At 37.1% G+C, this 144179-nt stretch overlaps 2 protein-coding genes, 2 non-coding genes and 1 pseudogene across 10 annotated transcripts; 3 read left to right on the plus strand and 2 right to left on the minus strand.

The window, feature by feature from the left end:
* The first annotated feature begins 25706 nt into the window (after positions 1-25706).
* Positions 25707-101702, plus strand: IFNE (interferon epsilon). 7 transcript variants are annotated; one of them, XR_013404814.1, is made up of 6 exons: positions 25707-25845; positions 69447-83347; positions 85831-85930; positions 96620-97466; positions 101206-101331; positions 101465-101702. XR_013404814.1 is itself a non-coding variant. In XM_077966007.1 (2 exons), exon 1 carries the CDS (start codon positions 96841-96843, stop codon positions 97420-97422), a length of 582 nt encoding a protein of 193 aa, XP_077822133.1. In that variant the 5' UTR covers positions 91931-96840; the 3' UTR covers positions 97423-97466; positions 101465-101702. The 7 variants fall into 7 exon arrangements, 1 of the variants encoding a protein (XP_077822133.1); XR_013404815.1 differs by lacking the exon at positions 69447-83347; XR_013404818.1 differs by lacking the exons at positions 25707-25845; positions 69447-83347 and adding an exon at positions 87358-87455 and having other exon boundaries at positions 83354-85930; positions 97383-97466.
* On the plus strand, positions 56513-56588 carry LOC114672906 (small nucleolar RNA SNORD55/SNORD39). The gene has a single exon (XR_003723435.2). It is a non-coding gene; the product is annotated as a small nucleolar RNA SNORD55/SNORD39 (small nucleolar RNA).
* On the plus strand, positions 69514-69584 carry MIR31 (microRNA mir-31). Its single transcript, NR_032003.1, has one exon. It is a non-coding gene; the product is annotated as a microRNA mir-31 (primary transcript).
* Positions 101703-125873: 24171 nt separating the features above from the next.
* LOC100425331 (interferon omega-1-like) lies at positions 125874-127212 on the minus strand (annotated as a pseudogene).
* Positions 127213-140931: 13719 nt separating this feature from the next.
* Positions 140932-141803, minus strand: IFNA13 (interferon, alpha 13). The gene is given in 1 exon segment (NM_001194367.3): positions 140932-141803. A coding segment is annotated over 1 exon segment (573 nt). The 5' UTR covers positions 141744-141803; the 3' UTR covers positions 140932-141170.
* Positions 141804-144179: the final 2376 nt, after the last annotated feature.

Consider the following 144179-nt stretch of genomic DNA (forward strand, 5'->3'; position numbering starts at 1 on the left):
CAGTTTCTTCATCCATAAATGGAGATAATAATTTTTACCTGTGTGATCGATGGGCAAGTACTTGGCAACAACGTGCCCTCTGTAGATGCTACTGCAATGGCAATACAATTACTCTTAAATAAAATTTTTGTTGTCAACACTTTCATTGGTCAACAGTCTTGTTTATCTCATTCATTGTTGTATTTATGGTGTCTATAATATTGCCTGACACTTTCAGATGCTCAATAGATATTTGTTGAATGAATATCTGTGCTTTAAAGGTAATACATTAATGATATGTATTCAGACAATCATGTATTCTGACATTTTGGTAAGCACTTTATATGCATCATATCGTTTTACATCTGCATGAAGTAGACACTATTCTTTTTTTCCATTTTACAACTAAAAGAGCCAAATGTTAGAAAAAGGAATTACTAAGTAAATAATCTAAATGCCTTCTACTGCCATCCCATCAACTCCAACCCCTTATGAGGAAGACAGGTATCAGTAGCTTGGCACACTCTTTCCAGAAAGTTTCCAAACCATAACTTTAGTGTTTTCAAGTAGGATGATAACTTACTTCAAGGATTTTCCCAGGTTCTAAATCTAATCTCTCATATTGCAGTTCCAAGGCCATTCAGTGCATTTATGCACTTTCATTCCAAACCTGCATGTTATAATACATAAAAACTTTGAACGATAATGTGGCCACTAAAAGACTTACTTCTGCAGGGTAAATAAATTATTAATTTTACTTAGAATACATTAAAAATACATTAAAATAAGACATCCATGATGCCTAAATTTGGTGGCTCAGCTAAATCTCTGATATGCAACTAGCGTAATTAAAAAGGATGGGACTTAGAGTTAGATAGAACTGGATTTGTAGTCTGGCTCCACCACACCACACACTAAACAAGTAATCTTGTCCAAGTTAGTTAGACTCTCTGAGCCTCAGTTTCTGATCTGTAAAATAGAGTTAATAATGCCAGTGTCACTCAGTGTCTATACGTATTAAATGGATAATCTACATAAAAGCAATTTACAAAATCAAGCACATGGTGAAATGTTCTACATAAATGCTCAATTTTCTTCCCTTTCATTATTTTATAAATGCTAAGAGTTGTTGTCTTAGCAATCAAGTAAATATTGTATATTCCATGTTTTTAATCCATTTTTTCCACTTGGTCTTCAAGGTCAAGGAAAAGCACTTTAATTTAGCAATTTTGGAAACAGTTCTACTGCTACGCTGCAGCGTAGGTGTGTCTAGGGATTTTATACAGAAATCAACTCTCAGTTGTTGGATTTTATACAGAAATCAACTCTCACTTTCAATGAACTATTAAGGCTCAATCATTATTGATGCTGTTATTTAATACAATTAGGAAGGCAATTTAGATGTTCTCTGTACAGCATTGCCTACTGTTTGTGTTTAAAATGTACTCAATCCAATGTCTTATGTATAAATGCTAGCACCTGAAATCACAAATATCTGATCTGTGATGTGATGTGGTTTTCACAGAAAACAATGCCAACGTAATTTTCATAGTAAGAAGGCAACCAAAGAAACTCCAGGAATCCGAGTGTGTCTGTGTGTGTGTCTGTGTGTGTGTGTGTGTGTAATTGATTTTTTTGTTCTGTATGCATTCTTTTTTTCTTTATTCAGTGTTGGCTCAGATTTTGCGGACTTGTTCAAACATTTATTTTTGAAACGTACTAGTGCACATACACAGAAGAAGCTATTCTTTTTTATCTCAGATCTCTAGAGTTTGTCTCCTTGCTTGAGGCTCCATGGCACACCATGGCTTAGGGGAAGGGAGAAACTTAAAGAAAGAAAACCCAGGTTGAATAAGAAAGCCTTATGATTATAAAACAAAATGGAATTACCTTCAAAGTGAATAAGAAATAAATGAAACAGAGTAACATTTCCTAATGGTTTTGTCATGTTTTTATGACACTCACAGTTTTATTTACATTTGTAGATTGCTTTCTCTTTTTAAAATCCAGAATCAAGGATGTCTCTCGTAAGGACTAACCTTTCAAACTGCACTGACAATTGTTGGTGACTGCTTTATAGTTACCCCTAATTAAACACTGTTATCCTCTCCATCATGCACATTTGAAATCCTTTTTAAGATAGCAGCAACTAAAACTACACACAACACACATACACCACCCCACATCAGAAGTGTAAACAACAGAAACGGAGACATAGACAAGGTTGCAGAGAAAAAATGTGAACCTTCCCTCCAGAATCTACAGAATAAAGGCCAAGCCAGAAAGTTTTTAAGTTTATATGAACACATTTGATTTTACACTCTCATCTGAGAAACTTTAGATTATTGGTTTGGGAGACGTCACTATGTGTCCAGTTGGAAATGTAGTCCAATGCATGGCAAATATAAATTAATGTATGTGAAAATATAAACTAGTGACAGTAAAAAGATGTACAAAACACATGTGCTCGAGTATAATTCTATCACAGGGAGATTCTGCTTTCGTTTCATTTTCTGTTTTTCTGCTTTTTAATAAGTTGTTAAAATTTTCAAGTAAAGTAATAAAATGTATTCCTGGCTTATTTGGTGAACTACAGGAAGTATAATAACATGGTAAGATAGAACTAAAATTTAATTCATTAGCTCAAAGTTATTCTTAGCTACCTCTTATAACCCTCCAGTAGGCAAAGCAAAACAAAACAAAACAAAAATACAAAAAGCAATCCTCTGAACATTATGAAAATTATCCCCAGACCAGGTGCAGTGGCTCATGCCTGAATGGAAACGCTTTGGCAGGGGGTGAGAGGGGAGGACAGCTTCAGGCCAGGAGTTCAAGACCATGCTGGGCAACATAGGGACACCCTGTCTCTACAAAAAATTAGCCAGGCATGGAAGTGTGCACCTATGGTCCCAGCTACTCAGGAGGCTGAGGTGGGAGGATTGCTTGAGCCTGGGAGGTCAAGGCTGCATTGAGCCTTGATGGCATCACTGCACTCCAGTCTGGGTGACAGAGCAAGAGGCTGTTTAAAAAAAAAAATCCCCATAGCGATATCAGGTAAATAAAGTGAATGCTTTCAGTTTTTAAAACTCAGTTTCTCCAGCATTTTTTGACTTTTCTATTTGTCACTTTGTTTTTACTCTTTATTCTTAAAAATACTTGCCATGGTCATGAATTCTAAATCATCAGGAGAGAAGATGTGAATTAGAGTTGCTAATATCTTTCATACTTTTCAGAATAAGCGGAAAACTGAGGGAACAAAAGGAGAAAGGTAAAAAACAAAAGGTATTTAATAAACTGTAACAAGTAAGATATTTACATCAATCAAATTACAGCTACACTTTAGAACAGTTTCAAATTTCATAATACTCCTCTAGATCATTTCCAGTGGCTTTTTCCCCCCAGACCAAGTAACTGAGCAGAATTCTGATTGTACCAAGCACTTCTATGTACACATTATAAGGTTAAAACAAGGGTCTGGTCTTCCAGATACATGTGTATGTTGGGAGGCACGTGAGTAATTGGAAAGGGTGGGAGCAGAAAATTATGATTTCTGTCTCAATGCACAATCTCAGGAGTGGTTATTGCCTTAAAGATGTAATCAGTATCATTCATGGTATCCTTTCTTTTTTTTTTTTTTGAGACGAAGTCTCGCTCTTGTCCCCCAGGCTGGAGTGCGAATGGCATGATTTCGGCTTACTGCAACCTCCGCCTCCTGGGTTCAAGTGATTCTCCTGCCTCAGCCTCTCGGGTAGCTGGGATTACAGGTGCCTGCTACCACGCTCGGCTAATTTTTGTATTTTTAGTAGAGACGGGGTTTCACCATATTGGCCAGGCTTGTCTCGAACTCCTGACCTCAGAGGATCCACCCGCCTTGGCCTCCCAAAGTGCTGGGATTACAGGCATGAACCACCGCACCTAGCTCGTTCATGATATTCTTTGTGCGAGTGTTTACTTCAGCTTTTACTTGTAAAACAACAATGACCCAGCAATAAAACACCTTACGTTGCCTATGCTCAGAAGATGTCAGGACAAGATTTCCGTCACTTTCTAGGTTTCATTTTTAAACTTCCAACAACCCTGCCTTGAGAGAAAATTAATTTACTGGGGCAGTGATAGGGGACATTCCAAAAGATTTAGAAAATATACAAATATACACATTAATTAAAAGACATCTATATTACCCTAAGATTTCTTTTTACTTTTCTTCATTTTTCTTTCAATTTGTCTCTTCTTTTCTTTCTTCTCTTCCTTTGTTTTCTTTTCTGTACTTTTCTTTTTCTCTCTTTTTAATTTTTCTATTCTATTTGATCTTCTAGATATCCAAGACTTATAAACTGGAAAGGTGACTTTTACCAATGATTGTCCACCCATTCAGACATGACAAATAGCTTGCAGAAAGTTATGTACACAACCAGATGAGAAAAGAGGGGAACCTGAGAAAGTAAACCATGCTGGTAAGAAAAGTGAACTGGTATTCCACAGTTCACTTAAGATGTAGTTTTTAATTGAATAGTGGTACCATAATTTGGAAACTCCAAACACTCACCCGATGTTTAAGTGGTTGGTTTCTTTAGGAATAAAGAGCCTCCAATGGAAATAATTTAATGTGCCTGAGTCAGGTCAGCTTTTGGAAATAATTAACAAAAACAATCTAAAATCTGACCTGGGGGGTCCCGAAGACAGATTAGTCATGCACAAATTGAGATAAGTAAGAACTACCTCTCTGTTTCTCTTGCAAGTACTCTTCAAATTAGGATTTTTGTCTAGTTTATGAAAATAATTACCTTTTTAAAAAAGACTCAGTTCCATTTTTGGCAACTGACATTTTGTATATCATAAAATATAAATTCATGTTCTACTAAGTAAAACAAATCAAGTAGGTGAGAGATAATTTTCTCTTTTGCCACTCTTCTCCAAAATCAAATTTCTTAGTTCTGCAAAGGTTTAAAATTACACATTTTAAAAATAAAATACAACTCTACCAGAAAAAATGTGAATTATAAGACCATTAAAGGAAATTTATAAAGGTTCATTTTACTTATTATTAGAAGCAGTTTTGCTTCAAGAAACTGGAATATTCTGTAGAGTTAAGTGGTCAGTAAACTGCCTAGTTTGAGAAAGCTGAATTAGCAATTCCTTCAGGAATAAATGGCTTACTCTTGTTATTTGAATGTTCTTTTTTGAAACATTTCATCAGCATCATACATATACCATTTCTTCGTCATTTAATGGTACCACGGTGTGTTGTAAGAACCCTTGTGTCTATACTTTGTTAGCTAAGTAAATACATTATTTTCTCTGAATCTACTGGATCATTACATAGCACATTTGTAGAGTTTGTTTCACCCATACCTCAGTGCTAAATGTGATTATTCCTTGTTTCCAGGGAAATGTAGTATTGGAGCAGCACAGCATGCGAAGCTAAACCTAGTGGTAAAATTAGATGGACACATAATTCTGAGTGTTTACTCAAAGGGTTCCAGTACTGCTTTATCAATGCAGGAAGAAAGATTTAAACTTCTCTGTATGATCAGTGTCTTTCACAATACCAGTCATACATTTGATTCTTGAGAATATTTGTTGGATAAATGAATAATATAAAAATTCAGTCATTATATTTATTTATTTTTTCCATTCAGATATCAGTCTGGCATGCTACTGAGGTTAACACCAATGTAGGATGCTAGCATTCAGGTGCACACATGTTATTTCTCAGGAACTGTTACAGAGTCTTTTATGGCCTGACACAGGAGGGTGAGGTAGAGTAGAGTCTGGCATTACGTGTCTTCTGTGTGCCAGTACCGGCTCAGTACTTTACCTTTGCTTTGTGATTCGTTGGACAAAAGCACTTCAAGGAGAGCATAATTATTCGCACTTTACAGGTGGTTCAGGACTGTTTGGTCCCAAAGTCCTTGCTAAAGAGAATTTGTTTAAGAATAGAATTTAAACAAACGTTATAACAAATTAATATTATTTGGCAGTGGCTGAGAAGTTATCATGCACCAGAGAAGAAAGAATTATGTGAATCTTATTAATTTCCCTCTCCAGATTCCATTTAACAAAATAGACACACACACACACACACACACACACACACACACACACACGCACAATATTAAAACAAGTCTTGGAATTCAGCCTTTGCAGGCCCCAACTCATACCTCCAATTACATTTGTAAGCCCTTTTTATTACAGAAAATGCATTTAAGAGGAATTATGTAAGATTTATTTAAGGCAAAACCCATGAAAACTTTTTTCTTTTCTACTTTTGTTTTTAAGCTCAGGTCAAACTGAAAGAGAAAGTAAATCAGGCAAAGAAACCTCTTTATTTTTCATTACAGTAGCAGTCAAATGGTATGTGTACAATAAGCTGAATTTTTAAGACTTATTTGTAATTTTTTAAAATCAAAAACAATATTAAAATTCCAAGTAGATTGGGATAAATACTTATTTATAAGAGTTATGACAAAATGAGGATTAAAATATTTATATACAAAAGGATTATACACATTTAGAAGAAAATCAGTAAGACCATCATGCATAAGAAAGATGAGAACTGACAGTTAACAAAAAAGAAAGAGAAATGGCTTAATAAACATTGTAAAATCTTTAACATCACTAACAATTAAAAACAAAAGTGAAGAAAATAATGCAATTATATTTTCTCCAATTAAGCAGCAAGATTAATTTTTTATTTTATTTTTTATAATGCACAATACAGGGAGAAGTGTAAATTAGCCAACAAGTTTTGTAAAGCAGTTTATAAATATGTATCAAAGAAGCTTTAAATATGTTTCTAGAGTTCTAATCTAAGGAAATACTTTGAAATGCAAGTAACTATTTAAATATAAAGGTATTCTTTGAAAATATTCTTTTACAAAGTAAAAAACCAGGAAACTTAATGTCCTCAAATAAGAAGCACATTTGAAAACCGTTTAATATGCTGGAAAATAAATTTGTGTGACCTAATAATAATAGTTATAAAACAGGCTGTATAAAACTCATGATAGTATGATCTCAACCACAGAAAATGATACTTAGTGAAAGATGTCAATAGCAGTGACAACAATGGTTATCTATGCTTATTTCAATTATTATTTCTACTTGTTTCACTTTTTCTGTATTTTCCATGTTTGCTTTCATCATTAGAAAAAAATATATAGAAGAAAAGAGAAAAACCAGAACAAAAGCAAAACTCTCTCATCATATAGCCTCAATGAGATTCAGAAAGAGAAGAGGAACTTAATCCTGGGCATCTCAAGTTGACATGAGTTTCCTTTGTGGTCCAGCTTCTGTATAGCATATCTAGCGTCAAAAATCCAACCCAAATCAGGTATTGATTTTAGTCGACCACCAGATCTATCCAATACAACAAAGACTGACAAAGTGACCATCCAAGTAAATACATTATTAGGATGCATGAATCTAATGTCCAGAACAAAGGAGGTGATGGCTGAGCCTACTCTGAACTCACTAGACCCTGTCTGGATAGTATGGTTAGCACTGTGCACCTGAAACAGGATGGTGAATAACAACAGTCCGTCCAGAAGAGGGTAGCCATAATAGCAAAATGTCTTGAAACCCTATGATGTTGCTGCTTAAAATACTTCCCTTTTTAAAATTATTTTTGGAAAAATGTCCGTAAGTCTATAAAACCCAGCTTCACCTGGGAAGACCCTCCCTGACTCAAAAGTCTAGTCACACAGTTCTTGTTTCAATTCCTTCAATAGATCAAGTTACTCCTCACTTCAAAACTTAGAATCCCCTGGTTCATACTTTGAATTATTTTTTGAATGAAGGAATGAATTCTCTAAAGCCTGTCTGTAAGTTTTTGTGATCACCCTCCCCTTCTACATCTTAATTTCTACATAATGTTTAGAAAGTGAGATTCTAAATCTGAAAAAGAGAAAACAGGTGGGAGAGGGGGGATATGATTCCTTCTGTTTAACTCCATTAACTAGAATTAAGATTAATTACAGTTCTATTTTTTAGTAGAGACGGGGTTTAGCCAGGCGTGGTGGCAGGCGCCTGTAGTCCCAGCTACTCGGGAGGCTGAAGCAGGAGAATGGCGTGAACCCAGGAGGCTGAGCTTGCAGTGAGCCAAGATCGCGCCACTGCACTCCAGCCTGGGCTACAGAGCGAGACTCCGTCTCAAAAAAAAAAAAAAAAAAAAAAAAAGATTAATTACAGTTCTAAAATCATAAGGAAGAACGTTCTAAAAACTACATTTAAAAACTAGTATTGCTGTAAGGAACTCCCCTGTATGAAGTGTGTGCAAGTCATATTTGAGCGTAAGCATGGTTTGGAGTTATCATAAAGGGGATTTTTCTGTTGGGTAGTTGAGTTTCATTACTCTCAAAAAATTACGTCAAAGTACATGATTCTGTGACTTAGCAATCTCTTTGGCTATAGAGGCACTACATAAGGAAGAGAAGATTTAAGACAACAGGAGGTGTAGAGCTAAACAAAGAAAAGCTTGGGGAAAAAAGGCAATGTAACACTGTCTCAAAACATTTGATCTCATCATTTCGAACCTTCTCTGAGGCTAGGGTTGGCAGGCCTCCCAGAGAAACCCAAACAAAGCAACCTAACAGGGCACTACAAAGAGGACCTAAGCTGGGCGATGAGAAGATGAAAGCCCTGTGTCCAGATTCACTGAAGAGAGAGAGAGGAGACATGAAAGGCAGCCTTTCTCTTTAGGGTCCTTTTCAGTTCACTTAAAGGCACACCTTTGAAATGAATGTCCTCAGCAGAGACAGGGCAGTTCCCTGAATCCAGAAGTTTAGGCGTTAATGACCGTGGCTAAAGGAATGTGTTGAAATGTCAGTGCAACTGCTTTCTCTATCTTCACTATCCTTAACCAAAAGTTGTGTCATCAGTCTGGAATGAGCAATGCCTGATCAACAAACCCAGCTTTTTTCCTTCTCTTTGTATTTGCTTATTCACAGTTCAGAAATTGTCCAATGACCTTCTTACTGTCTAATCAAGGGAATTCATATTGTTGTGGAAAGAAAAACAACTTCCATTTCGTTTGAGTGAAAGATCCGCATGATGTTTCTGTTTGAGACATGAAAGATGAAAACTGAGCTATACTGTATAGTTTAACCTTATTAAGGGGTGATTTGTTTCCCAGCTACAGTGTGGAAACTCCTTGTGAGGTAGAACACAAATGTTTTATTTTTGACTGCTGCTAAAAGATATTTATGTTTTGGGGGTGCTATGATGTTTATTGGGTTCTCACTATGTTTCAGGCAATGAGCTGAGTGATTTGTATGCATTATGTTCTAAATCCTAACAATAGCCTGGAAGTAGATCCAATTATAGCCCTTTTCCCATAAAAAGCCTAGAGCGGGTAGATTGCTTACTTCAAGTCTACAAGTTTCTAAGATGCAGAGCCAGTTATGTATTTGAGAGTTTCAGATATTTGCACATCACCTGTCCACTGTAGTTCAGCATAAAATATTGTCATCTGCTGCTATGGACAAATAAATACTCTTCACACTTCTTGTTAAACAAATGATGTTCAGAGAATGGTTCATATCAACCGTATACTCTTTTCTGCTATAAGAATTTGGAAAGGCCGAGGTGGGAGGATCACCTGGGTCCAGGAGTTTGAGACCAGCCTAGGCAACATAGGGATACCACAAATCTACAAAAAAGTATAAAAATTAGCCTGATATTGTGGCATGTGCCTGTAGTCCCAGCTACTTGGAAGGCTGAAGTAAGAGGACTGCTGGAGCCCGGGAGGTCAAGGCTTCAGTGAGCAGTAATCATGCCACTGTACTCCAGCCTGGGCAACAAAGCAAGACCCTGTCCCCCCGCCCCACTCTCTCTCTCTCTCTCTCACACACACACACACACACACACACACACACATACATACACACACACACAGTTTTGGGAAAGTATGATAGTATCAGAATTAGGAAACACATAATATTACATTTACTTTAACTTTGTTATTAAAAATTTCAAGTCTATTTCAAAGTAGAGAGAATATTATAATAAAGCCCCACATATGGATCACTAGCCTTAATAATGATAATTTTACCATATTTCCTTCAGCTACTATCTCTTTGCTCAATTGTTTTAAAGTAAGGTCCAGATAGCATAACCTCAGTCCTTAAATTCTATAGTATGGATCTCTAAAATTTGAAGACATTTTCTTACAATTCACTCCTAAGAAAATTAACAAGTTTCTTATCATGTCATACCCAGTTGGTATTTAGATTTCTCATATGTCCGCAATTTTCCATTAGTTTTTTTTCTTTTTTACAATTGTTGAAATAGGTTCATCATGATAGTGATGAAAGGGATGTAAGAAAACTTACTTCTACAGACAAAGCAAATGTGGGATGGATTTGGAAGCAGAGAAAAATGGGATGGGTACCTGCCCAGGACTTACCACATGCAGTCTGGGAACTCAAATAGCAAACACTACTCTTAAACTCCACCTGGGTCTGAGCTTAAATGAAAAATCATAGCATAAAGATTAAAATCATAGGCTCTTTAATCAGACTGCCCAAATTCTCCACTTACTAGCTATGTAACCTTGGGCAAGTTAATCTCTCTGTGCCTTAGTGTTCTTCTATGTAAAATAGAAATATTAATTAGTATTTATCTCACAGAGTTTTTGAAAAAATTAAATGAAATAATATGAAATTAAATGACATTGAACAGCATCAGGCCTACTCTATGTGCTCAATAAGTGTTAGCTGTTGTCAGCATTATTGTTGTCATCATTATTGTCATCAACATCACCATGACAGTTATCATGATGGGAACTGGCTCCAGGCTAAAGTCTGATCCTGCAGCTGATCAGTATACAGGAGTAATGAGAATGGAGAATTGGGATCAGTGACTACATACATTCTTTTTCCAAATTCTTTTTTATGTTTTCATATGATCCTTTTTATGAAGTTATTTTAAATCCACCTGCCTAGGGCTGGTGAAAACAAACATCCAAACAAACAACTTACTGTCTTAAGCTCTTAAGCTAGTGTCCAGCCCCTTTGCATGGGTCTCCTCTAACCCAGCAGCCACTATCCAGGCTCTGCAGAGGAGGAATCTTTTTGCCCCATCTAAGCCAAGGTTTTCATGCACTCCATAAATGCCACCTTGGCTTACTCAGCTCTCCTAACCTCTTTAGTCTATGAAACTCAAGTCTCATCTTCTACCACGTTCTAGCCTTGCCTTTTCACCCATTCATCAATTCAGTTTCTTTGAACTTGGACCATCCTCCCCTTACTCTCTTATTTCCTTACTGTATCTCAGCAGAAGCAAGTCATTCAACAAGCTGTATTGAACAAGCTACTATGTGACAGGCATGATGACCATCACTGAGAATATAAAAATGGGTAACAAAACATTTCTACCCCTAAGGAACTCAGAGCCTATATGCTATAACGTGGATAGCCACTTGCCTGGTCTGTTTTTGCTTTACAGGTGTGTCACAGACAACAAGATGTGAGAGTCTGTATTATTGATCATCATTAGAAGAGTTAGAATGTATTGAATTATATATTTGGTCATCAATTTAAAGATTTTTCCATTTATTGCATTCATATTTATGACGGCCATAAAATAATTTTGACAGTTTATTTTATGAGGAAAACCAAATTCAGTGTTATAGACTATTAGATTTACTGGAAGAGTAATGAAGAATTCTAAATTTGAACTGTCTAGCCATCACAAAGTAAAGGGGAGCTTTCCAATTATACATATGGCCTCCAATTCTGCAGAATTCCTATAAAAATCAATTATTTCTCTTTCTTCCCAACACTCATGTCCGAACTTTTTTGGTCATGCTGTTGCAAAATGACTTCGCTAAAGTGGACTACTGTCCACGTTTTCAGCAAATGAAAAATTAAAGGCAATTTAAGATGAAGTGACATCAAGAGGGAAGCAGAAAGACTAAAATTGTGCAAGCCTCAAAGACTTTCTGGAAATAAATGACCCAACTCTTTGGATTTAGCTGGTCCCTTCCATCCCCAGATGCCTTCACTAGAGGTTTAGAACTGTCACATGCTATCTTCCTTTCCTTCCATCTTAGGAAATTGGTTCCTGTTACCTACACTATTCACTTCTTTTATACATATTGAATGATAGTACATAAGAAGCTTCATCCAATTCCTGATTTAAGCACTAACTTCAAGGGTAGAAAAAATGATTTAAGTACTAGCCTCAAAGGTAGAAAGGATGATTCATGCATTAAGCAGGGGTCCAGCAGAGGTACCAAAAAATGAAGAGAGAAGGCAAATACAGAGATTGAAGAGTTCTAGAGTGGGCGAAATAGGATGTGCAGAGAACATGAGACAGGTCAAGTATAGCCCACAGGGTGTCAATCAAAGGTTTTAGCTCCCAAGAATGGCCTGGCTGGAGCTGGTGGTATAAATTCTGTCCCCAGTACATCCAAACTGTGTTTCTTCCCTTAATTTAATTTAGTTCATTTAATTTTAAAACTCAGACCAAGCAGAATATGTTGACTTAAGGGTACTATCCCTGGAACAGACTACCTACATTTGTGACCCTTTTTAGTTGGTGGCTTTGGATAAACTATTTACATGTCTGTGTCTCAATTTCCTCATCTGAAAATGGACATAACAGATGTACCAACTACATGGAGTTGTTGTGAGGATTACTTTTGAGAATGAGTACAGGTAGTCAGGGTAAAGTTCTTAACTACAGTGAGGGCTCGTTAATTAGCTGTTAAAATCTGAAAGAATATAAATCTGCAGTCTGCAACCATACTTTCCATCACAAGGAGAAAGTCATTCTATAGTAGGAAAGAATAAAGGCAACATACAGACAGAGATAAAGAGAGAGAGAGGAAGTCTCCATTTGAGGAGTCCTTGGCCTTGGTTATTTCTGAGGTTCACTCTACTCCTGCCCATGCAATTTGCCTACAAGAAACAATACATTTTTAAATTTTTTATTAGGATATCTTCAGCTAGGTTTCTGTAAATTGCAGCCAAAGAATTCTGACTTATATAATCTACTTTGTGACAGACACAGAGCTACGTTTTAAATATATATTCCACCTTACAATTCTCAAATGAACCTGTTATGGGCAGGGAAACTGCAATTTGGAGAACCCTCTGCTCCACTGCTACCCATTTTAAGTAAAAAAGTAGCATCAAATAGTGCTTAGAGGACACTCTGGAGCTGGACCTACTGGCTCTATTGCTTACTAGCTGGATAATCTTGGGTAAGTTACTTAACCCCCTAAGGGCATTCATTTTCTCATCTGTTAAAGGGGAGATATTAATAGGACCCACTTCATAGCATAATGTGAGGATTTAAAGGCAATTATATGTAAAGCACTTAGGATATGCTGAGAACTCTATAAATATTAGCTATTATTATCATAGAGACTTTTCCTAATACCTTTGTCATTCTCTAACTCCCTCATCCAACTTTTTCTTCCTAGATGTATAACACTTGACACAGTAAATAATTGTTTACATGTATGTCATTGTCCCTTAACAAAAATGTAAGTTTTTGTTTGCTACTTTCCCAGCACTTAAAAAAGTAGCTGAGATATAGTAAGTGCTATCATAAGTGCAAGTTGAGAATGAATAATCAACTTGTCAAAGTTCTATAGCTAATTAGTAGCTGAGCAGAACAGGATTCCAGTTCAGGGCTGATTAGCTCCAACTTAAGCACTTTCTACTATAACATAACCCAAAATTTCCAAATGTGTACGTTATTAATATGTAAAGTGTCATTTTAATAGGAAAATACTGCAAGGAGAAACAGTAAGGTGTAAAGGTAAGAACATGGAGTCTGTAGACATGGGGTTTCATCAGTAATTAGTTATGTGACCATAAGTTGTTATATCTCATTAGACTTTATTTCTTCATCTGTAAAATGAGAAGGTTAGATAAAATCATTTCCATGATTTCTTTCAGTTCAATTTTCCTGACTTGCTTCCATAGTTAAGTAAACCAAATTTGTTAGCAAATAGTTTTGTACCATGGCATATTTTTATATTCAAGGCATCTCTCTCTGTATTTTCTCCTGCTACAGTGAATAAAGAGAAAAGCTATAAAAAAATTACAAAGAGAATTTGGTAACAGCTATCAATCTAATTTTGCTGTAAGCTTACATTGATTTTTGTCCTTGAAATCACTTTATAAAATCAGAGTTATTCCAGAGAAATCACTTTCTGCTATGACACAGGCCCAAATGCTAAGGGAGTATTATCACCGGTGACACAGAGAGGTGTCTGGGTGCAAAGCCGAATAGGAACCTAACCTTCTAGCAAAGGTTGCCAGTCTTCTTTGCTCACTCCACTCCACTCCTCTTATTCTTAAGATCTTTAACACAAAAGAGAATATCATTAACCGTTGTTTACCTAGTTAAGTGTGTTCCCCACCTAGAAGCAGAGTTATTGTGGGGTCCTAGCTTGCATTTTTGTATTCTTAGCCAGTGTTTAGTAGAAGGCAGGATACATATTAGATACCTAGTGAGCAATGAATTACTAATGAATTGTTTCCATCTCTGGAGTTCTATGTGATCTGCCAATTGAACACCACTCTCCTAGTCTCCTCCATTCCACTTTCAATGATGTTTCTTTTTATTATCATCTCCTTTGCCTTTTACTTTATGTATGGCTCTAAACAAAGTTCATTCCTCTGGTCCTGACCACTTCTCATGTTCCTACAGAACAATCTCACCCCTTGTTGCTGGCAGTACTGTACTTGTTTCTGTCTTTTAAATTCTGGTTTTCTAAAGGAAAATATTTTACATTCCTGATATTTTTTGGTGGAGGTGGGAGGGTGGCTTGAGTGTTAGCAGTGGTAAAGAGATAAACACTGAACAACATAATGTGAAATGCAATACTATTTAAACAGATTTGCCTTTCTATTTCTCAGTCCACTTCTTGGGTTTTCTTCCATTCTCTTACTTTGTCATTGAAAAGCTAAGCAATCCTCTTATTTGCTCATTTCATATCATATCAGTAAAAGGTTTATTTCTCCAAAAACACAGGAAGAATGTATGCATGAAGAATAAATGTGAAGAAATATTTTGATTATACTTACTAAAAGTTATTTGAAAAGCAGATAAGAAAATGAAAAAGACATCCCAATTGTGAGCTCTATTAGAATTCAGGATAATTACTTAAAAATTAAATATACAAAGAAATAGAGGAAAATGACATTGTTCTCTGCAGAGGTAATTTATTTTGGCAAGAGTTTGGCCTTTAGATAGTCTGCTTGGGCCCATTCCATCTCCAGTTTTCTGCGATTCCCCCTTAAAGCTCTTTAATGTCGAACTTGTACTATAAATGTATCTTAAAAGATTTTGTTTAAAATAATCTGACAAAGCAAAGTATGAAAAGAGCGCATTTCTGAGAAGGCACTTAGAAAACCAGAAGTTGTACACCAGTGGAGAAAAAGATTGATGTCATATGCAAGGCATACTTCTCTTAAATGCCAGAAAGAGCAACATCTTAACAAGTGAAGAATGTGTTAAGAGTTGGTGGGCTAATATGAAATCAGTGTTTTAACCTAGTCTGAGCAAAGCTTTAACATATTAATTCCAAGATAATTTTTAAAAATAAAAAAAAACTTTCATTATGTTTCAATAATTGCTTTCATATTTTTATTGCTCAGATGCATTTAAAATGAGGAAACTAAAACTAATTTGGTTAGAAGATAGATTTCATTTCAAAAACTCTCATCCTTTTTCTTCACAAATGTTAATATGGACTAAGACAGAAAAATTATTCCTCTAGAAATGCATATAATTTAATGAATATATATCCAGTTTTCTCCTAAAATACTTTGGAAGCATGATGGGTATTTATATGTAATCAGATTAGTATACATAAATCTCGAGAGCTTAATTACAAGAAAATAAGAAATGTTAGAAACTAGTGGATACTATCAGCCTTGTGCTTTGCTTCTCTTAGTGTTCCCTCTGTTGCTATTCTTAAAGCCAGAAATCTCCCCCAAATATCTCTAAGTTCCATTATAGCTCATTTTAAGAATCAAACTAAATTACTTTTGAATTTATCTGATTTTCCAGGCTGCACTTACTGCAGTGTTTAAGCTTTCAAGAGTTTACAACCTTATGTACAAAGAAAAACATATTCCCATGTATCTTAAAAACCACAATAAATGCTGGTTTGCATAGTGTTCAGTAAAAGTGCATTTATTCAGTATTCTGTTAACTGGAACTCATTAATAAGCACTTATGCCCATGTATGGTACCAAAATATTCAATTGTCAAAATGACACCCCTATGGCATTTGGCATTTTAGAAGAGTTAAATTATGCTTAACATAACTTTTTCTTTGAAAACTGATAAATTTTACATATTATAATTATTATCACACTTGTATATTCATTCCTGATTTTACCCACAAATAGCTTTTACTGTTGTTCTTTATAATTTCATGGATTCTAGGATTCAGAGGACAAATCTCTACCCTTTGTTATTTTATAAATTTCAATTGTCTTGCTGTTCCTACTATTTGCTCCCATTATCTTCTTACATCTATCTTTTTATGCCAGAGTGCAAGCTTTATGACTGCTATACAAACTGTGTTAACACATTAATATATGTACACACTTTTTTATCTTTATCTTTGTTCGTTCTCATAAAAGTTTTCATTTTCAGTTTTTTATATCCTGTTTTTATTTTCACATGTCAAGCTCTCATCATATTTAAGGATATTGTCCAAAGCGATCTGCAGGGAAGGGGAAAAGACTGAAGAAACAATATTGGGGAGGAAACAGAATAAGCCTGCTTGGCAAAGAGTCCACTTTTTAACCTATGAGTGTATACATATGAGTATATCTATAAATTTAGTACTGATTCTTAAGAGACACTTGAGCAAGCAAACAAAGTAGCCTTGTGTTAAGTTTGCACATTGTATTGTTTTGGGTGAAAAAGACTCGATTGCTTTGGATCCACATTAGACAATAAAAGTTTATTTTGATTTTAGAAATACAATATATAATGGATTATACTAGCCTTTTAAAGAAGCTTTGACATTTGTTTTATGTATATTAGGTTCTGTTTCAACTTTAAAACATACTCAGGTGAATGGTGGCTTGTATCCTAATAGTTATATAGAAAACTGATTATTTGTGTATTGAATCTCAGTTTTCTTCTTCTGGTGAATTTTTCAATTAGCAGTTAGGTGAGATGGTACTTTACATGGTGATGTAAGAGACTTTAAGGAAATGCAATTAATTTGTTGGGAAAGATTGCTTAGTAGTTCCTTGACTTAGAGCCTTATGAGCTGGAGTCAAGTGCTGATTTTGCCACATGCCATGTGTCATCTTTGTCAACTACCTAACTTAGCTGAACCTCAATTTCCTCATTAAAATGGAGATTATGATTCCAACTTATTTTTGTGAGGTTTACATGTGAATGGAGCTTGAACGCTGCCTGGAAGAAGAAACTCAGTGATGAGCCTTTCCTTTTGAAACCTTCCAGAGTGATGTGGGTTGAGTTTCAAAGTATATTTCAGGTGATGAAAATAAATTTTCAAATAGCCAAGTTTTATATAAGCAATAACTGTTTTCATTACTTCAAAACAAACAGGATGCAAATTCATTATTTTTTAATACCCGGAATAGGAAAGAAACTCTCCTGTATTATTATTCTACCTTTTAAATTAAAGACGAGTTCAAGAAACAATTTTCCCATGATTTCAATGGTTATGTAAATTAAATATTCAATAAAAACATGCTAAGAGAGTGTTGAGTAAAGATGGTTCTGAAAGTGAGAAAATGCCTTCAAAAGACAAAGAGGGGTCAAAACATTCCAATGATGTCACAGCACTTCTGTTTGTCCTAAGGAAGGTTTTCTTTTACTTCCATTTCCAAGTTTAACCTCTCTTCCCCTTACTTTTCCTTTTTATCCATTGCCTAAAACCTAATTACAGACTAGGGTTGATGTTTAAGTTAGATAAAAAAATCACAACTGCATCTTGATTTACCTCTTGATCACCTAATGTTCAATAATTTAGAGAATTTATTTGATACTAGGATAAAAATCTTGCTCTTCGACCTGTCTTCAGGGCCTAGCATAATGCCAGGCACATGGGAGGGATTTAGCAAAATGTGATTGAATCTAAGGGTGACATACATCTGGCATGCACTGGTATGACCACGTTTGTAAAATATTGGGACTGCTCTGTATATATTGTTATATATCTGTATTGATAGAGTTCTGTGTAAACAGTTACTGCCCCACAGTCCCTCCAGTGCCCCTCTTACCTCCCTGGGCCCTTACTTGGGACACTCCTGTTCCTTGAGTCAGCAATGAATAGGTTATCTTCTGACAGATCAGGGGGTTTTCTAGACCTCACTCAAGAGTTCTGGCTGCCTTCAACTCTAGGTGACCAGTATCTGTACCATTCTAGCTGTGATGTATTTTTAATATTATCTTTACTACAATGAGTGTTAGTTTAGCATTATCCACTAGTCCTGATGTAACAAAAGTGGGGAAAAGTAGTGGTCTGAAGAGTATAAGAGGAGAAGTGAAAACAGAGGGAAGGCAGGAGAGGTAGGGAAGGTAGAAAAGAAGCAGGAGGAAAACCTGGTAAAAAAGATCACCACCTGCAGGAATTTGATTCATCACTTTTCTCATTTGCTATCCATTGTCCAAACCATCTTCCCAGAATGCTAGATAAAGCTTTTTGAAAAGTATAGGGTACCTGTCTAGAACCAGAGTTGTAATTACTGAGTTTACTATGCTGATACCATTGTCTGAAACAATATTATGCCAAATATTTCCCTTCTTCTGCCCTTTGTGTTGGCTTATTTGGGATAAAATAACATCAGTCAGATTCTTATCCAACCCAGGTGAAATTCTGGTACAATATACTACCAGGGAGTGTCTAAATTATTTCATGGTACTGGGATTCCATTGAATTAAATGCTGTTAAAAATCTAGTATTGTGAATCTTTTGGTTACACGGAGATTTCCGTTTTGTCAAAATGGTATTACACTCTGTAATTTAGAAAGTATTAAAGAACCATTGCTGAATGTTTGGACTGCTTTCGTTTGTACTAGGGCTGTGTTTTGCAAACTGTGCCCTGCTACACTCTAAAAAATGTGGGAGTGGGTTTTGATGGTCAAAAATGTTTGAAAAATACAATGCATGTTAGCCTATTAATGGGTCTGAGGAATCACTAGTTTTAAAAACTAGTTTAACTTTTTTAAGCCCAAGATTTCTTGAACATCTCTTTATCTCTCTCAATTTTTTCTTTCATGGAACACCTTATGTGGGATACCAAGTCTGATAAATGCAAATGTTGGATCAGAGTATTCATTTCTGCATTTATCGAGGACCTGCCATGTGTTCGGAAATGGGTCAGGCTGACAAAACAAAGAAAAATAAAGCACAGTGCTTGCCGCTGAAAGGCTAGCAGAGGAAATGCAATGCAAAGGATATTACAGAGTTGTCTTGTTTTGTTTTTTAATTATGGGAAAACAGGAGACAAAGCAACTGAGCATGGGAGGAGGGGGGTGAGGGCTATGTCTGGGAAAACTTCCCCATGGGGAAAGTCTCCCTGTAAGAATATATCTGTGCAAGTATCAGGCACAAGAGATTTACTGCAAACAAACAAACAAACAAACAAACAAACAAACAAACAACCCAGCAGGGAGAAAGGACCCTCTCACTCATCCTAGCTACACAAGTGCCTCCTACCTCAGTATATTGGATATATCACCATGTCTCCCTTATGACTGCCAGTTCTCATTTCAGATAGTTTCATGGAAGGTGAGTAGTGGCCATAAAGATAATCTGCATTTTTTTCTTTAACACACACACACGTACACATTCACAATTAGGGTCTCAATTGGACATCTGCTTAGATTTTAGCTCTCTTTCCACAGCTGGACAGGGATTTAAAAAGTATGCCAGTTTCCCTTGGCTGTAAACTTGTTTTTTCTTGTATCCAACATGCGCAGGGGCATGGCTTTTTAACTAGTCATTCATCGGATGGGGAGTGGGAATGGATGGGAATCCTTGATGTGGTTCCAAGCATTGCTGGCTTTTTCAGCCTTAAAACCAACAGCCCAGAGACATTTGACGGTCTTTGATGTGTTCTATACTGAACACACTAGGTGTGCAGCAATGTCATTACAAAGGAAGGGAAATGGAACTGGTGTTTCTCTCTCTCTCTCTTTCTCTCTCTCTCTCTCTCTCTCTCTCTGTCTCTCTCTCTCTCTCCCCTCCACCCTACTAGCCAATTTATAAACATTATTTTAATTTTTACAGTACCATATGAGGTATACATTACAATATTTTTACTGTTTTTACTGGTATGCAAACTGAGGGACAAAGATTTTGGAAATTTAATGAAGGTGTCAGAGAGGAGAGTAAAAATGAGATGCACTTCATTCCAAAGCCTGAATACATTTTCCACTGCACTCACTAAAATGCCAGAAAGAGGATGACTGACACATGTCTTGTACCACTCTAAAATAACACGATTGCATTCTAATTAAGTGTGCTAGCCTAATGACAAGAGTCCTTTACTTTAAGCGGGACACCCTAGCGCTTTCTTTTCCTGATGGAAGTACCTGGCTGTTGTTCAAAATGTGTCAAAACAGAGTCCATCATTTCTTTACTTTTCTCCTTTTATCTAATAAATGCATTCCTTGAAGGAATAAGTCCAATTTCGAGTAAAGAATGGATGGTTGGAATTTAGGGTGCTATTCAGAACTCTTCAGTAACTGACCTGTTAACTTTGAGAAAGACCAATGTTTTCTTTACCTTTTGTTTTCTCTAAGTCCTTTCTCTCTCTGTCTCTCTTCTTGAAACGCAGATTCTGATTTATTAGGCCTGGGGTGTCATCTAGGATTTTGCATTTTAAATGGACTTGCTGATGCTGATCCTCTATGGAGTATATCTACTGAGCAGTAAGACCCTACTAGTAGGTTCAATTCTATACCTCTATCACAAAGCATTTTAGAGCAGCCCCTCCCAGATTCCTGTCAGATAGATCCTTTCCGTACCCCATCTCACCACTCAGCTAAAGCCTAAACCCACGCAATAAGGAAGCCATCACCAGGTTGATGGGTAAGAGGGAGTAAACTGACTTTTTTCCTTAGAAAAAAACTAACAGTGATAGGGGGTTGGTATTAAATAGTTCTCTATCTACTTAACATTTTGTGCATCTCTATAAATTGTAAGGTGGGTTACAAGTAACGAGTATGAATAATTTATCTCTTTATGTTAGAGCAAACTTAAGGGGTTGTTAAAAAGCATTGCTTTCACTTTCTTTCAAGAGAGGAGAAAGAGATAAAATCAGAGCTAGCAAGAACTAAACATTGTACTATCAAAACCTAATAATTGTTTGGAAGCCCGTGTAGATATATCCATATCATCCTAGTGTGTTGGAGTTGAGAACCACCACTCTCTCTCATAGAGACCTCTGAAATCCTTTGATTCTTCAAAATATGGATGATTCAAAGATGAACAAGGCCATTGATAAGAAAGACTTATTTCTGAGCCAGAGATTAACTTTCTGTATGTTAACAACTCATGAGGGATTTTTTTTTTTTTTTTTTAAAGGCAGCTAGTGTTGTTGATTGTATTTTCAATTTAGACAAGCTTCATGACAGTTCCTAAAATGAGGGCTGAATGGGCAAGGTTGAAAAATTCTGGAAACTGATTTAGCATTCAATAAATTTATGTATACCTAAAGAAAACTGTACAATCCAATACTATGTCATTTCATTTTTAAGGGAAAACTATGGCTTTCTCTAAATGTTCTTATAAAAAATCATACCAGGAATAAAACCGAATATGGCTCATATTTTCATATTCAGTTTTTTCAATAATTTAAATATTTCTTCTCCTATTTCTACTTTATGGAAGTTAGGTGAAATAAAATGTGTGTTTCTGACTAAACGTTTAAAGAAAATAATACTACCAGGGAAAGTAACATTCTAAACTTAGTGTGGAATAAAGATACAATGAATGGCCTGTAACATTTTCAACTTGTTCCGGTTTTACCTACAATATTTATTTGGAAAAGCATGACACTGTCTCTTCTAGAAATAATAATTTTCACCTTTCTACATGTACCAAAAATGCTTCCTTCTCACCTCTCTCTTCACAGTGAGAACTCTATTATTCAAAAGTAGCAGGCATGAGATTGTAGCTACAAAAAAAAAAAAAAAAAAAGCCTACAAATGGAAGATAATCCATTTAAATGTTTTGAAGTGCTAAAGGTTGTATAAGGATAAATGGGGAATCACAAGTAATTTTTAAATAATTTCAATATTTCATTTACCATTGTTATATATTCTTATTTCAACTTTTATTCTTAATTATGAAACATTTCAAAATGATGCCAGATATTTATACACCCACCTTCTAGATTGAACAGATAATACCATTTGCATAGATATTTATTGTGTTGTCTTTTTAGCATGTTTTTCTATATAAAGAACTAGAAAATACTTTTTAGCAAGTTTTCTCTATATAAACTTTTTATATATAAAGTTTTTCTATAACATGTCTACTATAAAGAAGACATTAAAATATTTGTCAATGTCATCAGAGTTAAATCACTTAAACTGAAATTATCTGCTGACCTCCACATAAAAGCTTATTAGAACTTAAAACCAAAAAATGCCAGAGATGGCTAAGAAATTCTTTCCCATGCTTCTTGCACCACTTCATTGTTCAAAAATAATACTAATAATAATCACCAGAATTTGGGTTTGCTTATATGCAAAAACATTTCTAAATAAGTAAACTAAAAATGAAATGGAAAGCACATTTTGTATACTTTCTGCTAATAATTTATTTTATAATTATTATAAATGTTTATTTTGGAAAAAGATTGTTTTGGTGTTTCTATTCCCATTTGTCCTGTACTTTGTGTGTGTATGCATATGCACACACACATATATATATCTTAAATACATACATTTAAACTTTAAATAAAATAAAGGTTGTATTCCACTCTCTTCTGAAAGTCCTTGATTGCCAGTGGATGTATAAAGATGTGATAACTAATACAGAACAAGTTTTATAGTACAGAAATTATTAATCACTAAAATAATAAATTAAGCTTTGTAAGTAATATATTTAGAAATAATTTAAATGCTGGTAGAAACTTTGACTTATTTATTCATTTTAGGGTACAACTAGAAAGTGAGTGGTGGTTCATCTTTTACTTGCAGGTAAAGGTTGAGGAGGAAATTCTCACATTCAAGACGACGCTGCCATTATGATGAAGTAAGATGGAACAACAAGTTGCATGTGAAGTATCCTGGGCAAGCCCCTTTGATAGTTTAGCTACAGATGCCTGTGTGTTTGCAATGTGGGCTTTTTATGGCTGTATTCTATTAGCTCTGGGTTTACTGTGATATTATGTATATTTGTCTTGGGCCAAACAGCTTGCTTGCCTCAACTGAAGTCTAAAAGATACTACAGGCTTAAGACAGTTTTTGTTTGTCTATTTACTATTTGAGGTGAATTATCCCTTCTTTGGTTCTTTGCTATTCATATTATGATATATAATTTTGGCTATGCAATTGTATAATCTTTTCTATAATATTATTTTCGGCTTCTGTATAAAAGCTTAAAAATATGTTCCACAAATGAGATGCTTATGCTTGTTTATTCAATAGTTTTTTCTGTTGGACTTTGGACAAAGTCTTGCCTAGTGGGACTCACATATAAGGAAAGCTTTTTTTTTCCTTCTTCTTGTTACTCACAGAATTATGATGTTTAAAATAGCTATTTGAGTTCAACGATACTATACTTTCCCTAATAAATTTACAGTAATTTTTTTCACTTCAAAGAATGCTTTTAAGTTTTCTATGAATAGGTTTCACTAACAACATTTTAAAAAAGCCCTTAGCTCTGAGGTTTACTCTTTTACATCTTAAGGTACATTTTTCATGATTTGTAAAATATTTGCTTTTTAAAAATACTATGTTCATTTTAAAAATTCATTTTTCAAAATTTTCAGAAATTTTAATAGCAAGAATCTGTTTAATTTCGTTTCTTTATTTCTTGGTCAAGGTAGTCATATGGTTTGAGATTTCTCAGTTCTTTAAAATGGAGTTCATAAACTCAACTTGTTCTAAGCTAACTGTAGTGATTCGTAGCTGTTGTTTACTTAACACTATTAACCATTAAACACTACTGACCTCTCAACTCAAAACGTACACTTAGGTATAGGAAATACTATACAAACATTTGATTTAACCGTATCTTACGCAGAAAATTTTAAATTTGAATCTTTCTTATAGTCCTTGGGTTCAAATCTTCATGCAAATACAATTTATATAATCAATTATATTCGATTTGTGTTTTCTAAAGTGGCTAAGGAAATGAGTACCAACTTATTAGGGAATATTTGATGAATATTTTTCGTTTTGGTCGAACAAATGACTATTTACGTAGAGATATATTTACTTCATCATCAAAAAAATACCACTATTAACTTTGCTTCAACGCTCCCATCCCCGCCCTCCAACTCGTAATTTTTGGTGGTAACTAGACTGACTTTTGCCAAAATTTAATTACATTCACAAAGAGAAATACAATTTTTCCCCTTCAAATCCAGGTGAAAGGCTACCATGTTGGGCTTGCAGAGGACATAGTTGAGTAGGACAGCTAGAACTTCTGGCTAGGTCATCTGGTCGGATTACCCTGCCATGTACCCCTCAGTATTTACTTTCAGAGATGGGCAACTTACTATAGTCTTTATGTTTAAGGAATTCAAACACAAGTGAAAAGTATTGTGAAAGCATAAATATCTCTGCTTGTATACTACAGCACTGAATACGAAACCACATAGTACAATAAAAATAACTAACGATGGCCCATGCATTTCACAAGGCGCTCTCATACACGGGAAGGGGCAGTGGAAAAGTTCAGAGCACCCCGGCTGTCCAAAAGAGGGCGAAATCAAATCCGGGCGCAGGTGGGTACCTGGAAAAATTTCTTGGTGGAGATGGCATCTGAGAGAGGCGTCGAAGCACAGGGAGAGTTGAGGATAGGAGAGGCCACTCCAAATGGAATAACACCCCCATTTTCCAAATGCCAGTTATACCACGGGGCGTATAATAGCCGCCACGTTTCTAGAAGACCCCTAGAAGAGCAGGGGTCCGACCAAGGAGGTACTTCCGCTGTTCAATTTGCTAAGTTTGCATTCGGAGAGTAGAAGGGTGAGCTCTGGCTCTTGCAGGTGGACTCCCTCTCCCTTAGCTCTGACTGCAAGAAGCTCCCACCCGCAAAGGGCTATTGTGCCAAAAGCGAGCGTAGTGGCCGCCGCTTCCCCCACAAAATTCCGTCACTCAGGAGCTTCGTTGCGGTGGAGAACCTGGGTCCCGTCCGGGCCCAAGGGAGGAGGGTCAGCACGGCCGCTCCCACAGACCAGTCCAGGCGCCTCTTCCCTCCTCCTGCTTTCCGCAGCGGTCTCGGCGGCGGCGGGCGGCTGGAGCGGGAGCCGGGGGCGGCGAGGGGCGGAGCCGGGGCGGAGCCACGGCGCTGGCTGCCCGGGCGGCGGCAGGTGTGGATGGGGCCAAGGTGCGGGAACGTCCACTCCCGCGCGCCTCTTTTGGGGGCCAGGGCTCGGGGACTGGAGCGGCCTTCCAGGAGGAGCTTCGTGAGCAGCTGCGACCTGCGCATAACTTGGAGCGCAGCCAGGGACGCGCAGGTTCCACGTCCGGCGCCTGGAGAGAAAAGACGCGCGTCCCCGGCCGCGGCGCCGGAGCCGGCTGGGGGACCGCCTGGTCCCGGGCCAGACCTGGGAGGCGGTGTTCCGAGAGCCGCCTGGTCTGGGGTGCGGGGAGCGGGAAGCGGCCCCTGCGTGTGCGCTTGGGCGAGGCCGGGCGGCGCTTCTGCCCTCCTACTCGGACCCTCAGGTAAGCTGGGAGAGCACTGGTTCCGCTGCGCGCGGACCGGGCCGGGGACGCGTCCCTCACGGAGTTGAGGAGGCTTCGGGGCCTGGGCACACGGAGTCGGCGCCTGGGTCCGAGGACCGCCGGCGCCCGCGGGGCCCAAACGAGGATGCTGCGGCGGGGTCCGGCGCATCCCGGAGCGCCAGCCGCGCTTGGTTCTTTGCGGAACCGCCGCCTCGTCTTGCCCAAATCTCAGGTAGTGATCCTGGTCCGATGTCCGAAGTCACAGGTCCGCTCTCTGTCCCTAAACCGCGAGGAAGGAGTTGTGTGTGTCTATGAGCGTGTTGGCGGAGAGCGCTTTCAGACAGCGATGTTTGAGTTGAGCTTATTTTACCACCTAAAATTACTGGCACTTTAAAACTTAACTCAGCTTCCCCTTTTAAGAAATAAGAGAAATTAGGCTTGTGGTTTAGACCCATTGCTAGTAGGATTAAAGTTTGTTTTTGCCCTGTGCAGCTGACAAAATGTTTTGTAAAATCCTGATTTTTCCAACAGTACTTCTAAAAGAGCCTCCGATTCTCTACCGAGACAATGGCAGTCATTAAAAAAACACAGCGGAAATGTTCACTTAGCGCGGCTTTGCTAGGAGAGAAGTTAAGGAAACCTTAGGCAAAAGTGACCCCTTAATTGACACCTTACAGGGCCGTTTTTGACCTTGCATTAGTGGTAATAGGACTAAGAATGACAGCTCTAGAACTATATCTGGTTTGGAACTGAGACTGTGGCCAGACGCCCCTCACTTTCCGGGGACCTCCAGTTTCTGGAATCGGGCCTTTGAACTTCCTTATTGAAATCCTGGCAGCTTTGAAGTGAAATTAGGAAAATGTTCTTATTTATTCGCTGGAGTTTATTACTTCTGCTTTAAAGTGTTTCTCTCCTGGGCCAAAATTGAAACAATATTGTATTTCGCATTTTGTTTTAAATAAATTTTTACCAATTCAGGTAAAAATTGGATTTGAAAATGACAGTTAAGTCTAGGTTTATTTGTTGTCTAGTTTTGTATGGGGGGCTGACTTTTAAGTTATTTTTTAAAGTCTAATCCTGGTTATTTTTCATTGTCTTCAGAGGTTAATCTTTAGGTGAGAACTTTATCTTGATTTTAAGGCAAAAAATTTAAAAAGGCAGTGATTTCAGTCACCCAAAGAACTATAGTTCCTCCTTTCTCTTTTTTTCCTTGAGACAGAGCTTCCTGAAAATTGGGCAGCTGCTTTAATCTTAGCATGTAAAAAATGTTTCAAGTTGAATTTTGGGCCCTAAAATGGAAAATTTTGATTTGTGTTTGTTTTAATAGAATTGTTCGACGTTATGGAATTATCAGCTTGGAGTGTTTATTTTATGTTTATACCATATTACTACTTTATTGTACATGTGAATATTGCTTAGATGATTGGTAAATGTGTAGAGAAATCAGGGTCTTTAATAAAATACGGAATTACTGGATGAATTTTTATAATTTATCAGTCTTATAAATTCTGAAAAGTGTATAACAGAGGCAACGTGTTTGACCTATAATGTGGATTGTTGGCCTTTTTTGGAATTTTAAATGAGAAGGGAGGTATGAAATGCTTTATTCTGTATTTAAGCATCTTTTTAGAAGTGGAAATAAATTGGAGGATGCCTTTTATGTACAGTGTAATAGCTAGATAGCTATTATAGAACCTATAACAAATGCTTGAGGAAGTAAAATTAGAAGGTAGTATAAAATTGTGTATTATATTTTTACAGTTTCAAGGAGATTGCATACTTATAAATTTCATATCCTCAAGTGAAGAGTATTGAACGGAATAAAATAGAGTTTTTCTGCATACCATGTTTTTCTCAGATTAAAAAAAAATAGTCATCTTGGTTTGCTTAAAAAACTAAGCTATAGTTAAATTTGGTTGGTACCTATTTGGGATAATTAAAAATACTTTAATTCATGTACTTTAACAATTCTTTTCTTTAGTAACAGGTTTTTGTAAGAAATGTTTTACTTGAAACATTGACATTTAATGACAGATATCATTAAATTTTTCATATAATTGCCAAAATTTTTTCTTCATTGTGTGTGTGTAGGTAGCTTTGGCATATAAACATTGTGGGGTCTCTAAACAAATTTTAACTGTAAAAAAGCAAGAGATGCAATCCAAGATTATTAACATTTGAGGAATGAAATCCAGCTTTAACATAAAATGGCCTTTTGAAGACACTGTAAAATACATATAATGATAGGATTCTTAGAGAGTAATGTTTTTGGTAGTTCTTTTAATCATAAAATGAATTAGCAAGAGAATTGATACTTATGCTTGAACAGCTTCTTGATTTCACAACTATTTCCTTAGAAATAATCTCCCAAGTAATTCAGGAATGTTTATGGAAGTGAGGAAGAAAAAAACAGCTTTTGTTGAATCTAGGGTAGGTCAGTCTTAACTAAGAAACAGCGAAATTTGATCTTTGTGTTATAAACTGTAGTTTCACTGAGGACTTCTTAACTATGTCATCTTTTAAAATATGATTAAGTGTTTAGAGAGTAAGTCAGTTATTTGTACAATATAAGTGCTTACTGTATTATGCTAATTGTAAGTATTGGTGGCGTTTTTGTTTTGCAAAATTTATTGAAGTAGAAATGATGTGGATTTTTTTCTCCACATTTTATGTGAGAGGGCAGTCCAGGAAATTATTAAAATAATTTTGGGAAGAGTCTAGATGAAGGGGAAAAATCGATTGTATATATGTGTGCTGGTTTGCAATAGGGAGGGGAGTAAAAAGAGTCTGAGAACAAAACTTACTTTCAGACTTCCCAGAAGTTTCTGCTTTATTGTGTAATTGAATTTTTTTTTGCCGGGATGTAGTTATTGGTTGTACTAAAATACAGCTGACAACAGAAAACATAAATCTCATTTGAAAATCCTTACTTATGGCTTTATGGAATACAAAACTTACTCTATTATGTCTAAATACCAGCTTCCAAGCTAGTCAGTATTAGTTTAGAAGCCAATTTCTAAATTAAATGTGCTACAAAAAATTGATTAAGTAATTTCCATTTAAGAGCAATGTCCAAATAGCACTGATTCTTTAAGTAAAACAATAATTATATTAATAAAAATTATACTTTTAGCAGGGGAGAAAAGCCGTTTTTATTGGCCTTGGAAACATTTATGCTTAGCAGTTTGAGGCCCAGTTTCCATTTCTGTGATTGTGCTGCCTCTGATAAAGGATCGACTACTGAGCGATGAAAGATTGTATAGAGAAACTTAATAAAACCTGCTACATGGGTTGATCATAGTTCTGCCTGATAAGCCTGTGTCCATATGAATCAGAGCCAGTAAAGAAGTTCTGAATCTTAATTCCCCACAGCTCTTTTACATTGATTCCTGTGAGTTAGCACTAGTAAAGGGAGTCCCCTTCTCTGCCATTTATAAAGCCAACTTCATGATCCGCAGCAAATCAAACCCACGAAATGTTTTAGTCTTGTCCAATTCAGCTTTACTTCCTTGCCAGGGGCATAACAGTTGAAGTTAAAAGACTTAGACCCAAATGGGAAAATTAGTGCCATTTGTGTATAGGCAGTAGTAGCCTTATTCATACTACTTTCAGCCTAATTAGAAAAAAATAAAGTATGATTTGATTGTAAGTCCTCCAGGGTAGGTAGCATGTAGGGGAGTGTGGCTCAAGAATCTACTAAGTTTTTCACTTATTTTGAATTAAGAATTTGCATTGTAGTTCTCTTTTTTGTTTTATTTCTATAGAGTGCTTCTACTATTTGAAAGAGGGCAAAAGTACAATAAAATGGCAAATATTAAAGTGACCGAGAAGGCATAGCAATGGTTACAGAAAAGTTCTTTCACTTCTCCTTAGGTAATTCTCTTTTGGTTTTTGTCTTTGTATTTTAAATCTAGGTTCTTTGCTTAGAGGTAATTTTGATTCTGAGGAGGGTAGCAGGAAAGGAAAATGAACTGCATCTAAAAACCAGTGTAATCTGACAACTGACGTCTCATCTCTGCCAAATTTCAGGTGGACTTGGGCCACATTAGTAAATTGGATATGTATAAAATAAGACAAAGAAATTGTCTCAGAAAGTCCTGCTCCTGAAGCTTCTAGTATGTGAGGTGAAACTATTTTAGAGTCCAAGGCTCGAATACAAGCAAAGGATTGATTTCCCCAAAAGTCAAATTGATAAGATCTTTCTATCTAAAATAACTTGAGATTTTTGAATTATGGCACACGTTGGAGTAGAAATTCCAGTTATGAAGTCATTATTGAATGATAATCCTGGGGAGTTTTGGTAATTTTTTGCTTCTTTAAACCTCACTGATCAAACCTTTTACTGATTATCTCAACTTCATTACCTAAATAAAAAATTTCATATAAGAAGCAGTGGACTAAAGCATTAAAAGTGTGAGTTCTGTGAAGTAAAATCCACATAAAGTAAATGAAGCTTTTAAAATTAGGATTTAAGTAGCTTTTAACTAGAGTGGGTTTTCAAGTAACTAACTGGTAATATTGTCACTTGACATTTTCTTTTCATATTCTGTGCCATGACTCAAACTCATTTCCTTTTTATAGGTGAGGTAGATTAGATTTGAAAACAAACACACAAACCTAAGCTTTTTTGCAGCCAGACTTTAATAATTTTATAACATTGCTGAATGTTTCCTAGCACATTAATAATGATACAATTTTAGATTGCTTTTTATGCTTTTGGATTTGGGATTAGGATGATATAACAGAATGAAAACTGCAACATTAATTCACTTTTCAAATGAATATGTTTATGCAAATTAAATGGAGGTCGTGAAAAACAGCAGTTTGAATTGTAATTCAAAGTAAAAATTACAGGTTAATACCTGGACTGATATGTGTTAAGTAGTTTTCTAATTGCTTCTAATAATCAAATAATTAGAATTTTACCATAACTTTTTAATCTCTGGAAACAAATTTCTAGTTTTTATATGAGGAAAAATTTAATGACATATTAATGTTATTAAGTATTAAATAATGTGAGCCAAAATATATTGTCTTTCAATACCCAGAAATGACTGAAAATATTTTTGTAGACAAAAGAAGACTATATGGAAAGGTAATGGAAAGAGATATAAAAGACTACCCAACTAGATTGTTTTTTGAAGAATAAATCTTTAATATAATTTTTATTTTTGCTGCTAAGAGATTTTCAAATTCTGGAAAAATAGCCATAAATCTTATGAACTGACAAGATCAAAACATTTTAAAGATTCAACTTCCTTTTAAAATAAATGTATTTATCAATTGGTCAAAGCTAACGAACGTTCTACATTTTCTTTTGTAAATTAACGCTGTCAAAAGGAAACAAACAAAAATGGAGAGCTAATTATAGTCCAGTTAAGAATAATTTAAAAAACAGATTTATTTGAAAAGTAAATCTTCCTTTTGAAGATAGAGTTCATTTTGCTAATCGTAAGTATTGGTGGCCTTTTTGTTTTTCGAAATTTATTGAAACAGAAATGATAAGACTACATATTTCAGAATAATGGGCAGGTTACTATGTGTTAGTTCTATTAGCTAAACTATAAACATAACTTTTACTGGAAATATTAAAATATAAATGGAAATAAAATATTAAAATATAAACAGAGCCACATAATTGATTATCGTCTACTTTGATTTCAGAACACATCTAAAATATTAACTAGAACTAACACAAAACTGTTTTCTAAAACTGCCCGGGTGTCAGCTTCGTCCAAATCTTTTGTTCAAAAGTAAATATTAAAATAAAATGCATCCAACTCTTCTGATTGTTAAAGCAGTGATAACAATTATAGCTCTTTCTGTTGATCATTTCCTGGGTTCCGTGCTTTACTTATATTACCGCAGATAAGCTTCAAATAACCCTCCCATCTCGGCGCCATGATTATCCTTATTTTACAGACAAGAAAACTGGCCTAGTGAGATTAAAAGGGTCAGACAGCTAATAAATGGTGTGGTACTGGGACTCCAACCCAATTCTTCCCTATTTTTATGTCTCTGCTCTTAATTACTTTGTTATATATCACATTAATTAAGCAGAATATCTGTGGAACTCTTCTTGAAACCTGTTTGGGAGTCATTTATATAGCGTTTTGAATGTCCTCAGCTATAACATGTATTTTAATTTTTATTTTTAGAACTAATTCAAAGTCCTTCATGTCCAAGTCTGGCAAAACACACAGATGGTGTAGGTAGTAATTAATGTTTGACCAAAAGAGGCAGGTAGTGTCTTTAAAGTACTAAGTCTGATACTTAAATTTTCTCTGAAGACCATACTAAAAGAACCATATAGATCATTGTTTTTAGAGCCATGGCACTTGAATTGGAATATAAGTATAGTCTTTGAGGCACCTAACTCAAAACTGGTGTTCATTGAACATTTCTTAAAACAATGAATGAGACAAGGAATAGAAGGATAATATGTCTTTGCCTATGAAAATTCTAATATGGCTTGTGAAGTATAGTAACAAGTATGGGTAGCTTACCATTAAAAATGATAATTCCCTCTTCATTATTATCACACCTGACCTTTGGCGTGGATATATAGATCTTGTGTGTGGATATAAAGTCGGTTGAAGTTGTGGACTTGAGAGAGAACTGTCAGAGCCAGCCATAATTAAGACGTGTGCTGAAACAAGATTTCATGGAACTGAATTCACAAGAGAAAAAGTAAAAGCCAAAGAGTAAGGTGGAAATGGTGCTTTGCTGGTCCTACTATTAGAGGGAGGGATCTGGGTTCCCATGCTGAATCTCTAATGTTTACTCCCATGTGGCTTTGGGTGAGTTGTCTGGGCTCTCACTACGTAAACTGAGGACCCATTTCGGGGCTACCTAAGAGTTTTTAAAATCTTAAAGTTCTCCTTGCTAAGTTTCACGGGACTGCTGTTACTATAACTCTTCTAGGGGACTTATGGGAACTCCACATGCGAGGACACTGCCATTCCATACACACACACACACACACACACACACACACACACACACACGCATCCATATCCAAGTGATGCACTACCTGGACCTATGCTTTCCCTTTGGCACTAGTCTACCTTTCCTCTCAGGGCTTCCCCACTGCTTTCTATCCCAGAAGGCAGAGGAAGTTGGAACCAGTTTTTATTTTGTGGTGGTTAATGATCCAGCACTCCTGAATAGGGTAAATTGCAAAGGCCCTTTTCAGGGCTCACATTTTGCAGTGTCTGAAATTCAGCATAGGGACACAATAAAAGAACCAAAACAGAGGACTAAACAGTGAACAGAGTCAGTTTGCAAATGAAACAAAACAATGATTAAAATGCAAAGAAACAAAAGGAGCTTTAATAGCAAAAACATTGATATCAGAATAAGTTCAAAGGTCAAAGCAAAAAGGTTAAAGACAAAACTAGACAAATTTATATCAGAAATTTTATAATGGAAAATGGCTTTTAAATAGTAAAAGTAATTAAAGCTTTAGATTTTTAAAATCAGAATTTTTCTTTTGAGGCTCACGAGAACAGAGTGGTTATATTCTAGGAAAGCAAAGCTTGTGAATGTGGGGAGAGGTTGAGAGCAGGATGATGTAAAACAACATTCTGGGACACTGCCAAAGACAACCAAACCTCAACATTTTGAAAGAGATTCTGGACAAAAGAATATTCCAAAGAAGTTTGAAAAAAGAAAGCCATTGTCTCTTTTTGTGTCTGGAAATGAAAAACAGGGATTACAAAGATCTACATTCATCTGAAACATAAGACATCAAAAGAAAAAAGACGAACGAGTTTGTCATCAGAATTAGAGTTAGTGGAACCTGTGGAATTCTAGAAAATGACACTAGTTTATGCATAGTCATGTATGAGAGTGAACAATGAGGAAATGAGCAGCTGTTGCTTATCAGTTACCACGGCCTGTTCAATCTAAGCAGTACCTTGGTTAAGAGGGTTGCTGAGGATAGAAGAGTCTTGGTGTACACCTTGGTTTCTCCCTCCCTGACCCCAAGATTACAGATGCCGTGCAGAGTCATGAAATGGGTATGGACTTTAATGGTATTAAAAGAAAGTGTAACCTATATGTACACTGGCTACTCTTCCAGAGTAAAAGATTCCAGTTATACAATTTAAAATATCTTAAGGTTATAATATGAAGAAATTGTGCCCTGGACAATACGAGGCGTACTCATTTCACTTTGTATCCCAGAAAAGTACATCTCTGTCATGCATAGAGAATTCAGGCCAAACTCTACCAGTGCACTCAGAGGAGGAAGAGCATAGTGAATGACAAACAATACACATACCCTACAGTTTCAATACCTTCCTGGCACCTGTCAATGATGGCTGAACAATAAGGTAGTATAAAACACTTATTTGGAAACCCAAACGAAAAGATAAATGTTTGTATTTAATTTTTAAATTTTATTTTGTATTTTGCTGTCGTGCATTTGACTTATCAAAAATGGCAATAACTGAGATGACTCTGCTCCCATTGGCCTTTGTTTAAACTGTCAGCACTCACTGGATGCCTAATATATGTGCATTTTTCTCCCCAAATAGAGTTTTAGTTCCTTGAGGTAGCAATCCTTTCTTGCCATATTCTCTGCTGATTTTATTTAGCACCTAAAAGACAACTGAGGAGATTATACTCATCTACACTTTAAGTAGTTGAGATTTTTAAAAAATTGCACCATATCGTTCTTTGCTAGCTTTGCTTTCTGTTTCAAAAGTTAGACTGCATTTTCAAAAACACAACAGATAAGGCTAGTTTTTATGCCACTTTGATCTTGATTTCCCACATTGGATATTTGAGCTTCCTTAGTAACAGGAATTTGGGGAGCATAATCATCCTGAGAATTGTCATAGCTCTTTATTTTGCTTGACCCTGGTGTCCTTGATATCTGACAGTGCAAGTCTTTGAGTTCTGCAGTGGTATGCTACAACCAGGAGCATCAGAGAAGCTGAGACTTTCTGATCTGGAAGGGCCCTTTTTTTTTTTTTTCTCGTTGGTGATCACTGAGGCCAAGGAAAGTCAAGGGACTGACCCAGCTTCATGGCACATCAATGATAGACTCAAGAGCTGAATCCTGTTTATAGATTCTCAGTATATGCCCTTTCACCACACCAGCCTTTCCCTAAAAGTGTGTTCAGTCCTGCAAGATTCTGCATAGGATTCTTTGGTCAGATCCATGTGAAATTCTACATGTCCTATATTTTTTGCTTATTAGAGATTCCAAGCATTTACACAACAAAGAAACTTGTCTAATTTTAACTTACCATTTTCCAAGTTTATTTTTAACACAGAATCCTTTTTCATCCCAAGAATTCACCTAATAAAGAGTCATGCTGCGTCGTGGTAAGCTTTGATGGTGATGATGCTTATGATGATAACAGTGTTATTTATTTAGCACCTACTTATGTCATAGGCATGGTTTTAAATGCTTTACATTAATCAGACTCATTTAATCCTCACAACACAATGAAGAGGCACTATAATCATCTTTATTTTACAGATGAGGAGACAGGATCAGAGAGGGTCAGCTGGAGTATAGTAGTTGTATTTTCCAAGAAATATTGTTGCACTGTAAACCAGGGTTTCTCAACCTTGGTACTATTGACATTGTGCCCATATGTCTTGTTATGAGGGGCTGTCCTGTGCATTGTTGGATGTTTAGCAGCATCTCTGTCTTTTACCCAGTAGTGTCAGCCAAAAATGTCTCCAGACATTGCCAGATGTTCCCTAAATTGTTCCTGGTTGAGAACTAAAGTTATAACAAAAATACGCTTTTTTTGAAAAACCTTAGTAACTTTTACAGTGACTCATGGTCATGATTGGGCAAATTACACATTGCAGGTTTTGTGACTACGTCAAGCAGCGTACACTTGCGTGGGGGTGGATGTGAGTTAAACTTGACCCATACTGTTCTTCTCTGCTTCATTTCCTTATACTACTTCTGCTGAGAGCCAAAAGGCCAAAACTGTTGATTCTGCCTTCAAAGTCTTTTAACTGCCTGATGCACACATCCCCAATTTATATCATTTCCATTTTTTATTTCCCCTTGGACGTGACCAATATAAACACACACACACACACGCACGCATACACACGAGAGAGAGTCCTGTTTTTTCTCTGTGTAATAGAGGACTTAACGTATCTGAATTACTCTACAGTAAGAACTTATGTCAGAGCCAAGATTAACAGCTGCCAAGAAAAACATACCCAGCAATGAATAACTCACAAAGATTTGGCAAAGAAAAAGTAAAGTTATGTGATGAAGTTTATTACTAAGTTATAGGGTTTTATTTTTCCAGCATGATAACTTGTTAAATTTACATACTTCAAATGGGTTTGAGGCTTCTGGTCATTGTTTCTTTGTAATTTAATATGCCATTTTTAAAAGCAGCTGAGGTATAATAAAGAGCAATGAAATACCGAGTTTAAAATCCTGGCTCTGCCAAGCATTTACTAATTGTGTGACCTCACTTCTTTTTCTCTAAGTGTTTGGTTTCCCACCAGTAAAAAGGGTTGATGATATGAAACTAATCATATTGTTGAAGGGTTGAAATAAGAAAATATATGCACTAATATCCAGTCCAGGTTTTGGCAGGTCCTTCCTTCCAGTTATCAAGGGACTCTATCATGATTTGTAATCTTTTTTGGTAATTCCTTAAGTGTAAACTAATTGTTTTTGAAAATAACAGAGATACCATCAAGTAGCTTAGTGCAGGTAACTCTTATTAAAAGGTGGAATTTGGAGAGCAGGGAGGGTACATACAGTACTCAAAGTGATTGAATTTTGAAAGCTTTATATTTAAAGATAGCAAAGTAGTCAAAGGACAGAGTGCAAGGAGCTACAGAGTGCCTTCAGAAACCGAAGCTTACCCTCTGATCTTCTTAGTGGCCGTTTACTGATTCACCTCTTAGTGGATATTTGAGTGCCCAGTCTGTTCTGGATGCTCTGCAATCACTGGGGATACAAAGAGTGCAAAATAATAAAAAGAGCTACTCTATCCCTGCACTCTGTCCTCGTAAAACTTAGGTGGTGACTGCGTCCCAACTATAATTGATACTCGCTGCTTGGAATGCTTGTTTGAAATGGATTCTGAAGCTTGGCTGAACTTGCTGGAAAGAATGCCGGGATTTATGAATAATATGCCATGGGCAAGAAGATTTGATAGTCTTCTGGTATAATGTTTTAATGTTTTTCAAAATGTGGATCTGATTCATTAGTGTATCATGAAGTCAGTTTTGTGGGTCACCATGAGTATTACTTAAGAAGTTAAATAGACATAGAGAAATATCATAGTGCATTGCACATAGCCACAAGTCTTGCTTTGTAAAAATTTTGTTTTAGTTATGTATGTATTGTGTACCAGGTCAGGATGTAAAATGCATATCCTACAATGGTTCATGTAAAAAATGTGAGTCTAGTGGCTATATGAACTCCTACACCTTTCTCTCTACATTCAAACATTTTAGTTTTTTTTTTTTTTCTGAAATTACATGACACATTTCATAGTTTGAGCCCTATTAATCCAAAATATAGAATGGCATATTCATTCTAGTAGCATTCTTCAATATGCAATATGTTTATCCTTTGAGTCTACTTTTATTAGAGTCTTTATAGTTTGTCTGGGATGGTTAATAATTATATTTATAGTCAGTTCTGGTGGGAGGCAAAAATATTCAAGTATTTAGAAACTTAGGCACTGGAGTAACACTTGCTTTCCAATATAGACCATACCACTTTACAGTGATGCTTTTTTACTGGAGGGCCAGATGATCAAATACACGTGGCAGAATTTGTAGAAACAGTATTAAACATAGAAAGTAAAAATGTATGTATTTAAGGTATTGGGAGCATGTCCACTGTAAATGGTTAGGAACTGCAAGCCCTATTTTATTACTTGATCTTTATTATAGATTTTGTATTTCTTGTAAGGTAAGAGGTCTCACTGAAGACTTGTTTTTATACTTTTCCGAATTCGTTAAATGAAGCTATTAGACTATCCTGTCTAGTTTAATAAAGGTTCCATCCAAATTTTCATATCCTATGACTCAATTATTCTTTCTTCAATAGGATTGTGATCTACAGTGTCCCTCTTAACTTTTCTTCTAATGTATTATCTTGAAGGCTTTTCAGCTTCCAGTTGGCTTGAGTGGTAACTATACTTCCAGTTAGAACATGAGCAAAAACCGATGCTCTGTTCCTGACACTTTTAATCCCTACCTCCTAAAATCAGTGGCTGTAGGGAGATCCCTTGTCTGTTTCCTCAAGAATTGCTGAAAGTAGGACTTCTTTTTGAGAAGTAATTCACAAAGTGCCAAGTGACAAGCCATACTTGCATGTGAACACAAAGTGATGTTATCTTTGTCCAAACATGTACCTGTCATGGCATGCACTTTACAAAAACAGCCAGAAAAATGCACCTCAGTTAATGGACACTTTAAAAGAGTGTTCATTCATTTGGCTTACTGAGAAGGACCAACTCAGAAATGACCCTGCTTGCCTAAGAGAAATATGCCGCGCCATGATTTCTCTAACCATTTCAAGAGTTTCCTGCCCTTGATCCCTGAATGATTTTGATGTGTATTTTCTGTTCCATGCCTCTGTAGGTTGGCATTAACTTGTCTGACCACTCATAGCTTTGCTGGACTTTTTATATGAAAGTTTTCTGCTTGGTTAGTTATGAGTTTAAAATACTTGAGAATACTGACTTTAGGGGAAGGTTTTGAAATTGCCACCTTGCACGTTGTAGAACACTTTATCACCACAGTTAAAATTGTAGGGGTTACTCATTGAGGAATAACACAAATGATATTTCAGTAACACAGAAGATAGCAATTTTGTTATCTTCCTGGACTTGGGGATACTTTTATCAATTAATTTCAGACTGCAGTGTTTTAAATTATTGAAATTTATGAATTATTAATTTTACCTTTTAAGAGTTACTAATTCAGAAGCGTGATCTTTTAGTACATATGATATGAAATGCTTACAGATTTACTGACAAAATACTGCAATTATGAGTCCTAACGGAGTAAATGCTTTTAAAAATTGTATTCACTTAGCCAGCTGTGTTCTGCCTTTATACTGTTAATATTATTTTTCTCAGATTGTTATAAGCAATGAGCTTTCATTAAATCTTTGGACACTAGATTATAAATTTAGGAATACCCTGCAAGATAGAGAAAAGACTAAATAAATAATAGTATGCAAAAATCAAAATTATTCTTCAAATAGACCTACTAAAAATTAATAATGTTTTAATTTACTTTAAAGCTGTTGGCTCATCCTTTAAAATATTTTTAAAAAATGTTTGACATTCATTATCAGAGTGAGGGAAAATTTAAACAATTCAGTTTCTTCTTTTGCTAGTAGGCATATTATGCTAATAAAATTACTAAATTAAAAGTCTGTCAAGGATTTGACAAACTGAATGCCAATTTTCTGCAGAAGTCAAGCCCCTAAGTGATTGTCTAGAGGCAAAAATTTTCTGATACGTTGTCTCAACAATGCTTCTCACTTGGTCTTCAGGTGCCCCAACCCCCAAGTACACATACTACGTACTCACTTAAAAACGTGAAAACAAACAAGCAAACAAAAAGTGCTTTAAGGAAAGGCCACACAGTACAAATGCTTGTTAGTATGCAGAAAAATGGGGTTGGGGGGATAGGTGGGCATCTAACCTCAGGCTTAACTGTGGGTTGTAATTTCCAGCAAGGAGATCACTAGGTTCTTCTAAATTCTTAGAATTAAGTTCTCACTACTAGATCCACCAGGAGTTTGTCTTTTGAGAGATCTACTATTTAAAGTTTTAATTTAATCAAATTTCCGTTGTCAATCTGAATCATGCTTTTTGATGATAGAATAAAAGAGCTGATTTCCAATGCTTGGTTATTTTGGGTAGCACAGATAGTGTTGAAGCTGAGTAGAGTCTGCTTAGAGGATATAGTCCACCTCTTCTCTCCTTTATAGTTATTGGAATTGTGGTCACTATCACAGGGCCTTGAGATTTGGAGATGGGACTTCCAAGCCTATCTGGTCCATTTTTATCTCACTGCTTTTAAATGCAGTGCTTCTTTCATGCATTTAAAACATGCATGATGTACTTAGGGCCTAAAAGTTGTGGAGAGCAAAACATGGTGTGAAAAGTGCATTTGTGTTTTGTTTGTTTGTTTGGCTTTGCATTTACTTAAAAGAAAATACGGACAATATTTGTACATCTGCACTGCCTCCTGACTTTGGGGGATATTAGATTAAAAAAAATAAAGATCACAAAAAATTATAGAATGGCAGCTTCTTGTGATTTTATTTTTATTTTAAGAATAATTATTACTCTTGACATTTTATTTTATCTTCAAAGTGCTTGGTGAGTGTTAATTTACTTTTTAAGACTTTAAAGGAACTCAACTCAGCTTGCTTTTTCATAGTGTATAACCCATTGAAGTCAAGTGATATAAGACTGAGCTATAGTAGAATTATCAAAATATTCTTTTAGGATGCCTGGGCTTCCAAAAACAGAGATCTAACTGGTTATTGTCTTGGCCAAATAAATTCATGGCCAAATAAAATTCCTTAATGGTGAAAAAATTGCACTGGGTTTAAATTTGATTTCTGTGCTATTCAGGAGACTGTAGAGTGACACTTGACCTGATAATCTGCATTAACCATTTGTAGATTTTGGCTCACGTAGACATATTATTAAAGAATTACATTTTTCAATGTGATATATGTACACCATGGAATACTACTCAGCCATGAAAAATAATGAAATAATGTCTCTTGCAGCAATGTGGATGAATTTTGAGGCCATTATTCTAAGTGAAATAACTCAGAAATGGAAAACCAAATACTGTATATTCTCACTTATAAGGGAGAACTAAGCTATGTGTACACAATGGCATACAGAGTGGTATAGTGGACTTTGGAGGCTCAAGAGGGAGTGGGAGGCAGTGGGGGGTGGTGAGAGATTTAAAAAATACATATTGGGTACAATGTATACTGCTCTGGTGACAGTGCACTAAAATCTCACACTTCACCACTATACAATTCATCCATGTAACCAAAAACCACTTGTACCCTAAAAGCTATCGGGAAAAAAAAAAAAAAAGGAACACTAGGTGAGTTCATCTAGAGTTCAGTGATAATTCTTTATCATTGAAAGGTGAATAACCTTACCAAGTTCATGATACTTAACTTCCCAGTTATGCTTTCACTGATTGTATAAGTCTGTTTTCATGCCGCTGATAAAGACATACCTGAGACTGGACAATTTACGAAAGAAAGAGGTTTAATTAGAATGGCAACCATTAAAAAGTCAGGAAACAACAGGTGCTGGAGAGGATGTGGAGAAATAGGGACACTTTTACACTGTTGGTGAGAGTGTAAACTAGTTCAACCATTGTGGAAGACAGTGTGGCAATTCCTCAAGGATCTAGAACTAGAAATACCATTTGACCTAGCCATCCCATTACTGGGTATATACCCAAAGGATTATAAATCGTGCTGCTATAAAGACACATGCACACGTATGTTTGTTGCGGCACTATTCACAATAGCAAAGACTTGGAACCAACCCAAATGTCCATCAGTGACAGACTGGATTAAGAAAATGTGGCACATATACACCATGGAATACTATGCAGCCATAAAAATGGATGAGTTCATGTCCTTTGTAGGGACGTGGATGCAGCTGGAAACCATCATTCTCAGCAAACTATCGCAAGAACAGAAAACCAAACACCGCATGTTCTCACTCATAGGTGGGAATTGAACAGTGAGATCTCTTGGACACGGGAAGGGGAACATCACACACTGGGACCTGTTGTGGGGTTGGGGGAGGGATAGCATTAGGATATATACCTAATGTAAATGACGAGTTAGTGGGTACAGCACACCAACATGGCACATGTATACATATGTAACAAACCTGCACGTTGTGCACATGTACCCTAGAACATAAAGTATAATAAAAATAAATAAAAAGAAATACTCTGTTAGAAGAGCTCAAAAAAATAATAAAAAAAAGAAGGAAAGAGATTTAATGGACTTACAGTTCTTTACATGGCTAGGAAAGCCTCAATCATTGCGGAAGGTGAAAGGCAAGTCTGACGTGGTGGCAGACAAGAGAAGAGAGCTTGTGCAGGGAAACTCCCCTTCTTAAAACCATGAGATCTCATGAGACCTATTCACAATCACAGGAACAGCATGGGAAAGACCTGCCCGCATGATTCAATCACCTCCCACCAGGTTCTTCCCATAACATGTGGGAATTCAAGATAAGATTTGGGTGGGGACACAACTAAACCATATTACTGGCATTGTCATAATTAAACCCAACCAGAAGATAAAAAAAGAATTATGGTTTTCATACTTAACTTGAGAAGCACAAAAAATAATCCCAGACCCATTGTAATAAAAACAAATTATTGAAAATGCCTACCATTGAAAAATATTTTCAAAACAATAAATACGTGTATTTATTAGAAGTTTAGAACGTTCTATAATTTTAAAGTAATTTAATTCCCATATTGAACTTCTGAAAGGTTTGCTTTCATTGAGGGTTTTACTTTTAAGGTGATTATTCCAGTATAGCACACATTATTTCCTGATTAATTGCTCACCAAACTGCTGATATTTTTGCAATATTCTATTTCCACCTGTGCCTAAACCCACCCGCCCACCCACCCACCCATGTACATACATGTTGGACAGGTGTCAGCATGAGTTAATATTTAACTCCTGCAGCAATGAGGAAGTGCGCTAGTAGGTAAATCCAAAACCTTGAACACCAGTAATTCATCTTAATCCTTTCTATGTAATGAGAACAACTGATAGAATATGATAAAAAGAAAAATATAGCATATATACATAAGAATACTATGTAGATAAAGTAACTAACCACCCATCAGGGTGTAAATTCCAGAAATGTCTAAGAGGGTTCTTAGAGCCTCAGTTTTCTCATTTCCTCCATTAAAGACAATAAAAACAAAACATTAGCTCAATTTTTGTCACATAGAATGTTTTTCGTAAATGCTTATTCCCTCCAGTCAAAGTCAAGATCCTTGCAAGTTTCTATTTTAGGAGAAAGAAAGCAGAGCTAATTCTGTTTAGTTCCTGGCTGTTTCATTCTTGAGAACATTTGCATGGGGGTGTTTCTTTCCTAGAAAAGCTTCATCCTGCCATATCTGGTTTTTGAACTCCTGTTTAGCCTTCAGAATCCTGCTCAGTCATCACTTCCTCTGTGAAGCTTTCCATGACCTCCTTCCAGAAAAAAAAATTATGTCCTTTCCTTGTATTTTTGTATTTTTAGATATTTCTGGTTTTGTTTGTATCATAGTGATACATTATTTTTTTTTTTTTTTTTTTGAGACGGAGTCTCGCTCTGTTGCCCAGGCTGGAGTGCAATGGCACGATCTTGGCTCACTGCAAGCTCCGCCTCCCGGGTTCCCGCCATTCTCCTGCCTCAGCCTCCCGAGTAGCTGGGACTACAGGCGCCCGCCACCGCGCCCGGCTAATTTTTTGTATTTTTAGTAGAGACGGGGTTTCACCGTGGTCTCGATCTCCTGACCTTGTGATCCGCCCGCCTCGGCCTCCCAAAGTGCTGGGATTACAGGCGTGAGCCACCGCGCCCGGCGTGATACATTATTTTTTTTATCTGACAGCCATCTCCACTTGGTTGTCGGGTCAGTGATGCCTAACTGCATCAAGTTCATCACTGTTCTCTTTTCCCTGAGATATCAAGGTTAAGTAGTAAATCTTTGTTCTGATGAAATGAAAATGCTTTACCACAATAATGGAAAGATCTTTAAGATTCAATTTAAAATGTAACAGCTTTTTTTTTTTTACTGTGCTCCATTTAAAAAAAATAATGTTATCTTTGCTATAAAATATATCAATTTAATGGCAGAAATTTTGGAAAACATACATTTGTAAAGAAGAAAATTAAAATTATTATTCCACTACTCATAAACGTTAGTGTTAGCACTTTGATATGGTTCCTCAGTCTATTAAAGATGTAAATATATGCATACCTACATATTTAAATAAAACTGAGATTGTACAGCCTATGATATTTTGTAACTGCTCTGCTTTTTGCCAAGTAGTTTATATCTTCACAAATCAGTAAATATTTGTCCAAGATATTTTTTATGCTTCATTGCATTCTATGATATGAACCTTTATGGTTTATAATAAATAATTTATTATTGAAAATATATTTTTGCAGTTTTGTTTGTTGTTATAAGTCATTCTGTGTAAGGATTATTTGTAGGATTGACTATCAGCCAGTTTAGCCGCACTGATTGTTAAAATACTGAAATATTTCCATATTGATGGGAAAACAGTCATATCCTGTGTTTCCCCGTCTCCTTCTCCTGGACTGCTGATGATCCAGTAAGCTAAGGGCACGTAGCAGGTGGTATAGGTGGCATCCTTTCCTGTTAGTCCTGATTGTGATGTATCTGTCCAAAATTGTTAACACCCCTGAAATTTTGCGTGCATCTTGCTATTTCTTTAAATACCTGGAAGTAAAAATCCCTGATTAACAAATATGTGTCAGGAGTCTATCAGAAAATGGCTCCTTAAAATTAGGATAATTCATGGAAGGTTCAATAAAGGAACTATTTAAAAGGAAAGAGTAGAGTGTGAGCAACCCTGATGAAAGCCAAGATGGTTTTCACCAGTTGGCATAAATGTGATGGGGGAGTGGTTACTGCAGCCTGCAAGGAGACAGCCACTTTGAGAAGAATGGAGAATTCCAGTTGAAGGTCACAGTCAATCTGTGGCAGCCCCACCAGGAGTAAGCCCAGAAAATGAATATCCCGACTTCCCTCCTTTCCTGCCATCTCATTTCCTATCAGGGCTCCTCCTTGCTGGCCCTGAAGGGAAGTCAGAGGACTGCGGAATCTGTTTCTGTCGTCCCCTGCAAGTCAGCCTCCTATGGTGGAGGGTTCATTTGGATGAGTAAACTCAACAGAGAGCTGGCAAACATTTATCCTCTTTATTCCGTAGTGAAAATTTGTCTCCAGAAAAATGTTTTAGAGCCTCAAACATATCTATAATCTCAATGTGAGTTGATACTTACTTTATAGATAATCAGAATTGACCTGTAAGGGGGTGTAGTCAGGTGCAGTGTTAGGAGGGAAAAATCACAGGAGTTATTGAGTACCTGACAGATACAAGGAGAGGTAAGAGCCACTGCATTTGTAGGCGCACCTTGGATAAAAGCCTACTGCCCACAAAATAAAGCAGTGGGAAGAGTAACTGCGAAGAGCAAGCATCATTGTGATTATCTTAACTTCTTTTCTATGTAGGCCTGGTGGGCCAGTTCCTGATATTTATGGGATGTTGTAAAATTATCTCAGAAGAGAACTTAAAGAACATCTAAATCAGCTGTATTCAAACTGGTTTTGGCCACAGAATTCTTTCATGAAGTGAAGTTTCATGCAGAAGGCTAACGTACAAAACACATAAGGTACAGCTGCCTTGGTTGGGAGTGGTGAGCCCTCCACCCTCCCTTCTCCTTCATTTCTGTACCCCGGGGACTTAGATGATTTGCCTGAGCTCATACAGCTTGCTGGTGATGAAGTCATCCCCAGGACTTACAGTCTCCTGACTATTGACTCCATCTTCTTGTATCTATAGATAGAGCCTTCTCCAGTAGCTATCAGTTCATCACGGAAGCTTCCTCTCATTTTTCTTCCACTCAACGCTGTTGGTTCACCACCTTGTTAACAATAATAAGCTGACTATATGTAACATCCACCCATCTCAAAGCCTTATACATGTGTGGTCTCTTCCCCAGCAGCACGTTAGAATTCTGTGGGAAGCTTTTATAAACATACCAGTGCTCAGGCCCTATTTCTAGAGATTCTGATTTGTTAAGCTGTGGTGTTGGGGTTCAAGCATCAGTAGGTTTTAAAAGCTGAAAGGGTTCTAGGGAGCAGCAAGGGCTGAGAACCCCTGTTTTGGTAGAGTTCTAGCAAGCATTAGTATTCCCAGAAAGAAGAAAAGCTTGCTTACTTCTAGCCCCAGGCAGCAGCTTGTGCTCTCAGCAAGTCCATCTCATCTCTGTGGTCACTGACCGTGAATTTAGGGGTAAACGAAAAGTAAGCTGCTTGTATTGAAGAAGGATTGGCGTCTGATTTTATGACATGGAAATTGGGACTAAATTGATCCCAATTATGTTGTTTTTAAGACATTTCATGTATCAGAAATAATCTGAGTAATAAAACTCTAGTGAGAGGCCAATATCCGTGCTTACAATATGTGATTGGAGATAAAGAGTCCTATTTCTCCAGATTCATCCATTGATATCTCATCGTACACTTTAAGTGGTTAGTGTGTATGTGTGTGTATTGCTTGTACAAAAATAAATATAGTTCTTAAAATTGAAGTTTTTTGGGGGAAAATATACATTTTAACTAGGGGTGGTCATATTTTTAATATTTCTAAAATGACTCAGTAGAATTATCTTAAGTTACAGAGTAAATTTTTAGTAGGATTTCTGGGCATCATTTAAAGAGAGTAGTATATCTAAAAATATAATTTTTCCCCTTATAAATAAATATTGTGAAGGTTTAAATATGAAACTATTAGATGAAGACATTTCTATAATTTGTTACTTAATGTTTTAAATGAATGAGCAGTAAGTTCTATTTTTTTGGTTACATTTTCTTTTTACCAGCATTAATTATGAAATCTGTGCATGCTTAATTTTATGTTAACCATCCCATTGTGTTTGAGAAGTGCTGTACTGTCTATTAGCTTCTTCAGGTATGGTCCACTCTGATTCTTTATTTCAGGCCTTTAAACAGCCATTGTCCTTAAAGTAGTAGATGTTTTGCAGTGTAGTCAAGGAAAGTTTGCATTTTCTTCTGGATATCAAACCTGATAGAACCAAAGTTGAACTTTTCTGTTACTTTTTAAGGATTTTTTTTCTTGCTCAAAGTCCAATACAAGTTATAGCTCCAGAGAACTAATTATAAATTAATTAGGAAAGTATTTTTTCTCTATTTATGTTGTAAAAGTATAACATGTTTATTTGTCTTAGAATGCCATGTGTTAATGTCTGTCATGAGGAAATGAAATAGTTTTTATTTTTGGCTTCTTGGTAAAAGATAATTCCTCTCAATACAGGCAGAAACTAATTAAGAATATATAAATGGCTCTTCACTGTAAGAAAAACAGATTTGTGATAATATGTTCAGTTCTATGGCAGACAAAATTCCAAAGGGCAGGGACTTCCTTACCATATAGGGGAATAAGCACTTTGTCCTTGTGGTTATATCAGATTACCAAATGCTGGTAGAAAGATTAACATAAAAGGCTAGTGATGACAATTTGAGTATGAGATTGCTACTGTGGCCCAGAGGGCAGCCCCATCAACACCCTGCCAATTCGCATTGTTGTTTGGACTTTGCTTCTCTTCACTGAAGTTGGGCTGGGGGCTTTTAGGTTTTCAAGTCTTCTTTCAGTCTTCTTGTTTCCTCTCTCCTGTTTCTTGAGTTGTTTGAGCTGCTTATGGGTGTTTTTTAGGGAAATGATGTATAAACTTTAAGAGGTGTTTCCAGAGCAGGTTAGCTGTTTAGAGGAAATATCTAAAAATGCACACTTTTACTTTAATTCTTGTTTAACATGTATTGGTATTTTATCTCTAGGTAGGACTTTGGAGATACGTTTAGCGAAGGGGGAGCACAATTGGAGCAGGTACAAATGAAAAATCTTGATATTATTTTGTTTTTAAACAAGAGAATTCCCTTTCATGAATCAGATTTGGGTTATGAATCAGAATCTGTATCAGATTTGGGTTATGAAGTATCAATTCTGTACATTCTATATAAAGAGAATAACATGAGAATGATGATGCTTACCTTGCAATGCTTCAGGGAGGATTGGAAATAATTCAGTAATGCCTGCATAGAGCAGAAACACTGACAGCTGTCACCGTTGTTGTTGTTATAACTTTTGTTTTCTCCTCTAGACTGTCCATCCCTCCACTCCCAACCTTAGATTACTTGTAACCTGTGCACTCTGCCTTTGCCTCATCTCCTTGATGTGGTCAGACCATATTTCTTCCTGAAACCCCCTCTAATATCTAGCTCTTCTTGGAGCCTTAGTAGTCTTGAATCTGAAAACTGTCTTGTCATCATTAGTGGCTCAGGGCATTAGATTTTAATTAGAACAATAGCCTCTGCAAAAATGTACAGTGATTGGGCCCAGTTTGCCCATATGCCTTCATCAGTAACACCAAAATGACCTGCAAGGGAAAATTGAGGAACAAACAAACAACTTCCAGTAAATATAATTTATTGTTCCTTATCTAATCTATTCCTTTGTTGGAATAAGGCATTTATCATCATCATCATTATGTTTGTATGTTTGGAATGCTGTCACAAAATAGTATAAACTGGGTGGCTTAAGCAACGTTAATTTATTTTCTCATGGTTCCAAAGGTGGCTTAAGCAACATTAATTTATTTCCCCATGGCACCTAAAGCAGAGTGCCAGCTGATTTGGTTTCTCCTGTCCTGGCTTGCAGATGACCACTTTCTTACTATGTCCTCACATTGCCTATCCTCAGTGTGTGCATGTGGAAGGAGAGAGAGCAGAAGCTCTCTGGTGTTTCTTCTTATAAGGCCGCCAATCTTATTAGAGCCAGGGTCCCGCCCTTATGAGCTTATTTAACCCTAATCACTTCCTTAGAGGCCCCATCTTTAAATACAGTTATACTTGGGGTTAGGGCTTCAAAATGTGGATTTTGGGGAGACATACACATCCAGTCCAAAATGATCATATTTATCATCATTATCATTTATTTGATGACTTTTATCATTCAAAAGAATGAAAAAGGATAAAATAGTTTGCATTTTAGGTTGTATTGAAAATCTGCTAGATGCTAGCTGCTGTAGCAAACTTGTACGTACATTATTTTGTTTAATTCTTACATCATTTTATTCTCACAACCCTATTACATAGGTAGTATTTTCCCCATTTGGTAGATAGAAAAGCAAGACTCAGGTAAATTAAGTAATTTGGTTATTATACATTGTGCAAGTATGTATAAGGGCTTAGATGAGAATATATCTTCTGTCATTCAGCCTGTACTCTAAACCACCACATCACAGAATTATTATGAAGACACTTATGAGAGGGGGGATGATTTTGGTTCATCTGGGGTAGAGACCTTATATATTTATAGCTGTTTGACTTTATTCTCCAATCTAAGTTCATAGTTGACTCCCAGTTGGCTTAAATCCCCTCTCCAGTCCAGCCTCTAAGGGGAATCACCTGTATAGCATTTTACCAAGACGCCCAGGGTAGTGAAAAGATCCAGGATAGCTGGGAATCTCTGCCAAGATATTAATTGAACCTTTCCAAGGCAGCCACAAAACCACCTCCACTCTTTTCTTCCTCTCAATTTTATATCATATTCAAGATCTCAGTGGTATATTTTATTGGATGTAGAAACTCACTTTTTGATTCCCTCCACCAAAACAAATTGAGAAACTCAGATGTAGGCCACACACTAAAAAAATACTAGGGAAAGCTCTGATCGCTATGAAGAGAGAAATAAGGGAAGAAGGAGGAGATTCAGTTGGTACAAGGTTAACATAATTATATTGATAATGGTCAACTTCATGTTCCTGAATTGTCAAATAGCTTATTTATTAGATTTAAAAAACAACATGTTTTTAACTTTTTTCTTTGCTTAATAATTTGATGTACTGTTTTTGAGTGGATGAAAAGAAGAAAGGAATGAGAACACAAAGTATTGCTATTAAAAATAATCCTGGCCAGAAGTCCACAAAGGTTTAGACACAGAAGAATTTGCCATTATGACTTTATTTCCACAGGGCCCCTAGTCTCCACTTGGTTTCTCATTTTTGATTTATGCTACCTTACTATTTTTGTGTATTCACCACTTGAGATTTTTTGCTTTCTTTCTTTTCTGTTTCACATCCTCCCATAGTCTCTACAGAAGGTTCTGCTGCCTGGGTAGAATTTAGTATACCCTGCCACAATGGTTTGCATAGCAAGAGAGCTGTATTAGCACAGCTTTTCTAGTGAATGCTGACCATCACCTTCCTTGAAAATATGCTTAGCTGTGAATAAACGTACAGGCACACCTTGTGTTATTGTGCTTCACTTTGTTGCACTTCACAGATTGTGCTTTTTACAAATTGCAAGTTTGTGGCAACCTTACATCCAGTAAGTTTATCAGAACTATTTTCCCAACAGCATGTGCTCACTGGGTATCTCTGTCACATTTTGTTAATTCTCATGGTATTTCATACTTTATTATTATTACTATATCTGTTATGGTGATCTGTAATCTTTGATGTTACTATTGCAGTTGTTTTGGGTGCCATGAACTACACCCATATAAGACAGGGGACTTAATTGACAAACGTGTGTATTCTCACTACGCCACTAACCCCCTGTTTCCCTGTCTTCTTCCTCTGTTCAGGCCACCCTCTTCTTTGACACACAAGGATATTGAAACTGGGCCAATTACTAACCCTACAATGGCCTCTTAAGTGTTCAAGTAGAAGAAAAAGTCACACATCTGTCACTTTAAATCAAAAAGTAGAAATGATTAGGCTTAGTGAGGAAAGCATCTCTAACACTAAGATAGGTTGAAAGCTGGGCCTCTTGTACCAAATCATCAAGTTTTTAATATAAAGGAAAAGTTCTTGAAGTAAATTAAAATTGCTACTCCGGTGTACACACAAATGATAAGAAAGCAAAACAGCTTTATTGCTGATATGTAGAAAGTTTTAGGGGTCTGGATGGAAGATCAGACCAGCCATAACATCCCCTTAAGCCAAAGCCTAATCCAGAACAAGGCCCTAACTCTCTTCTTGAGAGATTCTATCAAGGCCCTAACTCTCTTCTTGAGAGAGATTCTATCAAGTCTTAGAGGTAAGGAAGCTGCAGGAGAAAAGTTTGAAGCTAGCAGAGGTTGCTTCATGAGAAGGAGACTAACGTAAAACTGCATGGTGGAGCAGCACATGCTTGTATAGAAGCTGCAGAAAGTTATCTAGAAGATATAGCTAAGATAATTTATGAAGGTGGCTGCACTGAACAGCAGATTTTCAATGTAAACAAAACAGCCTTCTATTGGAAAAGGATGCCATCTAGGACTTTCATAGCTAGAGAAGAGAAGTGAATACCTGGTTTCAAAGTTTCAAAGGACAAGGTGATTCTTTTGTTAGGGGCTAATACAGCTGGTAACTTGAAGTTGAAACCAGTGCTCATTTACCATTCTAGAAATCCTAGGACCCTTAAATATTATGCTAAGTTGACTCTGCCTGTGCTCTATCAGTGGAACAACAATGTGCCTGGCTGACAGCACATCTGTTTACAGCATCATTTACTGAGTATTTTAAGCCCATTGTTGAGACCAGCTGCTCAGAAAAAAAAGATATCTTTTAAAATACTGCTGCTCATTGATAATGTACCTGATCACCCAAGAGCTCTGACGGAGATGTATTAGGAGATGAATGTTGTTTACCTTGCTGCCAACTCTTGCCCATGGATCAATGTTTAATTTTGACTTTCAAGTGTTGCTATTTAAGAACTATATTTTATAAGGCTATAGATGCTATAGATAGTTCCCTCTCTGGTGGATCTGGGTTGCATAAATAGAAAGTCTTCTGGAAAGTACTTATTCTAGATGTCATTAAGAACATTTATGATTCATGAGGGAGGGTCAAAATATCAACATTAACAGGAGTTTGGAAAAAGTTTATTCTAGCCCTTATGGATGACTTTGAGTGGTTCAAGACTTCAGTGGAAGAAGTAACTGCAGATGTGGTGTGAACAGCAAGAAAATTTGAATTAGAAGTGGAGCCTGAAGATGTGACTGAATTGCTGCAGTCATATAATATAATAAAACTTGAATAGATAAGGAGTTAATTCTTATGGTGACCAAGAAAGTGGTTTCTTGAGGTGGAATAACTCCTGGTGAAGATGCCATGAATATTGTTGGAATGACAATAAAGGATTTAGAATATTCCATAAACTTAGTTGATAAAGCAGTTGCAGTGTTTGAGAAGATTGACTCCAGTTTTGAAGGAAATCTTACTATGGGCAAAATGCTAAATAGCATCCCATACTATAGAGAAAACTTTCTTTAAAGGAGAGTTGATTGATGCCGTTTTAGTTAAGAAATTGCAGAGAGAGGGCAAGATGGCCAACCAAATGCACCCAGGAAGAACAGCTACCACTGATGGACCAAGACACTGGCACACACTCCTCACAGATCTTCAGAGGGAAGGCACCTAGAGTAGGTGGAGGGAAGACACAGAAGCTGGGCTGAAGTGCAAGGAAGCTTGGAATTCTGGACAGGATTACCATGCACTGGGACTCATTCCTGGCCCTTAAAGACTCCAGGAGAACGGGGTGATTTGAATTGGCAAGGATTAAGCCACTTTCACCATGGGCCTCTGGCTGCTTAGAGAAGTGGTAGGGGCATCATGCCAGCTGAGGTGGAGCCCAGAGCTCTTGGTGTGGGACTGTCTGTAGCAGAGCACTGCCAGGGAAGCCCATCTCCCTAAGCTCGACTTGCTTCCATGGGACACCTTAGCCCTAGGGGAACTGTTGGACCTGAACTCTGCAGGGTGGTCTTGCCCACCAGATGGCACCAGTCTGATCTGAGCAGTACTTGTCTGCTGGCCTCTCCTGGACCGCAGCCTGGCCACACCTAGTTGCAGGGCAGCCTCAGGTCCCCTGGGGCCAACATCATAGCTTCTGCACTGGTGGACCCTGCATGACCAGTGGAGAGCTCCAGCAGAGCAGCCCCCACAACCACACACCAGCCCACCCATGCCCTCCCTGCACAGCCATTTCCCCAGGGCCCAAAGCAACACCCCACATTGCTTTGCCAGCACGTGTGTGTGGGAGCAGGTTTTGCCACCTTTGTTCTGTCAGTGTGCCTGTGTGCATGCACCCTCCTCTGCCACTGCTGTGGTGGGTGTGCACTTGTTCTTTCTTCCCCTGCCAGACCACCATTGCAGTCAGAGTCTTGGTGGACCCATGGAAAATCAGCCCCACTCCCACTAGCACCACACCCTTGCACCGACACTGCCACAGAAGTGAAACTAGGCACAGAGAACAGCAAACCTCCCCTGCCCTGAGCAACCACCCCTTCATGCAGTTCACAGAGAATGCATACAGACCTCCACCCACCAGCACCCTGCCCCCATGCATCCCCAAGACAGCACAATCATGTGTTAGAATCACCAGAGGGGTCCCCCAACCTCTGGAGCCCTGCTATCTCTACCACTGTGGTGAACACCTGCACAGAGGCAGGCACCCAGGAACCCACTGGTACCCTGTCACAGCTGATGAGCATGTACTGTCACTGCTGTCACTGCTGCTGGCATATGCAAATGAGGAAGAATGCTGCTGCCACTGCACTATGAACACACAGTCCTGAGGTTGGGAGCTGAGTGTTGGCCCCCTAAAACCTTCCAGAAACAAACCAGTAGGCTAAATCCACCTTTTACCACAAACTCTCAAGGTCATCAAATAAGATAAAAGGAAAATAAAAACATCCAACAGTCAGCAACTTCAAAGACTGAAGAAACACCAGCTCATAAAAATGAGAAAGAACCAGCACAAGAACTCTGACAACTCAAAAGCCAGAGTACCTTCTTTCCTATAAACAACTGCAAGTGTTCTGAACTGGGCTGAGATAGCTGAAATGACAGAAATAAAATTCAAAACATGGATAGGAACAATTTTCATCGGCCTTCAGGGCACACTGAAACCCAATCCAAGGAAGCTAAGAATCACAATAAAACAATGCAGGAGCTGACAGACACAATGGCCTGTGTAGAAAAGAACATAACCAGCCTGATAGAGCTGAAAAACATACTACAAGAATTTCATAGTGCAATCACAAGTATTAATAGCAGAGCAGAACAAGCAGAGGAAAGAATCTCAGAGCTTGAAGACTGGCTTTCTGAAATAAAACAGTCAGACAAGAATAGAGAAAAAATAATGGAAACAAATGAACAAAACCTCTGAAAAATATTGAGTTCTGTAAAGAAACCAAATCTGTGACCCATTGATGTCCCTGAAAGAGATGGGGAGAGTATAAGTGAACTTGTAAAACATGTTTCAGGATATCATCCAAGGAAACACTTCCAACCTAGCTAGAGAAGCCAACATTCAAATTCAGGAAATGCAGAGAACCCTAGTAAGATACTTCACAAGAAGATCATCCCCAAGACACATAATCATCAGATTCTCCAAGGTCAAAATGAAAGAACAAACGTTAAAGGCAGCTAGAGAGAAAGGTCAGGTCACCTACATAGGGAAGCCTATCAGACTAAGAGCAGACCTCTCAGCAGAAACCCTACAAGCCAAAAGAGATTGGGGGCCAATATTCAATGTTCCAAAAAAACTTCTAACCCAGAATTCATATGTTTTCGAACTAATCTTCATAAGCAAAGGAGAAATGAGATCCTTTCCAGTCAAATGCTGATGGAATTCATAACCACCCGACCTGCCTTACAAGAACTTCTCAAGGAGGCTCTAAATATGGAAAAACTGTTAATAGCCGCTACAAAAACACATGGAAGTACACAGACCAGTGAAGCTGTAAAGGAACCACACAAGTCTGAGTGATAACCAGCTAACATCATGACAGGATCAAACCCACATATGTAAATACTAATCTTGAATGTAAATGGGCTAAATGCATATGCAGATGATTAAAACTGGATCCTTTCCTTATACCATATAGAAAAGTTAAGGTGGATTAAATGTAAAATCAAAAACTATAAAAACCCTGGAAGACAACCTAGGCAGTACCATTCAGGACAGTGGCATGGGCAAAGATATCATGCCAAAAGCAATTGCAACAAAATAAAAAATTGAGAAATGGGATCTAATAAAATGAAAGAGCTTCTGCACAGCATGAGAAACTATCAACAGAGTAAACAGACAAGCTACATAATGGGAGAAAATTTCTGTAAACTATGCATTTGACAAAGGTCTAATGTCCAGCATCTATAAGGAACTTAAACAAATTTGCAAGAAAAAAAAAACAACCCCATTAAAAAGTGTCAAAGAACATGAACAAACACTTTTCCAAACAAGACATACAGGCAGCCCACAATCGTGAAAAAAGCTGAACATCACTGATCATTAGAAAAATGCAAATCAAAACCACAGTGAGATACAATTCTCAATTAGAATGGCTATTATTAAAAGGTCAAAAAATAACAGATGCTGGCGAGGTTGTGGAGACAAAGGAATGCTTATACACTGTTGATGGGTGTATAAATTAGTTCAACCATTGTGGAAGACAGTGTGGCGATTCCTCAAAGACCTAAAACCAAATACCATTCCACCCAGCAATCCCATTACCAGGTATATACCCGAAGGAATATAAATAATTCTGTCATAAAGACATATGCATATGTATGTTCATTGCAGCACTATTCACAATAGCAAAGACATGGAATCAATGTAAATGTCCATCAGTGATAGACTGGATAGAGAAAATGTGGTACAAATACACCATGGAATACTGTGCAGCCATAAAAAAGAATGAAATCATGTCCTTTGCAAAGATGTGGATGGAGCTGGAGGCCATTATCTTTAGCAAACTAACACAGAAACAGAAAACCAAATACTGCATATTCTCACTTATAAGTTGGCGCTAAATGATGAGAACACATGGACACATAGTGGGGAACAAGTCACACTTGGACCTATTGGAGAATGGAGGGTATGAGGAAATAGAGGATCAGGAAAAATAACTAATGAATACTAGGCTTAATACCAGTGTGATGAAATAATCTGTACAACAAACCCCCGTGATACAGGTTTACCTGTGTAACAAACCACGTGTACTTCTGAACTTAAAAGTAAAAAATACAAGGATTTATAATAAATATTTAACACAAAAAAGATTTTTAAAAATGGGTGAAATGCCCCAATCAAGAGGCACATAGTGGTAAATTGGAGTAGGAACCAAGACTCATTGGTATGGTGTCTTCAAGAGACCCATCTCACACGCAGTGAGACCCATAGGCCCAAAATAAAGGGCCAGAGAAAAATCTACCAAGCAGACAGAAAACAGAAAAATCCAAATTTCAGACAAAACACACTTTAAACCAACAAAGGTTAAAAAAAGATATCACATAAGGGTAAAGGCTTCAATTCAACAAGAAGACCTAACTAATCTAAATATATGTGCGCCCAACAGAAGAGCATCCAGATTCATAAAGCAAGTTTTTAGAGACCTATGAGGCTTAGATAACCACATAATAATAGTGAGAGACTTCAGCACCACACTGACAGTATTAGATCATCAAGGCAGAAAATTAACAAGGATATTCAGGACCTGAACACAGCACTGGACCAAATGTACCTGATGGACGTCTCCATCCAAAAGCAACAGATATACATTCTTCTCACTGCCACATGGTACATACTCTAAAATCAATGACATAATTGGACACAAAACATTCCTCAGCAAATGCTGTATAATGAGTACTAGGCTCATTATAATAACCACCCTCTCAGACCACACTGCAATCAAATTAGAAAACAAGACTAAGAAATCCACTTAAAACCATATATTTAAATGGAAATAGAATAACCTACTCCTGAATGACTTTTGGGTAAATAGTAAAATTAAGGCAGAAACCAAGTTCTTTGAAACTATTGAGAACAAAGATGCAACATACCACTCGAGTGTGCAGTGGGGAAGTCAACCTTGGAGAGCTGAGCATGTGAGAAAAAAAAATAAAGAAGCAACATACCAGAATATCTGTGACACAGCTAAGGCAGTGTTAAGCAGGCAATTTATAGCACTAAATGCTCACATCAAAAGTTAGAAGTACCTCAATTTAACAACCTGACATCACAACCAAAAGGACTAGAGAACCAATAGCACACAAACCCCAAAGTTAGCAAATGACAAGAAATACTGAAAGTCAGAGCTGAACTGAGATTGAGACATGAAAAAACATTCAAAAGATCAATGAATTTAGGAGTAGGTTTTTGAAAAAAAATTACTAAAATAGGTAGATTGGTAGTTAGACTTAATAAAGAAGAAAAACTAGAAGATCCAAATAAACAGAAATGACAAAGAGGATATTACTGCTGACCCTATAGAAATACAGATAACCATGAGAGAAGATTTATGAACACTTCTATGCACGTAAACTAGAAAATCTCAAAGAAATGGATAAATTCCTGGAGACATACATCCTCCCAATATTGAGCCAAGAAGAAATTGAATCGCAGAACAGAACAATAATGAACTCCAAAATTGAATCAGTAATAAGTAGCCTACCAACCAAACAGAACTAGAGCCAAATTCTACCATATGTACAAAGAAGAGCTAGTACCATTCCTACGGAAACTATTCCAAAATTTGAGGAGGGACTCCTCCCTAACTCATCCTATGAGGCCAGCATCATTCTGATAACAAAACCTGGCAGAGACATGAAAACAACAACAAAAAAACTTCAAGCCAATATCCTTGATGAATATCAATGCAAAAATCTTCAACAAAATACTGGTAAACCAAATCTAGCAGCACATCAAAAAGCTTATCCACCACAGTCAAGTAGGCTTTATCCCTGGTATACAAGTTGGTTCAACAAACCCAAGGCAATAAATGTGATTCATCACATAAGCAGAACAAAAGACAAAAACCATATGATTATCTCAATAGATACAGAAAAGGCTTTTGATAAAATTCAAAACCCCTTCATGTTAAAATATCTCAATAAACTAGGTATTGATGGAACACACCTCAAAATAATGGGAGCCATCTATAGCAAACCCACAGCCAACATCATACTAAATGGGCAAAAGCTGGAAGCATCTCTCTTGAAAACAGACACAAGACAAGGATGCCCTCTCTCACACCTCCTATTTAACATAGTATTGGAAGTCCTGTTCTGAGCAATAAGCAAAAAAAAATAAATAAAGGGCATCCAAATAGGAAGAGAGGAACTCAAACTATTTCTGTTTGTAGACAACATGATCCTAAATCTAGAAAACCTCATATTCTTGGTCCAAAAGCTCTGTCAGCTGATAAACAACTTCAGAGTCTGAGGATAAAAAATCAAGGTACAAAAGTCACTAGCATTACTTTAGAACAACATTAACTAAACTAGAATTACTTTCCACCAATGTGGCCAAGAGCCAAATCAAGAGCACAGTCCCATTCACAATTGCCACAAAAGAATAAAGTACCTAGGAATATAGCTAACCAGGGTGGTGAAAGCTCTCTGTAAGGAGGACTACAAAACGCTTTTCAAATAAATCAGAGATAACATAAACAAATGGAAAAATATTCCATGCTAATGGATAGGAAGAATCAATACTGTTAAAATGGCCATACTGCTCAAAGCAATTTATAGATTCAATGCTATTCCTATCAAACTACCAATGACATTCTTCACAGAACTAGAAAAATACTATTTAAAAATTCATATGGAACCAAAAAAGAGCCCAAAACACAAGAAAATCCTGAGCGAAAAGAACAAAGCTGAGAGCATCGTGTTACCTGACTTCAAACCATACTTGAGGGCTATAATAACTAAAACAGCATGGTACTGGTACAAAAACAGACACATAAACCATTGGAACAGAATGGAGAGCCCAGAAATAAGGCCTTGCACCTACAACTATCTGACATTTGACGAAGCTGACAAGAATAAGCAATGGGGAAAGGACTCCATATTCAATAAATGGTGCTGGGATAACTGGCTAGCCATATGCAGAAGACTGAGACTGGACCTCTTCCTTATACCATATACAAAAATCACCTAAAGATGGACTAAAGGCTAAATGTAAAACCCAACACTATAAAAACCCTGTAAAACAACCTGAGCAATACCATTCTGGACATAGGAGCAGGCAAAGATTTTATGACAAAGACACCAAAAGCAATTTCAACAAAAGCAAAAATTGACAAAGGGAATCTAATTAAGCTAAAGAGTGTCTATGCAGCAAAAGAAACTGTCAACAGAATAAACAGACAACCTACAGAATGAGAAAACTTTTGCAAATTATGCTTCTGAGAAAGGTGTAATATCCAGCGTCTATAAGGAACTTAAACCAATTTACAAGAAAAAAACAACCCCATTAAAAAGTGGGCAAAGGACAAAAAGGAATGAGTTCCTGTCCTTTGCAGGGACATGGATGGAGCTGGAAGCCATTATCCTCAGCAAACTAACGCAGGAACAGAAAACCAAACACCATGTGATCTTATAAGGAGGAGCTGAACAAAGACAACACATGGAAACGGAGGGGAACAACACACACTGGGGCCTGTCAAGGTGAGGGCAGGAGGAGGGAGCCATCAGGATAAATAGCTAATGCATGCTGAGCTTAATACTTAGAACATGGGTTGATAGGTGCTGCAAACCACTACGGTACACATTTATGTAACCTGTGCATCCTGCACATGTGCCCTGTAACTTAAAAAAAAAAGTGAGTGAAGGATGTGAACAGACACTTTTCAAAAGGAGACATATATGCAGCCAACAGGCGTATGAAAAAAAAAGCGGAACATCACTGATCATTAGAGAAATACAAATCAAAACAATGAGATACTGTCTCACACCAGTCAGAATGACTTTTATTAAAAATTCAAGCAATAACAGATGCTGGCAAGGTTGTGGAGAGAAAGGAATGTTTATTCACTGTTGGTAGAAATGTAAATTTGTTCAACCATTGTAGAAGACAGATACCTCAAAAACCTAAACACAGAAATACCATTCGACCCAGCAATCCCATTACTAGGATATAAATCATTCTGTCATAAAGGAATAGAAATCATGCTGTTATAAAAGAATAAAAATCATTCTGTCATAAAGACACATGCCCATGTATGTTCACTGTGGCACTATTCACAATAGCAAAGACCTGGAATTAACCAAAATGTACATCAATGATAGACTGGATAAAGAAAATGTGATACAGATACATCCTGGAATACTATGTAGCCATAAAAAAGAACATGTAGGAACGCGGATGGAGCTGGAGGCCATTTATCCTTAGGAAACTGACACAGGAACAGAAAACCAAATACCAGGTGTTTTCACTTACAAGTGGGAGCTAAATGATGAGAACACATGGACACATCAAAGGGAACAACAGACACTAGGGCTTACGAGAGGGTGAAGGTTGGGAGGAGGGAGAAGATCAGGAAAAATAACTAATGGGTACTAGGCTTAATACTTTGGTGACTAAATAATATGTACAACAAACCCCCATGACACAAGTTTACTAATATAACAAACCTGCACATATACTCCTGAGCTTAAAATAAATGTAAAAAAAAACTTAGTGAGAGAAAGGAAATTGCCAGAGTCACCCCAGCCTTCAGCTGACACCACTGTATGATCAGTCAGTAGCCATCAAGACCAAGGGAAGACCCTCCACCAATAAAAAGGTTACAACTTGCTGGAGGCTCAGCTGATCATTAGCATTTTTAAGCAATATTTAAAAAATAAGATATGTACTTTTATTTAGACATAATGCTAGTGCACAGTTTATAGACTACAGTGTAATATAACTTCTATATGCACTGGAAAACAAATTTGACTTGCTTTATTGTGATATTCACTTTATTGTGGTGGTCTGGAACAGACCCACAGTATCTCCAAGGTATGCCTGTAGGAGCTTCTCTAGACCTTTGATGTTTGGCTGGATATTTTAAAAATAAACGCACACCCCATTCCTGAATCCAGAAGTTTTTCAGTCATAGTGTCAATATCTATAGGTCATGAGCATGCCCATTCAGCATTTATTGGGCTTAACGTATGTGCAGGTTCTTTGGTGGGCCTTGGGATAAAAAGTGTACGAAGACATGGTCCATGCCCACAAAGAGCTTAAAAGCTAGTGGGAGAGGTATGTGTACAATGAGAACAGGGACTGCATCAAGGTGGTGGAAGTGGAGAGACACAGGCAAAGAAGGGGGCACTACCTAACCATTGTCTTAAAGGATTAATTCTGGTTTGCCAGGTAGACCAAGTGGCATGTTCAAGGAGTGTTACAGAGTTAGGGAACAACACTTGCAAAGGGCTCAAGACTTAGCATCTAAGGGAATGCCACTTGTGGGTGATGGAAATGTCTGGAAGCCCTTGACTTTTGGATTACTTGGGAAATTCCTCTGAAATGTGTGCATTATGCCTGACTTTGGTCTTAGTTGGGTCACAGGCAACCATATATGCCTGATAATTTTTTTTTTTTTTTTTGAGACGGAGTCTCGCTCTGTCACCCAGGCTGGAGTGCAGTGGCCGGATCTCAGCTCACTGCAAGCTCCGCCTCCCGGGTTTATGCCATTCTCCTGCCTCAGCCTCCCGAGTAGCTGGGACTGCAGGCGCCCGCCACCTCGCCCGGCTAGTGTTTTGTATTTTTTAGTAGAGACGGGGTTTCACGGGGTTAGCCAGGATGGTCTCGATCTCCTGACCTCGTGATCCGCCCGTCTCGGCCTCCCAAAGTGCTGGGATTACAGGCTGGAGCCACCGCGCCCGGCCTTATGCCTGATAATTTATATGCCTGATAATTATATGCCTGACCATTATATGCCTGATAATATAAATGTTTTGTATTTTATGTGTTTTGACAGTATTCTGAAGCTTATCGACAAACTGGAAAATGGAGTCATTTATAGTTTTGTTGTGAATCAACATGGTGAATCATTTTTATTTGTTTTTTATTTTTTATTTTTGTTTTTTTTGTTTGTTTTTTGTTTTTTGTTTTGAGCTCAGAATGCTTCCTTTCGGAATTATGAAGCAGAATGACCATTTAGAGGAATATTTCAGGGGCAGAAGAAGTGGCAGGAACAAAGTGGGAATGGCATGCTGGAGGTAGTGAGGAAATGATTCCGGCCCCAAAGAGAAGGCCTGTTGGTCCGTAGAAAATAAGGGTGGTAATGTTGGAAGTTAGTCTGGGGGCATAGATAGAATGCAGACTCTGAGGGAAGACATGCTGAATTCAGATTCTAACATTAACTAGCACTGTGATTGTGAACTAATCATTTAACCTTTCTGAGGTTTAGTTTTCTCAACTATATAGTATAAAATGGAAAAAAAGTTCTTCAACAACATTTCAATTTGGAGTTAGGATTTAATAAAAGAATACAGCTCTTGATAATATATTCTAAATACATCTTACCTTTGGTTCAGACTTTGGAGGATATAGAATATGAATTTACTGTGTAAGTCAACCATTACAAATATTTTATTTTTTAAAGATATGCACATGTCACAGTCCACTTGTGCTGCTATAACAAAATACCACAGACTAGGTAATTTATAAAGAAGAGAAACTTATTTTTCACAATTCTGGAGGCAGGGAGATCAAGGCACCGGCAGGTTTGGTGTTTGCCAAGGGCCAGGTCTCCACTTCCAAGATGGTGCCTTTTTGCTGCCGCCTGCTGAGAGGATGGACACTGTATAGGCACATGGCCAGTAGGTGGAAGGGCAAGAGAGTGCTCCCTTCAACCTCCAGCCCTTTTATAAGGATACAAATCTCATCCATGAGGGTGTAATCCTCATGACTTAATCACCTTTCAGAGGCCACACCTCTTAATACTGTTGCCTCGGGGATTGTCTGAACATAAATTTTGGAGGGGTACCATTTTTCAAACTAAAGCAGCACTGTACTAAATCTTTATGGGTGGTGACTATACAGTCATGAAAAAGTCCTTTTGAAATGTCTTTTTTTGATGAAAAAGTGCTTGCCTGGGCCTTAGGAAGCACCATATAAATACTGGTAAGTCACTGAGCTCCTCCTGTGACTCATAATGGTCCCAAATTCTCTACATTTCTACCCATGAAAATGTTGTTCATCTGCTTTCAGAATACTTTCATTTCTTTCCAGAAGTGTTGATGGGTTTGCATGGATCTATCCGTAGTCTTTCACCACCCTTGTTCCTTTAATGTCAACAGCATACATTTTTTAGGTGACTGACTAGGATTTGGGTGGCAGTCCATGGCTATGAAATCCAGAGAAGGTAGAATGGCTTATACATAAAGAAAGAAATGGCTTTAGTAGAAAATAAACATTTGAATTAACTAATGTGATAAGGTACATATTCTAAAGTCTAGTTCAATTTTTAGATTCATGGAAAATTCGTGAAGCAGGAAGGAATTCATCGTCGGTCTCTAAAGCTGGTTTTAAGTTAGGCATGTATACTCTTTCCTTCTTAAGCTTAGTTTCCTTAGAAGGTTCAATATAGTTCAAGCAGTTTTCACAGTGGGGCTGTATTTTGCCATCTAACAAAGGTTCAGCGCAGCCTTCCTTCAGGTCACTTCAGCCACATAAGGCTTATGAACTTTTCTAGTGCAACAGGGTATGATTTAGTGTTCAAGGAACATCATTCTTCAAATAAATTGATGTCACAGATTCTTCGAATAGATGTTCCCAATGGTGGCCTTAGACTAGGATTAACTCAGAGTCTCTCTAAGTATAAGTCTGCATTTTTAAAGTATCTGTCGTGTTTTAGAGTTCCCTATCAGTGAAAGTCATCACTGCTCATGTAGGAGCATAGAGCAGAAAACTGTTTTTTTTTTTTCTTGGTTCTTCCATTTTCTTAGGCCCTCAAGCCTCAAGCAAATTTTCTCATCTGCTTCCCAAATATATCTTGACCCAAATATATATTGAATCTGTGTGCTTTTTTTTCCTAATCCACGGTTACACCATCTCTGCACAGACAACCTTGTTGGCTCCTAGATGGTTTCTGGTTTCTGTGCATCCATTCTGGCCCTTTCTGTCTGTTTACCCCTATACAGTAGCCAAAGTAATCTTGTCAAACACAAATCTTGTTGTTTGACTTCCTTACCGCCCTTTACTGGTTTCCCACCCATCTTAATAAGATAACCCAAATTCATAGTACTTTCTCATTTAACCAATACTGACTGATCTCTCTGTAAGTCTCTTTCATCACAGTGTATTCTGGGCATGCAGAGATAAGTAAGACTTTCCTCCTACTCTTAAGGAACCTATAGTCTAGCAAAACAATTAATCAGTGTTTGCTCATTTGTCTATAAATGTTCATTGAAATCCTATCATTTACCAGCACAGTGCAGAATAAGGAGTTGGTGACTTGTTGTGCATGTAATGAAATGGGTGACTTGAATACACATGGCCTATTTGCTGTTCTAATGACAATTTTGACCTAGTTAGCCTAAATCCAGAGCGCGTGATTTTAATCATTATACTTATATCAGTTATTTTCTACAATAATACTGCATAGCAAACAACCAAAAAACCTCAAATAAGTTCAGCAGTGTTTACTGCTTACACATCTGGGGTGGGTCACTTAAGCAGCTCTATTAATTTTGGTTGGCGTTGCTCACATGTTGGGGTTGGGTTGCTTTTGGCTGATCTAGATGGGCCTTGGCTGGGGGGATAACTAGGGAGACTTGGCTATGTTCTTTGTGCCTTATTCTTCAGTAGAGTAGTCTGGGTATGCTCTCATATTGATGACAAAGGATCAAGAGAGAGCAGCAGGCCCAGTCTCACCAGTGCTTTTTAAGCTCTGTTTGCATCATATCTTGCTCACATTACAAGCTGACCAAGACAAATTATACAGCTAACTCCAGAGTCAGAATATGTACTACAAAGTCACATGGCCAGGATTTGGATCCAGGGAGAATTCAGCCATCATTGTAATCCATCATGATGCTGTATTTGTTCTTTTTTTTTTTTTTTTTTTTTTTTTGAGACGGAGTCTTGCTCTGTGCCCCAGGCTGGAGTGCAGTGGCGCGATCTCGGCTCACTGCAAGCTCCGCCTCCCCGGGTTCACGCCATTCTCCTGCCTCAGCCTCCCGAGTAGCTGGGACTACAGGCACCCGCCACCTCGCCCAGCTAATTTTCTTGTATTTTTAGTAGAGACGGGGTTTCACCGTGTTAGCCAGGATGGTCTCGATCTCCTGACCTCGTGATCCGCCCGTCTCGGCCTCCCAAAGTGCTGGGATTACAGGCTTGAGCCACCGCGCCCGGCCTGTATTTGTTCTTATTATAGCTTGTGTATAACTTGATCATAGGATTTACCAAATTATGTGGAAATACATACTGTCAACTCCCACATGGAAACCCATTATCGGTAAAGGCCCTGTCTTCAGCATGATGCCTGGCATATAATAGAAGACCAACAAATGTTAAATTAATGGAATTATTAGTAGGTTGATGACTTTGGGATGTTTACTCTAGATAATTAAACTTTCTCAGCCTCAGCTTAGTCATTTATAAATAGCGATAATAATATCTACCACTGCCATTTTTTGAGGATTAAATATGGGAAAAATGTAAAAGTATATACTGCTTACTCAAAAAAGATAGTTACTTCTCCCCTCCTCCCCCACCTTCCCTTTTCAGTGGGTTTTTATGAATTTTGAAAAATAGGAAATGTTTTCATTGTGGCCCATTTTAAGCAAGAGGTTATAGAATAGAGAGCTCTCAGTTCAAAATATCTTCCATATTTTCTACTGATTACTACTTTAGTATAATACTCATCTCCTAAAAATTGGGATCTCTTTGGATGCTTAAGCTTATTAACAATTTGCAGTTTGTCATGAATCCTTATAATGAAGGGGTAGATTTCCTCTTCCTCATTCCTATAGACAACATATGTGAAGAGGAAAAGGGAATTTGGAAGCATAGTGGAGTGGAATTTTGGGAAATGGGGCATTTTGTGGGAGGAGAAACCTGGTGTAGGTATGTGGTGTGTCTGTATATTGGGGGATGTGGGGAGTTGGATAGGCAGAGGGAAGACAGTGTGAGGTCTTCCAGCAGGCAAGACAGGGCTGGTGGGGCAGAGAATAAAAACTGAACTCTTGTCAGTTTTTCTATACTTTGTAGTTGCCCTGGGGATCGTTTCTGATACCTGGTGCAGATATTCAGTTGTATTTTATTAGTATTCCTAAATTTAAAAGAGTTATATTCTATATTTGGTGGTGTTTTTCCATAAAAAAGATTATATAAAAATTAAAATTACATATGCTATAAATGTGTATACACACATGTATACATATACGGGCTTACTAATGTAAAGACACTTTAAAAATCTTTGATTTTATAAATTCCTTTTCTTAGCCATTCCTATAAGTTGCCTTTTTTTACTCTAAAAATATCTGTAATTATTTCAGTATTTCTCCTCAATAATACTATAGATGATTGTTTAAGCACAAATAAATAATATTTTTATAGTAATTGTTTTTTCCCTCACCGATACATTTTTGTACGATATAGATGGTGACGAAGTGTACAATGAATGGCATTAAGACATGGAGCTCTCCATAGGTTTTGAGTCCCTCCAGTGGCCATAATGTTGTCTTTACCAATTTATAAGAGATTGTATTTATTCATTCATTTGAATATATATATTTATGTTGAGTGTGTATATATATAATTGTACTCCTTTCTTCCTTGCAAACCACGCCCCACAGGTGTAGGGCAGAGACACATATGGCTTCTATCAATTTAGGGAGTAGCTTTGAGCACATCCTATTAAATTGTCTATTCCCAAAGGCAATACCAACACATTCAGTGAATGTTAGTTTTTCCCACAGTTATATTTTTGTTTGGACCACAAAGTTTTTCATAATACTGTACTTGAAAAATTGGACATTCTAACTTTTTATACATAATCACCCCCTACCCCAACCCCATTTAGAAAACGCTTTTTTAAAAATGAGGCATTAAGTAGATTATATTTCAGCTCTGAAAAGACACAATGAGTGTTAGTTACACCATTTTTTTCAGTTACTGTGATTGAATTCTTATTCTTTATGTCTGTGTATTAATTGGGGTTGGTATAGCTAACTCCCCCCTGCCCATCACATGTCTGGAACATGCTAGATTTGCTGCCAGAATAGTTTTATATTATTTAGAAGTAAAGTCAGATTATGAAATTTAAATGAATTTAAAGTTAGAATAATTTGAAGAATCCTAAACTTTGAACTTTATTTTGTTAGTTACAATACTAAAAGTTTGAAGTGTAAAAGAAAATTTCTTCTTTTAGGAAAAAATTTATAAATGGGCCCTGCATTCTCTCCAGGGCATTTTTTTGTCAGCATTTTTCAAGGTTTAACCTTAACTGCTAAGGGCTATTTTTATATATATTGATTATATATATATATGTGTGTGTGTGTGTGTGTGTCTGTGTGTGTGTGTGTATACCTGATTTGTTTTCCCGTTGTAACAATTCCTGGTTATATTAGATTTTTGCAAGATATTTGTTTGAGGTATATGTGGTGAGGGTGCGGGTTTTACCAGTGAGCTGGTGAAAGCCATGATTCACAGGATACATTAGAGAAATTAAAGAAAACACCTGAGTTTCAACAGCAACAGCTTCTTCAAAAGAGTACAGTTTTTTTTCTAGACTTTTCAATTATACATTGAGAAATTATTTGATAAAAGGTAAGTTTTCTTACTCCTTTTAAATATTCAGGTAGCTGCTACGTCTGATTGGCAAATCAGATAGTTGCTATTATTCAATTTTCTTTGCAAAATGAATCTGAATTTTTTTTTGAGACAAAGCCTTGCCCATGCTTGAGTACAGTACTACAGCCTCAAACTCCTGTGCTCAAGCAGTCCTCCTGTCTCAGCCTCCCAAGTAGCTAGGACTACAGGTTCATGCCACCACACCTGGCTAATTTATTTTTATTTTTAGTAGAGATGGATTCTTGCTATGTTTTTCAGGCTGGTCTTGAACTCCTGGCCTCAAGTGATCCTCCCACCTTGGCCTTCAACAGTGCTGAGATGTATTCAAGACCATGCCTGGCCTTGAATCTGAAATTTTTATGTGCAAAATGGAACTGAAAAAAGTCACAAGAAATTATTGTTTTCAAATATGTACCATATACCTTCTAAAATGATGCAGTCTGCTACATCTGATTGGTAAATCAGTACCTGCCTCTCAATTATGAATATCAGATATTAGTAATATTTGTTAAAGTTAATGAGTTTATTGGAGACGCTTTATTCAGTTAAATCTTCTTAATTCAGTATTTTGTTACCTAATGTGTTTGCATTAATTTTGATTCAATGCTCTGTACTTAATGATCCCCAAATTCCTAAATACCCTTACATTAATAGATCATGCAATTAAGTTTGAATTGTATCCTAGGAAGTCAATTAGTCCCTTTTCCACCAGTTACCTAGCCCCAGGACAAGATATTACAGGCTATTGTGCAATAGAACACTCGTAAGTTCCTGTCCTCACAAGAAACAGACACCACATACTGTATATGCGTGAGTGACTGCATATGTGTATACCCAGTACCAGGCTTAGGTAATGCTGGACTTTTGTTTCTGGCAAAGGCAATTTATATTAGAATCATATTTAAAAGAGTATGCTTCTTCCTTATCTATACCTTGGTAGCACTATATAACGAAATGTTTCACCTTTATAGGTTTACCTTACCCTCTATTTTGGGTAAATAATACGTATTACTTACTAGTTTTTTAATAGAGACATATAAAGAGGAAAGCAAACATAATTTATAATCCTGTCCAATTATTTTTATTTAAAATAATAAATTGCTCTTTTATCCTTTAAGAAAAAAATGTATATGTATACCCTCCAGGTATGTGTCTATGTATACATTTTCACTTGCACAAAAGTTATACATAATGTCATTCTTACACCTTAATGTTTTGTAAGGACCACCAAATACTCTGTGGTATAACTATATTATTTATTTAGCCTGTACCAATCATATTGACGAGTGTTCAAGCTGTCTCCAGTGTTTTACTATTAAAAACAATGTTGTAGTGAGCATCCTTGGACATAGAACTTAGTGGTACTTTTGCAAATGTACTTGTAGAATAAGTTTCTAGCTGGGAATTTTTGGCTCAAAAGAACATTATTTTTGGCAGGGCATGGTGACTCATGCCTGTAATGCAAACACTTTGGGAGGCGGAGGCAGGAGTATGACTTGAGTTTAAGGGTTTGAGACCAACCTGGGCAACATAGTGAGACCTTGTCTCTACTAAAAATACAAAAAAATAAAAATAAAAAATAGGAGTGGTGGCACACACCTGTAGTCCCAGTTGCTTGGGAGGCTAGGGTGGGAGGATTACCTGAGCCTGGGAGATTGAGGCTGCAGTGAGCTATGGTCGCACCACTACACTCTATCCTGGATGACAGAGCAAGACTGTCTTAAAAATCCAAAAATAATATTATTTTTAAGAGCACATAAAGCAGTGAACTAACTACACACTGCTGAGCCACAGTTTGTTATTGTTTAAATACATCTGAGTGGCAGAAATTGACCAAGTAAAGTTATTAGAGTAAAAATAAAATTGTACTGAGAGTCACTGGGATATTTTGTGGACTATAAATATGGTGGTAATAGCCTATAATTAGCTGTCATCAACTTTGGACATTATTGACTTAATAAAATTTTTGTCACCATTTCCTCCCTGTCTTTTCACAAGTATTCCATAAACATTCTCAGGGTTCATTTTAGATCAAAGACCATTAAAAAAAGGAACTACCCGCAAACTTCCTGTGCCTAACTACATCTTCAAAAGTGGACACTCTAAGGAAGACTATGTTGTTATGATCAGAAATAAGTTTGCGCTTTCAATTAATGGGTGTGTTTTCCCTCCCTCAGGTGAAAGGAAAAATTTTGGAAAAGTAAAACACTGAAGAGGCATAGTATTCTCCTGTAACTTGGAACTGGAGAGGAGGCAAGATGCTGGCATAGCTGTTGAACTGGGAACCTGCTATGCCAACATATTGCCATCTTTCCTGTCTGACAGCAGCCATGGCCACCTTCATGCCAGTCCTTCGTGTATTGCTGTGTATGTGCGCCCTTCCTTGGAGGTGGATTTCCATGACATGGCCTTTCTCACCTCCCTGACTTCCGGTCCTGCTCTGCAGTGTGTCCTACCATGAATTCACTCCATGCTAGCCACATTGGCCTGTATGTGTATTCCTTGGACACACCTAGGATGTTCTTGCCTATTAGCTTGCCTACCTTTCTCTCATCATTTGATGAGCGAGGACGTCATCTCCTCAGAGAAGCCTTCCGTAACCATGCTATCTAAAATACTCAAGCACTCCAGTCACCCTTTATACCATTACTCTGTTTTTTCAGAAACATTGGTGCTTCCTGAAACATATTTGTTTACTTGCTTAGTGACTTTTCTTCTGCACAACCATGTAAGCTTCTTGAGCGTTAGGGACCTTGTGAGGGATAACCACTGTATTCTTGGAGTGTGACACATAGTAGGTTCTCAATACATATTTTTGAAACTACCCTGATGCAAAAGATATCAAATAATTATAGCTTTTGCATTACAAATGTCTTTGGTGAAATCCCTGGCTCAAAACTAATAATAAAGAAATAAACAGATGATGTTGAGTTCTGGGCCTGCAAACCTAACTCTTTAAAGCAGTCATAGTAAATGTGTCATTGGGTCCACAGACTCATGGAAGTCAGCCTATTTTATTGGGAAAAGCGTGAGCTTCAAAATAAAACTGATGGTCAAATCTCATTACTGGTGTGTTCTTAAGTCATTTAACCTCCGAGTGCCACAGTTTACACAAATGGAAAATGAGAATAATAGTACTGACTCCATAGGACCCTCGAAATAAGGAAATAAGGTATTTTTGTCAGGTGATTCTTATCACATGTCTAAAAATTTAGTGTCTCTAAAATTCTTGATATATGCATACTAGTAGACACTCAACAAATTTAATTGTTTCACTACTAAGAAAAAAGTTTTCTTTAGTTAGAGACAAGAGATTGTATGTGAAATGTGTGGAAATTCTATGCCAGAACTATAGTACATGTAGAATTCTTTGTAAAGACAGAAATCTTGAGAGACCGAGGAGTTAATTGTCAAGGATTTCAAATTCTTCTCCTGGTTAGTTCACATTCCTCATCTTCCTTTGTTTCTGGAGTTACTCATTGTTTGTAGATTTCTTTTAAAAGTGGTTTCTACACATTCACTTTAAAGAGTAAGAATGTTCAATAAATACAATTGTATTTTAATGTTTAATAAATACTAATGTTTAGTAAATACTATTTGATGTTTCATGTTTTTAAGTATTGAAATTTTAATAAAAAGCTTTGCTTTTAATAAATAAAATTTCATATTAATTTTAATGCTTTTCCAAGAAATAAAAGAGCAATCACTGTTCTCAATTGTCATTATTTATTATTACTCAGGGTATTAAAATGTACAGAAATATCACATTATACCTTCATTTCATGCCTCTTGGAGTATATCAAACTAAGTTGCTAATTTAACAAAAATGTATAGCACAAAAGTGTGGCAGTTTAAATCTACAATTTTATGAGCATCTGCTTGTATAAGGATAATTGGTTTAAATGCATCATTTAAAAGTTAATATGATAATTAAGTACCATAAGCAGTATTAGGTACTTTCGTAATCAAAATTGTCTACAGAGTTTTTGTTTCAATCTTGGTTGCTTCTATATTCACTGCCTTCTTTTGTTCTTTTAATTCTTGAGGTTACTAATTAGAAATGAATATATAAAATAATAGCCACTAACCCTAGAGGGTTAGAAAGATCACATTATACCTTTATTTCATGCCTCTTTTGAGTATATTAATCTCAACTGTTAATTTAACAAAAATGTGTAGCACAAAAGTGAGGTAGTTTTAGTCTACAACTTTTATAAGCATCTCTGTATAAGGATAATTCACTTAAAGATATCGTTGTACAAGCTGATCTTGCCTATGAAGACTTTTAAGAACTCACAAAACAGCTTTAATTGAAAATTGAGATTCACAGTGCCTTATTCATTCTTTATCTTAATAGGTAAAGATAATTTGTTACAGAGTCAATTGGCCATGACATACAGTTTATTACAAGAACTGGTCTATTTTACCTATAACTTAGTTTTAAAAACTTGTTTCATTAGTTTATTTGGGCTTCTTTTGCCTTTTGCAGAGTTCCATTTACCCTCTTCTACATCAGTTACAGAAATATCCATTGCCCCCTTGACCTCAGTGTAGTTGATGAGCTGGGGTTCCATGTGTGGAAATGAACATTGCTTGCCAAGCACCATCCTCCACATCTGAATGTGTTTTACTCTAATTACTAAACATCTGAAGCTTCTTTTTTGATTCCAAGTGAACAATGTTTGCAGGGAGAAACTCAAACCCCTCAAACTTCAGACTTAGGAACATCAGTGTAAGAGAATAAAAAAATTAATATTCTAAAGTGTCCGGTAACTTCTTGAAGTCAGTGGTTTTTAAACTTCATTGTTGTATTATCACCTAGAGAGCTTGTTTAAAAATGCAGATTCCCAAACCATTCCCTAGACATTCTGATTTAATGCATCTTGACTGAGACTTCAAATCTTCATTTCTAATAAGATTCCTCCTGTTGATTCTGATCCAGCTTGACAATAGAACTATGCTTTGAGGCCGGGCGTGGTGGCTCACGCCTGTAATCTCAGCACTTTGGGAGGCCGAGGCAGGTGGATCACCTGAGGTCAGGAGTTTGAGACCAGCCTGGCCAACATGGTGAAACCCCATCTCCACTAAAAATATAAAAATTAGCCAGGTGCAATGGCATGCACCTGTAATCGGTGCTACTTGGGAAGTGGAGGCAGGAGAATCACTTGAGCCAGGGAGGGAGGTGGAGGTTGCAGTGAGCCAAGATCACGCCACTGCACTCTAGCCTGGCTGACACAGTGAGACGCCATCTCAAATATATATATATACACACACACACACTGTCCTAAGTCTTATACAATTCCCAATATAGAACTTGGTCATGATCTTAAATGCAGCCTGCTTTTCCACTGTATCTGTGCTTATGAAAAACTGGAAAAAGTCTTTGTAATTGTCCTTCATACTCTGAGGTTTCTTACATAAACAGCCTTATAACTACACACAGGAGCACTCGCTGCACCGTGTATGGGGTGACGGTGATATGCTTCCACAGAGTTGTTTTTAACTTCAATGCTTTTTTTCTCCATTGGCTCATATTATAATTTTCAAGATGTTTTCTTTTCTTTTCTGATTGCCTTGATATTGACCCAAATCCTTTACCTCTAAATATTCTTTCTCTAGGATTCGTGTCAAATTGTAAATGACATATGAGCTCTTTTCGGCTACAGACTAGGTCTAATTATGCAGAAGGGGAGTTTTCAAAATTTTTAGTACTCTTACTGTGATAAGTCTTTCTGTAAACTAAAGGATCATATCTTGAGCTATTTCTTATTTTTGCAGAGTTTAAAAAATTGAGATGTCTTTTCCTTTATGAGGTAGTGTAGTGTAGTAGAAGGAGTGTCAGAATGAAATGCACAAAGATTTGGGTCCTAGTCCCAGTTCTGCCATTTTGTAACCATGTACATGAGTTGGGGCAGATCATTTAATCTGTTTTCCTTTTTTTAAATTGGGGGTAATAGTAGGAGAGATTATATGGTATATATGGTATATTAGAAAGAAAAGAGGAGAAAGCAAAATACAGCTGTGAAAACGAAGCAAATTGGAAGACAATTTATTTAAAAAGTTTGGTTTTTTTAGTAATTGTATTTAAATTTATTTCAATGTTTTATTGTTTTACGTTATTTTTGTCTAACTTAAATGTGAGAAAAAAAGCAGAGTTCTGGATAGAAGGCAGATAACCTTTGTTCTCATCCAATCTGAACCACTTATTTGCTAAATAATTCCAGTCAAAAACAGAAAAGTATGTGGTATTTTAGTTTTATCTTGAGGAAAGGTCTGGCTTCTCTTACTCTATTTCAAAGCCTAGAAATAAAATGATGATTATTCTGTGACTCATATACTTGCTTTTTATGTCATTGGTTTATTATGAGATTCAAATCAGATAAGGTATATAAAACTGCTTTGAGAATGGTAAGAAGCTATACAAACAAAAGTTCTAAGATATGGCTTATAAATTCTTTTCAACCCTTTTTCCTTTCACTGTTAACAAAAGTTTGCTTTTGAAATGATTAAAATTTTTAAAAAATTAAAATATTTTATTCTAAGCCTGGCTATACTGTTTTAATTTGTAGGATTTTAATCGTTTATCATTATATTTGTAGTAGCTAGACTGATAGGAGAGTTGTGTGTTGAGTCCATCCCCTTTCAGCTGTCTCATCTAGGAATGAAGAAGCAGAAAGGTGGGGCAGGCTGGTTGGATCCACTACAGTGGATTTCCTATTGAATCAATACTTGCCTCAAAACCACATTAAAGCCAGGAACGGTGGCATGCACCTATAATCCCAGCTACTCGGGAGGCTGAGGTGGTAGGATGGCTGCATCCCAGGAATTAAGGCCAGCCTGAGTAACATAGCAAGACCCTGTCTTGTAAAACATACAAAACCAAAGCATTAAAACCAAAGTACTTTTAGTTTTCAGCTGAAACTTAGGTGATGTTCTTATTTCTATATAAATATTTTGTGTATTTATTTAATATACATCAGAAAAATACAGAGCATCTCCTTTTAAAAGTAAATTTGTTTTAATGTTTTTAAAATTAAATAAAATGTTGAGGTATTTATAGTCAAGGAATATGACAAAAATTGTGAAAGTGCTGCTTAAGTAGCCAAACTTTGGGAAATCTAATAGGATTGTGGGTAAGCAAGATCCTGCTGTCGTGTAGCTGGGGAAGACTTTATAGATAACACGTTAGATGTTACCTAAGGTTTCCTGCATAAATGGTTCAATTTAAGAAGTATGTTTAGGTATTATTCTTGGATGAAGAAAATATTAGTTTTAAGTGAGTGTTAATGGACTTTGCCCATGAACTGCATACATGGTCATATATTTTTACTGTTAAGAATTACTGATATTTCCCAGATGTAAAGACCATTCTTCTTATGTCCTTGAGAGCAAAGCCCAGTTGGCAAATAATAAGAAAGTTCATTAGTCAATCTGAGTAAGTATTTGAGTAAGGATCAGGGCAGGTGTGTGTCCTTTTTTGAAGATAAGATTGCCAAACAGTGGCAGTTGATACTGTCAGAGCAGGCACATAATCTGCATGTATCCAACAAAAACAGAAACCCCTTCTGTCAATAAAGTTAATTTGCTAAGTTTGGGAGTCAAAATCTGGAAGTCCAAAAAGATACATAGTGAGGAGAATCATCAAGTATGCATGAGGAAACAAACTGGGATGGCATTACAGGAAAATGATGTCATTACTTGGAAGGAAGCCACCTTCGTGGTTTGCATTCTTTGGAATAGGTTCTATCTAATTGCTTAACTTTGCAAAAAAAAAAAAAAAAAAATGAGTGATTTGACTTTCTGATTCCAAATTAATTACTTGACCATTGAAAGTTTTTATAGAGGAGCATTCATGGAATTTGTGTGACCCAGAATGATCCCTGCCTGTGTTTTCTCATCTGCCTTTCCTCTTTTTTTTATTTTTTATTTTTTTATTATTTTATTTATTTATTTATTTATTTTTTGAGACGGAGTCTCGCTCTGTCACCCAGGCTGGAGTGCAGTGGCCAGATCTCAGCTCACTGCAAGCTCCGCCTCCCGGGTTCACGCCATTCTCCTGCCTCAGCCTCCCAAGTAGCTGGGACTACAGGCGCCCGCCACCTCGCCCGGCTAGTTTTTTGTACTTTTTAGTAGAGACGGGGTTTCACCGTATTAACCAGGATGGTCTCGATCTCCTGACCTCGTGATCCGCCCGTCTCGGCCTCCCAAAGTGCTGGGATTACAGGCTTGAGCCACCGCGCCCGGCCCTGCCTTTCCTCTTGTAAACCTTTCCTGATTTGTAAAACATGTATAAGAAACTCAAACATTGGACTTTGGAGACTTGTCATAAAAAATTGTGTTGAGCTATTGCAGGATCGTGGAGAGACAGAGGTTATCTTGGGAAGGAGATCCAGATCAAATGTACTTGAAAAAAGATTGGTACTTGAGAATGAAAAAGAGGTAAAAAAAAAAAAAAAAAAAAAAAAAAAAAAAAAAAAAAAAGGAAGCAAATATAATTGGTGGTAAGGTCACAAATCCAATAATAAGAGAAAGCCCACACATTAAAATTGAAATATTAGAGTCTGTAGATAAATGTTACATTTCCCTAAATGTAACACATTCAAAGTCATTACATGGTGCTTGTAATTATTTTGAATTAGATAACTCTTCTTTGCATCATTACCTGAATTGAATATAAAAGGTCTAGCCGTTTTAGTAGAGCACAGAAAGCCTTTTCCTGACTTCCTGTGCCATGACCTAGATTTTTTCAGTTATTTATTCATCATTCAATATTTATTAAGCACCTCTCATGTACTATACATAGTCCGTACCTTTCCATGACTTGCAGTCTAAGAAAAAAGATAATCATTGCAAGTTTGATTATTATTGCGAAGGACTTTTTTGTTTGTGTATGGAAACATAACAAAGACACCTAATTTAGACAAGAAGTGGTAAAGGAAAAACAAGAAGTGGTAAAGGAGAAATATTATTTAAGTTCAGGCAAAAAATAAAAAATAAAGAGGTGGAGGGCAGGGGAAGAGTATCCCAGACAGCATATATGAGAGCCATGAAGCTAGAAATTTTGGCACATCAACAACTGACGTGTCAGGAGTGTTGAGAATAGTGAGGAAAAGAGGAAATGGGGTGTGCAATACAGGGATGGGGCCCAACACAGGTCTCCTTAGCCTTATTGAAAGTACAGGTAATATCATAAGTTAGATGAGGGGCCATTGAAGGACTTAATGTCACTGCCTCATAAAACAAAACTTTTTTATTGGAGAGTCACATTCTCTTCACAGGTTTATTCACTTCTGCCCTCTCATGTATCTAAAAATTAAACTTCCCTGGATGCTGTCACTCCTCTTTGTTACTGGCCCATCCATCACATTCTCTTTGTGCCCTAACTTCTAGCAAAAAGAGCTAATATTTATTGCCTCTGTTTCTTCATGACCCATTGCAATCTATCCTCTGTTCTCATAATTAGATTGGAACTGCTGCTTCCAAAGGTGAGGTGTTCATGACTGAATAATCAGCAAACCCAGCAGTCACTCACATTGTTGACCATAGTTCCCCCAAGGCTCCCTTTTTGATGTTCATGACACTACTCTTATTCATCAAATTTCTAACAACTGTCTCTCAGTCTTCTCTCTGACTAGTCACCAAATTCACCCTTCCTCTTAAAGCATATTTTCAATACTTTTCCAATCTTTTAAATCGATTTCTCTTTCTTCCTAGGGCATCTGTATCTACTATTTGGTTTTCAGCTCTTACAAACACTGAAGATGTCCTACCTAACGTTTTTAGCCCAGACTTCTCTGCTTTACTCCAGTTTTGCATTTTCTAGTTGCTTTTTAAATCCCCTCAAATGGTTGTGCCATTGGTACCACAAACTCAATCCTTAGAATACCAGAAACCTACTCCAATCTAAATGGCTTCTTCTCTTACCTTGGTTAAAAGCTTTGCCACTCATTCACATTGGGAACCTGAATGTTACCTTTCATTTTTTTCTCACCTATCCTCACACCTCCTCCCCCACCTAATCATGTGTCAAATCCTGCTGATTACATCTCTGCAGTGTCTCTCAGGTAGTCACTGCTTCCCATTACTGCTGCCATTGCCTTTGTTCATACCCAGCTCACAAGCAGCCAGCTTAAAATCTTCTGATTCATCTCCCAGCCTCTATTCCCTGCCCTTCTCCCAATCTGAACCTGTTTTCCATGTCTGCTAGAGTTATCCTCCTAAAACATACATTTGATGATCTTAGTCTCTTGCTGGTTTACTGAATAAAGTCATAATTCCTTAGCCTTATAATTAATGTGCCCCACAGGTTTGCACCAAACCATTTTTCCTCTTGCATCTCCTAGGTACCTGTGCCCTAACCAAAGCAGACTGTTCTAAAAATCTAACACACATTTACATCTTCATGCCATTTTGTGTATTTTGCCATGTTTCTCTTTTTACTGAAGAACTTCCCATCCCATAATGCCCAATAAAAATGACATTTCTTTTTGATGAAATCTTCCCTGATCCTCTTAAATAAAATTGCTTTTTCCTATATGTCCCAAAAACATTTTGTATGTGATTCAATCATATAAAGCATTTGTTTCTGTAAAACATCATTGCACACCTGCCGTGTTTGAAGGGCACAATTTTTTTTTTTTTTTTTCAGACGGAGTCTCGCTCTGTGGCCCAGGCTGGAGTGCAGTGGCCGGATCTCAGCTCACTGCAAGCTCCGCCTCCCGGGTTTACGCCATTCTCCTGCCTCAGCCTCCCGAGTAGCTGGGACTACAGGCCCCCGCCACCTCGCCGGGCTAGTTTTTTGTATTTTTTAGTAAAGACGGGGTTTCACCGTGTTAGCCAGGATGGTCTCGATCTCCTGACCTCATGATCCGCCCATCTCGGCCTCCCAAAGTGCTGGGATTACAGGCTTGAGCCACCGCGCCCGGCTGAAGGGCAGAATTTATTCTTCAGCTTATTTGTGGTTGTGAGAGAGAAAAAAGAGATCCTCCTCTAAGTACTGTTTGAAGATAGAGTGCGTGTCTTCTTTGTATATTTATATCTTCATAGTAACTAGTACAAAACCTTGCACATGTAACACATTTGATGAATATCTGTCATAGCAATTATCAATTGTTCTGTTTCATATACAAAGTACTTCCAAGGTGTCAGTTTTTAAGGTGTAAACACACACACACACACACATACACACACACACACACACACACACACACACACACACACACACACACACACATATAATGCTGCAGTTGCTTTCAATAAATGAGGACACATTTATCTGCTCAGGCTTTCCAGCAGTGCTTTATTATATAAGCTATTCTGGTTAGCTCTATTTTATGGATCAGATGCTTGCCCTGGCTACCTCGAGGTAAGAATTTATAAGGCCTGGGACCAGATGATGTCAGGACCCAAAGCAGCTTTAAGGGTATGCTGTTTTCCTCACCTGTCATTTTCTTTATGACTATTGATCATTGCTTCTCTGTTCCCCTCTTTTCACTTTATCTTTTCTTACTCATTTTTCTCTTACCATAGACTTGTCTTAGAGAGAATTGTATGGGTACCATTGCCTGTCTCTACATTATGACCTTTCAGCTTCACCTCCCACTGTTAATTGTAACAGAGTCTTTATCTATCCCAGTTCCAGCTCCCAAGAGAGAACCTCATGGGCCCAGTACTCCTTTCGGACCAGGCCTCATTATAGGTTTCTTGCATAGGCAGCCCTTTGGTCATATATACCACCTCTGGTCCAACCACCTCCAGCTTGCTACACAATGTGTCTGGCTCAGTCATAGGAGTTATGAACGGGGTATTTCCTCTTCATAAGGGATGTGAGCCTTTTCTGCCTACACTCACCAAATGCCATCACTGAATAGAAGTATTTATATATCTAAGTACCCTTTAAAAATTTAAATTATTTTCCTACTCTCATATCTTAACAGAACTTCCACAAACACTAAAATAGTTATATTGATTTAAAAAATTATGACCCCAATTATTGATTCTCTCTTTTTCATAATGTGCCTTGTCCTTCAAGTCACACACTTACAAGATTTATGATTGCTAATGTTTGAAAAAGTCTTAAACTTGATTCTTTTTCTCTATTCTTCCTCACCTTTTCTAAATAGAGCCCATATAAATTCCCAACATTTGGTGTTTGCCCTCTCTTTTACCATCCCTTATTTTATTGCTTCCAGTAATTTTAGATGAACTCTGGAGAACATATGAGGCTGAGTCTCTTCACTTTGTGCTCGACTTTAGGTCAAGTTCTTTTGACACTTACACCACAAATGGATTTTATATTCAGTGATTTGCTGAGTGAAGAAGTTAGAGAAGCCATGAAAATAAAAAGGATTTTTCTAGATTAAAGTCATCCAGTCTAATAGTCTGTGACATTTCCAAGATTTTTCAACTTTGATTTCATTCCTAAGTTATGTAATACCAAATATCTTGGTAAATCATTTTATAGCTATAGCATGAATATCCTGTTTCTAATTTAATCTCATCTTTTGATTTTCTTCATGTGCTCCTGAAAACAACCTTTTATGGCTGTAGCCAGAATCAGTTTAGCATTCTTTTATCCTAGTCTTCTTTAATTTTTTAAACATTAATGGACTGTTTTTAAAAGTAATAATCAAGCAGCATGCTAATAATGCAAAGTCTTCCATGGCATTTCTCTTGCCTTTAGCTAATATTTGTAATTCTTTGTTAATATGTTTTGGTATGTGTGTTTTTTCTGCAGCTCTTAGGACTTGGCAGAATTACAACTGAATCTGAAAACTAGCAACTTCTTGTTCTTCTCAGGAAAGCCAAGAAAACGATGTAATGCAACATTAAAACCAATCTCTAAGGAATCAAATGTGGAATATCTAGGTTTCAGTGCTATCATTGTAGGCACTCAGTAAATATTTGTTAAAATGACTGACAGAATTTTTATTAAGTGAATAGAATTTATGATCATTTCAAACCCTTACTATCTTGGTTTCAAAGGCAAAGCAAGTATGTAAAAATCAAGTTTCTTTTTGGAGAAACATAAGGCACAACTAATGAAAGCACTGACTTCCAGAAAAGTCTTGAAGTTAATTGTGTATCACTCACTAGAGTGTCATCCTTTGAAAAGACAGCCAACGACATCCACATTGCCTTGCATGCAATGCCCTACATTTCCACGGACCACATCCAGTGTCCTCATTTCTGTTTGAGGCCCAGGGGAAGCATGCCTGGTCTTTCTCTTTATTTCACAGCTTGAAATTACCCATCTGCCAATAGATCGATAGTATTAGTCTATTGTCTTCTAACTTCTTTAAGGGAAAGAACGTCTAAGAGTCATGGTGCTTTTACCAGAACACGATGAAGTATTGCTATGACAACCTTAATTGTATATTATAGGCAAATCAGATACCACCTTGAGAAGACAAGATAAATAATTGCCTGCACTAATGGCTTGAGACAAATTTATGAGGAAGAAAATGCTTATAATTTAGAGAGCTGTATACATTAACTTGTGTATGAATTGGAAAATGCCTGCTTTTATTTAATTTTAGCAGTAAATCACCTAGCTTCAACTTGCAAAATATTTGTTTCATTAAATCTGAGAACCAATGATCTTAGTGATTTAGCTCCTGATAATTAAACAAAATGATAAATTAGTCTATTGTAAAGTCTAATGTAAAATTGTTTAGACTTTCAGAAAATGTATCACTGCTTTTTTATTCTAAGAAGGTGTTTGCGTCTGCATTTATATCTCAAAAAATTATAAAATGCTCTGTACCTGTTGCCTCTCTTTTAATGCCCTTGACTTCCTACCACGCTTCTCCTGTACCATGCACATATGTACATTTTCCTTTCACATCAGTGTGTGATTTTCTAGTTATAACCAGGTATGTTAATGAGAAATAGACATTAATTAGAAATGGAAAAGTTCAATTTTACTAATCTAAACTTAAACACTGTAGTGTTCAGTGTTATATTGAGGAAAATAATCACTGTTTTTTACTGTCTGGATGGTAATGTGAAAGCCAAAATAATGTGGAGTTATGATTCAAAATTACACCCTCTTAAAAGTCCATGTGATGCAACCTCAAAGTCTCGAAGTACCACAATACTTGGTATCTAGGCACTCAATCCCAAATAATAGCTGTCTGGCAACTATTTCATAGTGTCTGTTTTCTGCCTTCCATAATAGAATTTGTTGTTTTTTAAATGCTTTTTTCTGTTTGTTACATAAATATGTATGCTGATGGTTCAGAAAGAAAAAAAAAAAACAATTCTGAGGGCCTCAGAAACTGAAGTAATTAAACCATTTTGAAAATTATCAGTGCACCTCCAGGAGTTGATTCATTTCGGGAGAACTTAATCTTGTCCTGACCTTCAGAATGGATGAGATGAGTAGGAAGAAGCTTAGTTTATATTCCCAAGGCAAATGAATGGTTTCATTATATGACCTGACTGTATCTACAGCACAGACTCAGTGACAAAGAGGACATTTGTTTCTGTGTGTTAAGATGGTTTTAAGAACCTTTATTCCTGCCCCAAACAGGAGAACTGTTGAACTGTTACCACACAGAATACTTATCAAAGACACTGACATCTTTCCAGCCTGCTCCACCTGTGCCCCAATTGCTACCTGTTGTTGAGTGTGTGTTACCACTTCCAAGCCATCTTCTGTTGAATTTCAAGAGAAGCCACTCTGAGCAGCAGTCTCTCAGTTTCACAACTTTAAAATGACCTCTTTCATTTTGCGTTTATATGTGACCAAAGGTGGCTCAGATTGGGTTTCCCAGCTTCCTAGGTGAAGTTTGACACCAAGAGATGGGGTCAAGCTAGGGTGCCCTCAGGAAGTTAATCATGAAGATAAATTGGTCCAACATTTAAGTGTAATTAAGCCCAGAAAAAATTGAAATTGTATTTAAATACATCTGTTTAACACTCTTCCCTCTTTGTATCCCAGGCACACCAGTTTTAGCGTTTATAATGAGCTTTACAGATCTAATATTACACTTTTAATTAAGATTTTTTTTTAAGCAGCAATATCTTGCCTTAGTGTTAGTTGATTTATTTATAAAGTACCTTGTTTGAGACAGCAATTCTTATCTTAGCCCACAAGTATATTTTTACCTGGCATTCAGATGAACTTGGGTTTCTGGCATAGCATTCTATAGGTCATTTGGACAGCCTCCCATCTGGTCTTTTGATACCATTTGCACCAATCTCAGTATTTCCTGTAACCATTTTAGACCATAGCCTTCACACATCCTTTCGGTCCTGGCTGTTGACTGTGCCAAGAAAAATGTGTAACCAGTTAGTTAGACTTTGTTGCTCAGCAAACTCATTAATCTCTGGACCAGGTCAGGCACCAGTCTTCATATCTGATTTTTGGTAGTTACACAAAGTAAGCAGTATTGATTTTAGACAACTCCATCATTTGGTAATTGCTTAGAGCCTTGAAAAATGTAAGCCAGATTAAGAAGGCAAAGGGCAAAGGTTCCAGTTCTTTAATATTATGTAGTCTTCTGGTTTATTTTTCTCTTTGCTCTACCATGGAGTGAAGTCAACTGAGTTCTTTCTCAAAACTCAGATTAATGAATTCCAAATGTGACAAAAACCCTGTGAGGTTACAATGACTTCTTTGGTGTTTGTCTCTTTTAATCCCTCAAATATTTCTTCAGGAAAGGAAGAAGTGACAAGTCTAAACTGAAGAAGTTGACATCAGAGGGTCAGTGGCATGGAATCTTAGTTCAGTTCCCACAAAAGGAGGATTTCCTGGTACCAAGAGATAAAATAAATATGATTTGGGGAGCTGGGACAGGACTTCAAAGGGGCAGGGAATAAATAAATATTAAATTACTAATGTCTTTACTAGGCAATTTATACATGTTATCTTCTTTAATCCTTATAATTACTCTGCAAGGTAATTATCAGCATTCCTCTTTTGCAGAAATGGAGCCTTACTAAAGTTAACTCTCTCTCCAAGCACTGTACATTTGGTAGCCTGGATTTCAGAGCCAGTATTATCTTAGTGTAAAACACTGACACTTCCAGTACATTGTTTGTTTCAAGGGAAAAACAGAGCATTAATTCCAAGGTAAAGTTGACTTGCTGTATTTCATAAATTATATTGGCAGATCCTTTTCTATGATGATTTCCACCTAGAATGCCTGGTGCCTTTTTTAGGTAGGAAGAACAGTATTCATTAAGACTTTGCATGCTATTCAGAGAAAAATATGTTCCCTGATATCATCTGACCCACCCAGGACCACCCCCCTACACACACACACCACACCACACTGTACTGTAAATTTTCCTGAGCCTGGGTCAGGCCTTCTAATCAGCAATATTTATTTAGTTTCTTGAATATACATTAGAATTTTAGGGTTTTTCTCTATCAGCTATTGAAAAAGTTTCATGTGCCTACATGCCAAGCAACATGGTAATACTTTTTTACCTGTAATGTCAATTATTGCTTTGTATGAAGTAGGCCTTTCTATGTTGATTTAACAGATGAAGGAATAAACTCAAAGTTTCTGAAGATTCATGTAGGTTTACCTAGTTGACAAGTTATAGAGCTAGAATTTGAGCCTCTGTCTATTTTGATTCTAAAACTGTTCTTTTCCTTGTGTCATGGCCATTTGTCCCTCTACTCATGGTCCCTCTGTTTGGGTGACATGCGTGCTTTTGTTGTTAGTTGTGGCTTTTTACAGAGCACCATAAAATGGAATGCACCATAGAAAACAATAATACCTTAGAGTCACATGGAGCTGACTTTTAATTCTATTTACTATTGATTATCTTTGTTTGTTGTATTTGGCTATCTAATGACCTTTTCAGATATTATATTTTTATCTTGAACTTTTCTTTGTTTCAAGATTTCATTTATTTTTATACTTGATTTCTTGTATATCTTTGAATACATGGAGCCAATTTATGATAGCAGTTTAATATTTTTGCTAATTCTATCATCTCATTTATTTTCTATTAATTAATTTTTCTCCTGATTATAGGTTATATATTCTTATTTCCTATGTCTGGTAGTTTTTTTAATTGAATGCCAGTTAATGTGATTATATATTTTTATGTGATGGATTTTGTTGTATTCCTTTAAAGAGTGTTGGATTTTGTTTTGGTAGGCAGCTATGGTAATTGTGTATTAGTTTGATTCTTAAAATCTTATTTTTATGTTCTTTCAAGACAGATCTGGAGTAGTCTTTACTTTAGGGTTAATTTAGCCCCACATTTAAGTTTTAGCCATTTTAGGGTCTTTTGCCCTGTGGCTGGTGGGAACTTGAACAATTTTCAGTCTTGAATGTGCACTTAAGTTGTTTGACTTAAAGCTCCCCAGCAATTATTCTTTCTTTGGAGGCTGTACTTGCTGGGCCTCATGGGGCTTTACCCAGTGCATGTACACATTAGCATTTACCAAAGACTCAAGGAGACCCTTATGAAAAAATTCTAGAACTCTTTCTCTGGGTAGCTCACTTCTTTTGGGTACTCTGTCTTGCAAATTTTAGATGCTTTGGCTTCCTCAGTCTTTATCTCTGTCTCCTGAACTCAGAGAGGTTGCTTAGAAAGGGTCCTCCTTCCTGCAACACAGTCTAAAAATTGCCCCCAGGCAAAAAGCCTCATTTGTTTCCCATCTCTTAGGGATCGCAGTCCTGGATTGGCTATTCTTCAATGACCGAATATAGTTGTTTTCTATATTTTGTCTAGTTTTTAAATTGTTTATAGAGGGAGGGTAATTCTTGACCCTGTCAGTCCCTCATGACCAGAAGTAGAAATCCCAACTATGTTTGGAAATGTTAACTTTTCTAAATTATAGATTTCTTTTATTTTCATTTTTAAAATGATCTTATATCATAAGACCTGCCTCTCAAGAATATTATAAAGATTAGAAATAATATTTATGCTCTCAGTAATGCACAAACATTTGGATTTAATATGTCAGTAGCTCAGTTTCCTTATTTGTGCAATGGGGATAATAATAGTACTTCTTAAGGTAGTTTTGTGGATTAAATAAATTATTAATAATATTTGCGATTCCTTTAGACAAATGCCTAGCACATAGTAAGAGTATTAAGTGTCAATAAAATAATTTTGGACAGCCAAGAGTGTGTTGTCTACTCCCAGAAATAAAACAATCTCATGGTTAATCAACAGTGAACACAACTAGAGTTAGAGAACACGCAAACTATCTCTTAACTTCTCTTAATGAGATGCTATTCAGTCCACAGAGATCCATCTCAGATGGTTGTCCAGGGTTTCATATCTCTCATCTCCTCCCCTCCATTTTCCCTCTGTCTTAACCTCTCCTCCACTTTCTGCTCATGTGTTTAGTTCACTCTTGGACACGTGATGAAACATTCTCAGAATCATGATGATCATACTTGCCTACATCTTTTTTAGAGTGTTCATGTACCTTTTAACATTTATCTTTAAAAAGCTTAGGTTGTTAAATTTTTTCACAATAGAGCATCTATAGGATAAATTTTTCTCTTGATAGCTAGGCCACTTCTTGTAACTTTGATGTGTTGTTATGCTAACAGTCTCTGTTTCTTTACTATATTTTACCAGAGAATCCTGCTGAGGATTAAGAGGGAAAGAAAAGAATTAGATGATGAGGACCAAATACATAAAGCTCTTCAAGAAGTGTCTTATACATAATATAAACTCAGTAAGTAATGGCTGTTATTTTGATATCACCATTTGAGTGGTCACACAAGTGACACTGTACATCTAACACTTGTGTATTAAATATTACATTGTGTGTAAAGTGTTAAGACTAAAGACTAATATTAAGACTTAAACATGAGCAGAGGGTTTGGGGAGGACTACGTTGCCCCTGAATGTGATCATTTATGTACAATTCAAACTTACGTGTTGTAGATTGTGGGGTCTAATACTTCTACAGCTCTCTTACCAATATCCTAGAATCCTTTGTTTTATTGTCATTCAGTTGACTCTCACCTGCCAAAGTCTCAACCATGGATGGAGTGTGAACCTCCTCTGCTTATTTAAATCAAGGCAAATTGGTGCCTCTATCAATTTAGTTCACCAGTCTATGTAAGCTGATACTCAATATTGCTCTCCGATCTTTGTCGACTCTCACTCACATTCTTGCTATCACAACCATAAATTTTGCCCCCTCCCTTCAAGTTTAGAACACTTCTTTCTCCTCTATTGAATAAGTTCATTTATTCATTCAATATTTATTGAATATTTATTGGGTGCCTACTGTATTTTGGGCTGGAATGTAGTGTGCTACACTGTGTGGTTGCACTGTAAGCAAAATACAGAAATGGATAGGACCCTCTGAAGGGAGAGAAATTAATCAAATGGTCACAAATCTTATAGACTATAATGATAGCTATGAATGGAGCTATAAGTGCATGTATAAGAGCATGTCAGCTGGGTGAAGAGGAGTTGAATTGGGAGACAAGACAGGTTTCAAAGCAAAGAAAATAGAACATACCAGGGAACATGTTAATCTCATAGATGGTCCATCACGTGCTCTAGTCTTCCACTTCACCAATAAAATAAATAGAAACCACCAGAATGAAACACTCAGCTTCCTCTTCCAAACCTGCACTCAAACCTGTGTTGATCCTATTCTTTTCTTCTTCCTGTTATAGACCAAGCCCAAGATGAGGCTCTGGTTCCATTTCTTCCACTCTCTACTGGTTTCTTCTAATCAATAGAGAGTATTTCTCACTTTTAAAAACAAAACAAAAAACAAAACTTTCCAAGACTGAACTTCCCACTCCTATCTTCACTTATTTTTTCTCTTTGATGTAGTGATCAACTTTTTGTGGGCATAGCCTATATTGTTTTGTTGTTTATTTCCATTTCCTCTTATAAGAATTGAAATCTGACTTCCACCCTTAATACTCCATTGAAAATTCTGTTTGCCAAAGTCACTGATAATGTCCATGTAATTAACTTCAACTTATGTTTTCAAGTACTTACTTTTCTTGCCCACTTAGTGGTGTGTGACACCGTTAGACAATCCTTTGTTCTTGAAAACTGGTTTTCCTTCTACTGATCTAGACACTGTCAATTTTTTTTTTTTTTTTAAGATGAAGTCTTGCTCTTGTCCCCCAGGTTGGAGTGTGATGGCACAATCTTGGCTCACTGCAACTTCTGACTCCTGGGTTCAAGCGATTCTCTTGCCTCAGCCTCCCGAGTAGCTGTGATTACAGGTGCCCACCACCATGCCTGACTAATTTTTGTATTTTTAGTAGAGACAGGGTTTCCCCATGTTGGCCAGGCGGGTCTCGAACTCCTGATGTCAGGTGATCACCCACCTCAGCCTCCTAAAGTGCTGGGATTACAGGTGTGAGCTACTGTGCCTGGCCTAGACACTGTTTATTTCACTTTTTGGTCTCCTCTTCTACTCCTGTTTCTTGGGGACTGATCTTGAGCTATCTGTTTGTCTCATTCTGTATACAGAAGGTCAATAACTTTAGAAAAAAAGAGATGCTCCTAATTGATTTTACTCTAGTATACATCTGCATTATAGTATGCTATAACACGGGGTCCTCAATCCCCAGGCCACAGTCCAGTACTGCTCCACAGACTGTTAGCAACCAGGGCTGCACAGCAGTAGGTGAGCGGCAGGTGAGTGAGCAAAGCTTCATCTGTATTTATAGCAACTCCCTATTGCACACATTACCTCTTGAGCTCTGCCTCCTGTCAGATCAGTGGCAGCATTAGATTCTCATAGGAGTGTGAACCCTATTGTGAACTAGGCATAGGAGGGATCTAGGTTGCATGCTCCTTGTGAGAATCTAGTGCCTGATGATCTGTTACTGTCTCCCATCACCTCCAGATAGGAAATATAGTTTCCCTCCAGATGAGAAACCATAGTTAGTTGCAGGAAAACAAGTTCAGGCCTCCCACTGGTTCTACATTATGGTGAGTTGTATAATTATTTTTAGTATACATTACAATATAGTAGTAATAGAAATAAAGTACACAATAAATGTGATGTGCTTGAATCATCCCGAAACCATTCCCCAACCCTGGTCCGTGGAAAAAATTATCTTCCACAAAACAGGTTCCTGGTGCCAAAAAGGTTGGGGACTGCTTGCTATATCATTTGCTTATACTTTACTATTTCTCCCTCTTTACCCTACCTAATCCAATTAAACTCCATTCCAGGGATCTTTATCTCTGTTTAACTTAACAGAGCCTGGAGCAATGCTAGGACCACAATAAGCAATCAATAAACATTTTTGAATGAATTAATAACATGAGGACCAATACATGTCATCTAAGTGCCTCTAGAGTATGCACACACTTGGTTCTTCTTTCTTTGGATTAATTGACATTTGTTGAAAAAGCAGTTAACAGAAAATGGGCTTCATCTTATTTCCAGCTGTGACTGATTAATAGGGGCTGCCCTCAGAGCATTTTGAAAGTACTTACCTAGAGCTTGATGGAACAGAGTGCCATTATCTATTAATAATATTTTAACATAAATGATATTACTTTAATAATAGTGTTACATTTTAATAATAACAGAAATAATAATAACATTTATTGTGCATGGATCACATGCCATGCACTATACTAAACATATTAGTGGATTATCTCAATTAGATTTCACAACAACTCCAAGAGACACCATTATTATACTTGTCTTAACATTGATGAAACTGAGACACAGAGAAGTTAATAGCTTGCCAAAAACCACACAGCAAGCAAGTAGTAGAGTTGAGGTTTAAACCTATTCTGTCGCCCATTAAAAACCCATGTGCTGAGTATCATGGTACACAATTTTCATGAGAAGTGGTGGTCTTTTTCTTTCTACTGTGCTTTTGCCATTCTTGGCCTAAATTATGAAGAGGGAAGGGGAGAACAGTATAGTTGATGATAGTGTACAAAAAGAAGGCTATTCTGCTCTGTTAGACCTCAGTCATCACGTCTCAAATGTGGATTATTTAGTTAAAAAATACACACACACTTTTTATCCTTTGAAATAATCACAAAAGTTGAAACTATAGGAGAGAGAATCTTGTTTTTGAAATAATTTAAGTTGCCAAGCTGATGCACAAATACTGTCGAGTACTTTAATGTGTGTTTCCTACCAACAGAGATATTTTCCCTGCATAATTACAACAAAATTCAGAAATTAACATTGTTAACGTTAGCACCATATAATACTCAGTCTTCATATTTAGATTTGTAGTCCAGTTGTCCCAATAATATATATATATATATATTTTTTTTTTTTTTTTTTTTTGAGATGGAGTCTTGTTCTGTCACCCAGGCTGGAGTGCAGTGGCGTAATCTCAGTTTATGGGTAATCTCCGCCTCCCAGGTTCAAGCAATTCTCCTGCCTCAGCCTCCCAAGTAGCTGGGATTACAGGCACCCACCACACGCCTGGCTAATTTTTGTATTTTTGGTAGAGATGGGGTTACACCATGTTGGCCAGACTGGTCTCAAACTGCTGACCTCAGATGATACACCCACCTCAGCCTCCAAAAGTGTTGGGATTACAGGTGTGAGCCACTGTGCTTGGCCCCTATAATATTCTTAATAGCAAATGGATCCCATTCAGAATCATGCTATGCATTCAGTTGCTATATTCTTTAGTCTCTTCTAGTCTGGAGCAGTTGCTGGGTCTTTCTTGACTTTCATGACCTTGAACAATTAAAAGGCAATTGTTTTATAGAATGTTTCTCCTCACTCCACTCAGGTTATGACTCCCACAGCAGCCCCGCTCCACGCATGTTCTAATTACTCTCAGGCTGTGACACCCACGTCAGGTTCTCTCTCCACATAAACAGTCACCTTCGCCTGTCTGAGCTCCAGCAGTGTGGCTTCCTGCCCTTTCCAGCAAAATGCTTACATTGTTCTGCCCATCTATTGGCTTTAGGACTGAACTTTTCAAAAAGGGAAAGGGAAGCAGAGATTAGATATCAATTTAAGATGAATTTCAGCTCCAGAATTCTATGATAGATAAATTAATATGGTCAAATATTTGAAAGTTTGTGCTCAGAAAATGGAGTACAGCTGTGTCGATATCATTGGAAAAAATAACCATGTCTGAAATAATAACTGAGGCCAGAGCAAAGGGAGGCACTGAGTAGCTTGGGATTTTGCTAGATGTGGCACCCTGTGTGTGGCACACTGGGGAGTCTGGCCAGAGCACATGATCCCAGAGTGGGCAGAGAAGTCAGAATATGTTTACAGACTCCCCCACCCCCAGAAAGGGAGAGGAGGTGGTGGAAGGCCAGAAAGCAAGGAATGTCCATTCATTAGTGTGGTCAAGGCAAAAAAGGGAAATATAACAATACCAACCAGCAAGTATCTTAATATGGGTTAGACAGATTAGTGATCTAACGTGTTATGGGAACAATACACCTGGTCTGAGTAATGTATTGCTGAACATACATTATTACTTAGACCACTAGATACCATTGATTTGTGTTATCTTACCAACAGCGAAGTTTGTCCCAGGTTCTAAGTAATTGATATTATGCTGCCATCCTTTGGTTGAATTTAAAATGCCTTCTTTACTAACTGGAACTATTTTTGTGTATTTTAAACAGAGGGTATCACAATTTTAATTACATTTTTTAGATTGACAGTAATGATAAATAATGTATGGAGACAAGTGAATAAATAAAACTTGATACTTATGTAATAAGTTTAAAAGTCATTGAAAAGCCCATTCTAGCTAAAGATGAACTACCAGTCATTTGTTTAATTTATTTCAGAGGCTTCGTCATACTCACTGGTACTTAAGATTTAGCCCTTTTTTCATCATCATGGCACTTTTTCATTGTTTTTCTACAAGCAATGTAAGCATACAGTGAATTTCCTTAATACCATCCTTAGATTTGGACAAGAGTGACCTGTGCTCTACTCTAGGTCTTGCCCTTTTGAGACCCCTGAATATCAGACATGATTCAATCTGTATAACATATGTGTATGCACACATAGAAGTGCACATACACACACATGCATAGACACACACATTTTTAAAAAACATCTAGTACCCACATCACTTAGGATCTGGTGCTCAGTGCTCACATATGGCCCAATAACTCTAAATATACATACTCATTAGTAATTCCGTTCGGTTCCCAGGGGAACATTTCTCCACATCTCTTGCTTTCAGTTCCCTACGAAAAACTGACTGTGCCTGATGCCATGAAGGAGACATTGCCTTGGAATGTAGGGGATTTGAGCTACAGAGGAAAGAGAAAAGACACATTAATTGCCTAGTAAACCCTTCCTCAAGGATAGCATGAATGCAATAGATTCTTACAAAATGAAATACCATGTCTCAATAGTACCCAGTGTCCATTCTCTTGCTTGTCTTTATGTAACAATTAGTGATTCAGGAGGGACTCATAAATTATGATGGGTATTGGCAATAGTTGCACATGGAGGCGGGAAAATCTTTCTCAATATCAATTTATTTTACTCTTAAATCTGAATTTATGTTGGTCTAGACATATGCTGGAAGTGTGATACTTTTTTTTAACATTGGCATCCATGTGAACCTTGAAAGATAGAATTGCATGTAATTTTACTTTTATAAACATTTTTAATGTTTAATAAGTTTTTAATTAAAAGATTATGTGCTTTATTAAATACTGTCAGTTTAAATTTGATATTCATTAATTATACTATGCATGTTGTTTTATAATTTTGATAGATATTGTATAAAATTTCATTTTTTTGAAAATATAAAATATGTAATATTTTTAACATTTACTTTAAGATTATATTTTTTGTGAAAATATTTTCAAAATTTCTAGACTTTGAATACAATTATATTTTGTTTTTAATATTTTATATCAGGGTTCAGCAAACCTTTCTGTAAAGGACCAGATAGTAAATATTTTAGGTTTTGTAGACCATGTGGTTCCTATCACAACTATTCAGCCTTGCTATTGTAGCATGAAAGTGCCATATACACTGTATAAACAAATGAGCATCATTGTGTTCTAATAAAACTTTATTTACAAAAGCAGGTGGTAGGCCAGATTGGGTCCATAGGCTATAGTTTGCCAACTCCCACTTTAGATTATTTATGATGAGAGAACCTCCACTTCTAGTCATGAGGGACACCAAAATTTATCATCTCACTTTAAACAACTAGAATACTGAGTAAAATATATGAAAAACAGTTTTTAGACATTGGATAACAGGTAGCATAAGATAATGATCCTTGAGAGAAAGGAAAGAAATACAATCAACCCTACCATTGCTCCAGCTTAACGCTGGGTAGAAAATTGATAGGCTGCAGCACAAAGAGGAGGAAACTCCAACAGACCAGTATTCTCACGGAGTTGATATGTCATAGTTTGGAGTTCAGGGAGACAGCAAAATATTGGAGAAGATACTGCTGCACAGAGGGAAATTGGGGGAGAATGAATGAGAGCTACAGAGATCTGTAAAAATGTCTTCAGGAGTCTTTAGCTAATGTGTGGTTTGTGCATGTATGTAAAAGAGTTACCCAAGATGAGGAAAAAAACACCCAGAAAGGAGCAGGCAGCAAAGGCTGTCCCCAGTGCTAACACAGGGCTAGGAATATTTCATGTTTCCAGCAGCCAGAGGGCAAACATCTCCAAATTCAGAGAGCATTAAGTAGAGTCCTCAAAAGACTGTATTCTTGGTTACAAAGACATTGCCCTAGATTATAAAGTATGCTTCACTCATGCTAACAAAGAAAGTATCAGAGGAATCAAATTCCAAGTAACTCAACTATACCCTAAAACAAAGTTCAACTATATGTAAAGGACTTAACAAATTCAGCTCCCATTAAAGTAAAATTTACAATGCTCAGAATCCACTCAAAAGTGACCAAACATGCAAAAGACATAGGAAAATAGGACCCATGAAGAGTAGAAATATAACTGACAACAGCAGACCCAGAAATGACACAAATGATAGAATTATCAGAAAAGGAGATAAAACGCCTACTATAAATATACCCCATATGCTCAAGAATGTAGAGGAAAAGATGAATGTGATGAGGAAAGAAATGTAGATATGAAAAAGAAACAAATTTGACTTCTACAAATGAAAGTATAATATCTGAAGTGATAAATATACTGGATGGGATTAACTATAGATAAGATACTTCTAAAGGAAATACTAATAAGCTTGAAGGCAGACACAGAAACTATTTAAAATAAGACAGAGGAAAAGACTAAAAAGTAAATGAGCAAAGCTTCAGGGAACTGTGTGATAATATTAAACAGTCAAACACATCTAGAGATGTAGTCCCAGAAGAGATTAGGAGGGAGGGAATAAAAAAAAATGTTAAAAGAAATAAAGTCTTAAACTTTTTCAAATTTGATGAAAATGATAAAATCATGGATTCACAAAGCTCAAAAAAATCCTTGTAAAAGAGACAAGAATAAAATCACACCAAAGCACATTATTATCAAATTGCCAGAAAATAGTGATAGTAAATCTTAAAAGCTGCCAAAGAAAAAGAAGAAACATTATGCACACAGGAATAAAATTAAGAATGACCACAGTTTTCTCTTCAGAAATTATGCAAACCAGAATAGAGTAGAGCAACATGTTTACAGTAAAGAAAAAATCAACTTAGAATTCTATACACAGCAAATATATATTTCAAAAAGAAGACACGATACTTTTTGAGACAGACAAAAGCCAAGAGAGTTTATTTCCAGGGGATGTGTGATATAAGAAGTATTAATGAAAGTAGTGTAAAGAATGAGAGAGAGGAAATAGAAGTATACTGTTATAATATCCCTACACTGTACTTTCAGTGGGTTGTAATATTATTTGAAGGTAAACTGTAATATGTTAAATAAAGATGTATATTTTTAATCCTAGAGAAACTTGTGTGAAAACAAAAAGGAAAACAAAGTGGTATTACCAACAAGCCAATAATGGAGATAAAATGGGCAGTAGAAAACAACAAAAAATTCAATACAGAAGAAGGAAGGAAAAGCTTAAAAGTGAAAAAAGAACATATGGACAGTTAGAAAACAAATAATAAAGTGGTAGATATAAACCGAGCCATACTGACAATTACATTAAATTTAATGACCTAAACACTCTAATAAAGCAAAGATTGTCAGACAGAATAAAATACAAGGTCCAACTATATGCTCTGTAAAAGAAACTCACTTTAAATATAACATGAATAAGTTAAAAAAATTAAAAGATGCAAAAAAGATATGCCAACACTAATTGAAAAAACATAAATGGTTACCAGAGAAAGTTGATTTAGGAGTAAGGAATAATGCAAAGGATACAGAGGGACATTTTAAAATCAAGGGGTCAATACATCAAGAGGACATAGTAATCCTAAATATGGTGCACCTAATACTAAAGTTCTAAAAGAAATAAGGGAAAAACTGATAGAACTTAAATGGGAGATAGGCAAATCTAAAACTATACTAGGGATTTCGATTCTCTCTTGATAGTTGATAGAACAAATAGACTGTCAGAAAGGATATAGAAAATTTCAAACACTTTCAACCAGCTTAACCTAATTGACATTTATAAAACAGTCCAACCAACAAAAGTAGAACATTATTATTTCAAGTTCACAAGGAACTGTCATCAAGATAAACCATATTCTGAGCCATAAAATAAATCTCAATAAGTTTAAACTACATTCTTTGACCACAACGATTCAAATATGAAATCAGTAACAGAAAGGCATCTGGAAAATCCCTGATCATTTGTAAATTAAACAACATTTAGATCATTTTTGTCAATTGAAAATGATGAGAAAGCCTTAATTATAGATCAGAGCTTGTTATTAGACAGAGCCACGCCTGATATCCTTAATTTATTTTTATATTGTTTTCCTGAAGCTCAGCATAAAATATTTAAAGATTTTTCGAGACTAGTCAAAATTCTACTGTCCAGATAAAGCATAATGTTATGAAACAAGTGTTATTCCTTTTGTATATTATATATTATCATGGGTCTTTTCTCTCTGTCTCTGTCTCTCTCTCTCCCCTCTCTCTCAGATAGAGAGGGAAAAGACCCCTCTGTGGAGCATGCTGACTCAGTTTACTTCAACTCATTAATACTAGAGTAAGTGACCAGACATACAGCTGAGCTGGTATATAACGAGACCATACATGTTTACAGAGTGCCTGTTTTCGACATTTAGGGATTCACCCAGCTGCCTGCAGAAAAATGATTAAAGATAAGCTTCGACATCTTGTATTACTTTGTGTAGAACATATTAATTTATTCCAAGTCAACACATATTTACAAAGCAACTACTATAGTTGTATAGACAGTAAAGAAATCAGTTATCAGTGTTTATTTCACACTCTGAAGAGACCTTTAATCATGTAAATTCATAGTCAAATATAAGACAGAACAGGAAAGGTGTCTTAAATAAGGTAAGTACAAAGTGTTGTGGGGATCCAGAAGATTATGGCTCCTTGGGGGAGATCTGGGCCTTAAAGGACAAGTAGTCTTTAGTCCTTGCACAGAGAGGTTCTTGAGGTAAAGGAAGCAACAGGTGATGTTTCAGAGAACGCATCATCAATAAACACACACACACACACACACAAACGCTAGCTGTATTAAGGGAATACTAAATCACTTTTTCTGGAGTTCAGATTCCCTCACACTATACTTAGAGCAACAGTGGGATAAGACTGGAAAGGTAGATTGGGGGCTTATTCAAGAGGAACTTAGAATATGGGTATTTGTAATTCAGAGGACATTGTTAATGTAGAGATGTTCACATTAGTTTACCAGAGTTATCACTATTCTAGGGAATATACACTAACCAAATGCCCCCAGTCTCTCTTCACATATAATTTTATCATCTATAATGGATACATATCATTTAATTATATGGATGTACCAACATATATGTAATCATTTGCCTGTTGTTGAACCTATAGGTTGTTTCTAATATTCTGCCATTGCAATAATATTATAACAACATTCTTTGCTATTTTTTTCACATTGCTTCTATAGGCTAGAATCTTAGATATTAAACTGATAGGATAAGATATAAAATAATTTAAGATTGCTGATGTATGTTTTAAAGTTAATTTGCTCAAGCATTTGTGAAAATTTACAGTTCTAGTTGAGGTTTTAAATTTAGTCGTTTGTAGGTATTTTAAGTTTTGCCTCTGAATTCCTTATAAGTGCTGCTAAGCCTTTGATAAGTTTTACTCCATGAAAGACTATTACTGAAAAAAACTTAATCTCAATAAAAGAACTTTAATAAGCTTGACTAAATATTTAGAAAGCACATTGTGTTCAGTGAAACTTTGTATATAATGAATAGAATAATAAAAGATTATATTGGCTGACTAGTCTGTAATTGCCTCGAGGAAAGCATACAATGAATAAGTTATTTTGGTTACTTCCTCAAAATAGCCAACACAATAGGGAAATGGAGAAAATGTACTCTGAGCACCATGAAAAGGGAACCTGAAGATCTAATGTGTAAACTTGCAGAAATGACATTAGAAAACAAAACCAACAAAAGAGAACACTCTCCAAAATAATCTGAGATGCACAAAAGGCAAACATTCATTCACTAGAGTTGGAATTTCCCTAAGTCTATGCTGAGATAAGTAGCATATTTGACCTTCACCATGATTATCAAGCACTTCTTTGAAATTATGTTGGTGCTGCTGGCCTCTACCACTGTCTTCTCTCTAGATTTGAAACTGATTCTCTTCCAGCAAAAAAGAGTGAATCAAGAAAGTTTAAAACTCTTGAATAAGTTGCAAACCTCATCAATTCACCTGTGTCTACCACACAGGAAAAACTTTCTGCTTCCTCAGAAGTCTTTGAGTCCTCAGCAGTACCAAAAAGGACATACTCTGGCCATTCTCCATGAGATGCTTCAGCAGATCTTCAGCCTCTTCAGGGCAAATGTTTCTCTGGATGGTTGGGAGGAAAATCACATGGAGAAATTCCTAATTCAACTTCATCAACAGCTAGAATACCTAGAAGCACTCATGGGACTGGAAGCAGAGAAGCTAAGTGGTACTTTGGGTAGTGATAACCTTAGATTACAAGTTAAAATGTACTTCCGAAGGATCCATGATTACCTGGAAAACCAGGACTACAGCAGCTGTGCCTGGGCCATTGTCCAAGTAGAAATCAACCGATGTCTTTTCTTTGTGTTCAGTCTCACAGAAAAGCTGAGCAAACAAGGAACAGACCCTTGAACGACATGAAACAAGAGCTTACTACAGAGTTGTAGAAGCCCAAGGTAGGTGGAGGAACTAGAGGACTTCTCCAAACATGATTATTTCTGTTCTTCATAGAATAGTAATACAATTTATAGTACAATCACACTGTTTTGATTTTGTATATATATATTTATCTGTGTTTTAAGATTGTGCATATTGACCACAATTGTTTTTATTTTGTAATGTGGCTTTATATATTCTATCCATTTTAAATTGTTTATAAGTCAAAATAAATTCATTAATATGGTTGATTCTTCAAATGTGTGTATTTTCATGCAAGCTGGCTGGGTAGATACAATGAAATATGCCACTAATGTAAAAATACTTTCCTTAACATAGAACTCCATTGCAATGATTGGCTTATTTGCCAGAAATTGCTAGAGACAATGGGAAATACTGGGAATAATTTGCAGTATAAGATTTGAAAATACTATTACACAGTGAATATTTACATTACAGGAGACACAATAGAAATATGGTGAAAGGACATGAGCAGTTTGTAGAGAAAAAAAAGACATTAAAAGAGGTTCAATCTCACTCATGATAATAAAAATACAAATTAAATAGCATGCATGCCATTTATAGTACAATCACTATGGAGGCAATTTGGTGATATCTATCAAAATTATAGATGCATGTAAACTTTCATCTATAAATTCTAGGCCTGGAAATGTGTCCTATAAAAATACTTGCCTATGGCCGGGTGTGGTGGCTCATGCCTGTAATCCCAACACTTTGGGAGGCCAAGGAGGGTGGATCACAAGGTCAGGAGTTCGAGATCAGCCTGGCCAATATGGTGAAACCCCGTCTCTACCAAAAATACAAAAATTAGCCAGGCATGGTGGTGGGCACCTGTAATCCCAGCTACCTGGGAGGCGCAGGTTGCAGTGAGCTGCGATCATGCCACTGCACTCCAGCCTGGGTGACAGAGTGAGACTCTATCTCAAAAAAAAAAAAAAAAAGAAAAAGAAAAAAACCCAAAACTTGCTCATGTGTGATATAACTTACAAACAACATTATTCTCTGCAGTACTATTAGTAATACCAAAAGACAAGAAACCATCTCGATTTTTCTAATTAGAGACAGTTGAGGCATATTCATATAAAGGAACACTATTCAGCTGGAGAAACAAATGAGAGGATATTTCTTTTTGAAAAAGTTGAAAATAGGTGAGATACAGAGCAGTGTAAATAGAATGCTACATTTGGGGTGAAAATGTTAAATAAAATTTATGTTTGTCCTTACTGTATGTAAATAAAGAATAAGAAATAAATTACAATGATTACCTGTATTTAGAGGAAGAAGGAAGACTGAAGAAGAAGATTAGGGTGGGAGAGATTTTACAGCTCCTTTAAATTTTTTTATATTAAATCGTGTGAATATTACAAATTAAGATAATAATTTAAAATGTATGTAACAAGTCACAGTTATCAGAAATATGCATGAGGGAGTCTGGCTGGTGAAGGTCAAAAGGAACAGGACTGAGTTAGCCTGCCCCTGGTTGGGATGTCTGCCTGGAGGAGGGCTGGAGAGAAGCACACCCGTGCCAAGGGGGAGAGTTCCTGCTCCTGGGAGACACCAGTGATGGAGGGATTCCAGCTCTTCTAGCCAGGAACTCCCAGAAGTCACCACGGAACAATGTGGGGGCAGAGAAACTAAAGTTCACTGAGGCTTGGTGGCTATCCCACTTTTGTCCACTGTAAGCAGCAGAGCCATGGCCCAAAACTCTGATGCTAGTTCTACTACCATATATCATGTTCTACATCAGATTCATTGCATAATTGGAGGTAAAAGTCAGTGGTAAATGTAAAAACTCAGTGAAGAACAAAGCATACTCCAGTTTAATTAGTGCAAGTGAGTAATGGCTGGTACTTTAGACTTGGTTTGAAAGGGAAGATTAGGAACCGAATAGGATCCTGAAAGTGAGACAGTCACCTGCAATAGTGAAGAGGGGTAAGGAAGCAGAGGCTGGCAATCAGAAGCAAGTCTTTGCTGACTTCACATTGCGGCCAGGGATTGATCTGTTTACCTTCAAGTTCACACAAAGGTAGTGAAGTGGAGGAAGGAGAAATACCATACTGGACTGCAAATACAAGTTACTTTTCTTCTCAGGGTCTGTAAAATTTTTTTGTTGTTCTTGAAACCAGGAAGTTTGTAGAACCAAATCCTTCATTTAACACATTATCCAATTTTCAAATTGACCTCACAAAATGCTTTCTGTTATTATTATTTTTTCTCAAGTGAGAACAAGACTGTAAAGGTGAAGTAAAATGCTCAAAGTAATGTAGCAAGCCACAGAGCTTGCAGATACCAGAGCAAAGATCTTACCCCAAGTCAGCCTGACTCAAAAGCCTGCACTGTGTTCTTGACAACTCAAACCTGAATAACATTGTGCAACGTCACTGCAAAATAATAATAACAGTAATAATAATTTTCTCCTAGCTTTCTTTATTCAAGTTCACAATGGTCTCTGCAGTCTTGAATTAAAGAAAAGGTATTTCCCTTTCTCTTGACATTGCTTTCTTAAGAACTGAGAACAGAATGAAGGAACTGTCAAATGGAGACATTTAGCAAATAATACTCATATTTAGACGTTTAAACTAATACTTTATATCCTAATGTTTTCCCAAACATGTAGGTTTATGAAGTTGATATCCTGTTTGTATAATCACCTCAATGCCTAGCACAAAATAAAAAATTGTTACTTTTAAATATGTCTGCCCTTTTAAAACTCCAAACCCAGAGTTCTAAACTTGGGAATACTGGGAAGGAGAAACGTATTAAAAGATTTGACTCCTGGCTTAGTAGCACATGGAAAGGCTTGGAGTATGGGTAGGTTCATTAATACTTGCAGGCTGAGTTATATTTTTGTTACATCTATATGTATTGAGCTAAGCAAATCATTAAATCCAAAAGCAGGTTACAAAATAATAACAGCATCATCATATTTTCTACAAATAAAATATTCATGAAAAGTATATGAAAAGAAATGCATGAAAATGTTCATAGTACTTCACTTACACTTTTTGGATTAAATATTTCTCCCATGAATAAGGATTCCTTTTAGAATCAGGAAAAAATAAAATTATTATATTTTTGAAATTTAAAAAAAGAACAGGCTGGGTACAGTGGCTCATGCCTATAATCCCAGCACCTTGGGAGGCCAAGGCAGGCAGATTGCTTGAACCCAGGAGTGTGAGACCGGCCTAAGCAACATGGTGAGATACCATCTCTATTTTAAAAAATAAAAAGAACTCTTGTAAAGGGCACCTGCTATAAGTTAAGCCCCACTCTAACATGAATCAGAATCACCTGGAGGATTTGTTAAACCCCCTGATTGCATGGTCCCATCCCACTGTTTCTGATTCAATAGGTCTGTGGTGTGGCCTGAGTAATTACATTTCTAACAGTTTTCACATGATGCTGTTGCTGCTGGTCCTATGATTACATGTGGTAAGCCATACCCCTACTTCTTGATGGCCTTGGTAGGTTTTTAAGAGATGAAGGCATAGTTTTTTTTAAGGCTACTGATCTCATATTTCTTATGACATCTGGAAAAAGTGAGCACCCTATATAGGAGTTAGTTGATGAAGATTTTTTTTTTCTATCACTGCCTTTTCACAGCAGCAAATCAGACATTTTCCTTCTTAAAGAAGCTATATGTAGCAACTGTTATATCCTAGGTGCACCCAATGACAATAACTGCCTTTTAAGGAAAATGGACTAAAAGAAGTTTTGTTTTGTTTTGTTTTCTGTAAGGATTTCTGGTCCTCATACCATGTGGTTGAGTGAAATCAAAACTTCAACCATAGCAATGCTGATTGGACAAAGAATGTGTTGTGGACACAAAATCAAACCTCTGGAGGACAGAGGATTCATTCCAAGGTGAAAAATGGCAAACTTATCCAGTAATCTCCTCTTTAGAGAAGTATAAATGTTTGGTAAATAGATTTGGGGGCCATTCATGGAATTGCCTTTGGCTAAAGTCATTTAACCCAAGTTTTCTACTCCTCCCTAGGGTCTGCTTGTATTCAACAACTGGTCTATGTGGGAGTGTGAAGGCCCCTTACTCCACCTGCGAAGAGTCATCCCAACTTCAGACCACATTCCCCAGCCTCCTGTTATTGGCTAAGGCCATTTTGTGACCACACTGCAGCTTAGCTTTCCCTCTTGCCTAACCGTCCTGCCTTTTCTTCTCACAAATGTTGATTCCATAGCTTTCTCCAATAAACAAACTCGTTGCATGAGAATCATCATCTCAGAATTTGTTGTCTGACCTTCAATTTAGGGCCACAGAAAACCTAAGCTCATAAGTTGTTTCTTTTGCTAGCTACGCATTCTTTCCCTTATATGTGTTAATAGCATTCCTGTTATTCATGATTCACTTAAAATTTTTCCCTTCATGGAAAGCCTTTATAGTCTGAACCTATTTGCTCCTTGCCCACAACACAAATCTTACCATGTCACCCACCTCATTGTACTGTAATGGATTACTTCTCCTTCCAACTAGACTATTATCTACTTTATAATAGTAAGGACATGGCTTCTTAACTCTTTAGCACATTATTCAACATTTAACAGAGACACTCTAAATATTGAATGAATGCAGACTTTTAAAAATGTAGCATTAAAGGAAAGAAGGGAGATACCAGTACCATATTATCAATGCCAGTTAGACATATGAGGAGACCGTCTAGAAATGAGGAAGTCTTTCTTGTTTATGTGGTATGCTAAGAGGTTAAGTTCTTAAGTTTGTTTTTGAGACTCTCCATTATTCTTGGATGGACCCGATATGCTACTTCTTAGAGTGAAAATGAAGTATTCCTCTTTCTCCGATGAAATGGTGGGTTTTACACTTATATAGCAAGGGCACAATAAAATAGGAACATAATATGTAGGGCAGAAGTCCAGATGGGAGCCTCTCTTCTAACTAGTGGTTCTGATCATCTTAAACAATGCTTTCCTGAACTAATTTTTTTTTTTTTTTTTTTGAGACGGAGTTTCACTCTTGTTGCCCAGGATGAAGTGCAATGGCAGGATCATGACTCACTGTAACCTCTGCCACCTGGGTTCAAGCGAGTCTGCTGCCTCAGCCTCCCGTGTAGCTGGGATTACAGGTGCCTGTCACCACACCCAGCTAATTTTTGTATTTTTAGTAGATACAGGGTTTCACCATGTTGGCCAGGATGGTCGTGAACTCCTGACCTCAGGTGATCCACCCACCTGAGCCTCCCAAAGTGCTGGGATTACAGGTGTGAGCCACCGTGCCGGGGCGACCCCACTCTTATTACCATCTTGAGCACCATTAGCACCATCTTGAGCAGTTCTAAAAGGATCTGTTTTTTGCTCAGCTTATTTAAAATACTTAATATTATGAAAATATTAAAACAATATATGCCAATGGTATAAATGGCTCAATTTTTACAATTTTGTAAGATATAATACTCTTCCCATTGTTCTAGTTAAAAGGCCACTCACTCATTTGTTGTCCAAAATAGGTGGCCACTAGCTATTAATAAAGATTTGGTGACAATTTTCTTCATTTCTTTGGATTTTATACATAAAGCATTATGAGTAGGCAGAAGATAGCCAGCATGTAGTAAGTGTTTAGAGGTAAGTAGCTAGGGTTACGTAGTAAGTATGCAGGAAGGGACCATAACACAATAACAGTCCTATGAATTTTGCCTTCAATGCAAAAAGAATCCAGTTTCTTAGAGGTATGAAAACCTGTTCGGCCAATTTAGGTAGAGATGTTTATCTCTTGGAAAGGATGAAATGAGGTTTAAATAGAACAAATGACAGGATTCCGTTGACTAATAAATCATGTAACTTTAGTCTACATAAGAAAGGTAAGCATACATTGCTTAGTGAAATTTATTCCAAGTTAAGTTTCAACATAAGCCTTACAGCAAATAAAATATAGATCCTTGGAGAAAATTTAATTACTCTAAGTAATAGAAATTGATGTCAGTTCATGTCAGATGAACAATGCAGTTACCAATCTGTATGAAAACATTTGGGATCAAAGTGAATTTATTTGGAAAGCACTGAGAATTGAATTCTTAGCTGGTGTATTATTCAGTATAACAGATCTTTTAAAAAAAGTAATAGTTCCTAATCCACTCTCATTACTTTAGATGGAGGAATGAGTACTGGCGAAAGAGGCTAGATAAAATTGGAAAGAAATAAGCATATTTCCAGACTCAATGGTGGGATTAGAGGAGAAATACTTTGAAGGAGCCATTTGTGCCTAGTAGTGGGGGAAAAGAAAGATAATACACTCCGTGGATGGGATAGAGATCAGGAGCAGAAATAACTAAAATAATAAAAATGTCTCTGAAATGCCTCTGGCTAAGTGGGTTCTTATTGTGCATTCAAATTAGAGAGGCAAAGAGAGGATTCCGTACATTTCAGCATTTATGTTGCAGCACCTGCGGGAATTGTAATTGAAGATACAAGATTAGGGGTCCCATTGAGAAAGGATTTTAGAGACTTCACTAGGAGGTTCATGCTGTAATTTCCAGCACAAAGTTACCTAGGAGCACTTGGGACTGTCTGAGGGGTTGAACATAAACAAAACAAAACAAAACAAAACAAAAGAAAATGAAACCAAACAAAAAGCATATATGGTATGGTGCAGAGGGAGGGAAGGTGGGTTACCGGGTAGTGGGAGCCATAGGGCTTAGGGTTTCAGGGCATGTATGTTGGGGAGGGTGGGAGAAGGTGGCTGAAAAAAACAAAACACAAACATGTGATGTTGAACACACATACACACACACAAGGTAGAGTGCAAAGTTTGAGATAAAAGATTTTTTCCCCTAAATCATCTCTTTTAGATTGCCATGTACTGTCTTCTCCTACTAATAATGCCTGATATTAAAAATCAAAAGGAATAAAAAATGCTAAATGACTTTCTTGTGCACAACACTCAGGTAAATAGCTATGAAGGTTGAGCCAAGGGGTACCTAGAGAAATTAGAGACAGGAAACAAAAAGCAGCCTGCTTCCTGAGAAGTGAGCATGTTATTCTGCTTCTCTTTGCTTCTGGTCATTCAGCTATTGAGTATAATAAAAATAGCCCAAATCATTGGATGGTTACGATGATGAATTGAATTATAAACACTTCAGAACAATGCCTGGCATGCTCAATAAATAGAAAACATTATACCTAGTATATCAAAATGTAGGAAACAAATGCAAACCTATTAAATACCAAAAATATGTGTATGTAAAACATCTTTAAACCTTCAGACAGGAAAGCTATTTCTGAGTAATATGAAAACCAAGGCCACAATGGAAAAAGAAATACATTTTAACACATTAAATGGAAAAAAATTCTGTCCAGCAAAGGGCCATAAAGAAAATTCAGATCACATGGAAAAAAAATACCCATATTTAAAAATTTATGAGTATTAATATTTTAAATAAAAAGTTCAAATATTTTAAGAACCTGATAGAGATATGAGTAAGAAATATAGAGGCAGTTTACGAGAAGCATAAATAGCTATGAGTGGATAATATGCCAAATAATATGCCTCTCTTTTCAAATAAATGAAAGATCTGATGAACAACAAAAAGATTACTTGGTGATGGTTGGGATAAGAGTAGATACAGTAGAAGTATAAAATTTAAAAACACATATAGTTAATTTGGTAAAATCTACCAAAATTATTAAACCACCAGACCCAAAAAATGCAGCCCTAGGTATTTATATTACAAAAATACTCTATCCATATGCCAGCTCAAACATATATACAAATTTATTTATTGAAGCATTATTTATACAAAAGACAATTGCAGTGAAATTAATATGCTATTATAGAGCATTGGTTAACAATGCTCCCTTTGTATTACAGAATACTGGACAGTCATTCAATCTAATTAGATAAAGAATATTCATTTACATCCAAACTTGTTCATAATATGTTGAATGGTGTTGAGTGAAAATGCAAGCTAAAGAATAAGAATGATTACGTTAGCCGGGTGCGGTGGCCCACACCTGTAATCCCAGCACTTTGGGAGGCCAAGGCGGGCGGATCACGAGGTCAGAAGATCGAGACCATCCTGGCTAACATGGTGAAACCCTGCCTCTACTAAAAATACAACAACAACAACAACAACAACAAATTAGCCAGGTGTGGTGGCGGGCACCTGTAGTCCCAGCTACTCAGGAGGCTGAGGCAGGAGAATGGTGTGAACCCAGGAGGCGGAGGTTGCAGTGAGCTGAGATTGCACCACTGCACTCCAGCCTGGGCGACAGAGCGAGACTCAGTCTCAAAAAAAAAAAAAAAAAAAAAAAAAAGAATGATTACGTTGATGAGGAAATAGAGGGTAGAAATGAGATTTTAAAATTCTCTTTTAATTTGTGGAATGTAAATATCTCGTTTTCTCTTTTTTAAATTCTTTTTTTTTTTTTTTTTTTTTTTTTTGAGACGGAGTCTGGCTCTGTCGCCCGGGCTGGAGTGCAGTGGCCAGATCTCAGCTCACTGCAAGCTCCGCCTCCCGGGTTCCCGCCATTCTCCTGACTCAGCCTCCCGAGTAGCTGGGACTACAGGCGCCGCCACCACGCCCGGCTAGTTTTTTGTATTTTTTTTTAGTAGAGACGGGGTTTCACCGTGTTCGCCAGGATGGTCTCGATCTCCTAACCTCGTGATCCGCCCGTCTCGGCCTCCCAAAGTGCTGGGATTACAGGCTTGAGCCACCGCGCCCGGCCCTTTTTTAAATTCTTAACTATCCATTTAAGTTGACTCCGATGGTATCCAGCATTTCTATTTTCATGAAGCAAATGAGATTTATCATAGCTTAGTTTCTACTGTGGTTGGTACTGGAAGACAACATCTGCCTTTGGTATCACCAGGGGACAATGTGGAGGGACCACTTCACAGCCACTATTAAAAAGTGGAGGTGAAACAGATAGAATGTTAGATAAAAATTGTATTTTCTAATAAGTAAATATGAGAATTTTAATATGTTTCTCATTTAATGAATAAACACAGTGATAGAGCTTTATAAATAATTAAAATTCCAACTCCTGGAAACTGATATCCTCTTTACTATATGGTTTTCCATAGTCGTTTATGGATGGGTAAAGCATATTCTTATTTTTTTCTCTAGCACCATTCTAGATCTTGGAGCTATGATTTTGCACCTCATGATATTGACTTATTTTCTTTTTAAAGCAAAAGATTGCACTAAGAAAGGCTCCTCTAACCCAACACCTTGCTCTAAACTTATCTTTAGCTGATCCAGCAATTGCTGAATAAGTTACAACAGCAAGCTCTCCACGAATCTCTATCAGTAGGAAGTCACACTCTTGGATTAAATTAAAATGAAGGAAAAAACTGCTTGAATGTACCTTACAGAAGAAAGATATTCAGAAAAGGTCCTTTGGTACAGAGTCAGAAAAGATCTCCTACTTGTAGGGACTATGAACCCAAAACAGACCTCTAAGAAGGAGGCATTTTGGATGAATAAGAATGGTCCCATGGCAATAATCTCAAAGCCCATTGTGATGTTCTTAGACTAACAATGTCAGATAACTCAGAAGGTAAGGAACTTATTTACATTTGTAGCTTATTTGCATGTTACTTGAAGTATTTGCTTATTTCATGTCATTTTTAAGAGTAGATGCAATTTATTAGCCTTTGGTAAAGTCATTTTATTTCACTTACGATCTGAAAAAAAACCCATAGTTTTGGCTTTAAGGCATAAATTCTACCTATATATATATGCTTTAACTGGAAATAATATATTTGAAATATATCTTGATATATTTTCTATTCTTTGAAATCTGATCTTTCCCTGGTAGCTCTTCACTCCCTTTCCCAACCCACTCTCCCTCCTCTACCTAGGGAAGGAGAAGTTAAATATACATAGGAAAGGGGAAGAAGAGGAATAGCCACAATTCCCATCACATAGGAATGTGAGATAAAGGCCTTTCTGGTGCTGGGTAGCATTCATTAGCAGAGAAAGAAAGGAGGGAAGATACAGAATAGTATGGAATAGCAGTGTCCTCAATAACCTCTTCCCCTGGTGACACCTTGGCAGGGCCAATGGATATCCAGATTAATTCAAGGGTGAGGTATTATTCCTGGATTTTCAGGGTATTGACTGCGATATCTCTAGCAGAAAAAGTACATTATATCAGTTTCCAAATGTAATTCCTATGTCAGATTTATGTGGGCCAATGGTGAGATGAAAGAGTGCTATCAAGTAAATTCAAATACTAGGCCCTTTCCATTTTCTTCAATATGTGGTGTCCAAGGTTGCCATGGAATGGAAAGTGAGAAAAGAGAATCATCCATGGGAAATTTACATGACCCAAGCCAAAAAGGGCCATGACATCTGTCCATATTGCATTGGTAAAAACTTAAGTCATATGTTCTTGGCTAACTGCAAGGAGAGCAAAGCAGGGTGTAGCTCTGTGTCCAAAATGAAAATAAATTGGGTTTGGTGCTTACCAGCAGTGACTTTGCTACATATTGACCTTCAGGTCACCAAACATTCATGTTTCTCTTTGCCCCCCATGTATGGCACACTCATTCTAACTTGAAGAGACCAATCCAAAGTGTTTTCTAGTAATTCCATCCAGCTCAAAACTCAGAGTCTTTGGGTCATATGGAGTCCTCTTCATAGTAGCTGGATATGACTCTGTGTAGTCTGAATGTAGAATGATCACAACAAAGACATGCATTCAGAATTGCCATGAATGGGAAACACAGCAATTTTTATATCCTACTCATAGAATTCTGAATTCTCTTGATTCCCTTTTAACTCTCTGCTTGCATACTGATAAACACTTTCTTGAACTCGTATCTTTCTAAACTTACTTGCCAAATCCAAAGGCAGTCAACAATTTTTCACACCTACTACTAACATCGTTTTTCAACCTCTACCCTTGGAGGTACAAGTTCAGTAGGCATATAATCTGCTTTCTAAATTAATGCAAGTTACAATTTTGTAAAAGTTCATCATTGCCTAACATAAATAACTTGTATAAATGAAATTATTCATTATAATGAAATTATTGGCCAAAACAATATAATGCACATAATTGAATAAAACATGACTAAATTGTAACTTTTGAAAAATTTTTATTCATTCCTTTCATTTATTAACTTATACACAAGTATTGTATGAACATATGTACAATGAAAAGACAAAAGGGACAACATTTATTAATGAGCAATGGGAACAGAAATGATCAATAAAGTTGTATTCACAGGCTTTCTAATTACAGGAGCTTTTCTCTGAGGAATATATTGACCTTTCCTGATTGGTTCTTGGCCTTTGTGATCATGATGATGTATTGCATTGAAAAGAAAATAACTGGAAAGAATTTAAAGTCGATAGAGTTTCTCACAATGAAAAGGAGGTAACTTTTGGGGCATAGAGGGAGGAAGAATGGGTCCAGGAAAGTAGAGGCATCATCTTGTGCTCATCTATGCCCTAGGTGGAGCAAAAAGTACAGCCCATCTCCTAGCATAGGTCTCTTTCCTAAACTTTACCCTATGCTGATTTTACCCAAATGCATATGTTTAGCCTGGAAGTCATTCCTATGTTAAAAAATTATATATCCAAGTGCTCTCCATTTGACACCTCCATTTTAGACCTAAACTCAAAGTGAGGTTATTCAAAACTAATCTCCTGGGGGAAAAGTGATTTCCCTTATTCTTTTCCAATTCTGTTAGCTGCAGTTCCACATTTATAGGTTCTCACACAGGCATTCTTGACTCCTCATTTTCTCTCACATCACATCTCCAGTCTGAGTGCAATTAATGTTTTTGCACCATTAAGAGTTTCCAGGTAGGAACTTCATATAGCTCTTTATTTTGAGCATGTGTCTTAATCCACTGAGTTATAGTAATAGATTTTTTAGAATTATTCTTGAATTCCTAGGAAGACAATACTCAATTAATAGTTAATGTTAACATGCCTCTGGATTATTTTTCTGATATTTTACTTGTAGCTATACATAGATAATTTTCTATGTGTAGTGACTTTATTTTTGTTTTGTTCTGTTTCAACCCTCTTGTATAATCAGTTTTATACTAGTCTCAAAAATAATTTTGGTCATTTTCTAATTTTTCACTTCACCTGTCAAAAATTATTTTTAATTGTTAAGAATGCATTTTAATTCTAAAATAAACAGGGGTCTCAGCATCAGTGTTTTTAAAACTTTTCAGATAATTCCAAAGTGAAGCCAAAGTGGAAAGAACTGCTCTAGGAGATTGTATAAAGGAATTGTGAAGCAACTTATTCCTGTTGTAATTAGAAGACTTCTCTCAGGGATCTGCTCCATATGGAGGTATTTTGTGGTCACCTAGGAGAGATTATCAACCCTTGACCAATGATTGGATGTCTAGACCAATGGTGCCACTTACCCACCAATGAAGTTTGAAAGTTCACTACTCACATGCACTGCAACTATTAAGTGAGGAAACAGGAATGACACAAGCTGAATTAAAGGGAAAGAGTCAGGTGGTATGCATAGCTTGAAATTTTATGCTGTTAGGAGGTGGGACTGTGGTGGGGTTCCCTCAAGTAGACCAGGGTCTGTGGGGTTTGGAATGCTTACAAGTGTGAGGGGACAGAAGTTGGATGTAGCCCAGCTCTCTTGTTGGTTTCACAGATGATAGGGTAGGGGAATAGGTGGGATGGGACCAGACAGCCTGTCAGAAGTAAAAAATCAAATATGAGATCTTTCTCCTTATTACAAAAAGAGACATTCCTGAGGATTCCACCTGTTTGCTTCTGGCTTTGTTCTTCACTTGTGGACAGAATGTTGTCCATATAGATGAGGTTATAGAAAAACAAGGATAGGCATCAGCGTGCTTCTTTATGTCCTGGCCAATATATGACCAATATATGGCCACTATATGACCAACATTCAAAGGGCAAAGAATAAGCTTCTCACAGATTAAAGAAGACAGGATATAGAATGTTAATGGATTGGAGGTTTCAATATTGTTAAGATGTTGATTTCTAAAAAAATCTCGATAAAATTTTAACAGATTTTTCTATGGAAATTGACAATAAAATTCTGAAATTTACACTGGAGTACAAAAGACTTAGGCTAGACAATTTTTAAATAAAAGAACAAATCCAGAAGAGTAATACTAAGCTAGTCTGTCTGGGACAAAGATAAAAAATAAGTGGATCAGTAGAAGAGAATAGAGCCAAAATACAGGCCATATTTATGGTCACCTGATTTGTAACTAATATGTCACTGCAATTCAATAAGCCTAGAAGATTTTTCTTAAATGTTGTGTGTCACTTGAATATCCATGCTACCTCACTATGTACAATAAAGATGCATCATAGACCTAAATACAAAAGTTAAACATATAAAGATACTAGAAGAAAACATAAAAGCATATCATTATGACATGATATTTATGTACTTAGTTACTGTAAGCAGTATTTTCTTAAATAGGACAAAAATGAAGTAACAAATAAAATTTGATAACTTAGTCTTCATTAATAACTTTAAGTGAATAAAAAGATCAGCTTCAATCTGAAAGATGTTATTTGTAATACATTTACCCAACAAAGTAGTTGTATCTAGGATATATAAATAACTAAAATAAAAAGAGAAATCAATATCAATAAGAAAAGGAGAAAGTACTTACCAAAAACAAAGATTGGAACAGGCATTTCACAAAAGAGACGATCCAAGAGGCTCATAAAACTTGAAAAAACAACATTCCCAACATATATGAACAATATGGATGATTTCACAGACATAACATTGAATGAAAAAGTTAAATATAAAAAAAAGCTAAAATGTGTTTTCATTTATAGAAAGTTCAGAAACTTCAAAAACCAATTTATGGTAATAAGAGGATACAAGAGTGGTTAGATTTATGATGGGATGTTCATTAAGGGTACAAATGGAGCCTTATTTTTACCCTAAAGGACCAAATTGTCTTCATATTGTAACTTTGATTCCTCTTGCTTGTTTCATAATGTTTTACATCTGTCATTATTTTACCACAATATTAAATATTTCAGGGGAAAGTAGACATACATTGCTGCCTTTTACCTAATTTTTTAGAAGAATATTTTTGTTTATAATTTCACTTGTTTTAAAAGAAACATGCCTGATCTTATTTGCACATATCTGTTTCTCATTAATTTGAAGTCTTAGAAATTATGATTGAATATAATTTGTTTCTTTGGAAATATCTCATCAAAATATTTGAGATAATAGTTTATTTTTCTTATTCAATATTGATGAATAGATTGTTTTAAATTGTTTCCAGCAGTTGGATCAAAAATTTATGTTACTGATCACCTTATCAATTGGAAAAACTAGTGTAGAAATAATTTTTAAAAATATCTTCTATGGGTCTTTCAATTTAAGTGGTAAATATATTTATGGAAATCTATAATAAATAAATAACACAAAATAAAGTTTTAAAAGGTAAGCATAAAATCAGTGATATTAGCCTAATACTAGGTCTAGATTGTTATTTATTATCTAATCTGACCTCATTAAACCTTCCAATATAATTGTTTTTTAAGGGATATTTGGGAGCTTTTCCACCCTTATTTTTTATAACTTAGCTTTGTTCTCTGGTGTCTCTTTGATGAGCAAGGTATTTAAACAGTGGAGTGTTGGTTAAAAAAAAAAAAAAAAAAGCCTTGAGTGCATTCATTAATGATGAACATAACATGGCCTTATGTTAATTAACCAAATGTACTTACACATGAATACCTAGAGTTGTTTTATTTCCTTACTGTTGATACACCTCATGTGCAAACACATTCCAATGATGAATGCTAAATGTTATTCTGCCCTCTACTGGTTCAAATTGGACTCTCCCATTTAGATACATTCCAGGAAAACAGCTTCAAGGTAGAATTTTATTTTATTTTATTTTATATATTTTTAGTAAGGATCTTGCTGTGTTGCCCAGGCTGGAGTGGAGTGGCACAATCACAGCTCACTGCAGCCTCAGCCTCCTGCAGCTCTGATGATCTTCCCATCTTAGCCTCTCAAGTAGCTGGGACTACAGGTGTACACCACCATGTCTTTTCTATTTTTTGTAGAGAAGGAATTTGGCCATGGTGCCCAAGCTTGTCTCAAACTCCCAGGCTCAAGGGATCCTCCTGCCTCGGCCTCCCAAAGTGCTGGGATTACAGGCATGAGCCACCACACCTGGCTAAAGGTAGAATCTTAATGAACATTTCCCTTTATAAGCAAAACAAGTAAAACAACCAGGAGAGCAGAACATGTGACCCCCCCTACCCTGGCCACTGGAACCTAGGCTGTCAACAGCTGCTAGAGCTTCCAACCCAGTGTTCCTAATTCTGTGGGAATTTAACTGGTGGGTGCAGCCTCCTGTTTTCCCAGGAAGCATCTAGACAGCAGGACAGGCATTCCCACCCACCCTTGCCACTGGTAGCCAGACAAGCCATGTCCACTAGAACTTCTGGCTTGGTGGTCCTATTTCTGCCTGAATCTGAAAAGGGGCACAGGTTCCTATTGCCCTGGAAACACCTGGATGACAGGGAGGGCAGCCCCACCAACCCCCACCTCTCCTAGTCAGATGGCCCACACCTGCTAGAACTGCCAACCCAGCAGTCCCACCTCCACCCGAACTCTGTGGACAGGTATAACCCTGTGTTTCCCCAGAAAGTGCGCAGACAGCAGATTAGGGCTGACCTGGCATGGATACAGCATGTATGCCAATAGTGGCCCTGCCTAAGGGAGTCCTGTGGATCAGAACACCCAACAAAAGAAACACAGGCATGTAGGCAGTAATCAGAGGGGGCTCCTCCAAGACCCAGGAGCAGACTAAAATTGAAGCCTGTCAACTAAAGCCAACTTATACCACAATCAAACCCCCCAGGGCATCACATTAAAAAAAGAAAACATCCATCAAAAGGACAGCAACTTCAAAGATTGAAGGAACATCAGCCCACAAAAATGAGAAAGAACCAGCACAAGAAAGAACCAGCAAAAAAGCCAGAGTTCCTTTTTTCCTTCAAACAACTGCACTAGTTCCAAGCTGAGGAAAGAATCTCAGAGCTCAAAGACTGGCTCTCCTAAATAACTCAGTCAGACAAAAATAAAGAAAAATGAATAAAAAAGAACAAACAAAACCTCCAAGAAATATGGGATTATGGCAAGAGATGAAATCTATGACTCATTGGCATCCCTGAAAGAAACAGGGAAAAAGCAATCAACTTGGAAAACATATTTCAGAATATCATCCATGAAAACTTCCTCAACTTCACTTGGGAGAACATCATTCAAATTCATGAAATACAAAGAACCCCCACGAGATATTACACACCATCCTCAAGATATATAATCATCAGATTCTGCAAGGTCAAAATGAAATAAAAATGTGAAAGGCAGCTAGAGAGAAGGGGCAGGTCACCTACAAAGGGAACCACATAAGGCCAACAGTGGACTTTTCCACAGAAATTCTACAAATGAGAAGAGATAAGGGACCATTATGTAGCATTTCTAAGGGAAAAAAATTTCCAACCAAGAATTTCATATCCAGCCAAACTAGGCTTCATAAGTGAAAGAGAAATAAGATTCTTTTCAGACAAGCAAATGCCAAGCGAATTTGTTACTACCAGACATGCCTTACAAGAGGTCCTGAAAAGAATGCTAAATATGGAAAGGAAAAAACATTACCAGCCACTACAAAAGCACCCCTAAGTACACAGACCAGTGACACTATAAAGCAACTGCACAAACAAGCCTGCATTCTAATCAATTAACAGCATGATGACAGGGTGAAATCCACACATATTAATATGAACCTTGAAGGCAAATGGGCTAAATGCCCCACTTAAAAGGCACATTATGGCAGTTGGATAAAGAAGCAAGACCCAATGGTATGCTGTCTTCAAGAGACCCATCTCAAATGAATACCACCTGTATACTCAAAATAAGGGCTGAAGAAAAAATCTACCAAGCAAACAGAAAACAGAAAAAAGCAGGGGTTGCTATTTTAATTTCAGACAAAATGGACTTTAAGCCAACAAAGATCAAAAAAGATAAATAAGGTGATATGGTTTGGCTGTGTCTCCATCCAAATCTCATCTTGAATTGTAGCTCCAAAAATTCCCATGTGTTGTGGGAGGGACCTGGTGGGAGGTAATTGAATCATGGGGGTGGGTCTTTCCTGTGCAGTTCTCTTGATAGTGAATAAGTCTCATAGTTTTATAAGGGGGAGTTTATATATTCTGATATAGTTTGGTTGTGTCCCCACTCAAATCTCATCTTGAATTCCCACATGTTGTGGGAGGGACCCAGTAGGATGTAATTGAATCATGGGGGCAGGTCTTTCCCATGCTGTTCTCATGATAGTGGATAAGTCTCATGAGATCTGATGGCTTTATAAGGTAGAGTTTCCCTGCACAATCTCTCTCTCTCTGCCTGCTGCCATCTGTGTAAGATGTGACTTGCTCCTCCTTGTCTTCTGCCATGATCATGAGGCCTCCCCAGCCACTTGGAAGTGTGAGTCCATTAAACCTCTTTCTTTTGTAAATTGCCCAGTCTCGGGTATCTTTATCATCAGTGTGACAATAGACTAATACAGATTCCAGACCAAGTTGATTATATTAAACAAAAACAAAAAACCATATTTGCCCTAAACTTATAACTGGATAAATATTGAATATTATCATGTAGTGTGAGGCCATTTTCACACTACTATAAAGAAATGCCTGTGACTGGATAATTTATAAAGAAATAAAATTTAATTGGCTCATGGTTCTGTAGGCTGTACAGGAAGCATGACAGCATCTGCTCAGCTTCTGGGGAGGCCTCAGGAAACTTATGATTATGGTAAAAAGGGAAGGAGGAGCAGGCACATCACACGGCCAGAGCAGAAGAGTGAGTGAGTGGGGAGGTGCTGCACACTTTTAAATGACTAGATCTCGTGAGAAGTCACTCATGATTGTGAGGACAGTACTGAGAGGTTGGTGCTAAACTATTAATGCAAAATCAGCCCCAATGATCTAATCGCCTCCCACTAGGTCCCACATCCAACATTGAGGATTACAATTCAACATGAGATTTGGATGGAAACACATCCAAACTGTATCATGTGTGAAGCATTAATTTACAGCTCCAATCCTGAACCTTGGTTTTACTATTTTATGTTTGCATAGGAAGTTAAGTTGCCTCAGTCCTCTAGATTCTTTCTCTTTGTATGGTTGGTATGGGACCACCTTTGGCAAATCAGCCCTTTAGTAACTGGACTCTGTCCTATTGACTGCATTATCCTCAGCACCAAGTCTAATGTACTGAATAAATAATTTTTACTAAAGCATTTTCTCAGATTTTCTCCTCATACTAAAAGGTGTTCATGAGTGACCATGTTATTTTCCTTCATTAAGGCTATATTTGCTATGATTATAATAGACAATCACTAATATTTCCACTCTTCTCTTACTGAGCATCAAAAATGCTTATAGAGTTTATTGCCAAATGCACTAGATATCTAGTTCATTTAAGAAATATATGGCTGAGAATTCAAATTCAAGAGCAACATAATTTTCAGCTTTTGCATAGTACTATGTTAAACTGTATTATGACTTCATTTCTAGTTTGCCCTCTACTTTTTCATAATAGAAATTAACCAGCCTGGTATCATGTATACAGCCACATGTCTAAACTGACTCTCCCTGATTCACATAGCTCACAGTAATTAGATAAGTCACACTACTTTTTGAAGGCAGTAGTTCTGTGTCTCCGATTCATCAATATTCCACCCTTCTTGCCTTTGTCAAGTGAGGCTGACTTCCCAGAATGTGTGTGTGAACTGTAAATTCATTTTCCATCACTCAGAAACCTAGGTTTCATGTCATTTGATGACATTTAGATTATACAATGATAAAATCAACATGTCTATATGTGGGTAGAGATCAGAAAGGAGCCATTTTTTAGATAAACCAAGTAAATTTTAGTATTCATTATTTTTAATGATTTAACTCTTTATATTGTTAAACAATTAAAATGCTCAAAGTTTTGAAATTGAGACTGGAGTTTCCATGGTAAATGAGCTTTCTTTCTAAAAATGTATTTTGCAAAATTAAGAACTTTTATTAGTTAATCCAGTCAAACCATTTTTATTGGATTTTAGAGTTCAACCTACTCATTATCTTTTGAATGCAGGTTAATTCTGCCCAAGCTATTTTTCTTAGTCTGTCAAACACTGGGAATGAAATGGTTTTTTTTCCTTGTTCACTTGGATTGTTGGGCCAAATGAACTAGGAAACAAGTTGGGGTCATATGTATATTCCCTTTTCATGTGATATTTTACTGTGTAAATTTGTTTTGCCATTCCTGGGCTTTTTTCATTTTCATCTTCAGCTTATGTCAATAAAGGAATGTAAATATGATGAAAACAAATGAAATGTACATTGTTTCTAGATAGTGTTGGCAACACCCGGTGTCTTTCTTTCTCATTTCATTTTGCCAGAAAATAAAAGTGGTCTGATTTCATGTCCCAATGCATGAAAACAAAAAGAAAACAATGTGTGTCTGAATCAGATTAAAATTTAAGAAGGAATACAATAGAGATTAGAAAATCTTTAATAAATGAAAATTAAAAGAAAATATACCCAAACACATGCAAGACAGAGAAAACAGTGCTAAGTGGAAAATTTACAGCTGTAAAAGCTGATACTAAAAAAAGAAGAAAGAGTTCAAGTCAACAATAGAATTTTATACCTTAAGTAACTAAAAAAAAAAAAAAAAGTACAAACAAAACCTAAATCTAGCCCAAGAAAGGCAATAATAAAACTGGAGCAAAGATAAATAAAATAGAGAATAGAAGAGCAATTTTTAAAAATCACTGAAACTAAGAGTTGGTTTTATTTTTTAAAAAAAAAGTTCAACAAATTGACAAACCCTTACTAGGATTATTTTTAAATGAGAGAGAGAAGACTCATAAAACAAAAATAAGAAATACAGACATTACATTACAGAGACATTACATTACAAATACAGAGACATTACAACTGATGCCACAGAAATAAAAAAAGATCATTTAAGAGACAACTATGAACACATATACTCCAACAAGTTTTATAACCTAGAAAAAATGGATGAATTCCTAGAAACATACCACTTACCAAGACTGAATCATAAAGAAATAAAAACTCACAATAGAACTATAAGGAGATTGAATCAATAATTAAAAACCTCTGATAAAAGAAAATCCCAGGACCAAATGGTTTCACTGGAGAATTTCATGAAACATTCAAAAAAGAATTAACATGATCCTTCTAAAATTCTTCCATAAGCTTGAAGAGGAGAGAACACTTCCAAACTAATTTTATGACTCTATACTGAGGCAAAAATTCTCAGCAAAATACTTGCAAACAAAATTCAACAGCATATTAAAAGGATTATACACCATGACTACATGGTTCAACATATAGAAATCAATGTAATAAACTAAATGAACAGAATGAAGGGGGAAAAACCATGATCACCTCAATTGATGGTGAAAAACCATTTGACAAAATTCACTATCCTTTCATGATTTAAGAAAAGGCTCAACAAACTAGTAATAAAAGGAAATTACCTCAACACGATAAGGGCTATTATATGAAAATCCCTCCATTAACATCATACTCAATAGTGAAAAACTAAAAGGTTTTCCTCCAAGTGCAGGAAAAAGGCAAGGATGCCATTCTCATCACTTTTATTTATCCATAGTATTTGAAGTCCTAGCCAGAGTCATTAGGCAACAAAAAGAAATAATAAGCATCCAAATTATAAAGGAGGAAATAAAAAGATCTCTGTTGGCAGAGGACATAGTCTTATATGTAAAAACTTCTAAAGATCACACACACACACACACACACACAATGATAACTTATAAATGAATTGAGTAAAGTTTCAGGATACAAAATCAAACAAAAATCAGTTGCATTTCTATATACTAACAATGAATAATCCTAATAGGAAATTAAGAAAATACTCACTCTACAATAGCATCGAAAAGCATAAAATATTCAGGAATAAACATAACCCAGGAGGTGAAAGACTTGTACGCTGGAAACTATCAAATACTGCTGAAAAAATTAAATATGACAAAAATAAATGGAAAGACATGTATTTATATCCATCATGGATTGGAAGACTTAACATTGTTAAGATCTTCATGTTCTCCAAAGTGATCTACAGATTTAATGCAATCCCTATCAAAATCGCAGTGACATTTTTAACAGACGTAGAAAAAACTACCCTAAAAGTTAAGGAGTCTCGAATGACTCTGGAGTGACAAAACAAGCTTGAGAAAGAAAAACAAAGCTAGAGGCCTCATATTTCCTGATTTCAAAACATTTTACTAAGCTATGACAATCAAAACAGTATGATACTTGGAAAAAAGACAAACATATAGGCTAATGGAATTGAATAGAGAGCCCAGAAATAAGCCCTTACCTGTATGGTCAAATGATCTTTGACGAGTGTACCAAGACTACATAATGGAAAAAAAATAGTCCCTTTAACAAATGATGCTGGGAAAACTGGATATCGACAGGCAAAAGAATAAAGTTGGGCCCCTGACTTTACACCACATGCAAAAATTAACTCAAAATGGATAACAATCTAAATATAAGATATGAAACAATAAAATTACTAGAAGAAACCTATAGGACAAGAGTATGACAATGGATTTGGCAATGAATTCTTGGATATGACACCAAAATCACCAGCAGCTAAAGTAAAAATGGGTAAATTGGACTATGTAAAAATTTAAAGTTTCCGTGCATCAAGGAACACAATTAACAGACTTAAAAGGCAACCTATGGAATGCAAGAAAATGTTTACAAATAGTAAATCTGATAAGTGATTATATTCAGAACATAGAAGTAATGTCTACAACTCAACAATAAAAAATAGTTCAATTCAAAGAATAGCCAAAGGAATTAAATAGGTATTTATCCAAAGAAGATATACAAATAGCCAACATGCACATTGCTATTATCTGTTTGTGTTCCTCCAAAATTCATATGTTAGAATCTTAATCCCCAAGGTGATGTTATTAAGAGGTGGGGACTTTGGGGATGTGATTAACTCACAACAGGGGAGCCCTCGTAAAAGGTATTGGGCTGTTATAAATGAAAACCTGGAGAGCTAGCTTCCCTTCCACCACGTGAGAACATGAGAAGGTGCTATACAGTCTTCCCTCAGTATCTGCAGGAAGACTGGTTGCAAGACCTCCTTCAGATACCAAAATCCATGGGTGCTATGAATTTACTATATAAATTGGCAAAGTGTTTGCATATAACCTGTACACGTCGTCCTGTATTCTTTAAATCATCTCTGGATTATTAATAATACCTAATACAATGTAAATAGTATGTAAATCATTGTTATACAGCATTTTTGTTTGTATTGTTTTTATTGTTGTATTGTTATTTTTATTTTTTAAAAATATTTTTGACCTGAGCTTGGTTGAATCTGTGGAAGTAGACCCATGGATACAGAAGGCCTACTGTACTGTATGATTCCACATACAAAGGTATGTAGAGCAGACAAATTCATATTAGCAGAAAGTAGGATGGTGGTTGACAGGGGCTGGCAGATGGGAGAAGAAATGAGGAGTTGTGGTTTATTGGGTAGTTTCAGTTTTGCATGAGATAAAATTTCTGGTATTTGGTTGTACAACAAGGTGAATATACTTACTTCTGAACTTAGAAACAGTTAAAACGCTGAATTTTATATTAAGTATATTTTACCATGATTCAGAAAATATGTAAGAAGGAAAATATTATCCCACTAGAAAGAGAATGACAAGATGTAACTTAGCTGCATTCAGCCCAGCCAAGATGGAGATTAAGGGATGAAGAAAAGCAGATGCGAAATGGTAGAAGGGATATAGACCGAAGGTAATCATTCTTGGCTTGGGGCATTTTCAGCTTTACAGAATCCAGATTTCAGGGAGAGTGGACGGAGACATTCAAACCACTCACAAGAGTTTATACACTAGAATGGCGAATTTGGGAGTGTACAAGAGCTTTTTTCTGGTAATGGACATGTTGCTTGCACAAGGTTCCCCCCTACTAAATAAATAAACTCAAGAGATTAATAATTCTCTCATCATGTCTATAGTAAGAAACAAGGGAATTGATAACTTCAAAGAATATTTCTCCTCACTTTATAGAGTTAGATAATTAGGATAATGTAAATAAGAAGTATGAAATAGCTAAATTGGAGACAGTGTTTATTGTCAATCAGTCATTGTTCTTAGCAGTTACATGTCAATTCTCACTTTACCCAGTGAGGAATATGCTCATTTTTCATATTTATTGAACACCTACCATGTGCCTACCTTCATTATGTCACTGGAAATATGTGACTTAAGCAGATAGTGAGAGGTTCTATTACTATCCCCATTTACAAATGAAAAAAAATGGAAACACAGAAAGCTATTGAATTGTGGAGCCACTGTTGGAACCAAGAAAATCTGACTCTGAGTCCAGAGATTTTACATGCTTCCTGGGAATATTTCTGGCCATAAGAACTTAAATTCTAGACTGATCAACATTTTCCCCGCAGAGTCCTGTCCAAATAACAACACGGTCTTTCTCTTCACTCCCATTCCCTTCCTTCACAGGAAAGCCCCATTTACTCATGTCAGACATGCCATGTTGCAATTAAATTGGCTCCATTTTATTTACATGTTATATTCCACTTTTCTAATCTTAAGAATGTATCTTTGTAAGCTTGAATCAATTAGTAAAACCCTTCGTTCACCCCGGTAATATATTCATAAACAACTCTCTGAAACCCTACGTATTTATACCCATTTATTCAAACATTCATAGGCTTTAGATTTCTACCTATTTGGCACAAGCCTAAGAAAGACTGAATCATGATCACACTAGGGACATGAGCTAGATTCAAACTAAATCAATGCACCAAGAGTCAGAGCCCAGGGAGATCACATCTGGAAGGGCTCACTAAAGGGATTGAAGATGCGGAAATGGAAACACTTCTGGAGAAATGAGGAGAGCCAGTGCATTACTGGAGGAGGACTGAGTCAACCAAAGACTCTGAGTCACCTGACTTGGCAGTTGGCTGGTGTCTTTTGTGATGCAGGCTGGCTGAGTTAGCTGCTGGGTTGATTGTACATTCTGACTTGAGGAAGCGTAAGGGCTAAAGAACAGGAGAACTATCTTTTTAACAGTTACACTGGAGATAGAATTTTCTGTCTTCTGGGAAAGAATCAAGAATCTCATGAATGATTAATCAATTAAATACATTTAAAAAATTAACCAGTAAGATAGATAATCCTGGCAGCCTTTTTATTTTTAACTTTTGCAAAGACAGGACAGAGAGTTCCCCTATGCCCTTAACCTAGTTTCTTCTAATGTTAACAACTTACATAACCATGTGCAACTATTAAAACTAAGAAATTAGCATTGGCATAATACTGCTAACCTTCAGACTTTACTCAGATTTCTTCATGTTTTTTTTTATCTGATATCCTTTGAATAATCTGTTTCAAGATTCAATCAAGGATCCCATATTGTATCCAGTTGTTTTATCTCTTTAGTCTCCTCCAAACTGTAACACATGTTCAGTCTTTCCTTGTCTTTCATGACATCGAAACTTTTGTAGAATTCTGGTCAGGTATTTTGTAGAATGTTCATCAATTTGGATTTGTCTGGTGTTTTCTCATGATTACAATGAGGTTATGGATTTAAGGAATGAAAATCACAGAACTTATATGCTCACTAAATTGCACAATATCCAGGGTACATGATATCAATATGTCCTATTACTGCTGGTGTTAACTTAAATTACTTTGTTATGAGGATGACTGCCAGGTTTTTCCAGTATAAAATTACGATTTTTCCCTTTCTATATCCTGCATGTTAGAAGCATGTCACTAATAACAGCCTTCACTCAAGTCTCTCATCCAGAAAATTCATGTTGATCTTATCTTTCATTCTTTGTTATGCAGTATAATCTGCCATTTGGGGATCCACAAATGTTTACGATTTTGTAAAGTCGATGCTCTCTACTTTACAACAATTCTAAAGATAATTGTGAAATAATGCAAGCAACGACATTAAATGTAGAAAGGAATTATTGGCCTTAGCTACATCAACCAGAAGAATTAAATGAGTTTTACAGTATCTGAAGTAAAGTAACAATGAGTAAAGTGTAGTAATTACATTAATAAGCCAAATAATCTCAAAAATGGCTGTACTATCAAAATTATTTAGATATATGGTAAAGACATACGTGTTGTTAATAAGGAAGGAAATAAAATTTCAATAAAATGTTCTAAGAAAATTGTCTGGCATTCTAACAAAAATCAATTTAGATGTTCATATCATAGAATAAATAAATCCTGATGGAATATTCCTGATGCAATATAGAAATTAAAGGTAAAATCAGATTTGCAAGAAAAGGAAGTGAGTGTTTGTCAAATCAAAAGAGAAATGTGACTAGGGAGAAGTGTAGTTCTATATCCTAGATGATGCTTGCAGAAATATACAAGGAACTGTCCAGGTCTTGTACATAGAATAAAGTTTTGAAAAGTGCCCATAGTATGTATCTAAAGGAAATGAATTCAATATGTCACAGAAATATCTACACTTGCATGTTTATTGCAGCACTATTCACAATAGCCAAGATATAGAATCAACCTAAGAGTCCAACAACAGATGAACGGATTTTACAATGTGGTATATATACACAGTTAAATACCACTAAGCCATAAAATCTTGTCATTTGTGGCAACATGGATGAACTAGGAGGACATTATGTTATGTGGTATAAGCCAAGCATAGACAAATTCCACATGATCTCACTCCTATGTAGAATCTAAAAAAGCTGATCTCATAGAAGTAGAGAGTGGAATAGTGAGTACCAGAGGCAGGGGAGTGTAGGTGGGGGGGGGGGGAGAGAGAGAGACAGAGAGAGAGAGAGAGAGAGAAAGAGAGAGAGAGAGAGAGAGTGAGCGAGCTGTTCAATGGGTGCAAAATTACAGTGAGACAGGAGGAATAAATTCTGGTGTTCTATTGCATAGTAAAATGCAATATTAATTTATATTTTAAAATAGCTAGAAGACAGGATTTTGAATGTTCTTACCACAAAGTATTGATAAATATTTGAGGTGATCGATATGCTAATTACTCTGATTTGACATTATCTGATGTATATGTGTACCAAAACATCACAGTGTACCCCATAAATATGTATAACTATTGTCAATTAAAAACAAAATAAATCAACCATCCATAAAGAATTAGCTAATTACCTATAATTTATTTAAAATGTCAATGATTAAAAAGTTGGCTTTTTAATCCAAAATAATTGGCTGAGCACGTGGCTCATTCCTGTAATCCCAGCACTTCAGGAGGCCAAGGTGGATGGATCACTTTTGGCCAGGAGTTCCAGACCAGCTTGGCCAATATGGCAAAACCCTGTCTCTACAAAAATAAAATAAAATAATTGGCTGGGTGTGGTAGCACACTCCTGTATCCTAGCTACTTGGGAGGCTGAGGCACAAGAATCACTTGAGCCCAGAATGAGGAAGTAGCAGTGAGCTGAGATCACACCACTGCACTCCAGCCTGGGCAACAGATACAAGACCCTGTCTAAAAACAAAACAATAAAAAAGAGAAAGAAATTGGCTAACATAGAAACTGTAGTAAATGAAGTTAATGGATAAAATGAAATGAAACAATTGAAAAAAGAACTGAAATTAGCAAGTAAATATGTTACTATTGAAATTTACTACAAAATAATATTAATTACAATAATGTTATAATTTTAATAAATTACTGTTTTCAAATAAGAAAAGTTTTAAATCAAATATTTAAATAATAGTTTTTATAAATCTAATGTTAAAAATTTTCAGTACAGTATGGTAAATATAATTAATAATAACATATATTTGAAATTTGCTGAGGTAGTAGGTCTTAATTATCCTCATCACACACACAAAACGTGAATATATTAGGTGATGAATGTTTTAATTGACTTGATTGTGGGAATCATTACACAAGGTATACTTACACCAAAACACCATGTTGTACAATTTAAATAATAGAAATTTTTAAATCTGTAAATCATACCTCAATAGAAAAATGTCAAAAGGTTTGTTTCAATTGATCTATTCTTTGAAAATGCTTTCAAAACACATGAAAAAAAATATACATGGGTGTGTAAACAACATTTTCTTTCAGATACCACCTTATTTCCCAACTCCACTCCCCCGACTAGCCTTCCCATGGTGACTTTTTATGCACAGTATACCTAATGCCCCTTCTTGTGTTTTTTCTCCAACCTACTCTCATCTCTCATTTCTGTTCCATTAATTCTACTAAACCATATATTCCATCATCAGCCAAGGTCACCAGTGCCTTCTGTTTTCAGATTCACTAGGATAGTTTGGTCTTCCTTCCCTGAAAGTACCACCATCCTTTCCTTATTAGTCTTTCCCTGATTCTTCCCTATTTCACCTTCTAACTGCACTGGCTATCGGCCTCAGGGCCTTTTGCAGATTCTACTCATCAGCCCTTCCTTTAACTGCTGAGGGTCTGCAGGATAAAGTTGATGTCCTCATCACATTGTCCCTTCTATTTATGTGACTACATCCATTCCCGTGCCCTGATAATCAGACATAAAATAAAGAATCCCAAATTAACACCTTCCCCCATGGCATTCTAGACACATAATTCCCACCTGCCAATAAGACTTGTACTTGCATATCTCCCCCGCACCTTAGGAAGGATATCTAATATTTTTCTCTTCCCAGCACCATTTATACCTAAAGTTTCTGATGTGAGAACATCACTTTTCTTTACTTCTCTTTGTAGCATTTAACATAATGGAAATAATATAAATATTTGTCCTGTTTTTATGTCTCCTTCCCTCTTAGACTGAGAGAAACTGTGTTTGCTTTATTCACCTGTATTTCTTTAAGAAAAATCTCACAGTTTGCCATTTACTTAATTTGTACATATAATAGGAATGAAATGAATGACTTAATATATTTTACCATATTTTCAATTTGGTTTACAAAAAGAGAAAGTAGACATTGTTTTTAGAATAGAAACATTTACAGAGTTTTCTTTGATATGAATTTAATAAAACAAAATGCAAACATAATAATATGAAAAGTGAATGTTTTATAAATTTTAATACAATGTGAAGATGAACATATAAAATATATAAATATCATAAATACAGGGCATGCAAAGAAAGAAGGAAGATAAATAAATAGCATCAGGGCAGTTCTCTCTGAGTTACGGATGCCCCAGGAGCTGAACGTTTTTGACATACACTTACTTTATGCTATTAATGAAGTATTTGCTAAAACTAATTGAATAATTTCTGATAAAACAGAAACGAGCTTTTTGAATATCCAAAGTCACATGTACAAGTGTGATATAGCAGATTAGTCAATGAGAATCATTTCAGGATGAGCCCAGTTCTTCATCCTTACTTCTCAATCTTTTTTGCAAACTTGTGGATGAAAAGGATCTCATGATTTCCACTCTGACAACTTCCTGGGCACAATCTTTATTTATTCTCTTTCAGGTAGAAATGGATTCCCAGAAATACCTCCTCAAGGCCAGTGTAGAGCCCTCAATCACTCGCACCCCCAGCTTCTCCCTCTTCCATCTCCCGCACCAAGCAGGTGTCCAGGTGTTCCAGCTGCTGATGAAGTGCAGTGTGGAGTTGGTCCAGGAAGGTCATGTTCCATGCAGCAGAGGAGCGCTCCGTGTAAGAAGCTGAAGACCTGCTGCAGCACATCATAGAGGAAAGACATAGCCTGGGCCTTCTGCAACTGGCTGACTTCCACCATCTCCTGGGGGAATCTGAAGTCACTTCTGTCCTTCAGACACAAGAAAGGAGAAATTCTCCTCATTCAGCCCAGAAGCATCAAGGTGTTTCTGCCTAGCAGACCACGGTTCTGAGGCAGATTACATCCTAGAGATCCAAAAGAGCCATAGCCGCACACCTCTAGGGCCACCAGTAGAGGAAAGAGGAGGGCCATTGGGAAATCAGGATGCTTTTGGCCTGGCTGAACTGAGATCTGGATGAACCTTGGATCCTAGGTTCCATGAAGACATTCTATCTATGCATGGCTTTAATGGAGCACAAATGGTTTTCATTTTTCTGAGCATTTCTCTAAATTTTTAATTCCACTTATTGTTTTCATTTACATGTCTTCTGTATCAGCATCCACAACCTTTTGGCCACCAGTTTGGTGGAAGACAATTTTTCCACGAAAAACGGGGTTGGGGAGAGAACATTTTTAGAGGCATTAGATTCTCATTAGGAGACCACAACCTAGATCCCTCGCATCTGCACTTCACAATAGGGTTCCCACTCTTTTGAGAATCTAATGCCACTGCTGATCTTACAGGAGGTGGAGCTCAGGCGTTAATGCTTGTTGGTTGGCCTGCTTGCTTCCTGCTGTGCAGCACTGTTCCTACCAGGCCAGGACCAGTACCCCAGTCCATGGATGGGGGTTGAAAACCTTGTTCTATATGACCTAAAAGGAGGTCATCACTCTACACTCTTGATTTTTGCAATACATGTTCAATATTCCCAGTAAACTTAAGATATTATCAATCCAAATGGATATTGATCGATCAAATGAGAAACATCTTTGTGTTAATGTTAGAAGTATATACTTTTAGCCCCGATCCTAGCCTCCAATTTTACCCTCCATTTTGCATAGGAAATCAGGATCCCTGGGCCCTATGGGTTTCTGTATTCAGTTAGGGAATTACCTATCTCTGGAAATTAAACGCTTTAAGACTATCTTTGTTTGATATTTGATTCACAGCAGATGTTGACAGTTATTAGTGAAAGAACTTCGCCGGTGCTTCCCTTCTTCTAGAATATATTCATTCAGGTTCATGTGGTTGTGCTTCCCTGGGGGTTCAAGCTTAGATCAATGAACATTGCCTTTTTTGCATTATTTTCTTATTGGAGAAACGTAGCACTCCTCACACTGTGCTAATACCCCTAGAAGGAATTCTGTGTTTTTTTTTAAGGTGCATATGGGTGTGGAAATTTTAATCTTAAAATAATGTTATTTCTTCAGCAGTGAGGACTCACAAGGTATTTATCACATCAAGTCATTCCCTAAGTGCAGGCTCACCACATCCTGATGACTTTAGAACTCCTTTCCCAACGAGGTTCTTGCTTCTTTGTTGCCAAAACAATAAATCCTTTGTGACCTTTGTCCTCGCTCCTAGAATATTTGGGTGAAGGAGTATTTGCTCTCAATGGTGACCTCCTCTTCTTCTGACCCATGCCCTAGGTATCAAAACTCTCAACAGCCCTAGAACGCTGATAGCAAAGGTTTGTTTTGTCCAAGTAGGTAAAAGGAATTATCCAATTGTAATCATTTTATCTTCAGTAGTTCAATAATTTTACTTCACCAAGTACAGCTTTTATTCTTCACCTCTGGCTATCTTTAATTCTTTTAAACTATTGAACGGTTTTTATGCTTGAAACTTCTGAGCTATGCACAGGAGACTCAAAGACGCTGCTGCCTCTCTTTAGAGGCTCATATTACAGAAACTGGTGACCCTGAGTTGTTCACCAGTTCAGTGTGATCTGTTGACGTTCCTTACCTCTCTGTCTACATGAAACTTTGACGGTGCAGGGCAGTGAGCCCCATGCTATCATGTTAAATAGTCATAGTCATCTTTCCTTTACTGATTTATGATTCTTCATTTTAAATTTAAAGGTCAACAACAAGTGAATTTTTAGAACTCCTTTTTGACGTAGTGGTTTACTGGGCAAAGTTTGCCTTGCTGCTACCACATTACATTCTAATTCATGATGAAGTAACACAAACAAAGGGAAGTAAAAGAAAGGCAAAAGAGCTCCACTGGTTTTCTCTATAATTTCCAAAATTTGTGTTTTTCTTGTTTCTCATTTCAACTTTTGTAGAAAGTACTACTTGACAATTGTTTGTAGGCAGAAAGAAAACACAAGCAATTCTGATTGTCATGAAAGTGAAATAAGGGAAGTGACTTTCCCCTTACTAACTGCAAAGTGTAGGTTAGCAAAATTCAATGCAGCAAAAATTGGGGACTAGAGAGTTTTCAAAGATCAGCTACTTGACTTTCTTTCACTTAATCCACATGTGATCAGCTCTGGAGGGAAGGAAGAAGTCACACCAACCAACTCCCAAAAGATTGACAACCAGGCTGCAGTTGCTAGAACACCAACAAATCTCTCTGGCAGGATATTAGACATTAAGCTTGTCTGAAGACTCTACCTAGTTAATAAATCCACCCAGGCAATGATAAGATAGTCTTGAGAAACCTGGAACTAATAGAAAGAGAATCAGATGATCCCAAAAGTTTCTATTTTAGTCTGGATGATGATATTAATAATAATAAGAATATTAAAAATGATAATACCAACATTTATTACATGCCTAATAGGAAACATCCACTGTTTTAAGATTTTCTTTTTTGAGACAGGGTCTTACTCTGTCATCTAGGCTGCAGTGCAGTAGTATGATCACGGATAACTGCAACCTGACCTCCTGGGCTCAAGCAGTCCTTTTACCTCAGCCTCTTGAGTAACTGGGACCACAGGCATGCACAACCATGCTTGGCTAATATTTCAAATTTTTTGTAGAGACAGGGTTTCAACACGTGCCCAGGCTAGTCTGGTGCTCCTGGGCTCAAGCGATCATCCTGCCTCAGTGTTCCAAAGTGCTGGGATTACAGGCATCAGCCACCATGCCAGGCTGTTTTAAGATATTTTAAAAACACTAACTCCGTCTTCTTAATAACACTATTTGGATGACACCCCTTTATACAACTGTTTGGAGAGAAATATAAATCGGGAGGGGTGAACTATTCTCACCACACCAATCATGCAAGGTCAAAACTTTAGGGAGAATCAATGTAATGGCTTTTCTGGAAGGGTCCTTTAAAGGAAGTGGGGGATAGATATAAACATAGAAAGTAAAGAAGAGGGCATCAAATCAGTAGAGCAGGGAGAGTGAGATGACTTAGGATTCTGAGATCCTTTTGAATGTCAAACGGTTGCTGTCTATTGCTTTACAGAGCAACAGGGGGTGTAGTATAAATGAATTGAACTGACTGCCTTTAAGTTCAATGGAAAAGTAAATGAAATATATTCCTTTTTTAATTAATTATTTATTTATTTATTTATTTTGAGACAGAGTCTCACTTTGTCACCCAGGCTGGAGTGCAGTGGCACAATCTCAGCTAACTGCAACCTCCACCTCCTGGGTTCAACGTTCAAGTGATTCTTATGCCGCATCCTCTGGAGTAGCTGGGACTATCAGTGCACACCACTATGCCCAACTGATTTTTGTATTTTTAGTAGAGACAGGGTTTCACTATGTTGGCCAGGCTGGTCTTGAACCCCTGGCCCTAAGTGATCCACCTGCCTCAGCCTCCCAAAGTGCTAGGATTACAGGTGTGAGCCTCCGCGCCCGGCCAACAAAATATCTTTTAAGTAGTAAAAGGAATTAGATTTGTCTGCCAATTAAAAAATAAATCATAACATTTAATTAGTGATTTCTTCAAACATATACAAAAACAACTCTATTAACCCATCAACTGCAAACTCCTGGAAGCCAATTTATTTCTTACTCTTGAGTTTTCTTGTGTATTTAAGAATAAAGAGAAAACAACTAATAATTTCTGGGACAGCCCAGCCATATGGACTCTGACTTTCTCCTCCTTCAGGACTCATAGGTCAGCCTGCTGCTCTTATTGCCAAGGAGAAGGATATTTCTCATCCCCAGCCCATTCAGGACTTCATCTTGTGTACTGATAGTGTCCAGTGAAGAATCTCTTCCCCTCTTTCTCTTTCGGTCCATTGGTTGAGTTGTGAGTGCTGAAAAGATCATTCATATGACCAAGATTGTGATGCTTAGATGTTTATCCCCACCAAACATGTAAACTGTAGAAATCTAGGTTGTTTCCACTAAACATCTAAACTGTATAGCATCTAAGCAGCCTGAGGCTTTCACCAGATGCCCAGTCTTCCAGCCAGCAGCATTGTGAGCCAAATAAACGTTTTTTCTTTTCTTTATAAATTACTCAGCCTCAGATATTCCTTGATAGTGTAACTGAACCCAGGTTCAGCTGCTCACCTCTTGGAAACCAAACTCAAGGGAAGGAAGTTGCTGAAGGGGAAAGCAGATTCATTAGGAAAGCCAGCAAACTGAGAAGATGGTAGACTAGTATCTTCAAATACCATCTTAAGACAGTACAAATTTCAGGCTCTTTTTATGTTATGCGCAGGTGAACGAGGAAGGGGTCAGGATGAAGAGGTGACCATCAACAGCAGACATCTGGGCACCAGCACAGGTCCAAGGAATTTGAAAAATTCTTTGTTCTTAGGTCACAACCCTCCTATGAATCTTTAAGGTAACATAGTTAGTTGTTTACATCCTTCTCCTTTAATCCCAGAGTTAGTTTTAAAAACTACATGATTGCTGTTTTGGTACATTATCTCAGTGCTCCAAAATTATCCCAACCTACGTGCAGGAATGGGTATAGGCCCCATAAGCAAAATGGAGTTTGTTATGTTACGTATTTTGCTGTTTCACTGCTACAATTGCAACATAAAATGAATGCTTTTAAAGGGTTGCTTGCCAAGGAAGGTCTGGCTTTAACTACAGACTCAGCCACATTGCTTAGTATGGCTGTCTTTGGCTGTGTATGGTTGTCTACGGTTGGCATTACAATAAATGATATTTTCCAGTCATAGTACTAGAAGGTTATATCAAAAAATAAATGTTTACAAAGTGAAAATTGTAAGGAACACTTCTTACAACCAAGCAGTTCCAAAACAAAGAGGAACAAATATGATGGGCTCGCTGAGCACTTTCATACATTGTTGTGCATCTGTATAAGTGTCATATGCTTTGTGAATTTTGTTTTGCAATCATTTGTACTCATTCATTCATTTATTCATTTTTTAATCCACTTATTCCATTTCAGGGTCAAGGAGGGCAGGAACCTGTCCTCACAGATCAGGTGTAAGGTGGAAACCCCCACTGGACAGGAAGCTATTTAATCACAGGGCACATTTAAATGCGCGCGTGCGCGCGCGCACACACACACACACACACACACACACAAAGACTGGAGAAATTTAGAAAATCAATTAACTTAACATGCACATATTTGGGATGCAGAAGAAAACTGAAGTACCTGGAGAAAACTCATGCAGGCATGGGGAGAACATGCAAACTCCACACAGAAAAGGCCCTGGTGGGGAGTCAGTTTCTTCTCTCATCAATGTTACAAGGAAATGACATCGAATGAAATGACATTATTGGAGGACCTTCCTGTGACCCTTCTGTTCAAGAATTGTCTTCGTATTGTTGGTCTTTAAAGGAAGCTGCATCGTGAGCAGAATTTAAGAGATCCCTTGGACTGCATTGGTCCCAGGAATAATTTTGCCTGCACTGATGACATGCTGGGTTCTAGGGAGAAATCAAAAGTTTGCATCTGGAAGTGGGTTAACCCCCATCTCTCCCTGTACTCTGCAGGCTGCTGTGGTGTCCGTGTTACCCATGCCATGGACACGATGCTGGCCACAGCTCAATAGAACTCTGTGTTCTCAGCATCCACTTCAATCTTCCCTCCTGATAGGAATGATCTGAACAGTTGACTTAATGCTGCTCGTTGGTGTTGTTCCATCTCCTGAGTACCTGACACTGTTGTCTATGATTTAAACATCTCTGACCTCCTTCCACGTTCTCAGGCTACTGCTGGCTCTTTCAGCTTATTCTAGTGCATGATGTGTGCTTTCATTGTTTGAACAAATGAGAGTCCTGTGCCTGGTGCAGTCTCCTCCTGAAGGACTGAGCACGTGTAGGCTCTTAAACAGAGTCACAGATGAGCTCCTGCACTCTTTACCAGCTCATTGGACATAGAGGTATAGGCAGGACTCCCTTCATTTACTGCATTTTGATGCCAGACTAGACATCAGTGGGTCTACACCCCTACAGCTCATGACTCATCTGGCAGGAAGTGTGAAAATAAGGCTACATTTAGGCCCTTGCTTCTGAGGTTTGAAAAACATGGCTGTCTACAGAGGGTGTTGTGTGATGATGCCTTGTCATGTCTCCCTGGGTATCCTACACTGATCCCTGCCTCCCCCCATCCCTTTTCAGGTAGACTAGATGTTCTGGGTGAAGGTGGGCCTGGGAGCAGTAAAATCTGGCTCCTCAGTGGGATGTGGGCAGGGCCAGCACTCAGTGTCCCCACCACACCCCCTGTCTAGGTGTCTCCAGACCTGCTGCTGGGTTCCCCAGTACTGTAGATTATATATAATAAGTTGAAAACTGTGAGATATGAAATGAGATATGGCTGTAGAGATTTTTCAGGGCAGGGTGACAATATGAAGCCAAATCAGAACTTTTACGTATAATATAAATATAGTATAAAGTATAATATAAATATAATGAAAAAATTACATTAAAAATGTAAGCAGTTACCCAAGAATGGAAGGGGTTCTAATATTTGAAAGGCTAATTAGGCAATCACAAAAGACAGAACCAAGTGAATTAAAATATATTCCTGTTGTCCTGCTTCTAAACTGGTTCCCTACAAGTGGTGGAGGAAAGGAAAACTGGTTTAACATGTAAATTAAGGCCCTCTAGCCCATGAATAGAAGAGAAACAATCTAATGGTTGGGTTTCTAACCTGAGTCAGAGAGTTGGGAGATCCCTACAAAATCGAACGCCTGCCCGATTGTCTGAGCAACTGACCCTCACCATGATTACTTCTTTAATTGCAATATTGCCAAGATGCCTTTCAATTCTACCCTGTTGACACCTGTGGCAGTCACTATGCTCTCTGAAGTTCCTTTATTTCTGTTAGTGCTCTCCCTAACTGTTGAATCAAGCTGGAATGATGCAAGCTCATTCCTTATTCAAAGGGAGAGTAAGAATTTTCTCAATTATAAAGTTGAGGGGCATGATCTGATAGGAGGAATAAATTAGTAAAACTGACAACTTACTCTAAGGAGTTAATGTACCTTCAAACAGGAAAGTTTTTCCAGATTTCCCTTAAAGTGCTACAGTCAGATAGGGTGACTCACTTCCATGTGACCTGCAGTAAGTAGAGTGAGGGACGAGTCAGGAGGTCCTGGGAGGTTGCACAGGCTGGAGGCAAGGGACACATCCTGCCCCTTTCTCTCCCCAGAGCTGCCCATTGACCCAAGAGGACATGTCCTGCCTGAAGCTGGGAGTATTTCCCCTCTCTAAGATATGAAAGTTAAAGAAATGGGCTCATTCCAGTATTGGGGTCCGTTCTTTCCAGGAAATTTCCTCCTTTTAGCTCTGAAGAAAAAGCTGGTTGAAGGAGACAGACTTATACAGAGAACAAACCTGGCCACTGTCTCTAGTCTTGACAGGTGGGTGGCTCTCTCACAGTGTGAAGTTACCCTTGATACCCACAAAAGCCAAAGAGATCAGGGAACTTAAGGCAAAAGAGAGCAGAGCTCCAGATGCAAGAAGAACGCACCCATGACTCTTGGGGTTCATGAGGAAGACAGAAGACTCCATGTAGTGCGGGGGTCTGTGGCATCTTTTTTTTTTTTTTTTTTTTTTTTTTTTGCATTCTTCAAGGAGTCCCAGGCTTTCTAGAAGTCTTCTCTACATCCCTTTATGTGGTAACCAGAACTCTGATGTCTCTGCTTAGTAATTTTCCATCCCATCCACTGACCACCAAATGCAGAGGCAGGGGCTTGTTGATGATAAGAGAGACCCAGATGGAGGATTGAAAGTGGCAGAAGGAAGGAGGGGCAGAAGTAAATGGAAGAACAAGTCTTAAAGGAGTCAGACTGGGGAGGTCTTAAGCTTCCCAAAAAGGCCAATAAAGTTTTACATGTTTTATGTGTTTTTATTTTTTTTTTACTGGCAAAAGTCATGCCTACAAGAAAGGAAGCAAACAGAGGAATCAAATATATAATTTAAAAAGGTTTAAGTTTACTGAAAAAAGTTCCCATGGGATAAACAGGAGTACAGGTAGAAAATCAGAAAGACTCAAAAAATGGTAGCCTGGATATCAGCTTTAAATTAAGCTATTATTTGACCACAAAGCTCTTTAAAAAAATACTTTTAAATCCCTTATCAGATTTCAGCAAGAAAAAACAACCAACATTTCTAATGTTTGAAACTTTCTCCTTTTTCTTCCTCTTCTTTTAAAACAAAGATACCTACCAAGTGACTCAGAACCAAAACCAAGTCTTTTATGACTTAACCAAGGATACATGAGACATCTTCAAAGAAATGCAAAGATGCAGCCCTCTCAACATTCAAAGCTACCGCCACAAATAGCCAAAAGAAAGAGAGATTTAGATACCTTGCGAGCTGGCAATAGGAAATATGTAAGCTTTTAATGGGAGCCTCCAACTTTTTGTTTGGCCCCCTTCACACACCAAAGTTTTTCCTGACAGGCAGCAAGCCAAGTCAGGTTCTCAGGACACAAAACAGGAAAATCACAGCTGTCCGTTGAAGGGATAGGATCAATAACAAATGGGTCCCTTAAATCCAAATTTACGTAAGAGAACAATTCAAACAAATGATCCCCTGCTGATCAGCATTTGGAAAGTAAGAAATAAAGATAAATTTTTACCTTTAGTTCTTGACCAGAAACTACAGGCAGAGATTCAGAACTCACCTTGGTAAAAATTTTTACCTTTGGCCGGGTGCGGTGGCTCAAGCCTGTAATCCCAGCACTTTGGGAGGCCGAGACGGGCGGATCACGAGGTCAGGAGATCGAGACCATCCTGGCTAACATGGTGAAACCCCGTCTCTACTAAAAAATACAAAAAATTAGACGGGTGAGGTGGCGGGCGCCTGTAGTCCCAGCTACTCGGGAGGCTGAGGAAGGAGAATGGCGGGAACCCGGGAGGCGGAGCTTGCAGTGAGCTGAGATCGCGCCACCACACTCCAGCCTGGGTGACAGAGCGAGACTCCGTCTCAAAAAAAAAAAAAATTTTTTTTTTACCTTTATTTGCCAGCTCTTTATCAGTTGTCCCAGGACCTCATCAGTAGGTGAGTCAGATGCTTGAGGTATCCCATCTTCATCATCAGAACTATAAGGGCAGAAATAGTGTTTCTTTCCTTCCTATCAAAAGGGTCACAGCCCGGTTAATAAGAGAGGCTAATAAGACAGGTTAATAAGAGAGAAGCATAACACATTTCTTTAATCATCATTTTATATAACTATGGAAGCCTTCAAAACGAAGACCCAAAGTATAGAAAAAAACTATCCCTTTTTATGCTTACGTTCCATGAAGAATGGACAGCTGTGTAGAAATGTGATTAGATAAAAAGGGCATCATCTAATGCTAATATTCTGAGTAGGGAAACCCAGCAAGGCATTTCTGGTCAGCTACTTCTTGGCCTCTCCATGCACCATTCCTTCCTCCTGGGTATGTGGCCGAGACCTTTTTGGAATAAGGGTCTTAGTACCTATAATCAAACAAGGTAGGTTAGAGAATTTCTTTATGACCAGTTCAGTTCTTACACTCAAAAGTGACGGAAAGTTAGAGCAATATTTTTAGATTTTTATGGCTGGCTTTGGGGAAAAAGGGCTCTGGTTTCTATTACCAGCCTTGGGAAAGAGAGTTTCTAGTTTTTATGGCTGGCCTCCGGAGATGAGGAGTGACAAACAGGAGGGCAGGAGAAGGCCAGAGAGAAACTTTGCTTCTGAGGCTGCTTCTGAGACCTTCACTTTGTCGTATTATTTTCTGAGCTTCAATAAGAGTGAAGAATGAGATCCAGAAAAGCTGGGGAAGAAGGAGGGAACTATGCTGGGTATTGGAATCAGCAAATGAATAGTATGTATATTTCACTTAGGTTTAAGAAAATAAACTCTTCCAGATTTTTCTGTAAGATACCATATCCTGACTGAATATATACATGAGACTTATCTTCAGTATGAAGGTGACTATTTTTCAGTTTTCCCCAGAATACTCCAAGAATTCTGCTTTTTATATTATATGTGTTACGGAGATTTGGGAAAGTATTCCCTTTTCTGTTCTTTCTTTTTTTCTTTGATGGCATCTCGCTCTGTCACCCAGGCTGGAGTGCAGTGGCACCATCTCAGTTCACTGCAACCTCTGCCTCCAGGGTTCAAGAGATTCTCCTGCCTCAGTCTCCCAAATAGCTGGGATTATAGGCACCTATCACCACGCCTGGCTAATTCTTGTATTTTTAGTAGGGATGGGGTTTACAATGTTGACAAGGCTGGTGTTGAACTCCTGAACTCAAGTGATCCACTCACATCGGCTTCCAAAGTGCTGGGATTACAGGCGTGAGCCACCGCACCCAGTCCCTTTTTTAATGTATATATATTAATTAAGGAAATAATAACCATATATTTATAAAATAAGAAAATATCTGTATATATACGTGTATATATATGTACATATATATCACAATGTGTGATATGCATGTGTGTATATATGTACAGATATATATATATCACAATGTGTGACCTGAGGGATACATTTAGAGAATCCTCTGCAATTTCAGGCTCTTCCTTGCTGCTACCTCAAGAATTCACACAGACTTCCTGTTGGAACATCTCAATGAAAATATGTTGCTGATTACAAAAATACATCTCAAATCATAACAAAATTGATACACTTTGAATGAATAAACCTCACTAGTTCTCTGGTAACAACACTGTTCTTTCACACTCATTAGCTCTTATGAGACTTCTGTTTTTTGATACCAAGGCAGAATTTTTACTATTAAGTGGAAGAACTGTCAAGATCATAATTCAAAGTGACAATGAGAATATTATTTGTTAATGTTTGAAGTCTAATAATAGGAATGATCTGTGAAACTAAGATTGTACCATTAATAGTTGTTTAATGCACTATTAAATACGAACTTGTTCTGAATACTATTAAATTCCAGTCAAGATTGGTCAGTCTGCCTGTCCCCTGGAGTCCCACACGTTGTGTATGGAGAGGGTGATTCTAGAGGCTGGTCTGCACAGTGGTCTATAGGCAAGGAATACATCTCTCTATATATCCCTATAACTGTCAATTCCCCAAAATCCATGCCCTGACAGAAGCCAGAAACTGATTCTCTTTGTAATAGACCAAGGGTAAGGAACAGGCTTGTGACAGCATTAGCATCTTTACTTGCCAAGAAGTATACTTTTTGCAGCATAAAGAGAAATGCCCAGAAGTGATGGGTTTCTGCATAGATCAGAAATTGGCCCTCCAGTCTTGGTGGCTGCCCTTGTCACCTTTGGCTACCAGGGGCTGTGTTACCCTGAGAGGTTTTCAGGAGACTGCGCATAAACTAGATTCTGCTTTCTCTTTCCTTTTCATTAAGTTACTATTACGTCATATTCAACAGAAATTCAGGAAATCCTCTCTTGCAGATGGTTCTGCAAAACCTAGAAATTCGATTTCACTTCTGCTTAGCACTTGTGGCATTCTGATCTTTAGGGAAACCATCAAGCTGAAACCACAACAGAACAGAAAACAGCTCTGTGTGAATGGGCAGGAAGGTGAAGGGAGTAAAGCCAGAGAGAGAATGTGCCAGGTGCCATCATCAGTCAAGAAACATCACGTGTCTTCTGCACACCAATCTGTATGATTGTTCTCCTGTCTCAGGTATTTAGACAAGCCACCATTTCCTGACTGAATATAAATAGGACACATTGAAGTGAGGAATGACCATTTTTCAGCCTCTACAGTTCATGACAGAATCTGTGGGGGTTTTTTTTTGTTGTTGTTGTTGTTTGTTTGTTTGTTTTTAGGCTGCTTCCTTTGAAAGTCAGTTCCTGAAAGGTACAACGCCACAGATTCTAAAAATTTTATAGAAAGACAAATACTATTCCCACCTACAGCTGTATGAAGAAAAGGAGGAAAATACTTATCATCATTTAACTCCTTGAGTAAGGCATGATCTCAGCTTACTGTAACCTCCACCTCCTGGGTTCAAGCAATTTTCCGGCCTCAGCCTCCCGAGTAGCTGGGATTACAGATGCCCACCACCACGCCCAGCTAATTTTTGTATTTTTAGTAGAGACGGAGTTTCACCATGTTGACCAGGCAACATGGTGGAAGATATTGTGGTAGGTACTTTAAACTGCATGTGTTCCTGTATGAGCACAACTATAAAGATTTTCCGAATCCATTTTATTTATGAGAAAACTGAGGCTCAAACAGATTGAGTTTCTTAACACCACACATACATGCAAGCAGAATGAAATTTCAATGTCAAATTCTTTGTGATGTAATGCAAATTATGGGTGATTTTGTCAGTTTTGTATTGAGCTTCAGTTATAATGTTTTTTTTTTTTTTGGAGATGGAGTCTTGCTCTGTCGCCTAGGCTGGAGTACAGTGATGCAATCTTAGCTCACGGCAAGGTCCGCCTCCTGGGTTCATGCCATTCTCCTGCCTCAGCCTCCTGAGTAGCAGTGCCTGCCACCATGCCCGGCTAATTTTTTGTATTTTTTAGTAGAGATGGGGTTTCACTGTGTTAGCCAGGATGGTTTCGATCTCCTGACCTCACGATCTTTCCGCCTTGGCGTCCCAAAGTGCAGGGATTACAGGCGTGAGCCACCGCGCCTGGCCCAGTTATAATTGTTAAATCTTTTTTTTCCTTGGGAGTTCTACACAGAGTTCTTGCTGTCTGAGTTTCCATGGTTCATGCTGTATTTTCAGCTGGTTATAACCAATTTTTTCTTTATCTTAAGTATTGAGACAGAGATTCTTTGATCCTCTTTTCATTATTAATTTGTGAAGGAAGTTTTCAGTCTTTATGCTGATGGCAATTTAGTTATTTTTGGATTGGCATAAGATTGTAATATTCATAACATCAGGAAAAGTTACCAAGAAGTTATATATGAGCTCTACCAGAAAATAAAATGTGTTAAAACCTGCAGTAAAATTATAGTAAACCAGTGTCACAATTACGCAAGTTAAGTGACTTAATTAGTAAAGCCAGTAGGTCCAGGAATCATTATTATCAGTATTAATTAAACATTGTGATGACGGATTGAATTAGTTATCTATTCTCATCTAGAGAATTAAGGCAGCTTTACTGATATTCAAAGTAGTACTTATTTAAAAAATGAAAAATTATTATTGTAATTAAATGTTTTAATTTAACATAAATATACTAAACATATCAATATGGTTGCCGGTACATCAGTTACATGAAATCTATCCAGAAAAACTACACTGCAAAAAAAGAAAAAAAAACTGTGTACAAAAACAATAATCCACATTCTTTTCAATTCCATTCTATTTCCATCTTCGCTTCAGAGTCACTAACTTCTCTCACTTGGATCCTACTCCAGTATGACTTCTACTTATTAATTCCACCAAACCAGCTCTCTCACTAAGATTGCCAATGCCATCTATTTCCCAATTATTGGGCAGTTTTAATCCCTATCTTGGGCAAATCTACTGATTCATCTTCCCAGCACATTTATCTTCTTAAATAGACTTTATCACAGTATCAGACCATTGTTGCACTGCCTCAAAGAAATAACTGAGACTGGGCAAATTTTAAGAAAAGAGGTTTAATTGCCTCACAATTCTGCAGGCTATACAGGAAGCATGGCAGCATCTGCTTCTGGGGAGGCTTCAGGGAAGAAGGTAAAGAGAGAGCAAGAGGAAGGGTAGGGGGAGGTGCCACACACTTTTAAACAACTAGATCTCGGGAGAGCTCACTATCACCATGGCAGCACCAAGGGGGATGGTGTTAAACCATGAGAAACAGCTATGACCCAATCACCCCACACCAGGCTCTACCCCAACATTGGGGATTGCAATTCCACATGAGATTTGGGCAGGGACACAGATCCAAACCATATTAATCACCAATCTCTCTTGTTGTCAGTCTAATATAAGGGACTCCACCTCTGTTTCCTTTGTGTCTCTTTTCTTCCCTCACTTTAAAGGTAGAAGGTCCTCAGAATCATGCTTAAGTCCTTTTCTCTCTCTACCCTCTCTCCACACATGAGCACTTCCATTTCTGGGATTTTGCTTGCCATATATGAACCCCTAGCAATTGCATTCCTTGTAAGTTGCAAACTCATATATCCAACTGGCAATAGAGGATATCTCTGTTTATTTTTATTTCCTCACATATCTCAGTTTACCTGCTTCTGAGAGAAATTATTGGTTGTTCTTTCTTATTATTATAGTATTTGGGATAACTGCTATTAAGTATGATTACCATTTTTAGTTTTATTCCATACAAAAATAAAATATGCAAGAGAGTAGGAAGTAGATTTGTTATGGTCACTTTTATATCTTGAGTACAACATACAACCTGATTTAGAGAAAGGTCATTTTTACTTACATCTTGCATATAATAATAATAAGTAAATAAAGTATACCCTTTATTCTCTAATCAGGTTGCACAGTCAGGATAAGAATTTCATATTAAAGGATGAACACATACAGGAAGTTCCTATAGTAAAAGTTTAATGAACGACACAAAATAATGGATTGAGTAAATATAAGGAACATGTTTTATTACACTAACCACAGTGTAAAGATACACATGACATTAGATGAACAAAAATAATTTAAATCTTATAAATAGTTAAATAAATATTTAAATAGATAAATCAATTTATCAGCATGATCATAGTTATAGCAGGGGTGAGAGTCTTTGAAATGGCAGAATTCATGAAAGTGTGAGCTGGTGTATGAGTCAATAAGAATTGTTTTCATGTTGGACCAGGTGTTATTCCTTCCTCCTTAATCTTTCTTGCAAGTTTGTTGATAAAGAGAAGGATCTCATGATTTCTGCTCTGACAACCTCCCAGGCACAAGGGCTGTATTTCTTCTCTGTCAGATAGAGAGTGATTCTTCGGAAGTATTTCTTCACAGCCAAGGTGGAGTCCGCATTCATCAGGGGAGTTTCTCCCACCCTCTCCTGCTGCATGACACAGGCTTCCAAGTCATTCAGCTGCTGGTAGAGTTCAGTGCAGAATTTGTCTAGGAGGTCCTCATCCCAAGCAGCAGATGAGTCTTTTGTGGTAAAGAGGTTGAAGGTCTGCTGGATCAGCTCATGGAGGACAGAGATGGCTGGAGCCTTCTGGAACTGGTTGCCATCAAACTCCTGCTGGGGAAATCCAAAGTCATGTCTGTCCATCAGACAGGAGGAAGGAGAGATTCTGCTCATCTGTGCCAGGAGCATCATGGTCTTCCTGTTATCCAGGCTGTGGGTCTCAGGCAGATCACAGCCCAGAGAGCAACTTGACTTGCTGCTGAGCACCACCAGGGCCATCAGTAAAGCAAAGGGCAATGCCATCATAGATATTGCAGATGCTTCTGGGCTTGCTGAGATGGGTAACTCTGAACCTTGGGCTCTAGGTTCTCTGAAGGCCTTGCTTTGAGCGGATGCCTTAAATAGGGAACATACTGATTTCCACTTTCTTAATGCTTCTGGGCCACTTTCCATTTCTGTTTTTGCTTTCCTTCATGCACTCTTTACATGAGTTCAGAGCTGTGTTTCTCAAACGTTTTGTTTTTCATTATTGTCTCCCTCATCTTGTTTCCAGAGACTTTTTAGATATCTTTTTCTTAATTGAACCCACCGTGAAAATTTAACAACACAGATATAATATGTATCTATTTATATACTATATGTATATCTCTATACTCAAAAAGTACAAAGTTTAATCTTTGTCTTCAATGCGGGTTTAAAAATAACCAAATGAGGCCGGGCGCGGTGGCTCAAGCCTGTAATCCCAGCACTTTGGGAGGCTGAGGCGGGCGGATCACGAGGTCAGGAGATCGAGACCATCCTGGCTAACACGGTGAAACCCCGTCTCTACTAAAAATACAAAAAGAAATTAGCCGGGCGTGGTGGCGGGCGCCTGTAGTCCCAGCTACTCCGGAGGCTGAGGCAGGAGAATGGCGTGAACCCGGGAGGCGGAGCTTGCAGTGAGCCGAGATCGCGCCACTGCACTCCAGTCTGGGCAACAGAGCTAGACTCCGTCTCAAAAAAAAAAAAAAAAAAAAAAAAAAAAAAAAAAAAAAAAAAAAAATAACCAAATGAAAAATTTAAGCTAAAAGTTAAATTTAAAATCAATTCAAATTTATCTTAACTTTATAACTAAATTTGCTTATGGACTTCAATGTAATTTATTTACTGATATAAATTATACTGTGGACCTGGTGAGATGGCTCACGCCTGTAATCCCAGCACTTTGAAAGGCCAAGGCGGGTGGATCATGAGGTCAGGAGTTCAAGACCAGCCTGGCCAAGATGGTGAAACCCCATCTCAACTGAAAAAAACAAACAAACAAAAAACAACAACAACAAAAAAAAAACTAGCTGGGCATGGTTGTGGGCACCTGTAATCCCAGCTACTCAGGAGGCTGAGGCAGAGAATTCCTTGAACCCATGAGGTGGAGGTTGCAGTGAGCTGAGATTGCACCACTGCACTCCAGCCTGGGTGACACAGTGAGACTCTGTTTCCAAAAACCAACAAATAAATTGTAGTGTATTAAATTACATAAGCAAATTAACAAATTATAAACATTTTCTAATGTTTATAGATAAACATTATATATCTAAGTAAAGAATACTTAAAAATTATTTGAAAGTGATAAACACTTAAGAATTTAAAATATTTTTATCATTTATTTTTAGTGTACTTAAGTTTTTTTTAGATTTGATTACTGCTGAATTTCACCAAACATTTAAATAGAACCAAATCTTTGAAAAAATTAAGGAGGAATACTTCCAAACTCCTTTTATGAAGCCAGAATTACCTTGATACCAAAGCCAGAGATGGACATTATAAGAAAAAAAAATTACAAGCCAATATTCCTGATGAACACAGATGCAAAATCATCCACAAAGTAGTTGTAAATGAAATTCAAAAGCACTATAAAAGGATCATTTATTATGATCAAACTTGATTTATTCCTAGGATGCAAGAATATTTTAATATGTTGGAATCAAAAAATGCCATACACCTTATTTACAGAATAAAAAGATTAAAAATCACAACTATTTTTATGCCTGCCTAAAATTATTTTGACAAAGTTTAAAATCCATTTCTAATACAATTTATAACAAATTAGGTATAGAAAGAATATACTTCACAATAAAGAGATACAATCCTTATTAGCTATAAGATAAGCCATTGGCTAACACTATAATCAATGGTGAAATGTTGGAATCTTTTTTTTTGAGATTTATTATAAGATAAAGATGCCCACTCTCACTACTTCTTTCAACACAATACTGGAAATCCTACTCAGAATATTAGAGAAGAAAATAAGGGGGCATTTAAATTAGAAAGAACAAGGTCTTATTTTCATGGAGATTAATGCTCAGGTTTTTACAGGTTAGATTTAACATCATGAAAGCTGGTACCATCCAGCAATCAGAGGAACTGTCCCTGAGGACACAGGACTTCAGGGACATCAATTATTAAGAGGCTACATGAAAGCAGAAATGCTCCTGGATGTTTCCATTGTCTAGACATAAAGTTTCAACAGATCAACCCCAGCAAGTAAAGGCACATCCCTGACTACTTGACTACTGTGGGTGATGAGCTTTTCACCCAAAGCAGAGATGTGAAAACTGACAGGTTTCAAAGACCCCCCCAAGTGCTCCATACCTTGAAAGTCACTCCCACAAAGCTAAAACACCAACTGTTCCTGAGGGATCAGGTCATCATCTGTGTCTTTGAGACACTGGCCAGTCAGGCTTCAGTTAACATGAGGCCAGTGAT

This window comes from Macaca mulatta, chromosome 15 (assembly GCF_049350105.2).
Source record: "Macaca mulatta isolate MMU2019108-1 chromosome 15, T2T-MMU8v2.0, whole genome shotgun sequence".
In the NCBI taxonomy this organism is placed as follows: domain Eukaryota; kingdom Metazoa; phylum Chordata; class Mammalia; order Primates; family Cercopithecidae; genus Macaca; species Macaca mulatta.

What these genes read in the sequence shown, in the direction of transcription:
- IFNE (XM_077966007.1), top strand. Translation starts at nt 96,841, where the DNA reads ATGATTATCAAGCACTTCTTTGAAATTATGTTGGTGCTGCTGGCCTCT.